At 43.4% G+C, this 144,179-nt stretch overlaps 3 protein-coding genes across 10 annotated transcripts; all 3 read right to left on the reverse strand.

Moving 5' to 3' along the window:
- Positions 1-2,685: 2,685 nt before the first annotated feature.
- Positions 2,686-23,454, reverse strand: HYKK (hydroxylysine kinase). Of its 5 annotated transcripts, none has more exons than XM_073303539.1 (6): positions 23,319-23,447; positions 22,485-22,656; positions 21,098-21,450; positions 18,518-18,660; positions 6,997-7,180; positions 2,686-4,497 (listed from the first exon to the last, which is right to left on the reverse strand). In XM_073303539.1, exons 3-6 carry the CDS (start codon positions 21,441-21,443, stop codon positions 4,037-4,039), a joined length of 1,134 nt encoding a protein of 377 aa, XP_073159640.1. In that variant the 5' UTR covers positions 21,444-21,450; positions 22,485-22,656; positions 23,319-23,447; the 3' UTR covers positions 2,686-4,036. The 5 variants fall into 5 exon arrangements, with proteins under 5 accessions (XP_073159640.1, XP_073159641.1, XP_078710771.1 ...); XM_073303540.1 differs by lacking the exon at positions 23,319-23,447 and adding an exon at positions 23,132-23,214; XM_078854645.1 differs by lacking the exon at positions 22,485-22,656 and having other exon boundaries at positions 2,686-3,704; positions 23,132-23,454.
- Positions 23,455-38,638: 15,184 nt separating this feature from the next.
- IREB2 (iron responsive element binding protein 2) lies at positions 38,639-80,811 on the reverse strand. Of its 4 annotated transcripts, XM_073303542.2 has the most exons (22): positions 80,706-80,811; positions 78,229-78,318; positions 72,580-72,745; positions 71,015-71,152; positions 67,697-67,918; positions 65,472-65,541; positions 60,501-60,684; positions 58,733-58,872; positions 56,072-56,243; positions 54,487-54,587; positions 53,503-53,619; positions 51,078-51,237; positions 50,093-50,228; positions 49,339-49,423; positions 48,343-48,499; positions 47,770-47,894; positions 47,367-47,471; positions 46,944-47,086; positions 44,745-44,892; positions 44,534-44,656; positions 42,818-43,003; positions 38,639-42,192 (listed from the first exon to the last, which is right to left on the reverse strand). In XM_073303542.2, the coding sequence occupies exons 1-22, from the start codon at positions 80,809-80,811 to the stop codon at positions 42,082-42,084; spliced, it is 2,985 nt and encodes a 994-aa protein (XP_073159643.2). In that variant the 3' UTR covers positions 38,639-42,081. The 4 variants fall into 4 exon arrangements, with proteins under 4 accessions (XP_073159643.2, XP_073159645.2, XP_073159646.2 ...); XM_073303544.2 differs by lacking the exons at positions 65,472-65,541; positions 71,015-71,152; positions 72,580-72,745; positions 78,229-78,318; positions 80,706-80,811 and having other exon boundaries at positions 67,697-67,785; XM_073303545.2 differs by lacking the exons at positions 65,472-65,541; positions 67,697-67,918; positions 71,015-71,152; ... (1 more) ...; positions 78,229-78,318; positions 80,706-80,811 and adding an exon at positions 64,995-65,456.
- A 37,986-nt stretch (positions 80,812-118,797) lies between these two features.
- Positions 118,798-132,220, reverse strand: CRABP1 (cellular retinoic acid binding protein 1). Its single transcript, XM_073361467.1, has 4 exons — positions 131,962-132,220; positions 131,270-131,448; positions 128,182-128,295; positions 118,798-119,131 (listed from the first exon to the last, which is right to left on the reverse strand). The coding sequence occupies exons 1-4, from the start codon at positions 132,197-132,199 to the stop codon at positions 119,081-119,083; spliced, it is 582 nt and encodes a 193-aa protein (XP_073217568.1). The 5' UTR covers positions 132,200-132,220; the 3' UTR covers positions 118,798-119,080.
- Positions 132,221-144,179: the final 11,959 nt, after the last annotated feature.

Below are 144,179 nucleotides of genomic sequence, written 5' to 3' on the forward strand. Positions count from 1 at the left end.
GGGGTGGCAATCCCGTGGGCTGGATCCGGCCCACGGGCCATAGTTTGTCCACCCTTGCCCTAGCCTCTGTTGCAAAAAGCTGGGAATGGGTGACGGGATGGATCACTTGATGATTACCTATTCTGTTCATTCCCTCTGAGGCACCTGGTATTGGCCACTGTTGGAAGACAGGATGCTGGGCTAGATGGATCTTTTGTCTGACCCAGTGTGGCTGTTATGTCCAGCAAGGTTATGCCAGCAACCACGGTATTAGTGTGAAGGACTGGCACCTTGATACCACTTAATTTTGGGTGTATCCAGGTGGAATTACTGCTGTGTCCTTGCACTACATTTGAATTCTTCACCAGACATTGTAAAAAAGTCCATATGAAATAAAATCTCAACTGGCAAAGATTAAAAGGATAAAATAAAGTCTGTGTATTATGCCAAAATTAAACATGGGGAATTCATCTGAAAATACACTTTATGTGATCAGGCAAAGATGGACAAGTAGGATTAAGAACTAGATCCAAAGTTCACTGAAATTTAGGAGAATATTTCAATTGATTTCAATGGCCTTTGGCTAGACTTAGAGAGTATCATAGAATCATAGAAGATTAGGGTTGGAAGAGACCTCAGGAGGTCATCTAAACCAACCCCCTGCTCAAAGCAGGACCAACACCAACTAAATCATCCCAGCCAGGGCTTTGTCAAGCTGGGCCTTAAAAACCTCTAAGGATGGAGATTCCACCACCTCCCTAGATAACCCATTCCAGTGCTTCACCACCCTCCAAGTGAAATAGTATTTCCTAATATCCAACCTTGACCTCCCCCACTGCAACTTGAGATCATTGCTCCTTGTTCTATCATCTGCCATCACTGAGAACAGCCGAGCTCCATCCTCTTTCGAACCCCCTGTGATACATGAAGTGGGGGGAGGGAGTAGCTCCCTTCGATGGACACTCAGCCAGCCAGTTGGCTGTAAAATCCCTCTTGGTCTGTTCTCTGTTTGCTTTACCTGTAAAGGGTTAACAAGCCCACAGGTAAAAGTAAAAGAGTGGGCACCTGACCAAAAGAGCCAATGGGAAGGTAGAACTTTTAAAAATTGGGAAAAAGAAACTTTCTCTTTGTTGTTCTCTGGGCTGCAAGGACGGAGCAGCAATGCTGTGTAAGGCTTGATCCAGGTATGAAAATTCATCTTCTATACGTAGAAGAAATTATTTGGATAGGGAATGTTTAGTTCGACACAATCAGGTTTATTTTTTATTTTGGTTTGTGGATCTCCTCTATGCTAACCCTAGATGCTTTTGTTTGCTTGTAACCTTTAAGCTGAACCCCCAAGAAAGCTATTTTGGATGTTTGATTTTTGGAATTGCTCTTTTAAACTCTAGCAAAAGCCTGAATTCCAGATGTAACTTTAAATAAAATTTACCTTTTCTAAGAACAGGGATGGATTTTTGGTGTCCAAAGAGGTTTGTGCATGTTGTTTGATTAGCTGGTAGCCACAGCTAATTTCCTTTGTTTTCTTTCTCCGCTCTTTCCCGGAGGGAGGGTGAAAGGGCTTGAGGGTACCCCACGGGGAGGAATTCCCAAGTGCTCCTTCCTGGGTTCAAAGGGTTGGGGTTTTTTTGCATTTTGGTGGTGGCAGCATTTACCAAGCCAAAGTTAGAGAAAAGCTGTAACCTTGGAGTGGCAAGTATTAATTTTTAAAATCCTTGCAGGCCCCCACTTTCTGCACTTGGAGTGACAGAGTGGGGATTCAGCCTTGACACTCCTGTTCAGGTAGTTGAAGGCTGCTATCAAATCCACCCTTACTTTTCTGCAGACTAAACAAGCCCAGTTCCCTCAGCCTCTCCTTGTAAGTCGTGTGCCCCAGCCCCTTGATCATTTTCATTGTCCTCCGTTGGACTCTCTCTAATTCGTCCACATCCTTTCTGTAGTGGGGGGCCAAAACTGGAGTAGAGACATGTTGTTACCAACGTTACTTTGGGGTATGCTCATTTATTAGGATTATTCTTCTGGGGGCAAGGGTGGTGTCAGTGTATCATCATCATCAGTGTATCTATCAGTGTATTGCTTGTGTCACTTGTGTTCTCATATGGAGCTCTACTTCTCCCTGCTGCAAGTTCCCTCCTAATGGACCTATCCTGCAGGACCTAGGTTCCCCAGTGCTGGGTTCTTCCAGCCCCAGAATCAGACGAACACACACACATTAACAGAGCACATCCAAGAGGACCGGGTTACCTCCCAAGCTGACCCCTTATATGTCCCTGGACTCAGTAGGCTGGGTTGAGCAGCATTTTCAAGCTGTCACCCTCATAGGCCCTTGGATTCAGTTGGCTGGATCAAACAGCACTCCAAGCTGTCACCCTCCTATGCCATAGGCACCGCACTGGAATAGAGCACGTGTGAGCAGGCTGAGTCGAGCAGCACTTTCAACCTGCCACCCTCAACTGCCCCTGGATTCAGCAGACTGGATCAAGCAGCACTTCCAAGCTCCCACCTTCATATGTCCCAGGTTCAGCACATCCCTATCCCCACTTTCACGTTACACTTGTTCTGGTAGTAACCCATTTGATGAGCAAACCCCACAGGATTTTTGGGCACTGCAGTGATCTTTTAGTTTAGGTACGAGGGGTGTTGCTGCAGAATGAATGAGGAAACCAAAAAACACCCAATAGGGGGAGAGAGAGAGAAGCCACCAGCTTAATCATTAAAGTTATTTATTGCCAGGTAATAACCATAGGGGAGCCAAACAAACAAAAGAGTTATAATATTAAATCTAACTTAAATTTGATTATAAAAGTCAGGTTTAGAAAATGATAACTAATCACACAAGTCAGGGTCAGAAGGCTATACCTAGACCAAGAGAGAGAGAAAGAGAGAGATGGGTTCTCAGCACTCCGTGAAGCTTGAATCGATCAGGGGTCCCAGAAGGTGGTGGTAGTTGAGGGTCTGGAGTACTGGAGATAGGCAGAGGCCCCAACACGATCAGTCAGGAGACGGTGAAGTCCCAACGGAACTGATTCAGATTTTGGATCCAGGCATCAGAACGCTTACTTGGGCATGGGTGGGTTTTTGTAGAGAAACAACAATGGTTCAAGGGAGAACTCTAGATTTATGTGTAAACTGATGGCTCAAGGGAGTATACCAAAGTTGTTTTGTTAAGGCTATACAACGGGAGCTGATCATTCCTGGCTATGGGTAATGGTCCTTGGAGGGAGCTCACAATGCAATTAGGGAGCTTCACTATTTTGGATACCAATAAAGGATTTATTACTAGAATTAGTCTGATAACTACTGAGCCGAGTGTGTGCAGGTGTGGGTTCATTAACATCTGGAGCAGAGATCCCCTGTCATGCAGTGTTTCTCTGCTTTTCTGGTCCCAGAGTTCCCTGTGGTTCTTGCCTTGGAATCTCTGTTCTCCATTCTATATGCTAATGGAGATGCCTCCTTGTCCTATCTTCAATGTAAATGAGGCGAGGGGAGTTTCCTTAATCCTGTCACCCTTATCCCAGGGGCTTAGGTGTGTCCCACACTGCTTTTTCATTGCTTTTTGTAAGTCTTTCTTCTGATTGGTTTTGGTTCAAGCACATGGGGGGCAACGAAGGAAAGGTCTTTCGTGAGTCAGACAGGCTGGGTACTGCGCCCTGGTTCCCCAAGAACACACAACTGCCAGGTAACAATGTTGAGCCCAATTTTCTAAACAGTACATGGACAATTACCTGTGAAAAAATGTACAATTTCAATGCACATTTAGCAAACCAAGTGACTGTCTTTAGGCATATACATGACTGGCTGTTCGGGTATGTAAGTATTCAGTGTGCATCCACCACGCTGGTAACTGAACATGAGCAGACAACTTGTAGTTTTTTTTAAAAAATCATGGTCTTAAGAGCCATTGATGCATCTATGAAAACATTCTCAATGCATTATTTTATATGAAAATTACTTTAAAAAAATGTAGTGAATACAAATTGTACAATTACATAAATTGTGAGGTGCATCTTTACTTGTAAGTATATGAACATTTGTGTCTGTAATAAAGGTATGAAAGCTACATGGGTTCATTGTTCATATATGCTTTTGCAGTCTCAAACCAAATCTTCTCTACAGCTTCTTGGCCCATGTCAAACATTCTTAATAAGTGCTTCCATCCAGTTTTTGCTGTGATCATTAGGTATTCTTTGTTCTCAGGATACAAGAGGGAAGTGTATGAGGCTATTACAAGTGACTGAGAAAATCTACCACTCACCAAGAGAAACAGGGCGTCTCTCTCCTCTGTTGTCAATGGTACAATGCTTTCAAACCCTGCAAGAATATGCCCTCCCACACTGAGAGGATCCTTGCTCTCAATCATCATGTACATGATAGTTATTGCTAATTCAAATACATAGTAACCATAGCTCATGTCACTAAAGTCCAAAATACCGGACACTCTATATTGTGGATTCTCTGGTGAAGCAGTGTTGGAATCTAATAAGATATTATGATCATTAAGGTCCCCATGATTGATACCTAAATGCAGAAAAAATGAAAACAGTATTATGAATAAATAATAAACAGAAGAAACTTTCCTCAGAGTGTAAACGGACACATACACTGATCTATCTCAGAACTAAGGCATGATAATATTCCTATAAGCCATCATGCCTTGCCAGGTCTCACTGCTTCCTCATAAGAACCTTAGCTTCATTAATCCTATATAATAGCTGACTAGATGGCAACTGGCAATGGGATTGGGATGATTTATTATTTAGCTTGTTGTAATACCCACAATATGCTAAGTGCATTCCAAATGCAAGGGATTGCACAGAGAGCTTCAAAGACATTGCTATCTGATAGCGGTCTGGTGGCCTATATTAAACGAGTTAGTATTCTCTTCCTTATTTCTACCATTTGGTGTCTACATAATGAAAACCTACATCGTAGGTGGCAGTCTCAGCAGAGTGAGGGCTCGTCTACACTGGCAATGTAAAAGCGCTGCCATCTTTGGTCTTTAACACTGGCAGTGTTAAAGAAGTGGTTCGGGACTATTTAGAAAAGCTGAACGAGCACAAGTCCATGGGGCTGGATGCGCTGTATCCGAGAGTGCTAAAGAAATTGGTGGATGTGATTGTAGAGCCATTGGCCATTATCTTTGAAAATTCATGGTGATCGGGGGAGGTCCCGGACGACTGGAAAAAGGCTAACATAGTGCCCATCTTTAAAAAAGGGAAGGAGGAGGATCTGGGGAACTACAGGCCAGTCAGCCTCACCTCAGTCCCTGGAAAAATCATGGAGCAGGTCCTCAAGGAATCAATTCTGAAGTACTTGAAGGAGAGGAAAGTGATCAGGAACAGTTAGCATGGATTCACCAAGGGCAAGTCATGCCTGACTGATCTAATTGCCTTCTATGATGAGATAACTGGCTCTGTGGATGAGGGGAAAGCAGTGGACGTGTTATTCCTTGACTTTAGCAAAGCTTTTGATACGGTCTCCCATACTATTCTTGCCAGCAAGTTGAAGAAGTATGGGCTGGATGAATGGACTATAAGGTGGATAGAAAGCTGGCTAGATCGTCCGGCTCAACAGGTAGTGATCAATGGTTCCATGTCTAGTTGACAGCCGGTATCAAGCGGAGTGCCCCAAGGGTCGGCCCTAGGGCCGGTTTTGTTCAATATCTTCATTAATGATCTGGAGGATGGCGTGGATTGCACCCTCAGCAAGTTTACAGATGACACTAAACTGGGAGGAGAGGTAAATATGCTGGAGGATAGGGATGGGATACAGAGGCCCCTAGACAAATTAGAGGATTGGGCCAAAAGAAATCTGATGAGGTTCAACAAGGACAAGTGCAGAGTCCTGCACTTAGGACAGAAGAATCGCATGCACCGCTACAGACTAGGGATCGGATGGCTAGGCATCAGTTCTGCAGAAAAGGACCTAGGGGTTACAGTGGACAAGAAGCTGGATATGAGTCAACAGTGTGCCCTTGTTGCCAAAAAGGCTAACGGCATTTTGGGCTGTATATTTAGGGGCATTGTCAGCAGATCGAGGGACGAGATCGTTCCCCTCTACTGGATACTGGTGAGGCCTCATCTGGAGTACTGTGTTCAGTTTTGGGCCCCACACTACAAGAAGGATGTGAATAAAATTGGAAAGCGTCCAGCGGAGGGCAACAAAAATGATTAGGGGACGGGAACACATGACTTATGAGGAGAGGCTGAGGGAACTGTGATTGTTTAGTCTGCGGAAGAGAAGAATATGGGGGGATTTGATAGCTGCTTTCAACTACCTGAAAGGGGGTTCCAAAGAGGATGGATCTAGACTGTTCTCTGTGGTAGCAGATGACAGAACAAGAAGTAATGGTCTCCAGTTGCATTGGGGGAGGTTTAGGTTGGATATTAGGAAAACCTTTTTCACTAAGAGCGTGGTGAAGCACTGGAATGTGTTACCTAGGGAGATGGTGGAATCGCCTTCCTTTGAGATTTTTAAGGTCAGGCTTGATAAAGCCCTGGCTGGGATGATTTAGTTGGGGATTGGTCCTGCTTTGAGCAGAGGATTGGACTAGATGACCTCCTGAGGTCCCTTCCAACCCTGATATTCTATGATTTAACGTGGCTTGTGTAGTCATGGCACAGCGAGCTCTCCCAGTGGTCTTAAAAAAAAAAATTACCTTCACGAGGGGTGTAGCTACTAGCGTTGTCTAAACTGGCACGTTATAGTGCTGCAACTTGCAGTGCTCAGGGTTTTTTTTTCACACCCCTGAGTGAGAAAGTTGTAGCACGGTAAAGTGCCAGTGTAGACAAGCCCTGACACTGAACTCCCCTTTCATTCTTTGAGATGATTCCCTCCCAGTCCTGTTTCTGAGGCATGCTCATGGTGCATTGTGGGGAAATTTGTACATGTCCTGTGGATAAAGTAAATAATTTCTGCCTACAGTGCCTTGAATCTGCCACCTCTTACAAGGACTCACATTCCCTTTTAAAAATTTATTAGATCACATTACAGTATAATTGTATTAAAAATACTCACAGGCTCGAAAATTCCTTAGCTTGGGTACTATTTTATCTTTGAACTGCTGAATAAGTTGCTCCACAACTTCACGATAACTGTTCTGGCCCAAGGCATGAATATACTGCTCTAGAAGAGGAACATTTGCCAAGTTCCAAATGAACTTCCCTCGATGCAGACTTTTTATTGATGGATGATGGAATTTCTTAAGAAAAACACAAGAAAGAAAAAAAAGACTGTATACAACAGCTCTGCCTCAATGAAGACGTGGCCTGATCCAATGCCCAATGAAGTCAGTTGGAATGCATTGACTTTAATGGGCTTTGGATCAAGTCCATAGAGAGGGGGCTTTGCTTTGACAGTCATTTCATACCATGTGAAACCTTGTGATTGTCTGAAATTAAAACCTCATTCAAGCTGATGTGTGAAAATCCTTCCCTTAAGACAGTTGTAAGAAACACTTAAGGGCCACACCTAAAAACAAGGCCTAATATAATCTCTCCAGAAACTAACACTATGTAGGTGAGAGGTTCCGCACCCATTGTGACTCTGGGTATGTCTACACTATGGAATAAGGTCGAATTTATAGAAGTCGGTTTTTTAGAAATCGGTTTTATATATTCGAGTGTGTGTGTCCCCACAGAAAATGCTCTAAGTGCATTAACTCGGCGGAGCGCTTCCACAGTACCGAGGCTAGAGTCGACTTCCGGAGCGTTGCACTGTGGGTAGCTATCCCACAGTTCCCGCAGTCTCCGCTGCCCATTGTAATTCTGGGTTGAGATCCCAATGCCTGATGGGGCTAAAACATTGTCGCGGGTGGTTCTGGGTACATATCGTCAGGCCCCCGTTCCCTCCCTCCCTCCGTGAAAGCAAGGGCAGACAATCGTTTCGCGCCTTTTTTCCTGAGTTACCTGTGCAGACGCCATACCACGGCAAGCATGGAGCCCGCTCAGGTAACCGTCACCCTATGACTCCTGGGTGCTGGCAGACGTGGTACGGCATTGCTACACAGTAGCAGCAACCCCTTGCCTTGTGGCAGCAGACAGTACAGTACGACTGGTAGCCGTCATTGTCATGTCCGAGGTGCTCCTGGCCACGTCGGCTGGGAGCGCCTGGACAGACATGGGCGCAGGGACTAAATTTGGAGTGACTTGACCAGGTCATTCTCTTTAGTCCTGCAGTCAGTCCTATTGAACCATCTTATGGTGAGCAGGCAGGCGATACGGACTGCTAGCAGTCTTACTGTACCATCTTCTGCCGAGCAGCCATGAGATGTGGATGGCATGCAGTCCTTCTGCACCGTCTGCTGCCAGCCAAAGATGTAAAAGATAGATGGAGTGGGTCAAAACAAGAAATAGACCAGATTTGTTTTGTACTCATTTGCCTCCTCCCCTGTCTAGGGGACTCATTCCTCTAGGTCACACTGCAGTCACTCACAGAGAAGGTGCAGCGAGGTAAATCTAGCCATGTATCAATCAGAGGCCAGGCTAACCTCCTTGTTCCAATAAGAACGATAACTTAGGTGCACCATTTCTTATTGGAACCCTCTGTGAAGTCCTGCCTGAAATACTCCTTGATGTAAAGACACCCCCTTTGTTGATTTTAGCTCCCTGAAGCCAACCCTGTAAGCCGTGTCGTCAGTCGCCCCTCCCTCCGTCGGAGCAACGGCAGACAATCGTTCCGCGCCTTTTTTCTGTGCGGACGCCATACCAAGGCAAGCATGGAGGCCGCTCAGCTCACTTTGGCAATTAGGAGCACATTAAACACCACACGCATTATCCAGCAGTATATGCAGCACCGGAACCTGGCAAAGCGATACCGGGCGAGGAGGCGACGTCAGCGCGGTCACGTGAGTGATCAGGACATGGACACAGATTTCTCTGAAAGCATGGGCCCTGCCAATGCATGCATCATGGTGCTAATGGGGCAGGTTCATGCTGTGGAATGCCGATTCTGGGCTCGGGAAACAAGCACAGACTGGTGGGACCGCACAGTGTTGCAGGTCTGGGACGATTCCCAGTGGCTGCGAAACTTTCGCATGCTTTAGGGCACTTTCATGGAACTTTGTGACTTGCTTTCCCCTGCCCTGAGGTGCATGAATACCAAGATGAGAGCAGCCCTCACAGTTGAGAAGCGAGTGGTGATAGCCCTGTGGAAGCTTGCAACGCCAGACAGCTACCGGTCAGTTGGGAATCAATTTGGAGTGGGCAAATCTACTGTGGGGGCTGCTGTGATGCAAGTAGCCCACGCAATCAAAGATCTGCTGATATCAAGGGTAGTGACTCTGGGAAATGTGCAGGTCATAGTGGATGGCTTTGCTGCAATGGGATTCCCTAACTGTGGTGGGGCCATAGACGGAACCCATATCCCTATCTTGGCACCGGAGCACCAAGCCGCCGAGTATATAAACTGCAAGGGGTACTTTTCGATAGTGCTGCAAGCTCTGGTGGATCACAAGGGACGTTTCACCAACATCAACGTGGGATGGCCGGGAAAGGTGCATGATGCTCGCATCTTCAGGAACTCTGGTCTGTTTCAAAAGCTGCAGGAAGGGACTTTATTCCCAGACCAGAAAATAACTGTTGGGGATGTTGAAATGCCTATATGTATCCTTGGGGACCCAGCCTACCCCTTAATGCCATGGCTCATGAAGCCGTACACAGGCGGCCTGGACAGTAGTCAGGAGCTGTTCAACTACAGGCTGAGCAAGTGCAGAATGGTGGTAGAATGTGCATTTGGACGTTTAAAGGCGCGCTGGCGCAGTTTACTGACTCGCTTAAACCTCAGCGAAACCAATATTCCCACTGTTATTACTGCTTGCTGTGTGCTCCACAATATCTGTGAGAGTAAGGGGGAGACGTTTATGGCGGGGTGGGAGGTTGAGGCAAATCGCCTGGCTGCTCGTTACGCGCAGCCAGACACCAGGGCGGTTAGAAGAGCACAGGAGGGCGCAGTACGCATCAGAGAAGCTTTGAAAACCAGTTTCATGACTGGCCAGGCTACGGTGTGAAAGTTCTGTTTGTTTCTCCTTGATGAAGCCCCCCGCCCCTTGGTTCACTCTACTTCCCTGTAAGCTAAGCACCCGCCCCTCCTCCCTTCAATCACCGCTTGCAGAGGCAATAAAGTCATTGTTGCTTCACATTCATGCATTCTTTATTCATTCATCACACAAATAGGCCACAGGCAAACAGCCCAGCAGGAATGGGCTCCTCTGAGTGTCCCCTGAAGAAAAGCACTCTATTTCAACCAGGTGACCATGAATTATATCTCACTCTCCTGAGGATAACACAGAGAGATAAAGAACGGATGTTGTTTGAATGCCAGCAAACATACACTGCAATGTTTTGTTCTACAATGATTCCCGAGTACGTGTTACTGGCCTGGAGTGGTAAAGTGTCCTACAATGAAGGACGCAATAAGGCTGCCCTCCCCAGAAACCTTTTGCAAAGGCTTTAGGACTACATCTAGGAGAACCGCAAATGCCAGGGCAAAGTAATCCTTTCACATGCTTGCTTTTAAACCATGTATAGTATTTTAAAAGGTACACTCACCAGAGGTCCCTTCTCCGCCTGCTGGGTCCAGGAGGCAGCCTTGGGTGGGTTCGGGGGGGTACTGGCTCCAGGTCCAGGGTGAGAAACAGTTCCTGGCTGTTGGGAAAACCGGTTTCTCCGCTTGCTTGTTGTGAGCTATCTTCTTCATCCCCAAAACCTGCTTCCGTATTGCCTCCATCTCCATTGAAGGAGTCAAACAACACGGCTGGGGTAGTGGTGGCTGAACCCCCTAAAATGGCATGCAGCTCATCATAGAAGCGGCATGTTTGGGGCTCTGACCCAGAGCGGCTGTTTGCCTCTCTGGTTTTCTGGTAGGCTTGCCTCAGCTCCTTCAGTTTCACGCGGCACTGCTTCGGGTCCCTGTTATGGCCTCTGTCCTTCATGCCCTGGGAGATTTTCACAAAGGTTTTGGCATTTCGAAAACTGGAACGGAGTTCTGATAGCACGGATTCCTCTCCCCAAACAGCGATCAGATCCCGTACCTCCCGTTCGGTCCATGCTGGAGCTCTTTTGTGATTCTGGGACTCCATCATGGTCACCTGTGCTGATGAGCTCTGCATGGTCACCTGCAGCTTGCCACGCTGGCCAAACAGGAAATGAGATTCAAAAGTTCGCGGTTCTTTTCCTGTCTACCTGGCCAGTGCATCTGAGTTGAGAGTGCTGTCCAGAGCGGTCACAATGGAGCACTCTGGGATAGCTCCCAGAGGCCAATACCATCGAATTGTGTCCACAGTACCCCAAATTCGAGCCGGCAACGTCGATTTAAGCACTAATCCACTTGTCAGGGGTGGAGTAAGGAAATCGATTTTTAAGAGCCCTTTAAGTTGAAATAAAGGGCTTCATTGTGTGGACGGGTGCAGGTTTACATCGATTTAACGCTGCTAAATTAGACCTAAAGTCCTAGTGTAGACCAGGGCTCTGTGTGTGTGTGTGTGAGCACGCATTAGAGAGAGAAGCAGAGAACACAGAAACTGAGGACAGACAAGAACAGAGAGAGGGACAGAGGCAAAAAGCAAAAAAGCCGAGCAGTAGCATCTGAGCACAGTGTCAATAAAAAAGCTAGAGAGAAGGCTTTTGGCTAAAGAGGCTTGGGCAGTAAGCTAAGAAACTGCTCCTTTTGCTTTTGGTTCCTCCTGCATTTGGAGAAGCAGGACTTGGTACATTCCTTGTAAATATACAAGATTGCATCAAAGAAAATACCAGACTCCATCAATTTCTACTTTCACCAGGAACATCCCCAGCAGCCCAAAATTTGACTAGCAGCTCAGGGAAACAATACCAGCGGTGTCCTGGAAGATAGTTAGTTTCAGTACATTGATATCCACCCACATCTTTTAGTAAGAAAGATTAATTTAAGCAATTCCTCATTCTTTAAAATATTATAGAAGTGCTAGTGATGATAATATCTTCCATACATGTAGAAACTTTAATCCGTAAGAATTCCACAGTGCTTCTCAAATTGCATACATCCAATAACACTTCTTGGGCACAACAAGCTTTACATACAACTGCTGCCAAAGTGTAAAAGAGACAGAACCTGAAGGTACTTGCCAAAAATGGATACAATCTGACCATTTAAATGCAGCCACTTCTGGGATAGAGACTGCCAACCAGCTGGCTCTCAGCATACTGCACAACAGTGCAAGGGATAGGAAGTTTTGGCCAATAATAATGGAGCAAAGCTCTAGCCTTATAAAAAGTGTCACGGGACTTTTAATGTCCATTCAACACAGGCAGACACTCACCCATAAGGTCTGCATGCAGTAAACTAACTGCATCTCATTTATTTACTTGGAAAAAATGAACAACCAAGTCAATGGTACTCTGATTTGACCCTGTGTATCCAGGGAATCTAGGTATTGTCAAACTTAATCTTTAGGTCATGAAGCCATTCTCTCTCTTGCAGATGTGCAGGGAATTTCTGAAAGCAGTATAGAGGAGGGGTGGCAGACCACTGTGTAGCGGGGTTGTCACCCCGCTCCGGCCCTGAAGGGGCTGCAGCTGGGGAAAAAGAGTTAAAACACCCAAGCTAGGCTGATTGGAGTAGCAGCCACAGCTGTGGCCAGCTTAATCTGGGCCCAGCAGGCCCTTATAAGAGGGCTGTGGGCCAGAAGCTGGAGAAGTCTCACTCTAGCCCTGGAGTGGGTGTGGGCAGGGGCAAAGGCAGCTCGGGAGCTCCAGCCTGGTAAACCCCCAGGCTGCAGGCCTTGGTAAAGGCCCAGAAAGATACTGGGGTTGCAGAGGGGCAGCCTGGGAATAGGCAAAGGCAGCAGGTCCTACCCCCTTGCCAATGATGAGTGGCTATTACACTGCAGTCTGCCCCAGTGAGTGGGGGCTAGATGATGACTGGCAGTAGCCACTGAGGCAAGGTGGGTTTAGAGGGTTGGGGGTTCCCCTGGGAGGGGAGACCCAGAGTGTGGGGGGTACTGCTGGGGCAGAACCCTGAGGTAAAGGGGCACTGGGGTCCAGGAGGGATATGGGGGCCAGCAGCAGGTGAGACATGGGCCTGCAGAGGGTGCTCTGGGCTGGAAAGAGCTAATTTCCAAGATGACCAGCAGGAGGCACCAAATTGGTGAAGCGTCACCTCACTACAAAGTGCCTTTCTTAACTTTTGCCACTCTCTTATATTGGTACAATCTTTGTGGGGTGGCTTGGCTAAACTGGCTTTAGGGGCAGATTCTGCCAGTGGTGCAGTGCAAAAGCATGCTGCAGTGGCAAATCTAGCCCCAGGTTGGTTTGGTATAGTTGATTTGGTTTGGGACAGCTGAAAACAGAAGTATGGATGAAAATCAGATATGATAATGAACAGGATATTGCCTCAACTAAAACTTGATTACATACTACTATAGTACTTACATACTACTCTGCAGTAAGATGCACTGCACTAGTAAGAACAATGCCACTTGGTGATCAAACATTGCAATTTTAACCTTCTATAACAGGCAATGTCCTCTGTTCAGGAGAGAGGGACACCATCAATATGAAACCTAATCTGTTTTAAAATACAAGTTACACATTACTCAGGTTCCTATAACTTCCTATGAGTATCAGCTGCTAATGTTTATGGTTTTACAATAACATGTTGCTATTTTAAATATTTCTCTCCCCTGTGGCTCTGTAAGAGCCACACAGGCAAACGAGAATCTAATGGGGAAACAGTGAAACTTACTATACACAAAGTGCTGTCAAGTGTACAAGGAAACTAACTGGGGGGAAAAAAGGGAATTATTTTTCTCTATCATCTGTCAGCTAAAGTAATCTTAGATTTTGTGAGTCTCTTGAGTGACAAGAAGAAAGTTATACAAATTTCCTTTAGTTAAAAGGAATAACTGAAATTATATGGGGCATATGGATTTTTCCCCATTCTCCATTAAAATTAATCCTCTACTTCTCTCTTCAGATAATGTAACATTCATATTCTGAGAGCAGCTTGTCTATTTAAATGGTTTCAACCATATTGCATTTTAACACCATGGACTCTGGTAACACTAAATTACCTTTCCCACACTGATAAATGCTCTTAACATTTAACAGCATGGGCAGTAACACTAGCACAAGTGAGGAGTACAATTATCTGAAGTCTGTAGCACAGAAAATGAGAAACAGAGGTTAATGAAAAGTACTACACAATGCAAAGTTCTTTTATGTAACAAACTCGATTACTAGCTGATTTATTGGACTTTGTTGCTTCATCTAATCAAAGATGAAAGGCAGACCTTACTTTGCATTCCATGCTGTTTAAAAGGTATTTAACTGGAAGCAGCACATTGAGGGAATTGTCATAAATGTCTCCATATTAAGCCCCACTGTTCTGTTACAAGTGTACCAATCTGTACCAGTGTTAACTGGTCATGGTTCAAATGGTTACTAGAAAAAGAGTCAGGTCAAAATGAATTTTCAAAAAATTTAGCCAGCTGAGCCTCTGGGATGTTTACTTCACATAATAAATAAATAATAATACTGCCTTGTCCTTCTTTAGCACCTTCCCTGTGAGGATCTCAAAGCACAGTATGAATATTAATGAAATCAGCCTCAAAACACCCATTAGTAGGCAATAGTATTTCCATTTTGCAGATGAGCCACACAGAAGTTAAGGTCAAGCAGCAATTCTATTATGGAGAACAGTCTATTAATAGAAGAAGCTCTTCCTACAGGAAGGGTTATGCTAATTATGGGCATGGCAAAAGACCCCATGGCTGGACTCTGAAGACAATCAGTGGGAGGCTCTCACTAATAGAGGAAGGAGCTGCAGACAGTCACAGTAGGTTGATTCTGTCCAATTTTCCTTAGGGGTGTGTGTGTGTGTGTGTGTCTCTCTCTCTCTATATATATATATATTTATATATATATATGCATCTAAATCTACCTATCTTAGGTACTTTTATGGCTCCTGTAATGAGTATCTGAGAACCTCACCATCTTTAATATATTTAATCCTTATAAAACCTTTGTGAGGTAAGGAAGTACTATTACCCTCATCTTGCGGATGGGGAACAGAGGCAGAGAGAGAATAAAAGTGGCTTGCTCAAAGTCACACAGGAAGTCTGTGCCAGAGCGAGGAACTGAACTCGGGTCTCCTGGTGTCCTATTCACTGCACCATCCTTCCTCACTAACAATATTGTCCTGTTTGTTAGCTTTATTTACTCACAAAAAGAACATGCCTCTGTTCCGATGTCTTCAGAAACCATCTCTCAAATCATCTCTCATGCACTGGGCAGCTCCTGATATAGTTGTAATAATAAGTGAAAGTAATTTTCAGGCTGCAAGTGTACATAGTCCCAGCCACTAGCTGCTAAAATCCCTAAGGATGGCTGGCTCATGAGCTGCAAAGTTTGGACTCAGATCTAAACTCTCACAAAGTCCAGAGGCATTTAGATCAGAGTTTTTATCTGCCCTATCTGAAAAAGGCCCAGGACAACCGGGGGGCACACTGGGTCTGAAAGCTTTTTGGCCTCCAAAGCTGCAAAGAACTCCATAGAACAGTGCACTAATCATCAGCGGACATACTCAATTTAAAAGGCATTTTAAAGAATAAGGGGGATTCCCTTTTGTTCTTATTGCCAGCTGTAGTTATGGTTAATGATTCTTTGGTGTAGTTAAGGGGAATTGGACAAAGTCATAAGTAGGAAGGTGTGTTGCTGAAGAAATGTATAGACTCCATCATGCTGGCATGTGGCCAGTTAGGGTACATCTATGTCACAATCGGGAGGTCTGACTGCAGTTCATGTAGACATACCTACGCTAGCAGAGCCGGCACTAGGCATAAGCAGACTAAGCGATTGCTTAGAGCCCCGAGCAGCTCAAGGAGGGCTCCCTCTTTGCTTTTTATTATCTGTTATCTGTGGGGGTCCCCCATAATATTCCTGCTTAGGGACCCCAATGGGGCAGCACTGCTTCTGCAAGCTAGCTTTGATTCACCTAGCTTGCTAAAAAAGGCAGTGAAATTGCAGGGTGGAGACACGCTTGGGTCTGCCTACATGTGCAGCTATCACACCTCCTGATTGTAGTGCAGACACACCTTCACATTCACACTCATAATCTGACCCACCAGTCTGGGCTCGCTGCCAGGGGGAATCATTTAACAATAACGGTCATATTTGAGAATTCTCGTAGGTATTTTTCAGCTGAAAGCCAAATTAAATTGACAAACAGGAGCAAAGTAAGGATGTTCTCATTAGCTGGCCATAAGTGATTTTGCCTGAACATCTCTCCACTGGGAGGAAAGAAGAGAAGGAACAATTTTTAGTTTAAGTGAAGGAGAGGAGGTTAAGGGGGTGGAGAAGGAAAGGGAAGTTTATTTGGAGGTGAAGTGAATTTTTCATGCGGTGTCGCAAAATGACTGCTTCCTGAGCCACTGTGTCACACATTAGACATGAATCACTCCTACCTAATCCCCTCTCCACTGCTAATTCAGGATATATCAAAATTGAAAATAGCTGAGCTGCTGGAATCATATTAAAGAGCAGACACCATCACTTTTGTTCTGTTCAGCACTTTGAAAATTCAAAGAGAAAAATGCCCCTCACTCTGAATACACAGTGAAATGTGCTTCAAAATACAGTGACTCCCTGTCATAAAAGTACATCTAAAACTGGGAATGCACACATTTCCTTTAAACCATCAACAAAGTTACAGAATGTAGCCAGAGGGAGAAGGCAAATAACTATAAGTAAGAAAGTGTAGTTGCAGCCGTGTCAGTCCTAGGATATTAGCGAGTCAAAGTGGGTGAGGTAATGGCTTTTATTGGACCAACTTCTGTGAATAGGGCTAAGAAGAGCTCTGTGTGGATCGAAAGCTAGTCTCTCTCACTAACAGAAGCTGGTCTAATAAACAATATTACCTCACCCATCTTGTGTCTCTATAAGTAAGAAAGACACATAGGACAAGATTCTGAGGCACAGCCTAATATGTGCAGCCCATGCAGTAGGGGTCTATGGTAGCTTTAAGCCACCTTTGTATCCTCTGTCCTGTTCCTGGATTGCAGGAGTTGTAGAGGCCCTGGAATAAGGCAGACAGCAGTTCCCTGTAGGATGCAGCATTGCCCAGAGTCTCCACACTACTGCATTCTGAAGCACCCCCCCTCTCCCACCATACTACATGCCAGGGCTTGCAAGGGGGTCTCACAAGCAGCCTTCACACTGCCTGCAGCAGTGATTTTGCGAGGGGAATCATCCCCTAGCCAGAATTCAGGACCCATTAATGGTGCTCTGGCCCTTTAACTGTATGTAAAGGGGCCAGAATGGAGGGGAGAATCTCACTTGTATTGTTTGTGTGCATCGTTATGAAGTCTTCTGCATTTCTATATTGCCTTCCATTCAAGGATCCCAAAGAACTTTACACACATTTATATATTCAGCTTCAGAGGTCTTGTGTGCAACAGGTAAGAAAGAAGCATTCTCTCCATTTTACTGAGAGGGTTAGGGAAGTGAAGTAACTTGACCAAGATCACAGTAAGTCTGTGGCAGAGCTGGGAATAGAACCCCAATCTTTAGACTCCCAGTTGTGTGCTTTAACCACAAGAGCATCGCACCTCCCCTAATGTATACAGTAAAATAATGGGCAGACATGCTCTTAAACAGTAAAGCCACAGGTGGGCTTGGGGACCTTGTCTAACATCATCCACTATTATGTTCGCTGAGAAACATGGCTGAAGGCCAAGGACATTCAATCTTGCATTTGAGATCCATTCAACACAGGACTGGGGGAAGCTAGATACAACTCCCCTGTTCTCTGGGCTGGTCTGCACTGCGTCAGTTCTGGCATAAAACAGAGCAGCCATAGGAACCACAAGCTATTTGAGAAAAAAGAAAAGGAGTACTTGTGGCACCTTAGAGACTAACCAATTTATTTGAGCATAAGCTTTCGTGAGCTACAGCTCCCTTCATTGGATGCATACTGTGGAAAATACAGAAGATGTTTGTTTTTATACACACAAAACATGAAAAAATGGGTGTTTATCACTACAAAAGGTTTTCTCTCCCCCCACCCCACTCTCCTGCTGGTAATAGCTTTTGTAAAATGATCACTCTCCTTACAATGTGTATGATAATCAAGGTGGGCCATTTCCAGCACAAATCCAGCAGCTGGCAGAGGAGACAGTTCAGTCAGAGCAGGAGGGATCCATGTTCTAACCCTGGCTCACTGAGGCATTCCAGTTGGTCACGATATGCAACATAGTGACAAACGTGGAGTCCTAAGTGACCACAAATTTGTAGTACTTAACAAAGTGGTTGTGTTCTCCTTTCAAACCTCGAAAGAATAAGGGAAGCCATGGCTAGGGCATAGTTACGTACTACAGAGCCACACAGAAGAGCACTGTCGTGTGTTGAGCACTCTATGTCTACAGTGTTCAGGCGGTGTTTGCAGGTAGCTCTGAAACTGCAGGAATGTCTCTGATGTTACTGTGAGATGCCACTAGTTATACGTGTTATGAAATGTATAAAATACTACGAATCACTCCCGCTTGCATGCTGAGAACAAAAAGTCCTACCTCTGTGAGAGTTTTATCCAATCTGGCAGCTAGTTTCCCAATCTCGTATAAAATGTGAGGATTTGTAGAGATTGTTGCCACCGTCATGCCTGGGAGGTAGGTCAGCAGTCTCACCATGTACTTTTTTGTCACAGAGCCAGTACCTAATAGGCAAAGAGATACACTGTGAATCATTTCAATACACTCCATTAAAGGTCATTGTGTGTAAGGATAAGGAGGTTTCTCCCATCATAAAAGAAATCAAACTCAGATCATAAAAAAGACAATTCAAAGAACAGATTTACTAGATGACATTAGGAAAGGCCAACGCTCAGCACATGTGGAGTGTAAGTGCAACTCCTTGCCTTTACGTAGGAGAGCGACACACCTTGGGAAGGTTCCCCTTTCATGTGCACAAAGGGCCTGATCCAACACCAATGGCAGTCTTTGCATTGATTGCAGTGGGCCTAAAGAGAACCTAAAATAATAGGTTTCTTTATCAGAATGATGAGTCTCAATGGCCCTGGTTATCCTATTGAAATTACAGTGTTGAGGAAACCAGGTTCAACACAGTATTCTCCCACCATGCATGTTCTTGCATTGTAGATGGGTCTGAACTGCGTTTGAAACTACATCCCCAAACCATGGAGCTGGGGAAATAATTTGTAATAAGATTTATTTAATGAAGTTTGCCTTTTTTTGTTTGTGATTTGCCTGCAAGCAGATCAGCGTTTTCTCACATCTATTAATTTGAATGTATTTTCTGAATAATTTTTATGGCTAAGTCTTTTTCTGTTCTGTTTCTATTTGTGAGCAGTTTGATGCATTCACTATTTGAAATTCAAGCTATTTTGACTTGTCACATAGTTCACATGGCATGTTTCTGTTCCCTTAATGGACGAGTAAGTCTGTGGCAAAGCTGGGAATAGAACCCCAATCTTTAAAATCCTAGTTGTGTGCTTTAACCACAAGAGCATCACACCTCCCCTAATGTATAAGGTAAAATAATGAGCAGACATGCTCTTAAACAGTAAAGCCATGTGTGGGGTTGGGGGCCCATAGGCTTAATTTTCTGGTATGAATACTCATGATTCTGAATTCCAAATTCCTTGTTGGTGATTCTTTCACTGCAGTTATTTGCTGTTTCTACAAACAGTCCTGCCAGAAATACATTAGAACATTTGCAGAAAGCAAATACAAAAATGGCCATGACATGGTCAAAACAAGTTAACTGAAAAATTAGAATTAATATGTGCAGAAAGTCCTTTGGAGAATTCACAGTTTTCTGATGAACCATGCCATGACCCTGTGTGACAAGGCATCATTCCACTCCTGTCTTTTTTCTAGACAAACTGCTCAGAGACAGTGATGCTGGAACAATTTTTATTGTGGGGGTGCTGAAGATGGAAAGCATGTATTTGGGTTGTTATTACTACTTTAAGCCAGGGGGTGCAGCAGCCTCCCCTGAACCCCTAGTTCCAGCACCTATGCTCAGAGACCTTCTTCTGGTCAAATACCTTGTGCCATCTATTTACTGCATTCTCCCCCACCATCTTTACAAAGTCATGCAACTCTGTATTTACAAGCATACAAACCTTAGCTCACTCAGCCAAGTAACAGAAGATATCTTTCCCCTGAGAGATCTCTCCTGGCTCTGGCTCTAGCTCTTTCAAGCCTGCCAGCCTGTCTCTTCCCCCTGGCCTGGGCACTTCATTCCCATGCCTTTTTCTTTCTGGGCTAACGGGCTAATGTCTTCTGGGCTTTCCTCAGCCAATCCCAAACTATCAATTACACACAGCTTTGTCCCTCAAGTTTACTCCAGGGCAATTTAACTGGTGATTCAGAGATCAGAGGGCTGGTACAACTGATGTTGTCCAGCACCTTGTCACACCCTGCTAGAACTACCAAAGAGAATTTTAGCCTAATTACCTGAACGTCTCTTTTAATACACTTCACATGCTTACACACAAAAGTGCTTGTAGTGGTGCACAAGCATTTTATCAGTGCTTTTGCAATTGCACTGATTCTGAGCAAGACTCACCTAAGTTGCCTCCTGCCCTGCGACTCCCTGCACCATGGTAGTGCCAGTGTAGGACAGAAAGCACTGGCATTTCACTTGCATAGGTGCAACTGGTCTTCCTAGCACAGTTCTACAGTGCACCTGATATGCTGGCAGTGAGCTTTCTGGTCAAGGTTCTCCTCTCCAGAGCAGAGGTGATATTTCACCTATAAAGTTTAAGTGCTTATATTTTAGAAATAGAAAATTCAATGGGGCAGTGGATTGGAAGCAGTGTCTGGACCTGTAGGACAGGTACCTACACCACACTACTACTGCAACAGTTCAGAAAATGCTGTATGTGCAAGCTGAGCACCTGAACAAGGGCAACTGTTGCAGATATTCTGCACTGTTGCAACTACTCTAGGTCACTCATGCTGGTGTGGATTTCAGTGGCATTACTCCAGATTTATACAAGTGTAACAGAGCAGAATGTGGCCCAATTGCAATCACTGGGACAAACTGGGATACTCAGTGGTAGAATGTTTTGACACGAGAATGATAAAGCAGAAAGTAATTTTTTGAAGGATTTTGTAATCTCTCACCTAATGATTCTAGAGACATTATGTTACCGTCTTTAGTAAGATGGGGCGTAGCTGAAGGAAACCCTTCAACATTCAAAAATATCATGATCTGGGTCTGCACTTCAATGAGTTCAGGATTCTGGCTGTCTTCGCAGTTGGTGATTTTGAGAACATACTTGTCAGCACAGTCTGCTGTTCCCTCACTTCTTGAAACGTGCACATGAAAATTCTGATCAGTATAGCTGGGGAGTGATCTGATCACAGATACTTTTAATCCAAATACCCTTTCAACTAATTCAGTGGCTTCTTTTTCACTGAATGTTGGTTTAATTAATGTCTGGGATCCATGGATGTTTCCAGAAGACATTGTGTATCTAGAAGAAAACAGAGATGAGAATATTTCAATTGTATTCTGCCATTTAATATGGGCATAAGTTAGTGTAACAAAACAGACTCTTGGGTAGAAGGCGTTATACATTTATTAGCAAGGGGGAAAAAAGCTTCCCTGTTTAATGAAAATTTAACTATTCAGGATTCTCCATGTGCATTCTCTCTTTCTTCACCAGCTTCTTGTTTGTAAACCCACTTCAACCTTTGCTGCAGTTTCCAGTATAAGGCCTAATTTAAATATATACACACACATACACAATTTTAGTTGAGAAATAAAACATAAAAATGAACAATTTAGTGGATGCTAGCTAACAAAATTCATAAGCACGAAATATAAAATATCGCCAGTCAATGTTAAGGTCACCAGTCATATTGCTAATATACCAAGAATTTCCTAAGAAAGAAAGGGATCAAAATGCTATCCATGGCTCTTAAATTCAGATCCAGGATCAGATAACCCTTTCAACCAATGTTAACGTGTAAAAAGTAAGTGTAATCCTTCTGCCAGATGCTATCATTCAAAATTCAACAAAATATCAAGAAATATTCAGTGCCAATAAGTCAACAATACATTCAAAACAGCAATACCATTAAAAAAAAATCTAATCCATTCCCAAAAGCAGGGGTGGGCAAACTTTTTGGCCCAAGGGCCACAGCGGGGTTGCTAAAGGGTACGGAGGGCCGGGTAGGGAAGGATGTGCCTCCTTAAACAGCCTGGCCCCCGCCCCCATCTGCCCCCCCCCCACTTCCCAACCCCTAACCACGCCTCTGGGACTCCACCCCGTATCCAACGCCCCCCCCCCCCCCAGCTTCCTGACCGCCCCCGAACCTCCGCCCCATCCAACCGCCCCTTGTCCCCTGACTGGCCCCCGGACCTCCTGCCCCCCCGCCCCCCCACCATGCCGCTCAGAGCGGCAGGACTGGCTTATTGGAAAGCCCAGGGAAGGCGGGAGAGCGGGGGATGGGCCGGGAATGTAGGGGCTGGGCAGGATGGTCCCGCGCGCCGTAGTTTGCTCACCTCTGCCCCAAAGGATCCTTTCCGTTTTCCCCCGAGGCCAGATGTCAGTTTTTCTGCTGAAAGTGCTAAACCAACAGTTCTCCTCACAACCTCAGCCGAGCCTTGCCGCAACCTTGGACTCTGCTGAAGCCAGCAGCCCCATCTGGTGTGGGATGGGGCAGCTCCGCCCCACCTGGGTACGGGGGAGGGACAGGGGAGTGAGTGCGTCTCAAGGGCCCAGCCACAACAACCGAACTATGCTCCCCATGTACAATCGTATTGGTGGCCCAATCCTGGTGTAAACCAGTTTGGTCTCGTGTAATAGACAGAGCCAAACGCCGTTTTAGCTCCATTCCTGACCTGTGCCACAGCCCTGGCCTGTCTCCTATAACCTACACGGGCTCGAGACCCCCTTGTTCTTACTCCGGCTAACGCCCAGGCTTCTGCTCGCTCCGCCTCTCAAACGGGTTCTTTCGCCGCGCTCCCCTGGGGGGAAATCCGCGACCGCTGCCCCGCAGGGCATGCAGCTTTCACAGCAGCTAGGCAGCCCCAGCTCAGAGCACAGCCTCCGACAGCAGAGTGCCCCACGCTTCCCAAACGCGTCCTCAGAGATCTTAGACAATGCAACGGGGAACAAGAACCAGCCTAAGTTACAGCAGGGTCCCAACCTCCTAGCAGCAGACTGCGCGGGAGCAGATCCGAAAGAATCAGACACGCTGGCCAGGACGTGGCGTCTCTTCTGATCCTGGCCCATTACGCGCGCAAAGCGTCCCGTGTCCTCTCACAGCGCATCCACCCCGCACCGCCGGCGCAAAGCGGACTGGCTCCGATTTCCCCGGGGGAACGGTTCCATACCGCACACGGCGCTCGGCCTCGCTGGGCACCTCGGACGCTTGGAACCGGACAAGTTCCTCCTCTCAGACCAGAAGCGGTCAGCTCCCCGGCTCGTCGCCGCTGGCGGAGTGTGAGGAAATGTCTGATTGGCTGCTGGGTGCGTTAGGTATCGTGTATTCAACTGCTCTGCGTAGGGATGTGCTAAGGGTAGCGCAAAAAGAAAAGGAGGACTTGTGGCACCTTAGAGACTAACCAATTTATTTGAGCATGAGCTTTCGTGAGCTACAGCTCACTTCATCAGATGTTTACCGTGGAAACTGCAGCAGACTTTATATACACACAGAAATCATGAAACAATACCTCCTCCCACCCCACTGTCCTGCTGGTTACTGAGACGTCCTACATGGCAAGTTTCTGGCACTGTTGTATACCTGAAATTGCGACACGTAGAAATGTGCTATCTGTAGCAGTTATTTATACGCATTGATTGTAAGAAACAGCTTTTGTAAAAAGATGGTACCTCCCTCATAGGTCATGTTTTCTAGACCTTAAATTTTTTCTCTCTTCTCTGGACTCTCTCCGGTTTGTCCACATCTTTCCTGAAATGTGGCGCCCATAACTGGACACAATACTCCAGCTGAGGCCTAATCAGCGCAGAGTAGAGCAGACATCCCAGAGTGATGTTCTGGTTTTCTGCGGCAGCGTTACACTGTTCGCTCATACTCAGCTTGTGGTCCACTAGGACTCCTAGATCCCTTTCCTCGGTACTCCTTCCTAGGAAGTCATTTTCCATTTTGTATGCGTGCAGCTTGTTATCATTCACAAACTTTATAATTGTACTCTCTATGCCATTATCTCAATCATTGACTTAAGATTTTGAATAGAAACTTATCCAGAACTGATCCCTGGAGAACCCCACTCGTTATGCCCTTCCAGCCTGACTCAGCCCTTTCAGCCTGTGAATCACTGATAACTGCTGTGGGAACTGTTTTCCAACTAGTTTTGCACTCATCTTATTTTAGCTCCATCTAGGTTGCATTTCCATAATTTGTTTATGAGACGGTCATGGGAGACCGTATCAAAAGTCTTACTAAAGGCAAGGTAGATCATGTCAGCCACTTCCCCACAACCACAAGGCTTGTTACACTGTTAAAGAAGGCTATCAGTTTGGTTTTACATGTGAGACTGCTTGAATTAGCTACATCAGATGGCCTTTTTTAGCAAAGTAGGACCTGTCACAGCTGCAGGTAGCCCAGTCCTACAGACAGCGTTTTCACACACACTCGTGTAAGAAACTGCAATCTGTAGGGATGTGCTGCCTGTAACACTGCAATCTGATGAAACTAATACCTACAGATAGCAGTTTCTCACACCATGGGTATGTGAGACTCCTATCTGTAGCAATGAGCTACATCAGATGGCCTTTTTTTAGCGAAGTAGGACCTGTCACTGCTGCATATGTTTCTGGATAGTACAGGGCCCTGGAATCTAATAATAGAATCATAGAATATCAGGGTTGGAAGGGACCTCAGGAGGTCATCTAGTCCAACCCCCTGCTCAAAGCAGGACCAATCCCCAACTAAATCATTCCAGCCAGGGCTTTGTCAAGCCTGACCTTAAAAATCTCAAAGGAAGGAGATTCCACCAACTCCCTAGGTAACACATTCCAGTGCTTCACCACCCTCCTAGTGAAAAAGTTTTTCCTAATATCCAACGTAAACCTCCCCCACTGCAACTTGAGACCTTTACTCCTTGTTCTGTCATCTGCTACCACAGAGAACAGTCTAGATCCATCCTCTTTGGAACACCCTTTCAGGTAGTTGAATGCAGCTCTCAAATCCCCTCTCATTCTTCTCTTCTGCAGACTAATCAATCCCAGTTCCCTCAGCCTCTCCTCATAAGTCATGTGCTCCAGCCCCCTAATAATTTTTGTTGCCCTCCGCTGGACTCTTTCCAATTTTTCCACATCCTCTTGTAGTGTGGGGCCCCAGACTGGACACAGTACTTCAGATGAGGCCACACCAATGTCGAATAGAGGGGAACGATCACGTCCCTCAATCTGCTGGCAATGCCCCTACTTATACAGCCCAAAATGCCATTGGCCTTCTTGGCAACAAAGGCACACTGTTGACTCATATCCAGCTTCTCATCCACTGTAACCCCTAGGTCCTTTTCTGCAGAACTGCTGCCTCACTATTCGGTCTCTAGTCTGTAGCAGTGCATGGGATTCTTCACTTGTCCTTGTTGAACCTCATCAGATTTCTTTTGGCCCAATCCTCTAATTTGTCTAGGGCCCTCTGTATCCTATCCCAACCCTTCAGCGTATCTACCACTCCTCCCAGTTTAGTGTCATCTGCAAACTTGCTGAGGGTGCAATCCACGCCATCCTCCAGATCATTAATGAAGATATTGAACAAAACCAGCCCCAGGACCGACCCTTGGGGCACTCCGCTTGATACTGGCTGCCAATTAGACATGGAGCCATGGATCACTACCCGTTGAGCTGGATGATCTAGCCAGCTTTCTATCCACCTTATTGTCCATTCATCCAGTCCATACTTCTTCAACTTGCTGGCAAGAATACTGTGGGAGACAGTATCAAATGCTTTGCTAAAGTCAAGGAATAACACATCCGCTGCTTTCCCCTCATACACAGAGCCAGTTATCTCATCATAGAAGGCAATTAGTTTAGTCAGGCATGACTTGCCCTTGATGAATCCATGCTGACTGTTCCTGATCACTTTCCTCTCCTCTAATTGCTTCAGAATTGTTTCTTTGAGGATCCGCTCCATGATTTTTCCAGGGGCTGAGGTGAGGCTGACTGGCCTGTAGTTCCCCAGATCTTTCTTCTTCCCTTTTTTAAAGATGGGCACTACATTAGCCTTTTTCCAGTCATCCGGGACCTCCCCCGATCGCCATGAGTTTTCAAAGATAATGGCCAATGGCTCTGCAATCACATCCACCAACTCCTTTAGCACACTCGGATGTAGCGCATCCAGCCCCATGGACTTGTGCTCGTCCAGCTTTTCTAAATAGTCCCGAACCACTTCTTTCTCCACAGAGGGCTGGTCACCTCGTCCCCATGCTGTGCTGCCCAGTGCAGTAGTCTGGGAGCTGACCTTGTTCATGAAGACAGAGACAAAAAAGCATTGAGTACATTAGCTTTTTTCACATATTCTGTCACTAGGTTGCCTCCCTCATTCAGTAAGGGGCCCACACTTTCCTTGACTTTCTTCTTGTTGCCAACATACCTAATGTAAACACATTAACCCTCACAGGGCACATCACTATACAAAAAAAGTTTTGTCTGTGCCTGTAGTGGGGCAGCTTCCCCACTCTGATAAGCAGGGAATTAAAAGCAGGCAAGGTAGGCTAATTGAGGGAAGCAGCCACAGCTGTGACCAGCTCAATTAGGGCCCAGCTGGCCTTGATAAGAGGGCTGTGGGCCAGAAGCTGGAGAAGTCTCACTCTAGCCCTGAAGTGGAGCAGTGCTGGGGAAGGGCAAGGGGAACTGGGGAGCTCCAGCCTGGTAAACCCCCCAGGCTGCAGGTCTTGATGAAGGCTTATGAAAAGGTACTGGGGCTGCAGAGGGGCAGCCTGGGAATAGGTAAAGGCAGCAGGTCCTAACCCCTTGCAAATGATGAATGCCCATGACAGATTGCAGTCTGCCCCAGTGAGCCGGGGCTAAATGATGACTGGCAGTAGCCACTGAGGCAAGGTGGGTTTAGAGGGTTGGGGGGTAGACATAGTAACCGTAGTGACTCTATGCTGACATAACTTGAGTTAACACGCACTTAAAGTGTAGATATGGCCTTAGGTTTTTTAAATGTTTGGGAGAGGTAACAGGAACAATATGAGGGTAGACTAAGATTCATTTAGGTGTTTAAGCTCAAGGCATTGGAACTAGCCTTACTGCACCCTACAGGCTCAGGAACAAAGAAGCACATAAAAAAATTATTAAAATTTCTTGACTTGAGGGTGTATAACTCATGATTTTAGAATCCTTGTGGTTGTAAAGGTATCTTGGGGTTATAGATATGCGTTCATTATATTTTGAAAGGCTAAACTGTGAATGGATTGAACAAAATTAGATCAGGCCCTCAGGATAAGTACATTGTCTATTAGCCAAGATAATCAGGGATGCAGGCCCATGCTCTGCATGTCCCTAAACTGACCTTTGACTGCCAGATGCTGGAAGTGGACAATGGGATGGTTCACTTCGTCATTGCCTGGTCTGATCATGCCCTTAGAAGCACCTGGCATTGACCACTATCACAAGACAGGATACTAGATTAGGCAGACTATTGGTCTGACCAACGATGGCAGTTCTAATTTTCTTCAAAAATTAGAATAGATTTTTTCCAGGGAGACAGATGTTATAGGAGATAGTATACTGCCTTTATTGAATATTTGAGAATCAAGTTGTATGTAATGGCATGCAGAAAAACACTAAGGGCTAGACTGAGAAGCAAAATAACAGTTGTAAAAATGCAATCCCCACTGGTGGATTGACTCAAAACTAAGTTTTGACACTAGGCCAGAAATTCAGTCAGCTCTAAAATGAGAAGAAAAAAATTAAATTTAAAAATTCAGGGAATCCCAGCAGCAGATAAGACAACTTGGGAAACTGCTAGGAGACTCTATGCAATCAGATACAGTGATAAGGGATTCTTTGTTTCTGAGGGGATAGATGTAAAATGTTTCACTGAATTAAGTCTCAGGGATTATTTATAGCGGCAAATTAAAGCGCTTTAACTTGCTGGCTCAGGGGTGTGAACCCCCCCCCCCCCCAGAATGCAACAAGTTTGAGTGCTTTGCTAGTGTGGACTGGCTCGGCTCCCACTGCTCAGAGCTAATCCCCTTGTCAAGGTGGATTACCAGGAGCACTGGCACCCACAGCAGCACTTTGAACTTTGTACTCCAAACATAGCCTCAGTCGGTTAGGTAAGACAAAGAGCAGCTGCATTGAAGAATCCAGCCCTGGGAAGCCGATGCTGAGAGGTGCTGTCTGTGAGAGGGAAAATAAAAAAAGCCCCTTTGCCTCCCACCATTTTGGCAAACGCTGGTGTCTCAGTCCCACTGGGGTACCTGTTACCCCCTGTGCCCTGCCTGTGCCAGGTTTTGCCCTCTGTCAGCACCTCGCACCGAGCTTAACTCCTGCTCCTCCCCCACAGCGCTGATTTTGCCCTTTAGCCCCTCTCCTTATCCTGCCTCCAGCTGCTTGACCCCCCTGACCAGTCAATTTCCGCCGCCTGTTCAGACCCTGGCCACTCCCCTGCTCCGATTTGCCCCCTTTGTCCCCTTTTAACCCCTGTAAATAGCAGTCAGCAGAATTTTACGGCTAATAAGGCCAGGGTGAAGGGCTGTGGGTTCAGCAGATGTTACTGAGCATGCTCAGTTCGGGTGACCATACAAAAAAGACACTTTGCTCAAATAAAAAAAGCCTCACCCCCCAAACTATTTTGCAAAGCACTGGTGTCTCAGTCCCACTGGGGTAACTGCTACCCCCTGTGCCCCTGTCTGTGCTGGGTTTTGCCCTCTGACACCCTCTGCCAGCGCCCCACTCCTGGGCTTAACTCCACCTCATTCCTGATTTTGCCCTTTAGCCCCTCTCCTAATGCTGCCTCCAGCTGCTTGATGCCCCCGACTAGTAAATTTTCACCCCCTGCTCAGACCCTGGCCACCCTCCTGCTCAGATTCGCCCCCCTGTCCAGGTTCCTTCCCCACTCTGAACTCTAGGGTACAGATGTGGGGACCTGCATGAAAACCTCCTAAGCTTACTTTTACCAGCTTAGGTTGAAACTTCCCCAACGTACAAACTATTTTACCTTTTGCCCTTGGACTTTATCGCTGCCACCACCATACGTCTAACAGGTATATAATCAGGAAAGAGCCCATCTGGAAACATCTTTCCCCCCCAAAATCCTCCCAACCCTTACACCCCCTTTCCTGGGGAAGGCTTGATTAAAAATCCTCACCAATTTGCATAGGTGAACACAGACCCAAACCCTTGGATCTTAAGAACAATGAAAAAGCAATCAGATTCTTAGAAGAAGAATTTTAATAGAAGAAAAAGTAAAAAGAATCACCTCTGTAAAATCAGGATGGTAAATACCTTACAGGGTAATTAGATTCAAAACATAGAGAATCCCTCTAGGCAAAACCTTAAGTTACAGAAAGACACAAAAATAGGAATCTACATTCCATTCAGCACAGCCTATTTTCTCAGCCATTTAAAGGAATCAGAATTTAATGCATCTCTAGCTAGATTACTTACTAAGTTCTAAGACTCCATTCCTGTTCTGTCCCCGGCAAAAGCATCACACAGACAGAGAGAGGGGCTTTGTTTCTCCCTCCCCCCAGCTTTTGAAAGTATCTTATCTCCTCATTGGTCATTGTGGGCAGGTGCCAGCGAGGTTATCCTAGCTTCTTAACCCTTTACAGGTGAAAGGGTTTTTCCTCTGGCCAGGAGGGATTTTAAAGGGGTTTACCCTTCCCTTTATATTTATGACACCCCCTTTGTCACGTTTTAACCTCTGTCAAAAGCCGTCCGCAGAATCTTAGGGATAATAAGGGCACGGTGAAGGGCAGTGGCTTCAGCAGATATAAGTAGCACATTTCTGTGGAGAACAGTTTACTACGCTACACCGGCAGCCACGTGGAGTGAGCAGGCAGCAAGCGGCTCAGCTCCGCTGTGCTGTCAGTGGTGGGTGGGGCCCCCGGGGCCATTTTAAATCACCCTGGGGACACGCTGGGGGGAGCGCCTCGGGGCGGAAGGCAGGGCCGAGGGGGAGACCAGGCACCACGGGCCCATGGAGCTCATTGGTTGTAAAGGTGCGGGTGCAAGGCCTTAGAGGTATTGCTATTATTTGCTGGAGCTGTCGGTGGGGGACAGCTGCCTGTGCTATTGCAATGCCCTGTGACAAACATTCCAAAGGCAGTTTATGGCCACAGGGAAGCAGTCGTCTTGAAAGTAGTGGAGGTGGATAGTACTGGTTCCTGTTCAAATGCTAAGCCAGCCTTGAACTGAGCTCCCAAGTAGAGGCAGGATGATCTTATGATTAAGGCAGTGGAGTGGGACTCAGGAGATCTGGCTTCAGTTCCTGGCTCTACTGCTGATTTTCTGTTTGATTGGGGGCAGGTAACAATCAGGCTGTGGCTCAGTTTCCACCTATAAAATGGAGATAATAATCCTTTCTTGTGCATTGTCTAGGTGGATTTTGAGTTCTTTGGAGAAGGACTCACACTTACCTGTTTTTACAGCTCCTAGCACAATGTAACTGAAGCCTCTCTAGGTACTATTGCAATACAAATCAGTTAAGGAAGATCTAGGTTGTCCTGGCCCATGTGTCAGTAGTTCTCTAACACACACAGTCAGTCAGTGTCTTTTCTACTCAGTGACATTGTGATGCATGGCTAGAAAGGGTTAAACATCCTGCAAAATAAATAACCCTCAAAAGACATGTGGGGAGATAATGTTTGTGTTTTTGTGTATTTACATATGTATGAGTAGGGTCCACAATGTAATCAACAGTCCCTGTCTATGCTGTATTCTGATAATTCAGAGGTCAAAAGAACATCCAATCATTTAAATGAATTGAAACATGGGATATCTCAGAGACTAACAAATTTATTTGAGCATAAGCTTTCGTGAGCTACAGCTCACTTCATCCGATGATGATGTTGTCCATGCTGATGATGGATTCTTTTCAATAACAATCCAAAACAGTGCGGACCGACGCATGTTCATTTTCATTATCTGAGTCAGATGCCACCAGCAGAAGATTGGTCTTTTTTGTTGGTTTGGGTTCTGTAGTTTCTGCATCAGAGTGTTGCTCTTTTAAGACTTCTAAAAGCATGCTCCACACCTCGTCCCTCTCAGATTTTGGACGGCACTTCAGATTATTAAACTTTGGGTTGAGTGCTGTAGCTATTTTTAGAAGTCGTACCTGCTTTGCGTTTTGTCAAATCTGCTGTGAAAGTGTTCTTAAAACGAACATGTGCTGGGTCATCATCTGAGACTGCTATAACATGGAATATATGCAGAATGCAGGTAAAACAGAGCAGGAGACATACAATTCTCCCCCCAAGGAGTACAGTCAGAAATTTATAGTCATATTATTTTTTTAATGAGCATTATCAGCATGGAAGCATGTTCTCTGTAATGGTGGCCGAAGCATGAAGGGGCATACGAATGTTTAGCATACCTGGCATGTAAATACCTTGCAAAGCTGGTTACAAAAGTGCCTTATGAACACCTGTTCTCACTTTCTGGTGACATTGTAAATAAGAAGCAGGCAGCAGTATTTTCTGTCAATGTAAACAAACTTGATTGGTTTAGCAACTGGCAGAACAAGAAGCAGGACTGCGTGGATTTGTAGGCTCTAAAGTTTTACACTGTTTTGTTTCTGAGTGCAGTTATGTAACAAAAAAAAATCTGCATTTGTAAGTTACACTTTCACGATCAAGAGATTGCACTTCAGTATTTGTATGAGGTGAATTGAAAAATACTATTTCTTTTATCATTTTTACAGTGCATATATTTGTAATAAAAATAATATAAAGTGAGCACTGTGAATTTTGTATTCTGTGTTGTAATTGAAATCAATATTGAAAATGTAGAAAAACATCCAAAAATATTTAATAAATTTCAATTGGTATTCTATTAAGTGCGATTAATCATGATTAATTTTTTTAATTGTGATTAATTTTTTTTAGTTAATCGTGTGAGTTAACTGCGATTAATTGACAGCCTAGTTAATTCATATAGCTAAGTACCTCCTTCAGAGTCATCCTAATTACCTTTTTATTCCCTGAGGAACTCCAACTTGTCAAAAGACATGAAACTGTATAAAAGATCCTTGGGTCCTGATTCTGTCATCTCAGATCTGCTTAGACTTCATTAGGGGAAGTCTGAGTCACAAAACTGAGGTCCCAGTTATGCTGGTACGCCCTGAATATATTTGGACATTGGACTATAACCTATGAACTATTTCTGAAAGAACTCTTTGCAACTCCAAAGCTCGCCATTTCTGCTATGAACCTGCACCTACATGAATTGAACTCATGTCTATATGTATTGTGATACAGTATGGCCAGAGGGCAGCAGGAGAGTGGTTTTTTTTTGTTTTTTGTTTTTTTTTAAAGCAGAAAAGAATTTTATTTGTGTAACATTTACAAGAAATCACCAAAAAGGATAAAGCAAAACTATGCAACAAAACAAAAGCAAACACAAGGTATAACACAGCAGCCTTCAGGAGGGAGAAGTGTTCAGGCTAGCCTGGGCCCAAGCGGGGGGGCTTTCTCGACACTCGTGGTCTTCCACCGTCCTAAGTTACCTGGTGGCCTAGAGTGGGAGGGCTTCCTCGACACTCATGGTCTTCCACTGCCTCAAGTTACCTAGTGCTACGCCCAGTGTCACCGATTATCCCTCTCCTGAGAGTGCCCGACAAGATGGGCACGGCTGCGGGGTGGGCAGTTTGGAGGTGGGGGGGACGTACACCACGTGTGATAGGACCCCTCCTAGGTGACAGTGATGATGGTATCCACAGCGGCAACGGCTGGGGCTGGGGTCTCTCGCTCTTCCCCTCAATCAAAGGGTCAGACGGAGAGAACCGGATGGGGTCACCGAGCAGAGAACCTCGGACAACGCCCACTGCTCCTCGAAGGTGTCAAGGGAGTCGGTGGACGCCGCCCAGAGGAACTCCGCCCGGATACGTGAATGTACTGAGGATCGGAAAATGGCCCTACAATTGCAGGACGCTTCATTAGCCAACCTCCTCTGTCTGGTTTCATAAATGGCTGTTTTAGCTAGGGCTAGGAGGAGGTTAACCAGGAGATCTCACGATTTTGTGGGGCCACGGATGGGGAGTGTGTAGATAAAGAGGTGAGGGGAAAAGTGTAGCCAAAAGCGTAATAAAATATTCGTGAGGAGCCGGAAAAGGGGCTGCAGCCTGGCACACTCCAAATATACGTGTGCCAGGGTTTCCCTCACATTGCAAAATGGGCAAGTATCCGGGATGGGGGTGAACCGTTTCAAAAACACGCCCATGCTCACAGCTCCGTGAAGGAGCCACCAACTAATGTCCCCGACGGGCCTCGGGACCAAGGTGGAATACAGGCTGGCCCACGGGGGTTGCTCACCCTCTAAAGGTGGCAGGAGGTCCCATCACTTTGTATCGGGGCGGGACACCAGGGTGTGGGCGTGAAGGGTGTGAAGCGTGAGTGTGTATAGATATTTCCGTGGTGCGATTTGGAAGCTGACCAGCTGCAGTTCATGCAGCCGGCTCTCAGTGAAAGGGTGAGGGGTTTGTTGGGATCTACGGGGTAGGGGCCCAATTGAAAGGTCCGGCGGGCCTGGGGTAGAGGGTGGGCGGGGTGCGCCCTTGCGCAGGACTCGGTTGAGATAAGCCCGAGCAGCGGGTGTCAAGGTGGCCTTCACCTCCTGAAGTACGCGCCTGGGGGTACGAGGTCTGGAGACCCCCATGCGCCGAGCGAGCATCACGGGATCCAGCCAGTCTCCCTGGTCATAGTCCAGGAGGTCTCTGACTCTCGTGACTTCCGCCAGGACCAAACTCTGGCGCACCAAGCGGGACTCTGCCGCCTGCACACGGAGCTGGGGGTTGTGTAGCAGGGGCTCCATGAGAAGATCTGCTCCCACGGTGGCCGCCACGGACCTGGCCGTTGAAAACAGTTTCCAGGTCCGGAGGAGGTCCTGGTAGAAGACCGGCAGCCCGGAGAGGTCTCGCAGAAAACCTCTCAGACAAAGATAAAAGAGCTGCCGGTCGTATCGGAGCCCTTGGAAGCGGCGCAGGAAGGCGTGCGCCAATATGCTCCACGTCGAACTTCCTGCACTATAAAGGAGCCTCTGCAGGGCCTGGAGGCGGAAGACACGGACCTGAGTGTGCAGACACTTCAGGCCCTGCCCTCCTTCCTTCAGGGGTAGATGAAGAACCCCAACAGGGGCCCAGTGCATTCCTGACCAAAGAACTGTAGAATCGATGTCTGGAGGTCGGTCAGGAAACCTGGGGCTGGGACCAGGGTGTTGAGCCGTTACCAGAGTGTGGATAGGACTAGTTGGTTAAGCATCAGTGCTCTCCCTCGGAGCGGGAGACATTGGAGTTGCCTTGTCCATTTCCGGAGCCACTCTATCACCCCGCCTTCTAAATTTTGCCAGTTCTCCGGCAGAGAAGGGTGCATGGCAGAAAGGTAAACGCCTAGGTAGAGCAGTGGGTCCGCGCTCCACCAGATGGTCTGAAGCGCGGGAGGGAGGGAGCTCACCTGCCGCCAGTCCCCCACCGCCAAGCCAGAGCTCTTGACCCAGTTGACGCGGGTGGAGGAAGCTGCCAAATAGATGGCCTGGCAAGTCTCCACCCGCGCCAAGTCCCCCGGGTCCTGGACCATGAGGAGCACATCATCGGCGTACACTGACAGGACCAGCCGCAGCTCCGGCTCCCTCAGCACCAACCCCGTCAACCTCCTGCGGAGGAGACAGAGGAAGGGCTCGATTGCCAGAGCGTACAGCTGGCCCGAGGGGGGAGCACCCCTGCTGTACTCCTCGCCCAAAGCTGACCGGTTCGGTCAGGGTCCAGTTGAGCCTAACCAGACACTCTGCGGAAGCGTACAGCACCTGGAGAAAACTCAAACTGAGGTCCGAATCCAAACGCCTGCAGAGTGCCCAGGAGGTACCCATGGTCCACTCTATCGAACGCCTTCTCCTGATCAAGAGACAGGAGGGCGAACGACAAACCGTCTCTACGCCCGAGTTCCAAAAGATCTCGGACTAGAAATAGGTTGTCAAAAATGCTGTGACCCGGGACAGTATAGGTCTGGTCTGGGTGGATCACGTCCGCCATCACGGACCTTAGCCGCAGCGAGATTGCTTTCGCTATGATTTTGTAATCCGTGCTAAGGAGCGAGACGGGACACCAGTTTCGTAAATCGTGGCGCTCCCCCTTCTTCAGCACGAAAGGGGGAGGACCCCGTCCTGCAAAGACTCAGCCCAGACAGTGGCAAGGTCTGGGCCAAGGATGTCCCAGAACGCGCGGTAGAACTCCACGGTCAGCCCGTCCATGCCCGGAGATTTATTGGTGGGCATGCGACAGAAGGCTTCCGAGAACTCGGCCAGGGTGAGAGGCAGCTCTAGCCGGTCTCGGTCGCTCACACTGACCGTGGGAAGTTCCTCCCAGAGCATCCTGCAAGTGCCAGGATCGGTCGGATCCGGGGAGAAAAGGCTTGTGTAGAAGTCACGGGCCCTCCCACACATCTCCACCGGATCCGTGAGGGGGGCGCCGTCTTCTGCTAGAAGGCAGGTGATGTGTTTATTGGCCCCCCTCGTTTTCTCCAGGGTGTAGAAGAAACAGGAGCCGCGATCCATCTCCCGAAGGAGGCGGATGCGGGATCAAACAAAAGCACCTCGGGCCCGATGGTCCTCGAGGGCCCGGAGCTCCTCCCGCTTCTCCCAGCACGCTCCGCAGAGGAACGGGTCCTCGGGGCTGGCGGCCAGACGCCTCTCCATCTCTAAGACCTCCCATTCCAACTGCTCTATTGTTGCATTTCTCCGTCGGCTGGTGCCCCGGGTGTAGTCATGGCAGAAGAGCTTGGCGCGCACCTTCCCTAGATCCCACCATCGCCGTGCCACACCCCCTGTGCCCCTACAAACGCAGTTAAGACACAGTCAACCTCCCCCCACACGAGAGTACAGTTCAAAAGTACTCAGTCTTACGGCCCCCTCCACAATGATTTGTAGCTTCCCTGGGCGATGTCTCCATCAGCTGTCTTCTCTCCCGGTCTTTGTGGAGCATTCCAAAAATGCCAAGCAAAGATAAGAAGATGATTAATTGCGGGTCCACAAACAAACAGCAAAACGGTTAGGTCTGGGGGCGTCCACTCCCCTCCTCCGGGGAGCGGGTCGGCAGTCCTCCCCCCCCTTCTCCAGGGGTTGCAGCTGAAGCAATAGCAGCGTCCGAGGGCAGGCGTGGGGGGGCTGGCAGGCGAGCTGGCAGCCAACCAGCACTCGAACGGCAGCAAAAAAAAAAGAAAACAGCAAAAAAAAACAAAACGAAGAAAAAGCGTCTGGCCCGGTCGCGGGGGGGGGGGGGGGGGACTGAAGCAGGGGCAAAAAGCAAGGAAAGCCCAGGCCAGCAGCAGGAGAGGGCAGGGCAGGAGAGTGTAAGAAGGGAGCCTTCTTCCCTGGAGAGGGAAGAAAGTTTGCTATAGATTAATTAAAGCACCTGAAGCCTGTCACCCGGTAAAAACCCCCTGCTTCAATCAGACAGGAGGAGGAGTTGAAGCAGAGTGGATTGGTGTTGGAGCAAAGAGCAATTTGGAGGAGTTGAAACAGAGTGGGTTGGTGTTGGAGCAGAGAGCAGTTTGGAGGGAAGCAGAGGAGAGTTTGGAGAAGTGCTGCAGTGGGCTAAGAAAACCAAGACCCTAGGTAAAGGGACAGCTGGTTTGTGCAGAGGGAGGGGCAGGAAGCCCCACAAGCTGAAGGGCAGGAGAGGGAAGTAGCCCAGAGGAAGGAACCACTAGTTCAATGCTATCCCTAGGGCCCCTAGGCTGGGACCCAGAGTAGAGGGCGGGCCCGGGTCCCTCCCTCTCCACTCCCCTCCTCTAGGACACTAGTGGGGCAGTTAATACCCCAGTTCAGGGGCAAGAAACAGTGCCCTGACCCCCCCGCACAAGAGGAGAAAGCGCAAGACCCATCATAGTAGTGCCGGCAATTTGCCACAGTATATTGATCTTTTAACCATACTCTCTTGTTTTTTAATTAATTTTAGCTTAGTTAATAAGAACTGCCTGTAGTGCGTATTTGGTGAAGATCTGAAATATTTAATAACCTGGGAGGTAATGTGTCCGATCCTTTGGGATTGGTAGAATCTTTTATTTTATATGATGAAATAAGATTTACAGAAATTGTCATCATACTTGATGTGGGTACCTGGATGGAGGCCTGAGGCTGGATCACTTTAAGGGAACTTCTGAGTAACCAGTAAAATAATAAAGAAGCTGTTTTATGCTGGCTTGGTAAATCTAAGTATTGGAATATCCACCAGCTTTAAGGGGATTGTCTGCCCCATTCTTTGCAGTTCACCCTATTGAGTGACCAGAGCTAGCTCCCCACTAAGACCCCCCTCACAGACATCATACATGAGTAGTTCATCATGGGTATGGAGTTTCCTAATTTTGTCAGTTATCAGATTCCTGAAAGGCTCTGAGTTCATTTCCTGGATGTTAACATACAGGCAGGAAGTATGGGTTTATGGAGATCAAATACCCTGTGTTGAATCCAGGGGATTTGGGAGATAGGGTTTCCTAAGCCCCTACAGACTACTTGTAACAGAACCTCGGGCAAGCTACTTAAGTCTCTCTCTGCCTGTTTCTGTTCTGTACAATGGGGATAACAGTACTTTCCTACCACCCAGGGGCATTAGGAGGACAACTACATTAAAGATCACGATAGTACAGTAACGGGGCTACATACCTAACAGCCAGACTGAGGCACTTACAGGTTCATCCCTTTTTCTAAACTGACTGAAGACTCTGGGGACTCAAACGTCTGTTTCCTTAATTATCTTTCACCAGCCAGTTGGGGGCACAGATCAGCATTCACATCGCACTCCCTGTCAGTACCCAGCTCAGGCCGAGGAAGCTAATGATCCAACCAGCGGACCAAATTCAGTGATGAGTCCTGGTCATGTGCGACCTGAGGCATGTTGAGTGTACGCTAAAACCAGCCAGTTGTGATGTTGACAGCATAGAATATGGACTTAAGTGATTAATAATACGGTACTTGCCAGTAATCTTGAGCCTACTTGAGGCCCAAGTTTCTAAAAATGTTAGGCAGAATACAGAGCATTTTGCTGAGTAACCCGAACAAGCCAGAAGCTAACTAAGAGGGTAGGCAGATAAACCAGCCCCACTACTATGAGGTGATAAGCAGCACTATGGCTAACTTTTTTTTTTTCTTTCTTATCACGTGCTCAGTAATTGAGGGTCTATGTAACAAGCAGATTGTTACATTTGATACATCATTACCATTTGTATTAGCAGGTAAAAAGAGAAAATAAATATGATGAAAGATGAATCTCAGAGGCATTTGCCATAAGAGAGGGAGGGAAGAAGTCCTTTGTTTATTTTTTACTACTTCTGAGCTGTTCAGTTCACTGCAGACAGAGTACTCCATACATGACAGTTGCAGTTTGCATTTCCAGTGATTTAATGTATAATGGTTCCCAAATTTTGAGAGACATATCCTTGCCTCCTTTTTATAAAGAATCATGCTGGCATTTTAAACACATTTTATGTGATTTGTTTTAAAACAGATTGTTGCATACAAGTAGTGTGATACAATTTTCTTTATTAAAAATAATTTACAACATCAGTAACATTTTATGCACAGTTGTCAGCAAATGACCTTTGTCTCAAGATAATATTTCTATACAATACTTAACATTATTGAACTTAAAACTGTTATACTGTTTTGTTGGCTTTAAACAGCAGACACTGATTTGCAGTTGCTTAAATGTGTTTAATATACATTTTGTTTCATGTCCCTATATGTATGTGTAAAATTTATAAACATCAACACTATCCCAAAGTTCTGGGGGAAAAAATTATAAGTTAAATATGTCTAACACTTGGAGAGTCACTTTATTTTTTTCCTCTTATGCTTTAAAATACAGGAAAGAGAGCTTATTGAACATTGTATTTTATATGGTGAAAGCAGTCCTTTAATTGGACTGTATCCTGCCACTGCTTTGAGATGGATGTCATTTAATCAGGCTATCGCATCTCAAACTACTAGATCCTAGCACTATGTCAAAATTAATTTGTTTCCCCTGCTGCTGTGTTGAGAGGGGGTTATGTAATGCCTGTGATCACATGCACGTGACGGGGGGACAGGGGAAGACAGCCAAGCAAGTTCCTTCATTTCTACAGCAGTTTGCTAACTTGTGACAAGCAAAACAGATAGGTGCCATTTTCCTCAGCATTCACCATGCTTCAAACTTGTGGGCACTGGGGACCTGATCCAAAGTCAACTGAAGTCTAGGAAAAGATTCCCATTGACTTCAATGGGCTTTGGATCAGCCCATGTGAAATAGCAATGACAGGACCTCAACTATGAAAACAGAAGCTTACTTTGAGGTGTTCATAATATTCTTTCAGTGATTTTAAAGCATAAGAGCAGCAGAATTAAAGTAATCACTACAGGAGAGACATCGGAATGCCTCAACAGAATTTACTGGTTTTAATGTTGGAAAAATTGTAGGTTGATAAATGTCTTGTTAAATTGCATTTTCTCTCACAATATTGATTTACTTCTGATGTGTCTTATATCACTTCTCTTGAGTATTTTACTGTTGCAGCAACAAGTGTTTTATTGCAAGACTGCAGAAGTTGGGAGGTTGTGTGCTGAACTCAAGCAATGGTAGTCGGACAAGAGAGATGTTTAAACTAAACTCTTTCGTGCCAAATAACAGGATTTCCACTTACAGTAATCGGCTGGGGGGGGGACATCTTTATCAGTTAGCATAACTGTTTGCTCCCCAATAATGAACACACATTCCCCTTTACTTGAACCCAGAGAGAATATACCACTCAGCTGAAAAACAGAGTGAGATTAAGATAGGCCAGTTTTATACAATAAACAAGATTGGCTCCTCAATCACAACTGTCATTACAAACATCCAAGATAGAAATGGATCTTTGAATGCTTAATTCACACAGCAGTCATACAGCTGAGTAGTTTTTGTCTTAAATGTATTAAATTAATTTACTGAGCAGTGGCAATTGTCAATGGTTTTTATCTTTGCTAAAAGAAAGCACAGCTCAGCTGGTAAAATGTAGGAAAAGATTACACAGGATTTTGGAATTTGTGTAGAAAAACTTTCCTTCTTCAAAAAGCATATTACACACAAAGGTGTTTAAATGTCACTAGGGTTGTGACATAAAATGAAGTAGCCAAGGAATTCAAAGTTCAGTTTGACAGCTATGTTATCTCACATCATGAAAATTATTACCACCACCTGAAAGTGCTATAAATTTGCCAGTTTTAACCATGTCTTTTCAGGACTTTGTCAAAACTGTAACATGGTTTAAAACAGGATTTTTTAAAAATTACATTTTCATGTAAAAACTTGAAAAGTATTTTTATGCCCTATATTTTTTGACTGAAAGACCACTACAGTCTATTGCCTGAGTATAAGTTAGTAATTTATATTAAAATCCAACCCCCCATCATGCAATAAAGCTGAAATTGTTCTCTCAAGAGTTTTGATATACATGTTATTTGCAGTAGAAATCCTAACGCATAATTATGGAAATAATTTACTGGGCATGTGCAGAGGACTAGCTAATATTTAATGGTAATAAATGTTCTCTCTCTCCCAAAGGGAACTATAAACATATAATAGATAATCACAAGCCGATTTTTAAAATGTACTTTGAAAAGAGCTTCAAGAGGAAAAAAAAAATCAGAAATTGATTTATACAAGTAATTTAAAAATCATTAGTTGTAAAATGGTGTTTTAAACTAATGAAACCAAATAAGTTCCTGTGCTGAGACAGTAGATTTCCAATTGTAAACTCATGGAAAACAGGCTTTTATCATGGAAGTGCTGACACAACCAAAACTACAGCAGCTCAAAAGGCAATGCAGTAACAGCTAGCTTTGGTTAGAAAACTGGGATCTTAAGCAGAGTTCTAGTGTCATGAGAAGAGTATTCAGAGAACACATTAGAAGTTTTAAGAGACAATATGGTTATCTCAGCCTTGTAATGCGTTACAATGTAATTTAAGAGAAAGAAAACACAGTAATCGTAGGCCACACTTAAAAGCAAAGAAGAAAATCTAAAAGTCTAGTACATTTTTTAAAAGTAGGTTTTCACAACTCAGCTTGTCAGTACTTTGGTTAGCGACATTGCAAACAGTACACGTTAACTCCCAGGGTGACACAAGGGGGACAACCATGCTGCTCCAGTTACAGCAAAGATGGGCAAGCTGCCCACTTGAGGGACACAGGAACTTGCCCCAAGTTTCAGAGCTGCATCTTCCATGAAATAGAATTTATTGCAGCCATCCTCATTTTAAATACAGAGGTGTGGCCCATGGAGACTTCATATCACCAGCATACAATATTTCATCTTACTCTGAGTGATGTTTGATCTGGATCAGACAGAGCACACCATCTCCACAGTGAAGGTAAAGAAAGCCACGGCCTATGTTTACAGAACTCTTTGGGCTTCGTGTGGACCTTCTTTTGGTCAACCCCCAATTTAAAGCATAATGAATTCAAACCTTCGGATCTGGATTCTTAGCTACTACCATGGAAGAATCCATCTCTCTTGCCTCTAACATTCCATATCATCTGCTACCTTTAAACCAACAAATAGCAGTACACAGATTTACAGGTGCAAAACTAAGTGAAAACAACTGCAGGAGGAGTCGTCTTAAAGAATAATCTTCAGCACAATTCAGTTTTGGATTTCACATCCTTTATCTACAAAATGGTGTGATAAAATATCCCCCCCCCCATACTTACAGCTTTCTGCCACAAAACACGTATGTCGATTTTAGCAATGTTAATAGCACCATTTGAATATTATTTAAAATCAGGAAGGATCTTGTTGCGGTCACTACAATGATTCACAATCTTCTACATCCATGGACGAAATAACTTTGAGCGGACTGGGACTGTTGCAGTTCCATAGCATGGATTCCTGGGTTCACACAAGGCATTTTCAGAATTACCAATTATGCAAGGTATCCATATAGTCAGTAGCTACTATAAGAATCTTCGAGCCACATAGTTTAGAATTCCACCATGTTTATATATTGTTGTTTCCACATCATTTTCAAACGAGGCAATCACCCTGAACACTTTGCCAGTGTTAGTCTTCAAAATAAAAAAGAACAATTAGTGTTAATTACTTTTAAAAACTTGTCTCCAATTTTTGAACTCATACTCTACCCACAAACAATAAATGAGACAGACAAAAACTCAAACTGCATATGCCAACCATTCCAGATGTTCACATTGCTAAGACCACGATTACGTTTTATATTAGTGCACAATTTTAGATAATTTTGGGGAGCATATTGTGCTGCATTCTCTGCTGGAAGTAGGAGTGATTTCCCTGTGGATGTGCAAACTGTGTCATAGTTGGCATTGAATGCGATGTCTAGGTGGAAAGGAATCATGCAGACTGTTGCTTTAATCCCTTAGAAACAAGGAAATGGCAAGTTATGTGAGTGGGATTTGATTAAACTTTAACTGGCTTTTAACAAAGTTTCTGTGTTGGGGGAAAACTGAAGTGATTAGGGGCTGCACATGCAGACAAATAACGGAACAAGAAGGCAACTAAAATTATATGTACTTTCAAGATATTCTGGCAAATTATGTTCACTAGCAGTTTAAGCACAAGGCAAGACTATGTTTGCTTTTTCAAGTAAATCAGCATATTACTTCATAATTCCAATGGTCTGCACCTTGAAATAGAGATGATATATTTTAGAAATACCTTAATATCCAATGTGATTCCTGGAAACAGCTCTTGAGGAAAAGATATAGAAAACTGTTCTTTGCCAGTGAGGCCCAAAACGTTTGCATTTTCCCCCGGAAGAAACTGAAGTGGAGCTATGCCAATTCCAATCAAATGACCTTTATGAATCTTTTCGTAGCTTTCAGCTATAACTGCCTTAACACCCTATAAAATGTAAATAAAATAATTGGTTTCCGATTTCAGCCAGCAGTCTGCATAATAATGAAGTTTAATGAAAATAACCATAAAAACTAACACCAAATATTTTTCTGATCAACACAGAGGCAGTGACCTCCAGACTCCTGTATCTTAAGCTGGTGGAAGTCTGGTTTATTGGACATGCCTCGTTATTGGCTCTGCAGTGTTAGCAGGGGTAAAATGCAGTAACAACTTATTTTTGGCAATAAAACAAGCAGATGGCAGTGAATAAACCAAGGAAGCAGACCAGTGCAATAAGGTGGTGTCATTTTTAGTTATTTTTCAGAACATTTCTGAAACTGAAATCTATTAGCAATGCAGGACCGAACACTGTCCACCGAGGGCTTCAGAGTCTGTTGTTGTTTTGTAGTAATTAGGGGGATCTTTTGACGTTTGAAGGCAAAAGGAAACACTTCTCTGAGAGTTTTAAAAAAATGTTTATCTGAAGCTGCTGAGGTGGCATGGAATGCTAGATGCTTTCCCAGAGAGATGGAGAGTATAGATGGACAGGGAGCAAGTGACAGACAGAGGTATATGATAAATGCAGTTTATCAGAATAGTCTGCAATGTATCCAATGGCTTCACCACCACATGCACAAACTAAACAGAGAAAACCTTCATCAAAAATGCAGAGCATTGGTAACGAGAGATATTAGTTTGTCTGGATGTTTTCCTTTCTTGAGAAAGAGTTGCAGTTTTACAATACTCAGCTGAAAATTGGCAGTGATCTAGCTCACTAGTGAAAAATTCAACCCCAAATAATGGTGTGCAGCTTTTCCACTCACAAGACTGCGAAATGTGGATTGAATTGAAAATTGAAAATCAAACATTTAAAAAATATGAACATAATTTTTAAATAAAGCTTCCAGGGGGGGAAAAAAAGGCAGCAAGTTCCTCTTTTTGCTTAAAAAACTTTAACAGAGACTAAAATGGGAGAGCAATGATTCTGGGGAAGTGACGGGAGAGAATGAAACTTTTAAAACTAAATTTAAGAAACTACAAAGGTAAAGGAATAATTAGTAGGCTAGCCAACTTCAACATACTTTTTACCCTAGTTACTTATACTGCAGCCAAAGCAAGCACACAAAAATAACTGACTGGCACTTACCTTAGCTACTACAAAGCCTGCCCTTCATTCCCCCTAACCCCTATAGGAGCTGGGGGGTATACAGAGCACCCCCACAGGACTGGGGCCCTAGACCAATAGTGTATGTCATTTATCTAGCTAAGTCTAGAACCTCTTATGTTGGATCCCCATTTTGTGGGCCAAACTTGATAAATTATACATTTCTGAAATTTAATAAACTGGCCCTGTAACCACCTGTTCTCTTCTATGCAGATTCTACCAAGGAAAACTACAGATTATACATTTTCAAGCAAACAATATTTTGCAAATATTTAAATTTAAACTGAAGGCAGTTCAACATGAATTGATGCTTAAAGACATCTTCTTAAAACAATACATTTGAAACTAACTTCATGAGAATATAACAGTACCAGTAAAAAAGGCCCCTTTGCAGTCCAGTCTCTTGAGTTACCCAGTCCATACTTCTTCCCTGCTAAAATAACCAAAGGAATGCCTTCTTTCTGGTACAACTCTGCTGCTTCAAACACATCTAGCTGCAGGAAAAAAGAAAGTGAAATCATTAGACAAGCTCTAATCCATAGCTCTTAGCTAATAGAGTCATTTGAACAAATACATGCTCACCATTTGTCCTGATGGGAAATGAACTGTTTTTGGAGCTGGTTTTCCTATGAATTTATTCAAAAGCTTCATATTTGCAAAGGTACCTCTGGTCATCACAGCATCATTACCTCTTCGAGCTCCATAAGAGTTGAATTCACGAGGTGTGAGGCTACAAATATCATAAGACAGTATTTACTATTCAACAGAAAGTCTACTGATATTGTTTTGGAGGGTTTTTACCATTAGGTGGTATAGAGCACTAGCTAATGAACATTACAACTGTAGCTGAACTGAAGTTTTAAGTGGCTTTTTGGTGACAATCTAGGAGGACTAATTTTCTAACAAATGTTGGTTAAGCAGTCTGTAGAAAAAATCAACATGAGTAGTATCTACAAGTTCTAGTCTCATGAGTGAGATAGCTGAGCTGGCAGTGAGGGTCAATTCATTTTTACTTCTAGAAAGTACCCTTAATTTAGACTGAGGGAGATAGTCATGGGTAAACAGTGGGCACCGGAAGCCATTATTTTGAGATATTCGGCTGATAAACTGGGGTTTGTTGGTGCAGTACCGTACAATTAGTCCGTGTAAAGTGCTACCAAATGGAAGGTCTGATTCTGTGAGGAGCTCTGCACCTCCTGTGAAAAGCTGGGTACCCTCAGACTTCACTGGGGGTTAAGGGTGTTTAACATCTCATTATATTGGGTCCAGAATTGTTGATTCATCTCTCAAATAAATCTACATCAAACCTTCAGCCAAATTCACATTCATACAGCGGCAATTCAGTCTTTAAACGAGGCGTGTTATGAACAAGCTGGTCTCTGATGTGTTCTGTGCATCTATTTGCCAGTCTGCTCTCTTTGCCAAGAACAATAATTTTGCAACAGCAGTGGAGTAAGCAATTATCCCTATACTGTGTTCAACACCCATCAAATGAAGTGAAAGCAACATTATCATTTCTTATGTAAAATCAATGGACATAGAATAGACCATTAGCACAAGATTAGTGCTATCTGCTTTGTAAATTAACAATGTATCTTTGTTTTGAGATGGATTTGGCAGCAGACCATTATCTTTTTACAATGGTCTATCTCATCGATGTGATCTTTTAAAATAGATTTCAGCTGTTCACAAGGCAAAAGAGATTTCAAATACATTTCTGGTGATGACCTACAATCACAGTAGTGACAGTTTACATGTTAGCCAGGACATACACAATTAATTTCTCTAATGCATAATGGCATTTACAGAACAAAACAATTTTTGATGATCAGTTGTTTATTTGGTAAATTAAGTTCCCCACTGAGACAAAAACTAAAGCAGATTCATTTGCTTCATAAAATATACGTAAGGCCCTTTGTTTTCAGCTTTTGTTTTTATTTAATTTTTCCTGGGAATTTATCAATGTTTATTACCACCACAACAAAAAAACAGGTGAAAAATCAGTGCAAAAATATTATTTTTCTGGGTAAATATAGGGGTTTATTTTGTTGGACAGAAAGACAGGGAAAAAGTATTCAGCAGAATAATTCTTTGAATTCCGTTCATCAGTGTGGTTTGCTGCAGAACTAGAATAGAACTCAAAACACAACTTCACCTCTGAGTTTAAGAAAATAATACATCTCTTATCCCCAAATACAACTTTTCATTTGAATCAACAGTTTACTTTTGTAGAGTTAGAACTATTACCTATAAATATTTACATTTGATAACTGGGCCACACCATTTGCAGCGCACACACTCGACTTCTTTTCTCCTTTTGAATACTTCCTTGTGTTCTGAAATGTATTCTGACAGATTTTTGTTTTCTTCCCATTTTAGTGTGTCAAATCTTTAAACCATTATCTGCTAACAGCTTGAAATGTGTACGTGGTAGGCGTGAGACTCATCAGTACATTCAGATGCACACACACTTCAGAGCTTGCATGTGTGCCTGTTTGTTTATTATGTGTATCTTCTAGAGTAGACTAATACACAGCCTTACTTCAGTCAGCTTTGCATGTATATACAAACTAATGTATTATTGTAATACATATATCTCATGCAAGGTATTGTATTTTCCTAATAAAACAAGGGTTTTAAAATATATTTGAAGGATACAAAAGTAGGATGAAAATCAGAAAAAAAATGAATAATACTTTTTGTAAAACCCGGGAAATTTTTGGTAAAAATCAGTTAAAAAAATGAAAATGAAGGGGCTTAAATATACGTTACGATCCATACCCTTTGTTTGTCAGATACTTCGCAGCGGCGCTATTCCTTGCAATGCTTCCAGCAGGTGATATGTGATCTGTAGTTACAGAATCTCCCAAATATAGCAAGACATGGGCATTTTCAATTGGTTGTAGTGAAATTGGCTCTTTAGCCTATTAAGGGGGAAAAAAAGAAAAAAAAAATACATACTTTCCCCCCAGGATTCCTAGCACAAATCTTATTTAAACAGGTTTGTTCACGTCAAAAATGGAGCATCCATCCATGAGCTCCAATCATTCCAATGGTGTGAACACCAGTTAGAGACAGTTAGACATGGTTAATGCTACACAACTTAATCAGATACAACCAAATCTTACTGAAACGCAACTTTCCCCTTACTTTAGTATTCAGCACTTCCCAAAATATTATTTTAGATGGAATCACTGTACTTACAAGCTTATCAAAAAAAGAAGGACATCGGATATATGTGGACTTCAAATCCCATGGAAACAAAACTGACTCTGGTGCTTCCAGAAAATTCCATCGCTTATTGTCTTTCTACAAAAGGAGAGTATATTAGCCAATTAGACTATCAGGGAAACTGATTTACAATTATCTTATACAGTCTTAAAGTTTTTTTTCTGAGGTTGTAATATACTGTGGGAGATACCATCGTAACGTACACTGTTTAAGAACCCCAGTATAACAGAATACAGGTGGCCATATCTTCGTCACTTAATCTTAGTCACGGTATCAGAACCCTCCAAAACGGCTGCTGTTTCAACCAGAAGATACAGCAAAGCTATACAGAAATGCACTGTCTTCTAAACTATTTAAAATGACAGACCTATCTTACCTCAATTTTTTCTTTCAGTTCTTTAAACATGGATGATATCACATACTCCTCCTCAACTTGCTGAAGTTCTTCTCGAGTAGGCCAAACATCATGCAGGTAGATATTTTTGCCATTAGGATCAATGCCTATGTAAAAGGTTTTTTGTAAGCAAAAACAAAAACAAACGAACAAAACCCCCCCATATATGTTGAGACTTTATTCAAAGATGCTACAGCCGATTCCAAAAAAGTAATCGGCTAAGTGATTTTTTATTTCTTTGCTGTTAGGAATGAAAAGCATGGTCATTCTTTGTCTAGTGCTGTAATAATGTAATGCTCTCTGCATGCTTAAATGCCAGTTAAATGAAACAAACGTTGTGAAAAACTGAGGAAATATGTAATTTCCACCTTCTCTCATGAGACAAAATATCTGAGTATAAATAAAAGAAGAGATGAAGTGGTCTAAGGCTGATCGTCCTGTTTCAAAACAGAAAATGCAAAAGTTGCTGCCATTTAACAGGCAGACATTTTAAGCCAAAGCACCCAAAGAAAACCTGGTACTATTCTGAAATATGAGATATAAAAAAATAGTTACCTAAAGGCTCAGTCTGGAAATCTATATTAACAGTGCCTGCTATAGCATAAGCAACTACTAAAGGTGGAGAAGCAAGGTAGTTGGCACGGACACAATCACAGAGACGGCCTTCAAAGTTTTTGTTTCCCGACAAAACTCCACAAGCAACTAAATCACCCTGAAAGGTAGAAACAAATACATTTCTCAGCACTCCTTACGAACTTATAGGTGCATTAATGACAGTTTGCTTAGATTTCTGTTGTCTTAAAAAAAAGAAAAAAGCTAAAGGTACCGTAAGTACTTATAGAAGCCCCTAAAATGAAAGGTCATTTGCTCTCTACCACTACTATTCCCACTCTGTCTCCCCAGTCACAGAACTCCCTCATGTCTCCTCTTAGTCAGCTGGATTAGTTCTCCCCTCCTTTTTTCTCCTACTTCTCCATCACCTTTTCCCAGGCTGATGCCTCTATTACTCCCTCATTGCTAACAGCAGCCTTGAGGATTGAGCTGCTTTTAGCACTGATAAGGCTAAAGGCAGCTTATCATTTAGCTGTCTAAAACTGCTCACTTTCGTGATTTTTTTTTAATATTCCAAAATACATTTGTGCTTTACAGACTTACTAGATATACAATAAAGAAAGTATCAACCATTGGCTCATTTCTGTATCATTAACCTTATTTTGCCAATGACAAGAAAATAGCAGAAACTCAGGTTAGCATATGTATATATCATACACAATATGACTAACTCTTGCAAGAATACACAAACTTCATCTTACAGCTGAGATTTGTGTAGTATAAAGTTGTATTCACTATGACTTTATTATTATTTCAGACACCAAATTAGTCACTTTATATACTCCATGTGGCATGCAAAGATGCATCTCTAAATGCACTGCAAAATTCCAGCCAAGGACAAAGTATATTATTTTATACAGATTCTTTTATTTCCTGACCATTTGAGTAGAAAAGAATCTGCTACATTGTATATGCACTGTCAGAATCTTTAAGCTGTACCTGTTTTATCGCATTCCGAATGGCTTCTGGCAAGGGAGCAGTGTTTCCAACACATGTTGAACATCCATATCCAACAACCTCAAACCTGCATTGAAAAACTGGAGTAAGTAGCACATTCAATTATTTAAAATGAGTGTTGGTGAAATATTTGAAGCTGAGGGAATTTGTTTTGCTAACTGGGCATTTTTTATACTGAGTACACTGAAAAGAGATAATAATCTCATTACTTCTCACTTGTCTTGGTGAATTACAAAAAATAAGTCAGGTCTCCAGAATATCTCCTGATGTATTGCCATTACTTAGTGAAACGTAAGCAAGGACAATAAAGTTCATGCATAAAACAAAGCTAATACATAGTGTGATTTGATTATGATTATTATTGCTACTGAGCAGTCAAAAGTACAGTAGGTGTCTCAGACAAGCAAGACAGGGCCTGGTTCTTGTCCTGAAAAATTTACAATCCAAGCCACCAGTCCTGTGGAGCTCTGTTAAAGAAAACAGGCTTCTGCTCAGGCACAGGAGATCACCTGCACCTTGTAAATTGTATGTGCAAGGGCCAAGACCTGATCCAACATACACTTATGTGTATGATTAATTTTAAGCATGCAAGTTGTCCCAAAGTCAGTGGGACTATTCACATGCTTAAAGTTAGGCACCTTGCTGAACTGGGGCCATATCTAAGGACTATACATAAATCCACTTACACATGCACCACTTTTCCCTCCGTCAGCATGAATAAAGACGTTAAACTTACCCAAGTTTACTGAGGTATGGTAACACTCCACTTGAACTGAGGTAATGTGTAACCATCCCACTACCCGGAGATAAACTTGTTCTTATATAAGGTTTAACCATCAGTCCAGCTTCGACAGCTTTTCTGGCCAAAAGACCTAAAGAAAAACAAAACAATAGTTAAATAAGACTTGTGCATATTTATTGGAAGAGCAACTGAATTTATAACTACCAAGATGGTGTCAGGTAGATAAATTACTGTGACGAGGGGAAAATAAGGGAAATCACCATTTACTGTCTCTTAAGGAAACTGTTTAAAAGGAGTATATATTTGTAATATTCCTTAGACAAGTAATATAACAAAGTTGCTTTATCAATAATAAGAAGTCATATTTGTTTTCTTATTCAGATCAAACATATCCATTTTCTTCCCCTTACCTGACAGAAAATCTCTTCTCCGTGTTTTAATGGATGGTCTAGTGGTCAGAGCATGGAAGGGTGGTCTGGTCTGGGTTTTATTTCAAGTTCTGTCACTGACTTTTCAATTCCTGCTGTTAAAGCTCAGCTAGCATCTGATTAAAGGCTAAATTTCACCCTTTCATTCAGGGATCAAAACCTCCTGACACTATCAATGGTTATGTTGATATCCATAGCCTTTTGAAAGGAGCTCTAAACAGACTGGTAATGTCGGATCATAAAGTAAACAAACACAAACTTATTAGACCTACCTTCATAGGCATCTAGTTTTTATAGATGTCTGATAAGGCCACAGAAACTTTGAAATTATACAGCACTATGTACAATAAAGGCCACTTCTCATTAACACAGTTCTCAATACATATAACAGGAATTCAGGCCTAAAAGTACAATGAACAGTCTAACTGAGTTAAAAGGTCTGGACACTGGGAATTCCCTGCACTGAGCATTTGCAGAATTGGACCAAAAGACCATGTAAACACCAGATTGCAATAGTAAACCAAAGTTAGTTGTCACCAGTCACAACATACCTGCGGCAAGCATGACAGATGGATTGCAGTTATTTGTACAACTGATTACTGCAGCAATGACAACAGATCCATGAGACAATCTGTACTCATTTCCTTCATACTCAACAGGCACAATGTCATTTTGTTTCTCAACAGCAATCTGAAACCCTTTAAAGCCAATCTAGATGACAAAATATATAACAAGTCAAGAACAGAGACAATTCAACAACTATAGATCACACTTAAAACAGATATGTACCTCATCATAGCATGATTATGTGAACCTTCACTTAAGACTCATGTACTCCATGAAAGTGCTTATCAGTCATATGAGTACATTGAAATATAATAGGTTTTCAAAGAAGTCTTCAGAGATGCGTGCAAGGACTCATTGCCCTCAAATGAACAGTGATGCGCTCATCCATATACCTTTATAACTGCCATTGTTAATAGTACAAAATGTGTGGCAATAAGTGCCTATGCATCAAAAGCAGGATCAAATCCCTAGAGTATTTTCCCCCTTCTTTTAGGTGAATTCCCTTATTTAAAGGAATAGGCATTCATTCAGGTATATGTAGTTTGCAAAATTAGAAATGTGTGTATCATGTGGCAAGGCTCAAGACTTTTAATATAAACCATAACTGGTCCATTAAAAACAACTCCTCCAGCATCACATACAAGATATTCTACTCACTATCAGGGGTGGGCAAACTATGGACCACGGGCTGGAGCCACTTTAAGCCAGCCTGTGAGCTCCCGCTGGGGAGCAGCGTTTTGGCCCCACTCCGGCTGGACCACGCAGCTTGGCCCCACTCCAGCCGGGGCGCTGGGTCAGGGCTCGGCCCCGTTCCAGCTCCTACGCACTCTAATACCCCCTCTGGCATGCCAATGGGAGCTGCAGGGACAGTGCCTGCAGATGAGGCAGTGTGCAGAGCCACCTGGCCACGCCTCCACGTAGGAGCCGGAGAAGGGACATGCCACTGCTTCCAGAAGCCGCCTGAGGTAATCACCGCTTGAAGCCTGCACCCCTTAGCCTCTCCCCACACTCCTGCCCCAGCCCTGATGCCCCTCCTCCTCTCCAAACCCCTCGATCCCAGCTCGGAGCACCCTCCTGCACCCCAAACCTCTCATCCCCAGCTGGAACCTGCACCCCTTCCTGCACCCCTGCCCCAGCCCTGATCCCTATCCTGCCCTCTGATCCCATCGGTCCCAGCCCAGAGCACCCTGTTACACCCCAAACTCCTCATCCCAAGCCCTACCCCAGAGCTCACACCCTGAACCCGAGAGCATTCATGGCCTGCCATAGAATTTCTATTCCCTGATGTGGCCCTTGGGCCAAAAAGTTTGCCCATCCCTGCACTAAACCTAATTAATTACATATATTTCTTCAGCACTATTTTATAACTGTCTGAAATATAATAAAGATGAGCTAATCAAACAGGAAGCTGTCAAACCAAGTTTGACTGGGAAAGGATTAAAGATAAACACGGTCTGGATCTGTAACATTTAATCTCCCAGAAGTCTTCATGGCCCACCCAGCTTCCCCACAAACATCTCTTTTTTTCACTACTGAGTCTTTGATTTTTCTCCCACATAAGGCAAGCCTACCACAGCTGACTGCTACACACTATGGGTCTTATCCAAAGCCCACTGAAGCAGAAGACTCAGAGATTTCAATGGCCTTTGAATCAGACTCTATGCTACTTGCAATTCTACTTCTGACTCGGTGCTGTAACCAGCTCTTCTTGATCACTGAACTTAACAGTACATGTTAGGATTGAAAATTCAGCTCCCATTCAAAAGCATTGGAAATTGGAGGCTCATGGTTGTTAAGGCACATTCTGTTTTTTTTTTTTTTTTTAAGTTTTGGATAATTTAACAATTGATTAAAATCAACGGTTATATTAAGCTGGACTAAACTGAATTTACCTCCCAACAACACTGAGAATCATCGTTTCAATTTCAAACAATGAAGCTGATTTGGAGGGATTTTTAACTCACTCATAAGAAATGGCACTGTACAATCATTTTTGCCCCACTGTTGTTTTAAAATAGAAATTCTCAAAAAAACCCACCCACTCATGTGCCTAACCAATTTAGCAATTTTAAAAATGACTTAAATGGACAAACTGTAGAAGTTTGGAACATCTGATTGCTTAACTTTTTCACTTTTCTGCTTAGTAGATTCTTAGGTCCATAATATGAATTGAGGCTTTTTGCAATTTTTATTCAAATTTTCTACTGTTTGAGGCCCAGTAACATTCCTGTGATGGTTAGCATACAGAGCTATGCCCAAGGGACACTCATTGAGGTAGTGAGTATTTGTAAAATAAATGCTTCAGATTATGGATTATGACTTTATAAACTATTGTGTTCAGTATGAAAGCCAAAAAATGAGTTACAATACATCTATCTACCAAACCACTAAAAGTAAAGTTGTACAAACCTTCTCATTTAAGCAGGCTTGGAAATCACTCTTCATATTAGTAATAGCCACTCTATCCTGTGGTCTCTTTGGGCCACTGACATATGGCGTTATAGAACTCAGATCTATTTGTATTATCTGGAAAAGAAAAAAAACCCAGTAACACATGCTAGGAAACATTGCCCAATAGGTAAGAGCACATTTAGCCCTAGTTTTTCAAGGCAACTGGGCCCATCCAGTTTAGTAATCTGAATAGTCTGTGGTGTTTTTCCATTAAAAAGTCAGGCTTTCATTTTCAAGATGGAGTATTACTAACAATGCTTTATCATGAACAATCCATGAGCTTTGATGCCAGCTGCCAAAATTTCTCATGAAGTCAGACTTATGAGATACCCTGAAAGAGTTGGTTGACGAAAGGGATTCATCAGCCGTTCCTACACTCCTACACTTATTATAGTGCTTAAGGTTGTCAGTGGCATAGCCAGGTGGAGAAAACAGGGGGAGCGGAGATTAAAAAAGGCACCGCCCGCTTGTACTCACCTGGCAGTGCTCCGGGTCTTCGGTGTCGGGTCCTTCACTCACTCCAGGTCTTCGGTGGCACTTCGGCACTGGGTCCTTCACTTGCTCCGGTCTTTGGCGGCACTGAAGGACCCTCTGCCACCGGAGAACCCGGAGCGAATGAAGAACCCGACGCTGAAGTGCCGCTGAAGACCCGGAGCGCCGCCTGATCCGCTGCCGAAGATCCGGAGAGCCACCAGGTGAGTAAAAATTAAAAAGGCACCACTTCTTCTCAGTGGGAGAGCGGCCGCTGTCTCGCTCCCCACCCTAGCTACACTACCGAAGGTTGTTGGGTTTTTTCGTAAAGTATCTAACTATCCAAAGCTATGAGTTAAGATATTCATGTACAAATGTCAATTAAAAAGTGGCAACAATTACAATGATAAAAAATAAGTTATGAATAATGAATACAAATAGTTGAAAAAGTAAAAGTCATTCTATAAATACCTGGGTATATTCAGGTTCCTCTGAAGAAATCTGATCATTTCGAAATAACTTCACAGCTTTAAGATATGCTTCCATGAACTCAAGCTTGGCCTTGTCAAAGCCTATGGAAAAAATTTCCAGACATGGGAAAAGGTATGCTACTGAAAAAGAGCATAACTTACTTGTAACTAGGGTTCTCAGAAATAAATATTGTGACAAATTCACACAATCTGTGTGCCGCCCCATGGATTCCATGAATCAAGCACTATTGATGTGCATGACAAATCTGACTTTGCACTTTAATAACTGCCCTGAATATCAGTCTTCTTGCCATATAATCGTCCCTACACATTCTACCTCTGTCCTATTAGCAGTTTGTTGAACCCCCACAAAATCTAAAAGTGATATACTTCAATCTTTGAAACAAGGACTGACAAGCTACACAAACTGAATAGCTTGCTGAAAGCATATGTACTATTAGTTCATAATTAAGAGCTTTTTTCATTTTCATCTGATCACCTCACTGCAGTCTAAGATGGAACTCAGAAAAGGAACATCCATTCAGCAGGTACCCTTCTCATTATGACCTGATCTATGGGGAGCAACAGCAGAAACTTCTTGATCCTCTGAGCCAAATTAGGCAAGAGGAGCGACTGAATCTCACTTTCGTAGGAGGTGAAAAGGCAAAAACCAAAAGGTAACTCAAAAACCAAAGAAGCTGAGATGCACCAAAATAATCCTGCAGAAGACCATTCCCAGCAGCCACCAAACTCTGTCTGAACTTGTCTTCAAATTGTGATAAACCATTTTAAACATGGTTCTCTAACACTGTTTAAAACACTGGTTAGATGAAGTAATGGTTTGTGAGGTCCGTAGTTACCAGGCAAATCACGTTTAACCCATCCTGGCAGAAACCGCTTTAAAATATATGCTCACAATTTTTTTCCCATAATATAAAAAGAAGATTTCATTAATTGTCAAGAGGAACCACTTTACCATGTTGCCATTCCTGGCCTTATAGAATAACTCATGGGGGGCGGAAAATGGTCTGTCTTGACAAAGAAGACCTCTGCATGCTCAAGAATAAGCTGACCCTGAACAGTGATGGCAATGATCAGACTGATCACAGCAAACATAATATAAAGCTTGTACAGATTTGGTACAAGCTTCAGAGGCACGCCAGCTATCCATCTGTCAAGATTTATTTAAAAAAATTATTTCCTAGCTTAACTAGAAAAACAGTAATTAATGAAATGTAGTGCCATAAGGAAATTTACATGCTAATAAGCTCCACGGCCCAATGGCCACTTCCACAGAAAAAGGTAGCTGATATTCATTAAAGCAATATAATTTTTATTAAATTTAAAATTCCATTGTGTCCATGAGGCTATTCATGGGCGGGATCTGCAAAGTAGCTCCCCATGACACAGAACATTATTGCCAGCAGAACTCATTACATTATCTCCATCAAGCAGGTTATAATCCTGAAGAAAAATACTGTCCAAATGTAACGCATGATGCAATTTTAGATAAAAAATACTTTCCATGTGACTTTAAAATGCTAATATGCTGAATCATGTGTGTTACACCTTAATTTCATCCTTACCTGTATGCTTTAAGTGCTTTAGCGTCACATTATCAACAGGGAAAAAGCTCAAAATAGCACCATATTCAGGACACATATTTGCTATTGTGGTTCGGTCAGCTACAGACAGCTGGGAAACGCCAGTTCCAGAAAACTCAACAAATTTTCCAGCCACTCCTGCTTGCCTGAGTTGCTATTAAAAATGAAATACAGAACTATAAAACATCCGGAATATAAGAAGATATACTACAAGGAATGTTTGGTGCAACAGTTTGAAATTAGTAACAATTACTAATTTTACAAAATGAAATACAGTGCAAAACTTCTTTATATCTAAATCATGTCCACAAACTTCAAACGTCAAAACTTTAACACTTAAACTGGACTCTGACAGAGGTAAAAACCCTCAAGATATGTCTCCCCACCCACTCAGTTCTGCATATTTTCAAGCAGTGACTGTACCATGCTTTTTAAAAAAAGAAAAAGGAGTACTTGTGGCACCTTAGAGACTAACCAATTTATTTGAGCATAAGCTTTCGTGAGCTACAGCTCACTTCATCGGATGCATACTGTATGCATCCGATGAAGTGAGCTGTAGCTCACGAAAGCTTATGCTCAAATAAATTGGTTAGTCTCTAAGGTGCCCCAAGTACTCCTTTGCTTTTTGCGAATACAGACTAACACGGCTGTTACTCTGAAACATGCTTTTTAAAGTGTTGCTAGGAGGAGTCAGGAATTCACAAGGCAACGTGTGGCTTTTCATTTGGTAATCAAGGTGACAAAGACTCAAAGGAAGGAATTTAAAGCTCTACTCTAAGCCCAGTGAGCTAGTGACGGTGCTTTGTACTATCACAAGGAAAGCCTAGTTAGACACTATTCCCTCTCTCTTGTTCCTCAAGGTACCCTAGCTGTGAAGTCAGTGAAATTTTAGAGAACAGCGGATGGCAATGAAAAGAAAGGGATAACTACTTGAAGGAAAAGATATTTGTAGAGGTCAGGATAAGAAGACAAATAAATATCTAAGCAGTAACATATGTCACTGGAACAACTTTTGAAAATAAAACCACCATACTGGAATTAACAGACAGTTAAGCAAAGCGACACTACTGGTTTGTTGGATGTGGTCACTGAAACCTAAGTGCTGCTTTATCCCTGATGGTCCCCCAATTTCCCTGGAAAACCCCCATACATTCTGAGGCACTGTACACTGCCCCACTGATCCTTCCAGGATGCCTCCACCTGTCCTCCTTAGGCTAGCGTAGCTGCTGGTAAACAGTGTGAAAAATTACACTCTCATCTCTTGGAGCCAAGCAAGAAACTGGGAACAGAAATCTAACAAGACTTTTCTGTGCGATTGTGCAATCCACTGTAACTAGTTCACCGGGCTTAGAGAGTAGGGATTCATTGACATTTACCCCCTCTTACACCTTCTGTTTTATAAGGACAAAACTCCAAGTGCAGTGAAAAACTGAAAAATAGAAACTGATTAAATCTTGCTAAGGGTCTGAAAGGAAGGAAGCATTCACCATACTGACACAAATCACTCTGACACCATTTACCAGAGGCCCAGGAGTGGAGATCCAGAGAGACAGATATCCTCTCACTACATTTCTGTTACACTACTGTAACTACTGACTTCAGTAAAGTTACTCCTGATTTACCCCAGGTTGAGAGCAAAAGCAGGGTTTTGCAGGAACACTTTGGAGCAAAGAGTCAAACAGGAGGGTTTTTCCACTGCAGAGACTGTAAGTGCTCTCACTAGGGAACACTGACATTAATTACATTTATAAAATGTCTGTAAATACATAGTTATATGTAAGGCCTCTAAGGGACCATTGGTAAAAAGAAAATAAATAGGACTTAAATGAGCAGTTGCGTACTTAGGCGGTTAATAGAGATGTTGCTGTTTCATATAGCTACAGTTAATGATGCCGCATCAGAGACTGCGAGTGTCATAGAATATCAGGGTTGGAAAGGACCTCAGGAGGTCATCTAGTCCAACCCCCTGCTCAAAGCAGGACCAATCCCCAACTAAATCATCCCAGCCAGGGCTTTGTCAAGCCTAACCTTAAAAACCTCAAAGGAAGGAGATTCCACCACCTCCCTAGGTAACCCATTTCAGTGCTTCACCACCCTCCCAGTGAAAAAGTTTTTCCTAATATCCAACCCAAACCTCCTGCACTGCAGCTTGAGACCATTACTCCTTGTTCTGTCATCTGCTACCACAGAGAACAGTCTAGATCCATCCTCTTTGGAACCCCCTTTCAGGTAGTTGAAAGCAGCTATCAAATCCCCCCTCATTCTTCTCTTCTGCAGACTAAACAATCCCAGTTCCCTCAGCCTCTCCTCATAAGTCATGTGTTCCAGTCCCCTAATCATTTTTGTTGCCCTCCGCTGGTTGCTTTCCAATTTTTCCACATCCTTCTTGTAGTGTGGGGCCCAAAACTGGACACAGTACTCCAGATGAGGCCCCACCAATGTCGAATAGAGGGGAATGATCACGTCCCTCGATCTGCTGGCAATGCCCCTACTTATACAGCCCAAAATGCCGTTAGCTTTCTTGGGAACAAGGGCACACTGTTGACTCATATCCAGCTTTTATTTCACTTCCTAAGCATCTCTGGTAGAACTCCCACCATAACAAAGTCTGCTTGATTTAGGATAAACAGAATTCTGAATTACCTTAGTAATGCTTAGAACAACATCTATGGATGTAGCAAGTGGGCTGGCTAAGCCTGTCAGCTCACACCCAACTACCTCAGGCAAAGTGAGTGCAACTGGCATTCCCAGCATTACTGCTTCTGTTTCAATACCGCCAACACCTGGAGGTAGAATATTAAACTGTTTTTATTGTGCTAAGCAATTAACATAACAAACATTTTGAAGTGCATATTAAAGTCTAATGAAGTTCCTCCTATTGAAGCTAAAGGCCATAATAATCTGTACAATAACACATCCTTATTTGTATCTGACTCCAACTGAAAGACAATATGTTCAATACACGTGTCTTCTAATAAAAAGACGGACATGAAAGAATCTTGCAAAACTACTGCTCAAATTATCACATTTTAATCCTACTGGTGTACCATATCTACTACTGATTTTATATAAAGGTGTTAGATAGAAATTTTCTATTCATCCAGAGAACACATGCAGCATGGAAACTTCCTCACACTGCCATGCCAATGTGCATCGAACTACAGTAACAAGAGCTTTGCAATATTATGATTTCCTTCAAATCCCTTCTCAGGATACACAGTTCTTGACTGATTTCCAATGACAACATCAAAACACTCATCTATGCATTATATAAATGTCTTAAAAACCCCACCATTTAGGCTGTGAATCACTATTATCCTGGGAATGAAACTGGCCTTACTATATGGAATCTCTCTAGTTTCTTTTAGAACAGGGGTGGGCAAACTACGGCCCGCGGGCCGGATCTGGCCCCTCGGGGCTTTGGATCCGGCCTGCAGGATTTTCCTGTGGTGACGGAGGCTCCACGCCGCCCTCAGAAGCGGCCTGCACCATGTCCCCGGGGGGCAGAGGGCTCAGTGCATTGCCCTTGCCTCCAGGCACCACCCCCCACAGCTCCCATTGGCCAGGAACGGGGAACCGTGGCCAATGGGAGGTTCGGGGGAGGTACCTGGAGGCGTGGCAAGGGCAACGCACGGAGCCCCTCAATGGGAGCCCCTCTCCCCCAGAGGCCGCGCAAGGACGTGGTTCCGGCAGCTTCCCGGAGCGGCACAGCATGGGGCCAGGGCAGGCACACAGGTAGCCTGCCCTGGCCTCGGTGCGCACCGCTGCCACCCCGGAGCTGATTTAGGTAAGTGGCGCCGGGCCAGAGCCCAAACCCCTCCTGCACCCCGCCCCCCCAACTCCCTGCCCTAAGCCCCCTGCCTGCACCTCGCACCCCAATCCTTGCCCTGAGCCCCATGGCACCCCGCACCCAAACCCCCTGCCCTGAGCCCCTTCCCGCAGTCTGCACCCCTCCTGTACCCGCCGAGCCCCCTCCTGCACTCCGCACCCCTCTTGCACCCCAACCCCCTTCCCTGAGTCCCCCCATACACCGCACACCCCTCCTATGCCCCAATCCCTTGCCCTGAGCCCGTTCCTGCACACCGCACCCCCTCCCACACCTTGCACGCCCCCCAACCCTCTGCCCTGCATACAGTTTCCCCACCCAGATGTGGCCCTCGGCCCAGAAAGTTTGCCCACCCTTGTTTTAGAAGAACTGCAAACAATTTCAGTCCATTATTCGTATGTCATGAAATTATCTTCAAAATATGTTTCCCCTAAATAAAATTTCAAGTTCTGAAATGCTGTTAGGCTTGAAACAGAGAAATATCCAATATAAAGAAAGTATTAAATAGTAATTATTTTCCATTTATATAGTAAAAAAACCCTTACAATACAATTGAAATTATCAAGTCATGTACAGAATACTTACCCCATCCCAAGATCCCCAAACCATTTACCATAGTTGTATGAGAATCTGTGCCAACTACACTGTCGGGATATAGGAAATCTTTAACTTCAAAAACAACTCTTGATAAATATTCCAAGTTCATTTGGTGTGCCATTCCCGTTCCAGGTGGAATTACAGCAACATTCCTAAAAACCTTTGAACCCCACTAAATTTTTTTTGAGAGAGAATAAAAAAAAGGTTATTGCGTTATATTTAAATCAACCAGGGTGTTTTGCATTTGTACAGAAGGTGTGCTAAACTGTGTTTAGTGACATAAAGCCACATAACTTTAAAGAACACATAATAAAGAATTAAAAAAATGAACGTCATCATACTTGCTCTTCAGATATGATTGGCTGTTCAAGTAAATTGGGAAATATGCAATTTCAGCATTTACACATGGTTCTACTCTGAAAAGTGACTATGTAAAAATCCACACATCTGTTTCCTGTGAGTATAGAAAGACATTTTCTGATATTCCTGGCTGTGGTTTTCACTCCTTCTGTTAGTACTGCAAAGTCATCACAGGTATGAGAGAATCAGTTGGAGTCTATTCCTTCTTGTTCATCAACAAAATTTACTAAATTCTTAATCACTTCTATGTACAAACCTAATGAAAGCAACGGGCTCACACAGATGTCACTGAACTGAGACAACAGAGAAGCACAAGTGTAACCAAGGGTAATACTTGGCCAGCAGAACCTTCAGTACTGATTATGTTTTATGAGATTGCAAAAAATACAGCTTGATTCTCACAAACTTGGCTGAGATTGCAAAGCTGACACTTAGAAAAACATCTTTTTACTAGGGCTGTCAAGTGATTAAAAAAATTAATCATGATTAATTGCGCTGTTAAACAATAACAGAATACCATTTAAATATTTTTTGATGTTTTCTACGTTCTATAATATATTGATTTCAATTACAACACAGAATACAAAGTGTACAGTGCTCACTTTATATTATTTATCACAAATATTTGCACTCTAAAAATAATAAATTAAAGAAATAGTATTTTTCAATTCAAGTTCTGTAGAGCAGTGGTCTCCAAAGTGGGGTGCACAAGACGATGGATTGGGGGGCACAGCAGGAGGAGCACCGTCGGAGCAAAAGGGCGGTGTGGCAGGAGGAGCACCGCCGGAAGGGGGGGGAAAGGGGGGGCAGCCCCAAGTCCTCCGGCCTGTGGAGGAGTAGGGGCAGCCGCAAAGAAGTGGCACTTTCCCCTTCAAAGCCGGCTGGAGAGAAGCGGTGCTTTGAAGGGAAAGTGCGACTTCTCTCCGGCCGCTGGTTGCACGGCTGCCCCTGCTCCTCCTGAATCCTCCGGCTCGTGCTCACAGGGCTGCATTCCGAAAGGGGCTTTAGAGCTGCAGGCCAGGGCCCCGGGGCCCCCTTAGCCCAAGGCCTTGAAGCCCCTAAAGCCCTTGCGTTCCGGGTGGCCCTGCCTGCTGGGGGGGTGGGGGGGTGTGGGGCGGCAGCTCCCAGAATCGCGGCCATGGGGGTGGTGCTGCGCTTCGCAGGGCCACCTGCACACCCCCTGCACCAAACAGGAGCTGTCCCAGGTAAGTGCTCTGCACCTCCTGCCTGCCCCAGCCCTGAGCCTCCTCCTGCACCCCAGCCCTGAGCCTCCTCCCGCACCCTAACTCCCTCCCAGACCCCGCACCCCACCCTGAGCGCCTGCTGTATCACAAAGTGTTAAACCAAGATTTTCAAAAATAATAAAGCATATTCAATCACATTGCTCTCACTAAAATTATTAATAAATTTTTTAAAGTGAGAGCAAAAAGGGTTTTTGTACCGTTAATAAAATAAAAAAATCTGAAAAATATATCATCTTTATCTCATTGTTTTTTAATTTCTATTTTTTGTGTATGGTTTATAATTTACACAATATATTAGTACAGTAGGACAGATATATAATTTATACATAAATAAATATACATATATTGGGGGGGTGTGCTCAAAAAAGTTTTACTGATAGGGATGCGCGCTCAAAAAAATTTGGAGACCACTGCTGTAGAGCAATCCCTTCATATGCCCCTTCGTGCTTTGGATACCATTCCAGAGAACATGCTTCCATGCTGATGACGCCCATTAAAAAAATGTGTTAATTAAATTTATGACTGAACTCCTTGGGGGGAGAACTGTATGTCTCCTGCTCTGTTTTTTACCCTCATTCTGCCATTTCATGTTATAGCAGTCTTGGATGATGACCCAGCATGTTGTTCATTTTAAGAACACTTTCACAGCAGATTTGACAAAACGCAAAGAAAGTACCAATTTGAGATTTCTAAAGAAAGCTACAACACTTAACCCAAGGTTTAAGAATCAGAAGTGCCTTCCAAAATCTGAGAGGGACAAGGTGTGGAGCATGCTTTCAGAAGTCTTAAAAGAACACCACTCTGATGCGGAAACTACAGAACCCAAAACATTAAAAAAGAAAATCAACCTTCTGCTGGTGGCATCTGACTCAGATAATGAAAACGAACACGCATCAGTTTGCACTGTTTTGGATCGTTATCGAGTAGAACCAGTCATCAGTATGGACACATGTCCTCTGGAATGGTGGTTGCAGCGTGAAGGGACATATGAATCTTTAGCGTATCTGGTACATAAATATCTTGTGATGCCAGCTACAACAGTGTCGTGTGCACACCTATTCTCACTTTCAGGTGACATTGTAAACAAGAAGCGAGCAGCATTATTTCCTGCAAATGTAAACAAACTTGTATGTCTTCACAATTGGCTGAACAAGAAGTAGGACTAAGTGGATTAGTAGGCTCTAAAGTTTTACATTGTTTTGTTTTTGAGTGCAGTTATGTAACAAAAAAGTCTACATTTGTAAGTTGCACTTTCACGATAAAGAGATTGCACTACATGAGGTGAACTGAAAAATACTATTTCTTTTGTTTATCATTTTTGGAGTGCAAATATTTGTAATAAAAATAATATAAAGTGAGCACTTTATACTTTGTATTCTGTGTTGTAAATTAAATCAATATATTTGAAAATGCAGAAAAACATCCAAAATATTTAATAAATTTCAATGGTATTCTATTGCTTAGCAGTGCAATTAAAACTGCAATTAATCGTGATTAATTTTTTTAATTGCAATTTTTTTTTTTTTAGTTCATCGCGTGAGTTAACTGAGATTAATCGACAGCCTTATATTTTACTTGTAAACTCAGATCACAAACATGGAAACCCAATTTTCAGAGTCACTTTTCAGAGGAGAACTGCACTTTAATTGTTAATTTCTTTCTTTCTTTGTTGGTTGTGTTAAATTACAGTAAAAGCGGTTTTATCCAGCATGTTGGGGAAATGGGGGGTGCCGGTAAGTGAAAAATGTGGGTTAACTAAGAGCGAGGGAATTTGGGTGCGGGAGGGGGCTCGGGGCAGCAGGTTGGGGTGCAGGGTGCTGGATCTGGGGGGCGGTCACCTCCCCGCAAGCAGTGACCTGTCCTGGCTGCTCCTAGATGGAGGTGCAGTAGGAGGCTCTGCGCACTGCCTCCGTCCGCAGGTGGTTCCCAGACAACGGGAGCTGTGGAGCTTGTGCTTGGGGTGGGGCAGGGGCAGAGCATGGAGCCGCCTGCCATGCCTCCACCTGGAGTAGCTGGGACAGGTCGCCACTTGCAGGGAGCTGCCCAAGGTGACAGCCCCCCGGATCTGACATCCCTGCCCGCCAACCCGCTGCCCCGAACTCCTCCTGCACCCAAACTCCCTCCCCCAAAGCTCGCCCTCCGCACCCCCTCCTGTGCCCCAGCCCAACCAGACTCTCAACCAGAATTTCAAAGAAGATTTTATAGAGCTTTCCGGTTGGTGAAGTGCCAGATAAAACAGCTTTTACTGTTATTATATGTAATGGTAATACAGAAGAAAAATGCCCTAGCCAATCAGCAACATACATAGTTAGGTATCCTGTCTGTTGATTGAATAGCAGCATATCATGCTGCCTTATAGTGATCAGAGTTCAGGTCATAAATTCCTAGGCTAGCAGCAAGCACTACAGAAACACACTGAATCAGAGGAAGGGAGAAATGACTTACATCAGTGAAGCAACCCCAAAACTACCAACTGGTAATCAGAGTGGCATTGACTTGTACGCAAATCCCATTCAGAAGTGGTCCCACTGATTTAAATGGGACTATTGTCTTAAACAAAGATTTGCAGGATCAGGGCTTTGTCTAGGGATAAGGCTGGTGCGAAACTCAGCTGTATTTAGGCTTTGAAATCTCTCATATATGGCACCTCTTTCCAATCCTCTTAAGGCTGAGGATTGTTGATTCAATAGACAGTACCAACTTTTAAGTATATGGGCTCTATTGTCTACCTACTAAAAGTTCCTATGACACTTTAGATGAAAACAGTTTTGGACTGAGGAAGCAGTTAACCTGCAGAGATGCAGACAGATAATAATTCTGAGGTGCTGAGTGCTCTCAACGCACTTTCATTTCAATGGAAATTTAGGATGTTTGGCACCTCAAAGTATCAAGTCCTTCGTGTCTGGTCAGTTTCACTTTTGTTTCCAGTTAGCATCACTTCTGGTTCTCAGGTTGGAACACCATACTATTGATATTTGGGTTACAAACACTTGGGAAATGTTTAAATCCAAATAAATACACTGTTTCAGTTAATATTAGCTTATTTACTATTTCTATTAACATTTTGTACCCTTCCTCCTTTAAAAAACCCCCCACACCTTAATTAGGGCTCTACAATGCCTAAGAGTCATTAATTACTTGGGCATTCTTCCAAAAAATTGTATCATCATGTTATGCACTAATCAGCTGTACTAATATACACTCAAAAATTCTGACCTGAAAACCTGAAATTTTGAAAGGGATACAATAACTCCCCCACTACCATCATGAACTGCCAAGGCCATTTGAAAGATTGACAAAACATCAAATCAAATGAAAAATATAGTAAGAGGGCTGTAGAAAAAAAATGGCATACCTTAAAAAACTGAAGCCTCTCTCTATTTCTGCCAAATTCCACCTCTTGGTTTTTTAACACTGTTTCAGGCCTAGAAATTAATTAAAATTAATTGATAAACAACGGCATGTTTTGAATGATAAACAATGAGATTTGGTTTTTGCTTCTATTTGCTGGAACGCTGATTCATTGCTGCAAATAGCAGAATTCTTTTAAATTCTTTTAGATAAGACTGAGGCAATTTCTTGCAAACAAGGAAGTGAGGAAAGGAGAAGATACCCTCTGAAAACAGCAGAGAAAGGGACTGGTCTTCTCATCACATACAGCATAAATGAGAGTTTTTAGCTCTAGTTTGCCTGAACCAAGTAACCTCAAAAAACACCGATCAGAAAAAGATACCTTCCCAGCATGTGAGGGACTACAATAACTGCACTGTCAAACAAGAAAGGTATTTCTTCTAACTGATATTTGTAGGAGTTGCTTACCTCAAATAATTTGACGTTGAGAAAGAAATTAGGTGTCTGATTTATGTTATTGCTGGCAAGAGAATTGCTCATTTTCAACTCTGGTCCTCTAACTACTGACTAGAACACCAATAAGATACTGTATAATCTATTTGTAAATATCTTCCAGGAACTGTATTCATTTACTTATGTATATGCGTTCATCACCACAGTGTCTAAATATAAATGCAGATGACTAACTTTCATATGTGTTTGTTATGAAAAACATAATTTTATTAAAGGAGTGAAATTCATTGCTGGATTGTGTTTTTATAGCTACTGCTTCTCTGGGAGCTTTTTTGTGAGAGAGAGTAATAAAAGCCCTTCTCTAAATGATATTTTAGGGCTGCATTTTACATCATGACCTTTCCCCCTTTCTCTTCTGCAATAGAGAGAGATCATATGGTGTATTGTTTTACAAAGCTCTAAGGGACAGTCAACACTCAAATTGCAGCTTAATGAATGCCACTGCTGGTAGAAAAGGGTGTACTGGTATCAGCAACATCCAGATTGCAGAAAACATTTAGCTTTTCTCATAACATTTCTATTTCTGTGTGGAAAAAGCAAAAGAGGATGGAAATAATTTTTTTAAAATAAAATTTGCAACACAATCAAAATACTGTATGGTTGTGGGTCTCCTCTTCAATATAGCACTGAAATTCTAGATATGTCAGCCATAGAAAGACAGAGATCTAGTCAATCTATCAGAGACGATAGGTGGCAGTTGAAAGATGAGGGTTATTACATGTAATTGTCATAGAGTGCTGCAAAAGGACCTATAAATAAATGAATCTTGGGAAAAGGCAAGCAGATGAGGCCTTTGTGGGGTGTCACATACAGCCAAGATGTAATGCTGCATTTCAACTCAGTGACAGATGAATTAGAGGTTATTTGTGGCCTGGGGGATGATACATAGACTGCTTTCTTAGCTGGTATGGGATGTCCAATTCTTATCAGGAAAGAAAGGAGTTTAAACCTTCTGTAAATCATTTAAATGAAATATAAAACAAGAGAGACTTTCAGATGTAAACCAAAGTTTCAGCAGTGCCTTATTACATTAACTAATTTACAGAGCACTGTTCCTATGTATCACTGCCCTTACAAGGAAATGAGGCAAGTCTCCAGCTCAGATTTAAAAAGACAATCAACCACCAGAAAAATGACCCTCTACAGAACACTTTATCTAAGTTCTTCTCCTGTTTTAGATCAGTTCAAACACCTGTGGTGTTAGACATCATCCTAAATGCTCCGGCCTGTTTCTGGGTGGAGTGGACGAAGATGCAGAGAGGTACACATAGCATGGAGCAGCATCTCTGTCAGCTGTTGCAGACATTCTGGATGTCAACCAAGAGGCCCCTTCAGTGCAGCTTAAGGAGCATTGCCTGCTTTGCAGACGACAGACAGCTAGCTCACTTTTTTGTATTTTGGAGGCAACATTTAAATTTTACAATTAACTCCAGAAAGCTAGCTGTAATTAGCCAACAGGCTTTCACAAGGCAGGCCAACACTTTAAAAGCTGTACTGTTGCTCTGGAGACAAGCCTGCATCATCTGATAGCATAGTACAATTGTTCTGCTCCACCTTAAATTTAAACCAAAAGCACTGCAAACTAAAAGGAAGTGCTGAACTAGGAGACAGCACACAGAAAGAGCCTGAATTCCAGTCAGTAAAACACAACCATAATTCCCTCCAGCAAAAGACGGATTTGACAATTAAATGCTAAGCAATAAAAGCATTTCATACTCAGGCACTGGTTGAAGATGAAACGGACAGAGGATAGGGGTATTCTCAATCTGCGCAGAAAATTTTCCTGAGTTACGACTTGATTCTCCAGCATCACATGGCCCTTTGCAGCCAGTCTGGCCCCTGCAAGGTACCTTCCGAGGCTGCACTTTAAGTGGAGAAACCTTTGCCAATGGCCTCTGTAAGTCACCACCTCCAGGATTCGGAGCATTCTGTATTGCACTGTCATTTTAAACAGAAAATAAAACAAGTGCATAAAAACATTTTCCTACTGAAAAAACACCCCCAGCAAATGACCAACTGTATCTAAAAGGTCACCATTTTATTACAACCCTGCTGAAAGTAAAGTGTCACTGGGTAAGTTTAGTTAATCAAAGAATACAGCACGGTGACCACACAAAAAGAAGTTGTACTGACCTTTTCTAAAAGGAACTATATTATCTGCCATATAAACTACTCACTCATCTGATTGGTCTGCAAAACACCACATTTATTAACAGGACACAGATGGTCCTTGCACTGTTTACTTAAGGTCTGAAGGGAAGGGATGTGAGGAAAGTCTTGTCCCAGGGAAGGGCTGGGGATTGTGTTTGGTTTTATTCTCTACTGCAGCACTGTCGACATTTGTTAGATCCCTGGGGAATTCTCTCTTGCTACAGTTTACTCAAAGCAGCAGTTGTGATATTTTATATTTAATTGTGTTTCTGAAATAAGGGCTCAAGCAATAAACACATTTTATTACTACAAATATAAAATTATTATACTTCAGGCTCAAGAAAATAATGTAAGTACATACATAAAACACTGTAGGTAAACATTTTTAAAACCATCTACACGTTTACCATACTACACTCTATTTACACTACATTCAACCTTAACATGAACACACTGAAAAAAACCCACTATGAAAGATGATTGACTTTTTACCTCTAATGGTTACATTCAGTAATTTGCCACAATGATAAATACGGCTATCAATGTTTCTGCTGCTCTAAAATAAAAAGAAACATTTCCATTGTCTAGTGGCAGGATACCATACCACCTCACGGGGTATTTTGTCTGAATCGAAGCTCAGTTCACAATCCCTCAGCTAGTGGGATTTGGAAGCTATGCAGAGGCAGTACATGCAGCACCTTGGGGAAGGGCCTCATATCACACTTTAGCAGATGCTGACAGACTCCTGTGGACTTTCCAACAGTTAGCTAGCAGAACTGGATCTATCAGTACAAAGCAGCATGTTGAGATCTCTTGCCAACATTTGGCCTTTCTGATAATTTCATACTTAACTAATCACAATTTGGGCTTTTCCCTTCAAACACGAGGAAGGGTAAAAAAAGAACTGGACTGCTGGAGAAGCAGTATCACAAAATAATCTTCATTTCACAGCTATACAGTGGAACCCTGATTATCCAGTCTAATTGGGCCCACAGCCAGACAGGATAACCAAAAAACTGGATAAACCGGAGAATGGGTGGCTGGGACTCAGGCTGACAGCAGGAGCCCCTGCCACTGTCAGCCTGGGGTGGCTGGTGGTTTGGTTAATACTGGAGAGCTGGATGATGGAGGCTCGGTTAACAGGGTTCTACTGTACTTTCTTGTTTTTCATTCTTCTAAATTACTACTGCCAAAATTGGAGTTGTGTATGTATTTAAAAGGTCCGTGCAAATACCAAATATGCACACAAGACTGTCTTTCACAGCAGTTCTGAACTTTTTCAGTTCTCCAGAGACTGAAATCACTATTCCACATGTTAGACCAGTCAATATGCCCTTTAGGAGGCTACATGCTTTGAAAGAAGAAAAGGAGCTGTAATCACTTAGGGTATGTCTACATAGCGAAATCTGTGCTTGGGCTAGCTTACCCAAGCTAGCTTCAGTCCATCTAGCAGGGTGGCAAAAGCAGTGAAGACTTCAGCATGGGTAGTACAAGCCTGGAAGGCCCCATGGTACGTACTCTGCTTGCTACCCTTCACAGTGATGTCTTCCCCACTATTGTTAGTCATGCTAGCTAGATTCAAGCTAGCCTGAGTAGGCTAGCACATGCACAGCTTTTGCTGTGTAACATACCATTACATGAGTGAGGCAAAAGGTAAGTGTAATTTAAAGATTTTCTTTTCCACACTGTCAAAACTTCCAGACATAAAGGAGAGCCCCAAATTGATCTCATGACATCACTGCCTCGGACCGCTTTTCTAGTCTCTCTGCATGCACCTCCTCAGGTATGAGGTCTTGTCCCTCAACCTGCCTGGGCTGGAATTCTGCCAATCTTATACCGGTCTTGGGCTACAGCCCTGCATACCAACGTGATTTTTCAGCAGGCCCAACTGGGCTCGGCACCTGCAAGTCTGCCCTTCAGGAGGTACGACCCCCAGTCAATACAGGACCAGACAGCTTTCTGAGGGACCAGACAGTATTTCTTCACACAATGAACAGTCAATCTGTGGAACTCTTTGCCATAGGATGTGAAGGCCAAGACTATAACAGGGTTCAAAAACAAATGAGGTAAGTTCATGGAGAATAGGGTCATCAGTGGCTACTAGCCAGGATGGGGCAGGGATGCAAAACCATGCTCTGAAGCGTCCCTAGCCTCTGTTTGCCAAAAGCCAGGAATGGGCGACAGGGGATGGATCATTTGATGATTACCTGTTCTGTTCATTCCCTCTGAAGCACTGAGCATTGGCCACTGTCAGAAGACAGGATACTGGGCTAGATGGACCATTGGTCTGACCCAGTATGGCCGTTTGTATGTTCTTAAAACAAAGTACTGTTTAAACTTAACCATCACTTGGAAGCTAAAAAGGTCCAATGGCTTCAGATGACCTCCTTAAGGGTATGTCTGTCAGCCTCTTGCTCCGGAACAGCTCCTGACAACTACTGTCCTCCTCACTTGAGAATGTCTTTTGTCCCCCAGGAAGCCCTTTGTCTTAGGTTTCCATGCATCTACAATCTGTGATCCCCACCCACCCAATAAACTGGTTCATGGAGCACGATATGGGTTTGAGTGGGGGGTTAGAAGCAAATGGGTCTAATATTGTCCCTCAAATGTAGGTAAATAGGTGGCTATCTCAGGCTATTGTCCTCTTTCCTACATATATGCAACTGACCCCTGTCTGAATTCACTTTATAATCATATAGCAAACCCTCTTTCATCAAATGTGTAGAACATATGATATTCGTGAATTATTAAATAGTAACTCCATGACGGTTACATAGGCTACCTCTATGCTACCAAAGGAGCAGTGAACAAAGCACAATGGAGAATACTGACCACCCCTGAAATTTAATTATTAAACAGAACTGGCTTTTGTAGATTAAATACCATTTACTGAAGTCAATCTGCAAAGAATGGTCAACAGTGAGATCAGTTGGGCAGGCAGGATGGACTTTCATAGGATCTCCTCCAAGATTTTTCACTGCTTCCCTCATGGCGGCAAAATCCACCATTGCAGGAATTCCACTAACAAAGAACAAAGAAATAGCACTTTACATATATTATGATGCATTGACAATTCTCTAAAATAAAGCTAACTGTAGACGCTTGTTTTTAATTCACCCTCCATAGCAGCCTATTTGAATACCATCTCATAATGCTTGTTTTACTTTGTCTAACATGTTTTAAGGAATATTAAGTATTCATGTGCTGGGTTTGTTTAAATATATCTAAATAAAAACTGTCTGCCATCCTAACCCCAAGCATAACCACCATCGCATTTAAAGTCCGTGTCAACTAGGAATATGCAAAATCCTTGGCCAACTGATTACATTTGGTATTTACCCTTTTGTCTTGGTATGTGAGGAAACCTTGGCATAATGCCCACTTCTGGACGTATGCTACTGTATACCACCACTTTGCTATACAAATGAACGTGTATGCTACTTATTCTACTACTACTTTTCAATTTGTATTTTTCACTTATATTATAACAGTATTCATTTCAGGATCTAAAAGTACTGTTATCCCCATTTTACAAATAAAAAACACTCTTTAAGGACAACATACAAAACCAAAGGAAAGAATAAGAATACTGATATAAACTGAAATGTTATGAAAATCTTATGATTTGATTTGTTAACTAAGCACTTAAATCACTTCCATATATTTTTATAAAACTAGGATACTTCTTAGAGAGATAAGTTGCGTGAACTAATACCTTTTACTGGACCAGCTTCTGTTTGTCAGAGAGATGAGCTTTTGAATTTACAGAGTTCTTCTCTATTCTGCATGGCTACTTGACAAATAAATGATTGCCTAGCTTGGCAAAATTAAATGTGCCTAGTTTAATATTCTGTAGCTGCTTAATATTCCTTTTAGCCGCCTCACAGCCACAAATCTCAATAATCCATAGGTAACATTCTAATGGACAAATCCTGCTTTTCTTATTCATGAATGTAGTCCCATTGGCTTCAATAGGCTTATATGCACAAGTAAAACAAGCAGGATTTGACCTTAGGTTATCACAAGTAAGATTTCTAAATATTTCATTGCACCATCACACAATCCTACTACAGTTAAAGTGCCACCAAGCTGGTTCTTTGGCCCTTATTCTGCAAGTTACTCCATGCAGACAGAAACCTTCACCCACATGGAGTCCCACTGAAGTTAGCGAAGTTCCATGTGGGCACAGGCATCTGCCTTCTTGGACCAACTTGCAGGATCAGAGGCTTTATTTACAATGTAGAAACATCACTGAAGGTGCACTAAGAAACAAAAACTATGATTTCCATTCATTAATGGAATGCTTAAACATCACAAGGGCCACCTCATTTTGTTTTCTTTCAGGCCTGATAAAAGATTGGTAACCTCACTGAGCACGGTGAACCAAGACAGATTTTGAAAACGTTGTTAGAAAAATGTAATTAAAAAAAAGAAAGTATCTCACTTACGTAAAGTCTTGAAGAAGAACTCTGGCAGGATAGAAGGGCACTTCAACATTGTTCTGTTTTGTTTTCCAGTCTAAAATATTCATAACATCTTCCTTTTTTACTAAGAAGCCATCACAGTTACGGACAGCAGTTTCCAACAGTACCCGTATGGAATAAGGCAGAGTATCTGGTTATGGGAAAGTAAATGAATTAATCAAGGAAACACTTTTAGCCTATACATGTTTTAATTAATAGCACCTTACTATACTAAAGATATTTGACAAATTATGCAGGGAAATTCATTCCGACCCCATAAGAGCACAGGAATACAATAAAGTTACAAGGAAACACTAAATCAATGTGCATTTGCTCTCTATTATTATTTTATAGCATTCAGAAGGGTGCAACAGTGTTTCACAGAAGAGAGGAGGACCTGGTCCTTAGTATAAAAGCTTCTGAAAAAAATGGCCTTGATCGTACAATGAGCTTTGAATATGTGAATCCAGGCAGAGCCCCACTGAAGTCAAAGGGATACCACCCAAGTGTAGAGGTCCAATCATACAGAGCTCATTGCAGGGTCAGGACATTATTACAGATGGACCAAAATATGTGAGAGTGACTGTCAAGGTTCCTTCCCCACTCTGAACTCTAGGGTACAGATGTGGGGACCTGCATGAAAACCTCCTAAGCTTACTTTCACCAGCTTAGGTTAAAACTTCCCCAAGGTACAAATTAATTTTATCCTTTGCCCCTGGATTTCCACTGCCACCACCAAACTTTAACTGGGTTTACTGGGAAACGTAGTTTGGACACGTCCTTCCCCCCAAAATCCTCCCAACCCTTGCACCCCACTTCCTGGGGAAGGTTTGGTAAAAATCCTCACCAATTTGCATAGGTGACCACAGACCCAAACCCTTGGATCTTAGAACAATGAAAAAGCATTCAGTTTTCTTACAAGAAGACTTTTAATAGAAGTAAAGGTATCACCTCTGTAAAATCAGGATGGTAGATACCTTACAGGGTAATTAGGTTCAAAAACATAGAGAATCCCTCTAGGCAAAACCTTAAGTCACAAAAAAGACACACAGACTGGAATAGTCATTCTATTCAGCACAGTTCTTTTCTCAGCCATTTAAAGAAATCATAATCTAACACATACCTAGCTAGATTACTTACTAAAAGTTCTAAGACTCCATTCCTGTTCTATCCCCGGCAAAAGCAGCATACAGACAGACACAGACCCTTTGTTTCTCTTCCTCCTCCCAGCTTTTGAAAGTATCTTGTCTCCTACTTGGTCATTTTGGTCAGGTGCCAGCGAGGTTACCTTTAGCTTCTTAACCCTTTACAGGTGAGAGGATTTTTCCTCTGGCCAGGAGGGATTTTAAAGGGGTTTACCCTTCCCTTTATATTTATGACAGTGACAAACAGTCAGTTAGGATGAGGGCTACAGCAGTATGATTAGGAGTGAGCACATCTGGGAGGGTTGGGGATTTTGTTTTAAATATATAAAAACAAACACTGAATAGTGAGTCACTTATTGTAGGCACTAGAGAAGAGGAGTTTTTAAGAAGGATTTGAATGGAAGAGAATAAGGACTTGATTGAACACAGAAGCAATGATACCCCATGTATAGGATGAAAGAAAGAGAAGGCATGGAGAGACTGGTAGCAGAAATAACTGTAGGGAGTGCCAAAGCTGGTATCACTGACAAAGCAGAAGGTGTGACACAATGAGACTATGCTGCTAACTATTAATACAGATAATTTTTAGAAGCCTAAACTTGACCATTTAATTACTTTGTGATATCAAGTCAGAACTGACTTTAATGACAGAATATGGATCACTATGTGCAGTTTCCCCTTTGTTCACAGAAGGTGACAGTAAGACAAGAAATAATCTCAGCGTGGCTCCAAAAGTGGGAGAAATCTAGACCTAAACTGATTAATATAACGTAACAGCAAAGCAAATATTGGGAGAAGCTCTCAAGGAAGGGAAAACGTGTGTGTGTGTGGGTGGGGGGGGGAATAGATTAAAAAAAAGAAAGGGCTGCCAGTCACCACTGAAGGCAGTAAAGGAGCTCTTAGGTACTAAATTAAGAGCACTCATTCGCTCACAAACATCATTCCATTCAGCAATAATTCAGGTGGTCAGATGAGAGTACAGTAATAGGGGCAAGTATAAAGGGTGCTAGGTAACTGGTCAAACAGGTTCATGTACTAGTGTTTCAGCTCTGGAGACCAAAGCTCAGATCTGAATAATGTTAACAAACAGATGAGTTTGGCAGTTTCAACCAAGTCCATGGACTTTGTCTTCCTATAAACTATTGCTTCAGGGTTTGGTGGCTTCTGTTACATGAGATACATTTTAAAGGGCAGTCACTGTAATTATCTAATTAGATGATTCATATAAAAAGCAAATTGTACAGAAATCTGATTAAAATAAATGTGGTGTAATGTCAGCACTAAGTGTGTTTAATATTCAAATTACCAGAACAAAATGACCATATATCCCTGTCAGTTGTGTTCTTCCCTTTAATGAAGAATAAAGTCATTCCAATGCACTACCACATATATATATATATATATATATATATATATATATATATATAGAGAGAGAGAGAGAGAGAGAGAGAGAGAGAGAGAGAGAGAGAGAGAGAGAGCGCTGACCAGAAAAGGTCTTTCAGTCTCAGTCACCTAGCTGCAATTTTTTTCATAACTGAATACCTCTGCTCCCACTTTAAATATTAAGACAATCAGACTCTCTATAGCAATTTGGAACCAAAGAAATCAAATGAACCTTTAAACTGCAGGACAGAGGAGTCACAAAGGAGATCCAGGATGGATGACCTGGAAAGATGCAGGGGCTAGGATTCCTATCAGAATGCTGTCTCGGGGCCCTGCTTTGGAATTCTATCTTTCATAACAATCTCTGTCTGTTTTAATGCATGTTTGATAACTTTGAAGGCATCCATATTTGCTGGAAGAGAGGGTTTTCTCCCTCTCACAACCCAGCACTCTGACTGTTGGAGTCACTATTAGTCTACTCCTCCACAGTCTCCATTTACACAGTCTTTTGCCCTAAATAGCTCCAGTGATTTCTGCTGCTCTTCATAGCTTTCCAAAGCATCCAGACAGAAAGTGAAATAATTATGTTCAATTTCACGGCTGTCCTTAAGGTTCTGAAGAGAACAGGTGAAACTGACTGGTTTTCTTAATTCTACTCTACTGATGCTGCTTGAAGAGCTATGAGTACAGGCAGAGGAGCAGTCTGTCTGCCATTCACATTTGGAAGATTCTCTTTGCTGCCAATCGAACTAGAGATATTTTTTTAAAGCATAAGTTTAAATACTGCATAAGTTGATGGTCTATGTCTCTCTACCGGGAAGTGAATTTTTTTCAAGCCCTGAAGCTATATTATACATAAACTTCAAACCAAAGAAAAGTAATTGCTTTACTGCTCCCAAACATGTATATTGATTTAAATAAAACATCCATTTGAAACAGCGGCAAAGGAGTGCATTAATGGTCCAGTGAGCATATAAGTATAACCCACACCTCCCAAAAAAGTCCCAAAGAGCCTCAAACTCCTCTATTTACTCAGAATTTTGATTTGCCTGGGGAGATCATGATGGAGGTAACTTTTACTTAAATTTTATGGGGAAGTTTATTTCAAGTTGTCACTGATCAACAATATTCTGTATTGTATTTACATTGTGTAAGTGTATTTTTATTTAATTATGCTTCAAGGGGGACAGGCCTAATGGGTTCATTTTAGACATCTAAAAGTACACACAAATAAATATATTTATACAGTAATTTATCTGCTGAGATGAAATATTTGTCTACTTCACAAAAACTTCCATACAGTTCAGTTCAACTGAACCCTCTGCAGCAACTGCAATAGATATTATGCCCTATCTAGCAACAGGTAGTAAACAGGGCATTTATCCATGGTTTGGAATTCCTGAAGAGGAGAGATATGGGATAGCAAGAAACAGTGCAAAAGAGATAAGGCTAACAGCAGTAGTCCTACTGAATAGAACTGGGCTTTAGGAAAGTCGCCAGCAACCAAGACTATTGGACTAAGCCCACGCCCCTGACAAAGTTCACTCCACAAAATACATGAAACCCAATTGATGTATGTGTAGTTTTCTACTTATTAGATGAACAGGTCGGTGAGCCACAGCTGGAGAGAAGTCAACTGTGTGTCAGGACAAAGGTGTATTTGAAGACCTCTACAAGAAAACTTTCATAAGGCCTCTCTGGCTCTAGCTAGTTTCATCATTTTCATGAACACCAAGTTCACCCAAAAAATTAAAATCAAGATGTGACACTTATGATCGTATTCTGCAATATCATGGACAAATCTTAGGGAATTAAACCTTACTGAACTACATTTAACACCTTTGGGATCCATTATATTGAAAATGCGAATGTTTGTGCACTAGCGTGGAATTGTATGGAAATTCTTTAGGAGGCAGAAGGAAGGATGAGTGCAATCTCAGGGAGATATTAGGAACTTCAAAGGACTTTTTGGAACAATACATGTGAAGTGGATTTCCTAAGAAATACTTGGGAGTGAGAGGAATGCAAATGACCCACTATGAATCCATCCTTTTGAAGCTAAGCCCTGGGGAGAGAAACCAATTGTCTACTGATTACCTGCTCCTGAAAACTTCAGTACAAAGACCTCCAAACTGTACAAAGAGGGCCTAAATTTTTCACGTGTGCACTAGTTTTGAGCTAAGGCTGTTATGAACTTGTGACCACAAAAGAAACCTCTTTGGAGGGGTGCTGAAGGACTCACTTGCCAGAGCCCATACTAAAGACAGCTGTGCTGATCTCTGGTAAGCTTATTAGCATGCATGTAGGTTCTTTTATTTCTTTAATGTTTTCTCTGTAATGTTTATACCCAAAGAATAAATATTCTTGCATAGAAAGTGCTGTTTGATAACTTATGACTGTGGCAACTGCACTGTAAACCATCTCTGAGGAAAAAGGCAAAGCAGGCAGTCTGACTTTGATGGTGAATTCACAGTATAATCAAAGAACTTTTCAGGCAGGAAATACTCGGTCAGGAGGGAGAGGTGGGTCTCCATCCAGGAAAGACAACAGCGAGGGAGCCAGAAGCCTGACAGCAGGTACTCTTGTTGGACCATGCATAGAAATACAGATGCTTTTGGCCCTAAACTGTGACACAAGGAAACCCTCAAAGAAATATGAGATTGTCATTAGAGTAAATGAGTCAATGATGCATAATTCTTCCGCATTTATGTGACCACCATGAATTCATTTCAGTACAAACATTTATTTACATGTAAGGTAACACAGAGTTTATGTTTTTGTCACCGCTTGTTAATTCCATAACAGAAGTGGTGATTTTCTGTAGTGGAAATGTTTTTTATTACTATATTGACTACTATGCCTGTAAAAGGCCAAGAAGTATCCCTCACTTTTCCTTTAGTAGAAAAGTTTGGTTAAGCATCATTCCTTTAATCTCACTTTGAGCAAGCTATTAATCAACTTAATAAAACAGCATGTTTAGGGTAAAATTACACGCTTTCATACAAACCTACTAAAGACAATGTAGTCACTCGTCCTGCATCACATAACTGCTGCATATTTACTAGTGGAACCATACTACTAAAAAGCTATTAAAAAGTAGCATTACCATACTTAGTGCCTCCAAGTTTAGGGATATTGTAGAACTTCTTCTCTGGATTGTCATTTAATGTTTCAATTAAGTACTGGAACGGGCATTCTGAAAAATAATGCAGCAAAATATTAAGTGGAAAGAAAGGATGGTTCAGGCAGTAGGCTGGGGCTCAAACAAATGCAGTTCTAGTCCCTGTTTCACCACAGATATCCCTGTGTGACCTTGGACAAATCACTCAGGGCCAAATATTTAAAGATATTTAGGTGCCTAAAGATGCAGATAGGTACCTAGTGGGATTTTCAAAACCTCTTAGGGAGTCAGGCACTCAATGGGAGTTAGACACCCAGGAACTTTTGTAAGTCCCACGAGGTACCTAAATACCACTAAAAATCTGGCATCTAGTCTCAGTTCCACATCTGCAAAATGGTTGTTCCCTACCTCCCAGGGGAGTTGTGAGGATAAGTACATTAAAGATTGTGAAGTACTATGGCAACAGGGGCCATATAAGTACCTAAAGATAATAGACAGAAATGCACTTTAATACAGACCTTATTTTAAAAGTATCTGTAGAAAAGAACTGCATATTAATTTGAAATTATTTTCTGAAGTAATGGAATTTACAAAAAGAATATTTATTGCCACTCAAATACTATTAACCTAAATGAACAATGTCAGTAACATCTCTTAGGAAGGCCCAAAGAACTCAATATAGTGCATGTTTAAGAAATTCAAATTTGGTTTAAAACAAAAGTTAAAACTGTGACACCACCCACTCCCAGTCCTACAAACATTTACAATGAAATTAATGGAACAACTCAGGTGAGTAAAGTTAAGTATATGCGTGTTTGCAGGCAGAGGGCCTCTGTTGATTTTAAAAGACTGTATCAGCAATAAAAGCTTATCTTTTTTAGTAGGTTGCCTTGTTTTCACCTCCTACTTTGTTTACATTTTCATTGTAATGTAAATGCAGCATCATTGGTACTTTACAAATTATTTTGCATTTATGGTAAGGCCCTGAATCTGCAAACATGCTCAAGTAGTCCATTTATGCGCATAATGTTACTCATGTGCTTAAATGTTCGCAGGTTAACAAACTTAAAGAAGAACCAGAAATAGTCAACAAAAATAACTGAAGGATTTGGAGATACTAGTTTTAAAAAAGGGAGTGAGATACTGAGTGAGATAGGTTTCAGAGTAACAGCCGTGTTAGTCTGTATTCGCAAAAAGGAGTACTTGTGGCACCTTAGAGACTAACCAATTTATTTGAGCATAAGCTTTCGTGAGCTACTGTAGCTCACGAAAGCTTATGCTCAAATAAATTGGTTAGTCTCTAAGATGCCACAAGTACTCCTTTTCTTTTTGAGTGAGATAGGGTATCTATTCACAAATATTTAAAGTGAGACAGCTTAATAAATAGTAACACCATGAACCTATGCCCTTCAACCTTCTGAAGTAATGAACTACATAAGCTCAATTATCTACATGGTGGGCTCTTGAATTAAAGGTTAAAAAACAAAGCCCTGTCTGCCCTGTGCCTATCTATTGTAAAAGGTACCCAAGAAGAGTACAAGTATGAGATCCATTGTTTTCAACCCATTTTTGATCCATGACTTGGAAAAGAGCCTACCAAAGATTGAGAGGCTTGGGTCACAGAAAGGTCTGTCCTGAGAAAATTTGGGGCCCACTACATCATGTTCGCTGGGACTCCACCATCCCATTTCACTTCACCTACACAGACATAACAGGTGTTTTGAGGCCCTTCCCAGCTCAGGGTCCGGTATAGCTGTCACCCCCCTCCACCCAAATCACAGGACAGGTTTTTTGGCCATTTTGCTGTGGGAGGCAGCTGCTGCGGGGCGGGGGCCCCCCCTTGGAAGCCCCGGGTCCCCTACCCGGCAGGTGAAAGGTGTGCAGACAACGGGGGGCACGGGGGGGTGAAGGCTGAGCGCTACCCTGGGATGGGGTGCGGGGCATCAGCAGCAGGAGCCGCTACGCAGCACCGTTAGATCTATACGGAGCGTGCCAGGAGCGAGGGGGCAGCTGCTCTCCGTGCCGCTCAGTGGTGCCCACTGGCGGCTCTCCACGCCGCCTTAGGCTCGGCCTTGGGCCCTGCCCAGCGGACAAGGGATTCGCCCGGACTCGGCCGAGCCCCCCGCCCAGGGGCTGTGAACATGTCAGTGCAAGTCGGTGATACCGGAAAGGGGCTGAACAAAGGACGGCAGACAGCGAAGGCGGCTGCGGAGGGGGGGAAGCGACGGCTCGAAAGCGGAGCCGGTCCGGGGCGCGGGGGGAGGGATGATGAGGCGATAAAGACAGCGGGGGGGTGGGGGGAGATAAACCATCACTCCGGGGGCACCTGTCGCGGCCCCAGGCCAGGGGGGCTGGGGCCGAGGTACAAGCCAGGCCGCTAACTGCAAGGGGGAGGGTCGGCAGAAGCGGGGCCCTTCGGGAGCGGGATCGCCCCTCCCCTACCAAGCCCGGCTCGCACTGACCTGGCCTTGCAGGGTCCATCGCTGGCGACCATATTAACCCTACGTGGGGAGGGGGACGAGGAAGACTCGGGGAGGGGGCCGGGGGGGCGGAGCCAGCACCTAACATCGCGAGACTAGAAATGAGCTCCGCCCTTCCGATTAGCAGACACAGTTCTCGCGAGATCTTGGGTCATGGCAATAAAGGAAAAATAGGGGGGATCTCGCGAGAATTAGCAGCCGTGCTGGGGGGAGGGTGGTGTGTGTGGCCGCTCTCGCGGCAGTTCCAGACTCAGTAAAGGAGGGGGTGGGGTGGGGTGTTTGGGGGAAGTGTTTTTACTAGTCGCTGGGTGCCAGGTCGGGTCAGCCTCAGTCTGGGCGTGAGCTCAGCTTCCGGCGACTCTCTTGTTCCGTGCCCTGGGGTCCCCGCCGGACCGTGGTTGTGCGGGGCTACGCGGGAGAAAGGCGGGCGGGAGCAGGCTGTGGGTGACTGGGACGGTCTCGCAGGGGGGCCCACAGGCGCTGGTTGCGAGGCTCGGCGTCGCAGGGCAGGGGCTACGTGCCACCCCAGGCTGTGCCCCATGCTGGGAGAGTTGGGGCACAAGAGGTGGCTGGCCCGGTGGGCAGCACCCAGGTCCTATCTAGCTGGGCCATTCAGATGGGGCAGGGATTCAGATGGTGAAGCATTTCACGCTTCACTGGGGAAACTGCGTTTTAGTGCCCCTTCGGTCCGGTTCTGATCAATATCGTCATCAATGATTTAGATAATGGTATAGAGTACGCTCACAAAGTCTGTGACAGATACCAAGCTGGGAGGGGTTGTAAGTGCTTTGCAGGACAGGATTACAATTCAAAATGATCTGTACAAACTGGAGAAATGGTCTGAAGAAAGTAGGCTGACATTCAATAAGGACAGATGCAAAATACTCCATTTAGGAAAGCACAATCAGTTGCACACATACAAAATGGGAAATGACTGCCTAGGAAGGAGAACTGGAAAGAGATGTGGGGGTCATAATGGATCACAAGCTAAATATGAGTCAACAGTGTAACACTGTTGCAAAAAAAAAAAACACAAATATTCTGGGATGTTTTAGCAGGAGTGTTATAAGCAAGACACAAGAAGTAATTCTGCTCTACTCTGCATTGATTAGGCCTCAACTGGAATAGTTTACCCAGTTCTGGGTGCCAGATTTCAGGAAAGATGCGGACAAACTGGAGAAGAGCAACAAAAATGATTAAAGGTCTAGGAAATATGACCTATGAAGGAAGATTGAAAACACTTTGTTTAATCTGGAGAAGAGAAGACTGAGGGGGTCATGATAACAGTTTTCAAGTACATAAAAGGTTCTTTCAAGGAAGACGGAGAAAAATTGTTCTTCCTAACCTCTGAGGATAGGAAAAAAAAGCAATTGGAGAATTGCAGCAAGGGCAGTTTAGGGTGGACATTAGGAGACACTTCCTAATTGTCAGGGTGGTTAAACACTGGAATAAATTGCCTAGGGAGGTTGTGGAATCTCCGTCATTGGAAATTTTTAAGAGCAGGTTCGCAGGGGACTGGACTAGATGACCTCTCAAGGTCTCTTCCAGTCTTATGATTCTATGATTCCCTTGTCCCTCTGACTGGATGCTTTATTGTTCCTCCAGCACTGAGCATGTTAGCAAACCAAAGAGCTCTGTGCCCTGCTGTCATCTGCTTGAAGAGTGACGCACAAAGTATTGCAATGTGGTTCAAGCACCTGAGATCCCAGATCCAGACATGATGCTAAATACAAGTGAAATTGACTAGTCTATTCTCATTGGCCAAGCTGAATTGACTGCGAAAAGTAATCAGAATAGATAATAATTAGTAAATTAGGCTTCATTAATTCTGTAATTTAATAAAGTGGATTAGTAATGCAGCAGAGGAGAAGGTTTTTTTAAATAAAGGGACACAGCTTGAAATCAAATCAATAAACAAATTTAAAGTAGTTGGTGGTGTTACTTGTAAGGCCAGTAAGAATTGAAATTCAGACTGAAGAGTTTCAGAGTAGCAGCTGTGTTAGTCTGTATTCGCAAAAAGAAAAGGAGGACTTGTGGCACCTTCGAGACTAACAAATTTATTTGAGCATAAGCTTTCTTGAGCTACAACTCACTTTATCCGATGAAGTGAGCTGTAGCTTACGAAAGCGTATGCTCAAATAAATTTGTTAGTCTCTAAGGTGCAGACTAAAGAGTGACATTTTAAAAAAAAGTTGATCATTCATGTCATGCCCACAGCTTCGCGATGTCCAAAATCAAATATTTGACCTTCTAGGTAGAAAAGATTGGGACAGATCTGTTTTTCCTGGAATAGCAGATGTAAATTACACTTCCATGCAACTGCCTGTCCACTGTGCCCCAGCCAAAACTCAGGCAAAGGAGAGCAGGTCACTTGCACTGGTTGGGGTTTCCCTCAGTATATGTAAGTTTCCTTACTTTTCACTGAGGGTCCTACCGAAGTCCTAGCAGCATGTGCTGCAGTTAGGATACACCCTTAGCTACTCTAGTTATGCCCCTTACTAATCAACGTTGCCCATTTTTTGGACATCCTCCCTGACCAACATTGTCCCCTGGCCATTTTGGGTCCTCTGGAGTATGCAAGAGTGTGGGTTCTTTGCACCATTGAAATCTTCCCCAGTGAACTTTTTGTCAATGAAGTCCTTGCACCTGCAGTTATGGAAGGTGACCCACAGGAGACTATGTACCAGCTACTCCATTGTTAGGCTGCTGAAAAAAATGACTCCTTGTGTTCCTTGTTTGCTGGGTTGTAGGGCACCCTGATGAAATGAACAGACACTTGCTTAAAAGACTTTGCCATCTCCACCCTACTCAGATTCATGTCTTTAGACATTTTATATCTTTAGGACCTCAGATGATTTGCTGCGGGCTTGAAATCCCATTACTGGCTTCTTATCAGAAAAAACACATGACCATTGCCTTTTAATCTTCTTGGTCAGAGTAATTTTGGAGTTTTAGCTCCCGAAGAACAGCAAATATGCTGTAGTAGCACAGACAAAAATGTGTTGCAACTAGGAACTCATCCTCTCCCCCCCTCCACCTTATTTTGACTATTGGGATTTATTTTTTATTTTCTCTCCCTTTTTTGAACATATTACACAACATGGCTTTTGGTTGTATCTTTATTTCAGGTGTTAATATATGGATACAAGATAGGAATCAGACTCCTCTATTCACAATTTTTTCCCACCTTTTGTTTTCAGTACAAAACTTACTTTAAAAATAGATCTACCCTTGGTTGATAGGTTTGTATGCATTAAACTCCTCCTCCCTCACCTTCTGAAATGTCTGACACAGTTTGCAGAGTGCGGAATTATGTTCAGGAGAAGAGGTCCAAACAAAAGGGTCCTGCTTTTATAGCTCTTATAACTTGTATAGCCCCTTATTTATACTAGTGAATAGTAATTTATGTGAATAATTTCAGTGGAGTTCAAAGTCTGGCCTAAATAGCTGTTGGGAACAATGGAACTCATGTCATGATTATAAAATACTCCTACATACATTTCATATAGTGCTATTCATCAGTGGATCTCAAAGGACAAAACCATTACCTGCATTTTTCGGAGGGGGAAACTAAGGCACAGAAAGGCATAGTGATTTGCCAAGGTCACCCATAAGGCAGCGGCAGAAATAGAACCTGGTCTCCTGCATCCAAGTCTAGTGCTCTGTCCATTGGGCGACATGGCCTCTCATCCATACTGCTACTTGAAGTTTGCAGTGTTACCCTGGAAAATCTCTTATTCCTGGACCCAAAGTGTGAAAAAACAAGTTCTCTCTACTGGTTACAAGTTTCTGGCAGAAACTTGTATAAGAATCAGTTTACTCAAAGCCATGCAGCTAGTTTGTGCTTTCTAACACAATTCGTCTTGGCACTTGTTCTGATTGCCTCTCAATTCCTCCACCTAACAAAGATTTTTTGTGACAGCCCAGGCTGTTCCAGATTCTGTCACCTGTGCTAAGGTAACACAAAGGCTGATGGTGTTTGTCCACTAAGCATCCAGAAAAATAAGGAGAGGTTTAACCAGAATAGAACGTAGCTGGGAGGGCTGACTACTGGTGGGAGATAAGTGAGATCATACTTTTACAAGTCTGCATTCTCAATTTTTTCCAGAGTCTCCCATCACTGTGCTAGCAGCTCCACTGGTGGGAGCACTAGTGTAGATATGGGTCTAGAATTCACCAGCATCATTAAACGTTGGATCACTCGCAGAGCGTTAAATGCTGGTGGCCAGTCTACACTAGTCCTCCCACCATTGCTTCTAGCACCAGTGGAGTTGCAGCAGTTAGTGCAACAGTGGTAGCCTTTATGGAAAATTCCAGTGCAAATACAGCCTTAGCCCTGGTCTACACTACGAGTTTAGGTCGAATTTAGCAGCGTTAGAGCGATTTAACCCGGCACCCGTCCACACGACGAAGCCATTTTTAAAGGTCTAGGAAAAAGGGCTCTTAAAATTGATTTCTGTACTCCTCCCCGACTAGGGGATTAGCACTGAAATCAACATCGCCGGGTCGAATTTGGGGTAGTGTGGACACAATTTGACGGTATTGGCCTCCGGGAGCTATACCAGAGTGCGCCATTGTGACTGCTCTGGACAGCACTTTGAACTCCGATGCTCTAGCCAGGTACACAGGAAAATCCCCGGGAACTTTTGAATTTCATTTCCTGTTTGGTCAGCCTGGCAAACTCCGCAGCACAGGTGACCATGCAGTCCCCCCAGAATCGTAGAGCGTAGAATGTTTCTCCGCTCCTCCTGTCATCTCCATCCCTGAGGTTATCGCAGATTAGAAGGCGAAAAAAACGCACTCGTGATGACATGTTTTCCGAGCTCATGCAGTCCTCCCGCACTGATAGGGCACAGCTTAATGCATGGAGACATTCAGTGGCAGAGGCCAGGAAAGAATTGCTGTGTTTGCTTAACAGCAAAAGTATCATGCCTCACTAGTGATCCTGCCCGAGCCAGGTCGCTGTGTCGCTGTGCACTCCACGCTGTGTCAGCCTTGGGTGGCGGCATGACCACTTTGCGAGCAGGAAGGCCATAGATATAGACATTGCATTGGGTAGCTTCTGTAGCTAGAGAAAACATTCCTGTGCAGTCGGAAAGTCTGTAGCAAAAAAAGAGAAGCCCTGTGACATACCAAACTATTAATAATACACAACCACACGTTACATAAAGTATAATAGGGACCACGCGAGGGATACATTCAAGTTGGGTTTCTGTAGTGTAGTGGTTATCACATTCACCTAACACAGGCAAGATCCCTGGTTTGAAACAGGTCTCTGTTCCTTTTTCTGACTCCCCTCCTGCATTTTTAGTCTTAAAAGAGACCGCGCTGTGAAATTTTACTTTGAATTATATCAATTATGAGTTAAATAATATGGAAGCTCTCTCTAAGTTATAGTCCCGGGTTCCTTACCCTTTCAGCTGCTCTGATAAATTAACATTTTTGTTAGGGGTGGGGGGAAATTTTCATGAAGCCCTTTATAGGGACTAAATGCTATCTAGGACTCTAAAATAATCTTAACGTGGCCCATAGAGTGCAATCCTTCATTCTGGATTTGTCTTTCCACAAGTTGAACTGCTCCTTACTACTGTCCAGGTTGCATGAGCCATGGGAGCAAGGGGCAGGCTGGGGTAGGTGTGACCACACAGTGCTGCTGGCTGGGAGAGCAGCCTGAGGCAGAAGCCTCCAGCTTGCATGATATTCCAGGCAGGACTGAATCTCCATAAGACAAAACTTAAAGAAGAGAATGACCTGGAGTCACTCCCACTCGGTGCTCTAAGAGGAGGATAGCCATGTCTGTCCAGGCGCCTCTGATCGACCTCACCGAGGTCTGCCAGGAGCACCCAGGAGACGTACGATGGCTATCAGTCCTACTGCACTGTCTTCTGCAAAGGCAAGGAGCTGCTGCTGTGTAGCAATGCAGTACCGTGTCTGCCAGCAGCACCCAGGAGACGTACGGCGACGGTGAGCTGAGCAGGCTCCATGCTTGCTGTGGTATGGCAAGCATGGCAGCAGGCTGAGCAGGGCCGGTGGCCAGGACCCGAGCTGGCAGGAGCTGGCAGACGGAGCCCTAGACTGGCAGCGGGAGCCCGCTGCCGGTCTGGGGCTCCGTCCGCCAGCCCCGCTCAGCCCGCTGCCTGCCTGGGGTTCCAATCATCCAGGTAAGCAGGCAGGCAGTGGGCTGAGTGGGGCCAGCAGACGGGACCCAGGAAAAAAGGCGCGAAACGCTTGTCTGCTGTTGCTTTCACGGAGGGAGGGAGGGGGGCCTGATGACATGTACCCAAAACCACCCGTGACAAAGTTTTTACCCCATCAGGCATTGGGAGCTTAACCCAAAATTTACATGGGCAGCAGAGACTGCGGGAACTGTGGGATAGCTACCCACAATGCACCACTCTGCAAGTCGATGCTAGCCATGGTAGTGAGGACACACTCCGCTGACTTAATGTGCTTAGTGTGGACATACGCAATCGACTGTATAAAATCCAATTCTAAAAATCAACTTCTATAAAATCAACCTAATTTCGTAGTGTAGACATACCCTTAGGGCCTTATTGAGTATTTCTACACAACCTGAGGTAGTGAGCCTTCCAGCCCAGGTTGATAGACTTGGGCTAGTAGGACTCACGCTAGTGCTCAAAAAATAGTTGTATTGACAGCACTTCGAAATTGTGGCTCAGGCTGGAGCTCTGGCTCTGAAGCCAAGTCAAGGCTCCCTAGATTTCAGAGCATGAGCTGCAATAGGTCTACACTAGGGCTATCAAACAATTTAAAAAATTGATTGTGCGATTAATCGCACTGTTAAAACAATAATATTGTTATATTATTATATATAATAATAATAACTACAGTACTTGTATGAGGTGAATTGAAAAATACTATTTCTTTTGTTTATCATTTTTACAGTGCAAATATTTGTAATAAAAATAATATACACTTTGATTTCAATTACAACACAGAATACAATATATATGAAAAAATAGAAAAACATCCAAAATATTTAACACATTTTAATTGGTATTCTGTTGTTTAACAATGCTCGTGATTAATTTTTTTGAGTTACTCACGTGAGTTAACTGTGATTAATCAACAGCCCTAGTCTACACAGCTATTTTTAGCATGGTAGCATAAGCTTTGTGAGCCCAAGTCTATCGACCCGGGCTGGGAGGCTTGCTGCTAGGGGCTATGTAGGTGCATAGGCGCCAACTTTCCCCCAGCCATCTCCTGGCCCCGCCTCTGCACCCCCCTTGCCTCACCCCACCCCACCCCTTCCCCAAAGTCCCTGACCCCATTCCACCCCCTTCCCCCAAGTCCCCACCTCGCCTCTTCTCTGCCTCCTCCCCTGAGCGTGCTGCATCCCCGCTCCTCCCCCTCCCTCACGGAAAGTCCTAAGCACCACCAAACAGCTGTTAGACTGTGGGAAGCACTGGGGGGAGGGGGAGGAGCGGGGACATGGCACACTTGGGGAAGGTGGGGAGAGAAGGAGGCAAGGAGGGGGGAGCTTGGCTGCCAGTGGGTGTGGAGCACCCGCTAATTTTTCCCCATGGGTGCTCCACCCCTGGAGCACCCACGGAGTTGGCGCCTATGTGTAGGTGTATCTACACTGGCCTGCTTTTACCCTGTAAAGGAGAAGAGAGCTGTCATAAATATAAAGGGAAGGGTAAACCCCTTTGAAATCCCTCCTGGCCAGGGGAAAGCTCCTCTCACCTGTAAAGGGTTAAGAAGCTAAAGGTAACCTCGCTGGCACCTGACCAAAATGACCAATGAGGAGACAAGATACTTTCAAAAGCTGGGAGGAGGGAGAGAAACAAAGGGTCCGTGTGTCTGTCTATATGCGGGTTTTCTGCTGGGGATAGACCAGGAATGGAGTCTTAGAACTTTTAGTAAGTAATCTAGCTAGGTATGTGTTAGATTATGATTTCTTTAAATGGCTGAGAAAAGAATTGTGTTGAATAGAATAACTATTTCTGTCTGTGTATCTTTTTTGTAACTTAAGGTTTTGCCTAGAGGGGTTCTCTATGTTTTTGAATCTAATTACCCTGTAAGATATCTACCATCCTGATTTTACAGGGGGGATTTCTTTATTTCTATTTACTTCTATTTTTTTATTAAAAGTCTTCTTGTAAGAAAACTGAATGCTTTTTCATTGTTCTCAGATCCAAGGGTTTGGGTCTGTAGTCACCTAGGCAAATTGGTGAGGCTTTTTACCAAACCTTGTCCAGGAAGTGGGGTGCAAGGTTTTGGGAAGTATTTTGGGGGGAAAGACGCGCCCAAACAGCTCTTCCCCAGTAACCAGTATTAGTTTGGTGGTGGTAGCGGCCAATCCAAGGACAACGGGTGGAATATTTTGTACCTTGGGGAAGTTTTGACCTAAGCTGGTAAAGATAAGCTTAGGAGGTTTTTCATGCAGGTCCCCACATCTGTACCCTAGAGTTCAGAGTGGGGGAGGAACCTTGACAAGAGCACATTAATTCCTCCTGTGCAAACTGGTTATTTCCCTGACTCATTAAAAGTGGCCCATCTGTCACCAGGATCAAAGGAATTGTAGAGGAGCTCTTCTTCTCCACATCGGTGGGACCCACAGGTGCTAAGTGCTGGAGGCATTCTGCTCCTTTGAGTTGTTCTCTGCTGGGCTTGGTCTCCCTCTGTCCCCATGGTAAGCCCACAGGACTACAATAACCCTTGCAGAATATCTGTTAGAAAATGGTTTCAGGATGACTCCCTGGCTGTAATACTTGTCCCTGACTGTTGAAAATCAAATGGACAAAAAGCAGCGAGAAGGCATGAAAATTCAATAGTTTCTGTTCTTTATGCACGCACTTTGTAGTATACTCGTGAACAGGCACAGCACTTGGCTCAGCCATCTTTGCTGAAAGGTTGTTGAAGTGGCAGGGTTTTACTTGAATTATAGGATTTGTGGAGTAGCAAAGTGTAAATTAGTAAGGGTCTAACCGTATTAAGCTGGCCACAAGAGGGAGTTCTGTGACTATAATATAAGTAATGACAGGTTTCAGAGTAGCAGCCGTGTTAGTCTGTATTCGCAAAAAGAAAAGGAGTACTTGTGGCACCTTAGAGACTAACCTATCTATTTGAGCATGAGCTTTCGTGAGCTACAGCTCACTTCATCAGATGCATGCCGTGGAAACTGCAGCAGACTTTATATATACACAGAGAATATGAAAAATTTTTCTCTGTGTATATATAAAGTCTGCTGCAGTTTCCACGGCATGCATCTGATGAAGTGAGCTGTAGCTCACGAAAGCTCATGCTCAAATAAATTGGTTAGTCTCTAAGGTGCCACTAGTACTCCTTTTCTTTTTGCGAATACAGACTAACACGGCTGTTACTCTGAAACCTAACATTAAACAGCCGTGTTAGTCTGTATTCGCAAAAAGAAAAGGAGTACTAGTGGCACCTTAGAGACTAACAAATTTATTTGAGCATAAGCTTTCATGAGCTACAGCTCACTTCATCGAATGCATGCAGTGGAAAATACAGTGGGGAGATTTTATATACACCGAGAACATGAACCAATGGGTGTTACCATGCACACTATAACGAGAGTGATCAGGTAAGGTGAGCTATTACCAGCAGGAGAGAAAAAAACCTTTTGTAGTGATAATCAAGGTGGGCCATTTCCAGCAGTTGACAAGAACGTCTGAGGAACACTGGGCGGGAGGGGGAGGAGGGAGAATAAACATGGGGAAATAGTTTTACTTTGTGTAATGGCCCATCCACTCCCAGTCTCTATTCAAGGCTAAGTTAATTGTATCCAGTTTGCAAATTAATTCCAATTCAGTAGTCTCTTGCTGGAGTCTGGTTCTGAAGTCTTTTTGTTGTAATATTGCGACCTTTAGGTCTGAAATCGAGTGACCAGAGAGATTGAAGTGTTCTCTGACTGGTTTTTGAATGTTATAATTCTTGACATCTGATTTGTGTCCATTTATTCTTTTACGTAGAGTCTGGTTTGGCCAATGTACATGACAGAGGGGCATTGCTGGCACATGATAGCATATATCACATTGGTAGATGTGCAAGTGAATGAGCCTCTGATAGTTGGCTGATGTGATTAGGCCCTATGATGGTGTCCCCTGAATAGATATGTGGACACAGTTGGCAACGGGCTTTGTTGCAAGGATAGGTTCCTGGGTTCGTGTTCTTGTTGCTTGGTGTGTGGTTGCTGGTGAGTATTTGCTTCAGGTTGGGGGGTTGTCTGTAAGCAAGGACTGGCCTGTCTCCCAAGATCTGAGAGAGTGATGGGTCGTCCTTCAGGATAGGTTGTAGATCCTTGATGATGCGCTTGAGCGGTTTTAGTTGGGGGCTGAAGGTGATGGCTAGTGGCGTTCTGTTATTTTCTTTGTTGGGCCTGTCCTGTAGTAGGTAACTTCTGGGTACTCTTCTGGCTCTGTCAGTCTGTTTCTTCACTTCAGCAGGTGGGTATTGTAGTTGTAAGAATGCTTGATAGAGATCTTGTAGGTGTTTGTCTCTGTCTGAGGGGTTGGAGCAAATGCGGTTGTATTGTAAAGCTTGGCTGTAGACAATGGATCATGTGATGTGGTCTGGATGAAAGCTGGAGGCATGTAGGTAAGTATAGCAGTCAGTAGGTTTCCAGTATAGGGTGGTGTTTATATGACCATCGCTTATTAGCACTGTAGTGTCCAGGAAGTGGATCTCTTGTGTGGACTGGTCCCGGCTGAGGTTGATGGTGGGATGTTGTAGCCGTTTAGAGACACAGGCTGGGTAAGGTAACTTCTAAGTTGGTCCAATAAAAGATTTTACCTCACCCACCTTGTCTCTATAAGCAAACTGACAGTGATCAAATAATAGACAATGACCAGCATAAATGAATGCTGAAACATCGCTAAGTTTCAGAGACTTCAAAGTGCTTTCTCTAGTTCGTAAGAAACTTCATATCTATGTGTACAGAAATCATAAATAATTGATTCTCTTATGTTTCTTCAAATAAAAGCACTAGTAGAAGGAAAGAAAACTGGCTAAATTTTTGTCCAGAAACTTGCACAGCTTTGAAATTAGTTTGTTATATGTAATGTCAGAGTTGGGTTGTATTCAATCATAAGGACTGATTACGATACATAAGTGCTTAACATAGGGTTTAAAAATTGCACCGAGGTGAGATTTATCCAGTCTCTAGACATGTATACAGTACGAGCTGTAAAAATATCCAGTGTGTTTCCAGCAAACCTACATTAGTTAACCAAACCACCACTCCTCCAATCCAGCAAAACAATAAATGGAAGTAAGTATACCCCTTTCCCATAGAGAAACCACTCCAGAGCCTGTCTGTGAGAGTGCCCAGCTAATGTGTGGCTCCTTTAGCACAGCACCCTGGAATTCCCCTTACCTTCAGTGCTGCATGCAGTGATTCTCAGTGTTCTTTCTACACTTGTCTATTGTCACCGCCATGGCTCTCACTGGTAAACAATAGCATCTAGGGAGAGGGTCATGTAATGGCAAACCTCTTTGGGAGGCAGAGTGCTGAAAAAGCCTCAGAGACAATTTCTGATGTGGCTTTCAGAATGGGGGCATGCGGAGTAAGCATTAGCTATACAAATGGTTAGATCGCATGTTTCACAGTTCATCCTCTAGTGTCATTGCTGTTGGGAAGAAAGATTTGCACTCATCCTCATCATTCATCAGAGCTGTTGACATCTTTTAAGTGAGTTTAGTTCCAGTGGAAGATGCTGTACTGACAGCCCTGAGACTGATGACCTTTTTTTGTCCTCAAAACAGGAACAACCAAGTATAAGAAAGTCATTAATTAAGCATGTACAAAGAGGGAAAGTTTATCATACATAATATATTATATAGGGATCTATTTTTGTCATCAGTTCTATTGGGCAATCAATGAATATTCTGAAACATATTGGGTGATATCCTGGCTCCACTGAAGGCAATAGCATAACTCCCAGTGACTTCACTGAGGCCAGGATTTTACCATTATGTTTGTTACCTGAAACTGGGCCAGCTAGTAAGCTTAGGGAGATCTAATGACCTACCAGCGTTTGGCAGAAAGCAGCATGTTTATTATACTGATAGCTAAGCTCAAAAGAAAGGGGGAAGGGGTCACACTCATATACTCGTGCTCCCAGAACAGGCATGGCACTGGAGGTGTCAGGATCCTTCAAGGTAAGTGTCCCACAGCGCAGCGATGGACGGTGCAATGAAGGTAAGTCTTCCTGAGGCACGATGGAATGCAATGCGACAAACCACTGGCCAGGCGGTCTGGGCGAAGGGCCTTCACGGGAGGTACAGTCTTGTGAGTGCACTGCCGAGCACATGGCCCCTTCCCCTTTTAAGGACCTGCTCCTCATGGCCTGCAACTAGAGATGACTTGGCCGCATCAGGTTGGTCACACTCCACCTCCGACAGTGTCCATGCATTGGGTGTGTGATCACTGCCTAATTAGCGTTCCAGACACCTGGTCTACCTGGGAGCTCTTCTGATCTTCCAGCTACTCAAGCAGCCCATTCATTCCACAAGCATTCCAGGAAGGAGGGGGAAAGCCACTTCACAGGTATTCAAAGAGGGAGAGGAGACAAAAGGGGGGTGGGAGGAGGTGTAACAGATCTTTTGAACATACAGGTTATACAGAGCATACAGATCACTGCTGCTCCTACAGCAATGTTTATATATCATTTAAGATTGACAGGGTAGTGTAGATGAAACAATGTGCCTCAACTGTGGTTTGAAGGAGCCATTCTTCAATTCTCTGCTGAGAGTGCTGGTTGTGATGCTGGTTTTTGAAGTATGGACACCTGCCCATGAGAAGCTGAATTGAGACCAGAAATTCATTTCACCAAGGCCTCCAAACCCCTAAGAGTAGCCATTTGCAATCACTGTAATTGTGGGCAGGATTCAAACTGACACCTTACAGCAAAATGCTCAGGTGAGCAGGTACCATTCCCAACCTGCTCTCAAACACAATCCCAGGTCAGCTGACATGGGCTAGCCGCAGGTTTTTTAATTCCTGTGTCGATGTGCCCAGAGAGATCTAGGCTGCCCACATGTCAGACTGGTCAAAGCCATGTCTCTTTTTTGTATATATTGGCTGTATGCAGTGTCCTGGCCATTGCCTTCACACTGACTGGCTCACTGTGGTAGCTTTTTCTAATAAGCCTCCTCCGAGCATTGTGTGCTGCAGCCAAATAACCTGCGGCAGAGGGTAGGTTATCGCCTTCTGCTCCCTCCATCACACAGGGCAATGTGACACATGCCAGCTAGAAGCAATTTGCTCCAGGAAGTGTCTAGAAGGAGATCCCAGTGTTGATGAAGTGCTGTGTAAATGCTTGGCTGGTGGATGTTACAGAGGTAGTTGCGGACATTCTTTCTAAGTGACAGGTGAGATGTGTCTTCAGAGACATCCTTTCCTTTCACTCCTAGGTTTCAGAGTAGCAGCCGTGTTAGTCTGTATTCACAAAAAGAAAAGGAGTACTTGTGGCACCTTACAGACGAACAAATTTATTTGAGCATAAGCTTTCGTGAGCTACATCTCCCTTCATCGGATGCATCCGATGAAGGGAGCTGTAGCTCACGAAAGCTTATGCTCAAATAAATTTGTTAGTCTCTAAGGTGCCACAAGCACTCCTTTTCTTTTCACTCCTAGGAGGTTCTTGCTGACCCTTTTGTTTTGTTTTTCTTTTCTGAAGAAGGCCTAAGGGGCCTCCAGAAGGACAATGTCAGCGTGACTTCTGGTGATCATCTCCGGTTGGCTGAAGGCTGGCTGTGGTGGATGAGGCAAAATGAGTCAGAGGAATTTGTATATGTTTATTTTAAATCTTTTTAGGCCACTTATTTAAATGTTTTTCCAGTGTCACAGGACCTCTGGTTTTCTAATACCCATCACCTAAACAAACAGGCAGTTTTTAAAACCACAAACATCCACATTTTTAACAAGCTGTTTGGGCAGGATAAGGCGTATGGGCTCTTGATGTTAACTCAGGTTGAAAACCTTTCTATTGGTTTGCATAGTAGTTTCCTCCTATTCCGTAGTTCTGCCCTGTGGTTTTCAATGGTTCTATCAGAATCTGAAAGGAGCCTTAGAAATAAATTAATGGATACCTATAGTATGTCTGTATAACAGTCTGAGCATGGTTTGCTGCCTTCAGAGTTCTTCCTAGCTTCCCAGCTAGAGTCCAGTATCCTAGAGGAAGTTAAATTCAAGGGAGAGTTTACCATGAAGAAAAAACAAGGTCAGTTGCTTCTGCTTTGTAATCAGAACTGACAGAAGCCCACTGAAGTGTCTCGGTGAAACACAGAAAGCAAAGGCAGGCACTCCAGGGTGCTTGTGCAAAAGTCTGAGTAAGGCTATTACTGTATCTAAATCAATCTAAGGGATTTTAAGAGTACCATTCACCATAGTTTCTAAGTCCCAAACAAGAAGCACAGTTATTACTGGATAAGATTGGGCCACATTACGCCCTCAGGTCTCTGCTCCAAAGAGCTTACACTGTAAATAACGGGGGAAGGGAGAGCAGGGCAGTATGTGAGACTTTTTAACTGTTGCCTATTTGCTCTGGCTGATGAAAGAGTATGGTGTTACCAACCAATCCCCCCATAAAACCACATCCTCCCCTTATAGTCTTCTGAGAGAAAGCATGGCCTAGGGCTTAAAGCATAGTACTGTGAGTTGAAGTCCATGTTCTAATCTGGATTGCAGAGACTCCTTGTGTGATCTTGGGGTGCTTAGGTCTCCAATCCAGCACTCCCTCCTTTTACAGCTATCCCATTTGAGTCACTGGGATATCTAAGTGTGGAGTGCTTGCAGAATTGAGCCCTTATCTCTGTGTACCTCAGTTTCCTCATCTATAAAATGGGGGCAATAGGTAAGTATTATTATTCACACAGGGGTCATTGGGAGAGGTATTTCAAGCATGTTTAAGTGTTTTGAGATCCATGAATGGAATGTGCTGTAGGAAGTGCAAAGTATTACTAATAAACATTGGGAAAGATTCCCTCAAGTTGAGCTGTATTTTAAAGGAAACCATGTAGCACAGTGGGGTCCTGGTCCCTGAGTGGGGTTTCTAGGCACTACGAAAATACAAATAGTAGTAGTATCTGTGTATCCAGAAGATTATCGATAGTCACTCTTGGGAAATGGCAAAAGCTCCAGTGCTTGAGCCCCATAAAACAAGACTGGACAAAGAACTGGAGAACATGCTATAGAAACCTATCCGCCAATAGTTCCCTGCATAAGGACAAGATGGGACCGAATCACTCTCTTCTATTTCTATTCTTTAGCGACAGTACAGAAATAAAGCAACTGACCTTTTTTCCACTCACAAGTGAAGTCTGAGAATAAAGGATGACACAGCTTTAAAAACCTTCTGTAGAACATTTATGTAAGAAATTAAGGTCAGTCTAATCTAGCAATGGTCCATCTAAGGCACATGAGCAAATCTACAGAGACAGGCAGGACCAGTAATGTGTGTTTAGAGAAACAATGACACAGACATTGCTCAAAGACATGCTAGTTTAAAAAAGAAGGAAGAGCCGATTTGACAGTGACAGTTAGCCATCAGTAAGATGATCAAGAGTTTTAAGACTCATGTCATTGGACAATAGTAGGAAGAATTAAAGAAAATGAACATGAATGTTCTCTTTGACACTATTGTATGTATTATCTAGTGTGAGGGCAGCTACACAGGTTTAACATTCCCAGTGCCATCAGGAAGACTTCAGAGAGGTTGATTTGAGCCCTTCCCCCCTGCTCCAGGTTGTATAGCTTGTCACATGCTTTCTTTCTCTGTTGTGGGGGAGGGGGGAAGATTAGCCAGGAGTGAAAGATACAGGGGGCTAAATGTGTTTCTGGAAAGAAAAAGCATATTGAAACTGTTGGGATTTTGTGGTTCCCAATAACAACCAAATGAGTCAGATGCTCAGCAGAATCAAGGGTCTTCGATTCAATTCAACAAGACTTTATTCAATGTGCACAAACGGAGAGCCCCGGTACAAAAATCAGCCAGAGTCTCTCCAGCAAGCAGCCCCTCCCATTGCTATTTTATAGCATGTGGCAGTTGCATAACAAGTTACATAACACAAACCTCTAACCAATCATATTTAACCTTTCTATATAGGATTTGTTCATCACATGCTTATACTTCTCCACTCCACATGTTGAACCCCTCCCTTTGGCCTTTTCTAGAATGTTCCTAGGGTGGTGAGCCACATCATGCTTTTTATGCTTAAGTACCTTCTAAATCACATTTTGTTTAAAATGAACACAAGCAGACCCTTCAAAACTGTTTGCTAAGTAATATCCAGGAGAAAAGAACACTTAGAATCTAGATGTCCCTCTTCCTGTAACCAATATGTAAAAGAGGGAATTAAGACCCCAGTTAGAAATAACATTTATGACAATTCTGTAGTGTTCTTATTATTGATTAGTTTTATTAACATAGTGCTTGGGGACCTAGTCATAGATCAGGACTCCATTGCACTGGGTGCTATACAAACAGAATAAAAAGATGGTCCCTGCCCCAAGAGCTTTCTCATCCTCTATCTCAGATATCTGTTCCAGGCTTTATTGCTTTGGGTTCAAGTTTAGTACCTGGTTTACTAATAACCTTTCTAGTTATCTTTTTGAACAAAAATATCCAAGGTGTTGTTTGGAGGAAAATTCTGTAAAGCATATTCTACCCTGTCCTGATGGTGACCCTTCGTTCAGCAAGCGTACATGATATTTTACAGAGGCTAGAGATGACAGTATTAAAACTGTCCCAGCACACATGGGTGTCTTTGTAAAACATAGAATGGAAGGGTTAGCATATAAAAGCAAAGCTGGCTGGGATGGAGAGACTGTTCTCTTCTGGGATACTGGAGATTATGGGGGCTGTTGGCAACTACATTACAGAATTAAGATAAAACCAGATGAATTCTCACCTGTAATTAGTGTGTTACTGATCAGACAAGTATGTTCCCTAGGAGTAAGCCAAGAGCAAACAACACAATGGCAGCCAAGAGCAGCAGTCAGTCAATCTGTAGAAGATGACAGTTTTATGAGTTAAACCTTAGTAAGGAAGAATATCAGCCCTGCCATTTAAGGACAAGCAGATGAAATATCCACTGCTGATGACTATGGCTCCCATTCATGGTCAGAAAGACTGAAGCCAAGACACAGGGTCTCAGTGAGGAACATTGCCAGGTGGAAGGGGAGTTCTTTAGTGCAGCAGAAGCAAGGAAGAGGACACCTTCCTCTCTGGAAGGTGGAACTTATTTTGGGGCATTCTAAATCTCTCGTCTCAGGATACAGAAGTGGCCTGGCTGATCTCAACTAAGGAGCCCCTGAGCTCCCTCCTCAGCTCTCTAAGATGCCTCAACACGAGGTTAGTTCTCCACTTGGTCTTCCTGGAGAAATTAATCCCTCAGCACTAGGTATGTTGAATTTTAATCCCAAATGTTTTTGTAAGAGAAAAGAACGGTCCCTGGAACCGGCCCCCAAACATGTTAAATACAAAGAGCTCAGGCCATGTGTTATCATTTAATTATCATGTACCTTAAATATGGTACCTTTCATCCTGGAGGACCCGCAGGGGCCTGAACAATCTGATACAGGATGTCCAGAATTTACATTCAGAATGGATGAAATACTCAAGAATATTCCACAAAGAATTGCATTGCATTGCAGCCCAGATGTCATGGAAATGGACCAAATCTCCAACGTCCATGATTCTGTGGCAGTGGGATCTTTTGCCTTCCATGCAAATGCAACCACCTTTTAACTAGTCATTCTGGAGCAGTGACATTCCACAACAGATTGTAACAAAACATCAAGGGAGTGGGGAAGGCGACAGACCAGCCAGGAAGGAGGAAGGTATGAGATGGGCAAAGGGAGAACTGAGAAAGCCAAGGAAGCAGAAGAGAAGGGATCACAGCTTCACTTACCCTGCCCCCTGTTGGAGAGGATGCCAGCTGATTCACACAGCCTCTCAAGAAAGTTTCACATTTAATCACTAACATGAAATGCCTTCACTCTCTCTCCATAGTTTTAGAATTTCACTCACTTTGTCAGTATGACAAGGAACAATGCAGATATTGTCAGTAATAAAACAGTAGCCAGTCCAGATGCACTAGACTGTTTAGAAGACTACAAGTACTATAGAGAGTATTGATAGATTTTTGTATATACAAGAGAATCTGGCAAACCTTTCCAAATGTCTCAGGTTGCTCAAAAGCAACCAAGTACTGCTCATACCCCCACCTCCTAGCAAGCACAGGGCAAGCTAGAGGCTTTCTGGCCTTCCATTCAGGTGTAAGACAAAGGTAGGTAAATGGGTTAGCCCCAGTATGACATCACTGCTGCACTCTTGGGACTGTGAGGTGGGGAAGGCAATTTATCTGGGGGGGCTGGTATTTATAAATACTAAAGTGAGAGAACCCCTGAATTCTAGAATTTCCAAAGAAGAGTAATTAATAAACCAGAAAAAATCTCTGGAAAACCTTAAAGGCAGAGACCCATTCCTCAGTAGCAGAAGACCCCATCATGGAAAAGGGCAAAGCAATCCTTCTGTCCCACTCTCAACCAGCATGTTTATGTAGAGAAACCTTCAGGGAGATGTTGGACCAAGACCAAAATTGATCATTCTCTCAAGAGGGCTTCTTATATTCCAAGGTTCTACAATGACTGAATTTTAATCAGCCTTTGATGGAGGGGTTGGGGGAGGAAGACATCTTGCTGCCCAGTTCTGTGTGTAGCCAAACCTTCATCTCTCTACACAAGAGCGTGGGACAGGCTGAATCAGTCTCAGCCTTGTAATTCAGACCCATCTCCAGTTTTAATAAATTCAACTAGAACTTAAATGACCATCTCAATTATATAAAAACCCAGGGTCAGCTACAATGGGACAGCGGCAAACTGTCTTGATATCATGAACTGCACATATATCCTCTTCTGAAGGTGATCACTGAGGTGGGGGTGGGGATCTTGTTGTTCATAGGACAATAATCTAGGGTGTAAGTCTCTGCACCTTGGGTTGTCCCTTACACTCACTTTGTGGAGGTGTAAAGTGCTATTACTCTGATTTCGTAGTGTTTCACCCTCACTATTGTACAAGGTGTAAGGCTGTGGAGAATCAGGCCCTGAGTGTTTGGTCTCTGGAGTCACAAGTCATTATTACATACACATCTCATTTCAGCAGGTGGCACTGCTCTTCTGTGTAAGAAGGAAGAACCACATGGCTCTGGAAATACCATTATAAAATTTCACTCTGATGAATTCAAATAAAAGAGCAAGGGACAATTCCACCTTGGTCATTTTTCTTTAGAGGCTTCACAATCCCCACTTCCTAAGAATTGGATTTATCCAAACTCCTGAACATTGAAAGACAGTCCCAGGAACTCCAGGAAAGGTTGAGATCAACTCTGAGACTGCCCAGCACTGACATCTCTCTGCTGGAAATGTCAAATCCGCTCTCCTCTCTGCTTGGGTAGCAGCTTGTGCTTAGACACTGAGCTTCATATTGTTTTGCATCAAATGCTAGTTGGAGAGAACTCTCATTTTGGAGAGGGCACTAAAGATGCCCCTCACACCCCCTGCATGCAAAGGAAAATAAGTCCCAATTTCCTGTAGTAACTCAGCACATTCTCTTTGTGTTATCACTACTACAACTATGATTGTGATCTAAGTACAAGAGAGACAAGGATGGCAAAGTAATCTTAAATGACTTTGCCCCTGTATATATTGTGCACTTCTGCCTCCTATTATGCTATTATCCTTGTTGCAATCGTCATCTACATTTGAGATGAATTCTAGGCTTAGTTCATTTTCAGGCTCTTTTGGTTCTTCATTATTTTCTTGACATTTTCTGGAAAGAGTCTGGCTCTATTATCTGCTGCCATATCTGGAATAATTTTTGGAAGGTACATTAAAGTGCTTGTTTTTATGCATGGGTTTTTGAGGCACCTTCCCACATGAATACTTGGCTTTACGCAAATCCAGAGCCTACCCTTTCATTTACTGAAATGCCAAGAGCCCTCAGTTCAATCTGATATCATTGGGAGCTTTGTAGAATTAGGATTCTGAATCTGTTTACCCTGATGTGAGGGTTTTTTTTTCTTTTGCAGCTTCATGGCTCACTCTATTTCCAGTGCATCTGTGTCACAGCTAGCAAACAAATGGTTTTTAGGCAAATGTAGCTCCAAGTATTTATTGTGCTGAATTATTCTACTTTCCCAGATTTGTAAACTCTAATAGCATTACTGTGTATCGTCTTTTGGCTCACAATCATGGTTTCAGAGGATCTTTGCTTGTTTCAAATGAAGGGAGGAGTTAAATGTTCCACACTGTTGAAACTGGAAAAAAAAAGCATAAAAACAAGAGTGAGCTATGATATTCAGTAAAGCACATACCTCTAATTACAATACACTTTTTATTAGATGCTCTCCTGCCTGGTGACATGAAGCAACCCAGTTTTTCCACCTCTGTCTAGTGCCACATTTCTTGCTCCACTGTGTCTGTGAACATGACAGTGACATCTCTCTCAATAGTTTTCTTATGTGTCATCTGTTGTCCTCTTTTCCATTTTCCACCAATTGATACCCAGTTAAGGCTTGTCTAGGAATACTTTTTTGACATGCGTACAAAATGCCCAAACCACTTCAGCCTTCTTTTTCAGATCATTATCCCTACAGTCTGTTGGCCAGTCCTAACGCATCAGCATTAGTGTGTTACATTTCCTATTATGGGTGTCTAGCATTGGCCAAGTTTCAGAAGCATCTAACAAAGTGGGGATCTCAATAATATTGTGAAACTTTATTTTGGTTGTTGTATGAGTCTCATTTTTCCAGATATTTGCCAGTATTGAAACTGCATGAGCTGAAGTGTAGATCTTCTGGTACCAGCACATATTTTATCTGTGCAACTGCAAGGTTATTGTTTAGACACATGCACATTTGGGTTTATCTGGTCACCTTTCCTTCAACTCAGTTACTCATCAGTCAAAGAATGATGAAGGGCTGAGTCAGCTCTGCTGGAGTACAAACTTAGACTCCCAGGGAGTCTAAGTGTTTCAAGCCTGACGCTTAGACTGTGAACCCTACTCTCTCTCCAAACATGTCTGATGTATTCCCTTTTGCCTTCAGTTTCTCCCTCAAATAGACTCCCTCCCTGGCTGTGACCTAGATTGTGTTCCCATAATATTATTAGCAAATGGTTTCTCATGACATTTCAGCAGAAACTAATCTAGAGCCTAACCTGTGGCCAGATTGACCTTAGTTTCCACTCATCCCCCAGCTCCTTGATCTGTGCATGAGTGATTCTATTTCTGCCTTGCATGTGTGTCTGTCTTTGAACAGACAACTAGTTACTTGTTCTTAGAGACAGACTCATATGCAAGGCAGAAATCGTGGAGATGAGCCATAATATTCATAGGTCCTTTCTTTCTCCAAGATCATATCTGCCACTGGCTGCAGAGCCATAGATGTATACATGGCTCTTCCAGATTTCCAGAATTTTAAAACATAAATATTGAACCTGCAAGTAGAAAATAAAAATCACAAATACCTGCAAAAACATTACATAGATTGTTAATCATGCCTCAGCAATTACTATGTACCCCAGTTTTACTATGCTAACCAATATGCCAATCCAACCACATATTCTGTGTGGAATGACATATAGTCAATAATAAACCAACCATGCAGAATACAAGATACATGCATTAGTCTCTTCCTTTGGGTTACTTGATGACGATATGGTGGGGAAAAAACATATATAGAAAGAGCCTCAGATTATAAAAAGAAAAGGAGTACTTCTGGCACCTTAGAGACTAACCAATTTATTTGAGCATAAGCTTTCGTGAGCTACAGCTCACTTCATCGGATGCACACAAGTACTCCTTTTCTTTTTGCGAATACAGACTAACACGGCTGCTACTCTGAAATCAGATTATAAAACCATTTTAACCTGATGCAGTCCGTTAGATTTATTCATGGAAATAATGATCTTGAAACAGCCTTTTGGGAAGAAAGTGCAGGTATTTAACACAGCTAAATATAGTACTTATACACAGCTATAAGCCACACCTAACATGCCTGGCAACTTGTGCTTTTTGTTTATTCATTTCTCCAAACCAACCCCTCTCCTCACCTATCTAGTGTCCCTCCCAATCAGCTCTGCCACAGTGAGCCCAAAGCCTTTCCTCCCAGCCCTCCACAGCAGTCGTTCCCCTCCTTTAGAGAATGAGCAGAGATTCCTGACATCAGAATTTTCAGTTTGCAAAGTCTCAGACCCTTAATCTCATCAGAAAATGGCTCAATTAAAGACTTGCTGGTACATCACCCCATTCCTTGAACCTCTCCAGAGAGAATACAGTTGAACATGGATTTGGAAAACAGCGCTCCTACCCATGGGTTAGTAAAGAGAAACATTTCTGTACACCCTACTCCAGGCAGTTCTGCAGGTACATACAAATTCAAAGGTATGTGACACCTCCAAGAGCACCCACAAAAGGTGTATGTTAGTACTATAAAGAAAAAACTAGCATCCAGATCATCTGCTTGTGAATTCATTGGGTTTATTGCTGCAGAGTAATTTATTCTAGGAGAAAGCTCAATGCAACTCGCTAAGGCACAGGGAAACCAACTACAGTAACAATTAGAGCCATTGGGCAGGCGGGGGGGGGGGAAGAGGGGGGAGCGGCAGAAGCGATAAGCTTCCTTCCAGGGACATCTGGCCATTGACTCTCCTGGGACCAGGGTTTTCAGGTCATTTCATTACAGCCAATAGGCTGTAGAGAAGGGAATCCTAACTTGATGCAGCAGTGTCTTAATCACACCTTTTGGGACTTAAATGTTGGTAGGTATTGATTGAGGTAAGACTGTGACCCTTTCTCTAGCCAGCTGCCCTCACCTTTCATATGGGGGTTGAGGTCCATGGAGACCACAGATTCTAACATGTAATGTTCCATATTGATTCACATGGCCGGGCAATTAAAGAGCCCCAATTATTGCTTTAGGCCATTTGCTTTCCACTACATGAAGTGTATCAGGCCTGGCCAGCCAGCCTGGCCACGCAGAAAGGTGGATGCACTTAGCCATACCTTCAGATTAAAGCTGAGTATGGATCCATTCCATGCAAATTAGGTGCTGTCCTCAGACTCCAATCAATCAATCGCATGGAATGGGCCAGGTCTGGGCACCTCTGGACTGAGCCACATCTGTTGAACCCAATAAAGTGAAAGTGGTGTGGAATGGGCCGGAGTCCCAGCTCCACATGAAAAGTTGAGAAGGGAGGCACTGAAATAGTGGGGGATGATGAAACTGGTTGTCTCATTGTTGGTTGCAGTTTAGTGCGTGGCTGGGGAGGAGTATTTATAAGATACCCATTGCTCAGCAAGCTCTGTGAGGAATGGACCATTTTCCCTACGACAGAAATTGTTGTTTCAGGAAAACCACACCCTGTCCTAGATTTGCAGCAACTGGAAGCTTGGGAAATTCACATGCACCCATCAGTTCTGTGGCTCAAAACTGATGCCAGTTTCCCAACCAGGAAATGTACATGTTTCATATAAGCAGGCAGGATTTCTCCCCTGCTCCAAAACATACACTGCTACTCCCACTGTCTTGCAAGGAGGTTTGTTTTTTCAACAAAAGAGAGCAAACAATAAAATAGTCTTAACTCAGTCCTTACTTTCAAATTTCCACTCAGCTCAGGGGCTTCTAGCATGTTCCCAGCTCTTCTTCCTCTCTAAGGCAGCAACCTCAGGACTGTGTCCTAGCGCATCTAGCCCACTGCTTGAGGAGACCCTCCCCACCACCTGTTTCACTCTATCTCTCCTCTTCCTACCCCCAGCAGCCTTTTATAGGCCTAGGTGTTGCCCAGCCCTTTTTAATTGGTTGGATTGGACACACCTGTTCTGGTCCAGGGCTGCTAGGCCTAGTCTATGAACAGGGACCAGCTAACCTATGATATTTTCCTTCCTCTATTTTCTGTGGTTTGTATTATTCACTGAATATCTGACAACGCTCTCTTTACCTCAGCTGTGAGACTTTTCTATGGCTTCCCCTCAACTCTAGGAATTTCAGAAATAAATCACCCTATTCCCCAAACAATCTGAAGAGAAAAACTAATCCTTTGTTTTCATAGCTACATTCTCAGTAATAGTTATGATTACTTAGTTTATCGTGGTCATGGATGACCAGACAACTGAACAAGACATCCAGATTCCAAGTATTTCCAGAAACAATAGTGTACTGTACTTCATCACATGCTACAGACAATACAAAGTCTGTGTGGCAGGTTTCTTGCAGACTCCAATCAATGCCTTCTGGCTACTGTTGCCACATCCAGAATTGGAGGGAAGCATTTATTATGCTAACATAAGGCAAATATTGTTATTAAAGTCATACACACTTAGCACATTATATTATTATTATTATTTATTTATTTCTATTACCCCATAGCACTTAGGATTGTTTGTTAATTTTATATGCAATGTTGTTGTAGCTGAGTGGGTCCTAGGATATTGGAGAGACAAGGTGGGTGAGGCAATATCTTTGATTGGATCAATCTCTGTTGGTGAGAGAAATGAGCTTTCGAGCTGTACAGAGATCAAGAAGAGCTCTGTGTAGCTTGAAGGCTCATCTCTCTCACCAGCAGAAGTTGGTCCACTAGAAGAGATTGCCTTACCTACCTTGTCTCTCTGTTACTTTTACAGTCAGACATGTGCATGGCACTTTACAGATATTAGAGATGGATTCTTAACAGACAGATCCCCCCACCCCCATAATATAATGGCCTCATTGTGCAACACTTACTTTGAGTGGCACTTAAGCAAGTTGCCCTAATGTCTTCTGTGGGACTTCTTGTGTGAATAAGTAGTACTCATTGTAAGGGCTGCAGGAAGGAGGCCTTAGTTGGATGGTAATAAATAGGATGCTTGAGAAAAGGATCTAACAAAATTATTACAACAGAACATAGAAATCAATAACCATTTGTTCAAAATAGATTGTCAGGTTTTAGTGGATACACCATGGCACTTGTCAAAAAGGAAGGAGATGCATGAAATTCTCAGCCAGTGAGCATCAGGATATTTCCAGGTTCTCACCCTTTTCTCTAAACAGCAGGCTGATCTCATCTGTTTATGGCCAGCTGATGTGAATTGTCCCGTTTACCAGACATATGCTAGTGAGCTACCATGAGACAGTCATGCTCCATTCCACATGAAAGAATTGCTCCCAACCATTCCAAAGTATCATTTGGTGCTTCTGCTTCTGGTCACCCAGCTGCAGTGAGAACTCTTCAACCATCTCTTTATTTAATCAGCTCCAGGAATTTATTTCATTCACTATTTGCCTGTTGATAAATGTTTTCTAATTCTTATCCCCAAATCCTCTCCTTTCCCAAAATATATCTGGATATTTCTCCCCTAGACATTTCCTTTCGCCTTTGGTTTGCAGTAGCACACAAATAAAAACTGGCTAAGTGGTACCTTAATTACTTCAGCATCCCAACAACAAGCTTCAGGCAAAAAGATCATAATTACTTATTCAAAAGTATTCATAAAATTAACATATCCTGAATGAATTCAAACTTCATTTAACAGGCCACTGCACTTATTATGAGCATTTAGTACATGTCATTATTTAAACTTAGTTGAGAGCAACTTGCTCTTTCATAAGATATCAGGGTCAAAAGTAGATGAAGCAGCAGTTCACCCTAACAAGAGGAAATGTCAAATGGTTTAGGGAGCTATACAGCAATCTGGTCACATGTATGTAATTTTAAGGCATTCAATGAAGCTATTTCTCAGGCCTTTAATTTATTGCACAGAATTCTAACTGCTCCTAAAACGCTGTTTCTCACCTAATATTTATCAAGAAGGAAAAAAAATCCTGAGGGAAGAAATGATGAACTGTTCTTTTGTGGAGCTGATTAGGGGCTTTGTTCACAAGCAAGACCCTTCTGTGTTTCCAGATATCTGCAGTACCAAATGCACTTAATTCCCACTGTGGCTGTTATTTGGGGAGCGGTATATATGGATATTTTTGCACAGAATTGAAGCATATAAAACTGCTTTACAACAATGTTGGTTTTCACAGCCAAATTTAAATGTTTTATGAAAATTACGGGATTACTTGTACATTTCGGCAGTGCTATCCATTGTTAAAATCTGCTGGACTGTACAGTATTCCACTCTGTTAACAAAATGGTGTCTGTCACAAATCTCTCATCATATTTTTAACTCTTCAGACAGCCAACAATGTGTTGGTAAAATGTACTATGTCAGTGAGGCAGGGACATGCTGGCGCAAGACCTGTTTCAAGGTGATTGCTAGAATCCATTTTAAAGGGAACAAAACTAGTTTGTGGGTGATCTCTCTGGTGAACCATGAAACTAACAAAAAGAAAAGGAGTACTTGTGGCACCGTAGAGACTAACCAATTTATTTGAGCATAAGCTTTCGTGAGCTACAGCTCACTTCATCGGATGCATTCAGTGGAAAAATGGAAACTAACATGAGGCCAGCACAAAGAAAGCTCAATTATAGTTCCATCTATCTCTGGGTATGTGTACACAGCAACAAAACACCCATGTCAGAGACTCTCATGGCCTAGGTCAGCTGACTTGGCCTCATGCTATGGAGCTAAAAATTATAGTTGATCTCCTAGACCAGTGGTGGGGAACCTGCAGCCGGTGGGCCGCATGTGGCCCATCAGGGTGATCTGCTAGCGGGCCACGAGACATTTTGCTGATGTTGACTATCCACAGGCATGGCCCCCTGCCACCCCACACAGCTCCCCTGGCCGCAGTTCGCCGTTCCTGGCCAATGGGCGCTGCGGGAAGCAGCAGGCTGCAGAGATATGCTGGCCATTGCTTCCCACAGCTCCTGCTGGCTGGGAACAGTGAACAGGGGTCACTGAGAGCTGCGGGGGGGTGGTGCCTGCGGACAGTCAACGTCAGCAAAATGTCTCATGGCCCGCAATCAGATTATCCTGATGGGCCACATGTGGCCCACAGGCTACCCACCACTGTCCTAGACCCTCTCCCCTCTCTGGATCTCAGAGCCTGGTCTCCAGCCTGAGCCTGGATATCTACTCTGCTGTTTTTAGCCCTGCAACGTGAGCCCATGACTTGGGCTCTAAGAGTCGCTGCTGCGAGTTATTTCTTTGTTGTGTAGACATACCCTAAAGTGATTATATGGCCTTATTACCATAGTGTCTAAGTGCCTCACAATCTTTAGTGTGCTTATCCTCACAACACTGTGAGGCAGGGCAGTGCTATTCCCCCTTATTTTGCCGATGGGGAACTGAGACACTAAGTAACTTGCCTAAGGTCACAGAAGATGTCTGTGGCAGAGCAGGGAATTCAACCTAAATTTCTTAAATCCCAGTCTGGTGCCTGAACCATCGAACCACCCTTTCTCTACATCTACACTACAAATACTTATCAGAAACTAGAGACACTACAGGAAGCCCATGAGCCTCCTACTCAAAACCACCCTTCCTCTGTTCCCTGGCTGTTACCTTCTTGGAGAAAAGCTCACTGGCCCTGCTACCCCAAACTTGCTCCCTCCTTTGGTGTTTTCATGGAGCATCTTCTCCTCTCAAACACCCCTTAATGTTCCTCACGGTCATGTCCTTCTGCCACCTTTAATGGGTCTCCTCTGCTCTCCCTTCATTGCACACTTTCTCCTCCATTGCTTTAAGGTTCTCCCTTTTCCTGTATTCTCCCACCCACAGTGCAGGGTTTCCTCTTCCCCATCACTGTGGATTTTCCTTCCTACATATCCCTCCTTGCTGTGGGTTCCCCTTTCTCCTCAGTCACAGTAACATTCCCCTTTCTTCTCCGTTTCCTCCCTCTCTATGGAGTTCCCCCTTCCCCTCATTGCTATGCGGTTCCCCATTTCACTTGTGCCCATCCCATCCTTTCCCCAACCCCCCAATGTGCAGTTCCCTTTCCCCTTTTCACTACAGCTGCAATTTAAAGGGCTGTTCTCTGCGTACCTCAGTGCATTTGAGTAGGACTTGTGATGGCCTGATTTTCTCCTAGCCCCTTTGCTGGGCCTATGTGTGACAGCAACCGTGTCAGGTTGAGGCCACCTTGCCATGCTGCGGGAGGGGCTGTCCGGGTGTCTGCTTTTCCACAGCAGGAGCTGGGCCTCTGGTGCCATGTTGCGGAGAGGGAGGTGGCAGCACTTTGGCCAGCTTTGGCAGTGGCTACAAAAGCAGCTAAGAGTGACCCCCCCCTGTTGGGCCTCCTGCCCAGCAGTAGAGGGTGCTGTGTGGGGCCTGGATGCAGCCAGCTGCAGATAGTGGAGCAGAGGAGCCGGACAACTCGCAGACACAGCCCTGCCCTCCTCTGCTGGGGAACTGAGAGATTCTCAGGTATTTTACCCAGCAGAGTGAACTACCAGGAACTATTCACTCTTCTAATACTTCCTACAGTTATTCAAACAATAACATGAAAGAATAGGGCTGTCCATGTAAGTGGTCCATGTACGGCACTCTTAGCATTCCAATGGCTGGACTATATCATGGCCTGTTTTGAAGATTCTAACAGCTGTTGCATGAAGCCATCAACCACAAGGTTTCTGTGGTAATCTGTCCTAAGGGGCCAGTTGCAGACTTTTATTATCCTTCGTGCCGGCACTAAACTGTTGACATCAAATTAGTTACTGGAATTGGGAAGTAAATGACATTTCAGAGGTTATCGTGCCAATCAGCTCCAGATGATTCCAATTTATTTCACTAAACCACAACGTTTTATGTAAGCACGTTGTCTGCTGGCGTGCCTGGAAAGGACTTGGCCTTCAGGCTCTATAATATCTGCAATATGTCCAAGTCCTCCGGCAATGTCCTGCTAAAGAGAGTTTGAACTCAGCGTTAAAACCGATGAAACTAAAATTATTAGATACTCACATTGAATATGTGCAGTCCTGGCTTAAGCAGAAGTGTCATTTAGATCACTGCGAGTTTCATGTGATTATGGGCTGCAAAGTTATGTGCAACTTATCTAATTGTTCGCAAATTGCCCTATTGTAGTCTGATTCACTAATTGTCACTGTGGCACAGTACATATTCTGCACAGATGTTCACACACAGAACATTTTAAAAGTTCCTAAATATAGCAAAAGAAATGGCTTCAATAACCAGCAACCTCCTGGTAATATGAACATCTCTGCATTGACACTGGCAATAAAATACTGGCTAAAGATTGCTATAAGGAATTGCCACTGTAAATCATTTTGTCTTCGGAGGTAGCATGCTAGAGGCAGTGTGATCTAGTGGATACTGGACTGGGCCTCGGAAGACCTATGTTCTATTTCCACCTCTCCTTATAGCCTGCTGGATGACCTAGTGCAAGTCACTTCCCCTCTCTGTGCCTCAGTTTCCCCATATGTGAAATGGGGAAATGATACTGAGCTCAGTTGTAAAGTCCTTTGAGCTATACTGATGAAAAGCACTATATAAGAACTGGATATTATTATTAGACCATAATACCATTCGTGCAAGGGTGGGCAAACTATGGCCTGTGGGCTGGATCCAGACCACGAGCCGTTTTAAGCCTGCCCCTGACCCATAGCATGCGGCTCAGCCCCGCTGTGGTGCTCTGGCCGGGGCGCTGGGTTGGGGGCCACACCACATGACTCCTGGAAGCCGCGGCATGGCCCTGCTCTGGCTCCTATGCGCTCCAATGGGAGCTGCAGGGATGGTGCCTGTGGATGGGGTGGCATGCAGAGCTGCCTGGCAGCGCCTCCACATAGGAGCTGGAGAAAGGATATGCTACTGTTTGTGGGAACTACTTGAGGTAAGTGCTGCTCGGAGCCTGCACCCCCTGAGTCTCTCCACACGCCTGAACCCCCTGCCCCAGCCCTGATCCCCCTCCCCAGCGCCAAACCCTTTGATCCCAGCCCAGAGCACCCTCCTGCATCCCAAACCTCTCATCCCCAGCCCCACCCCAGAGCCCGCACCCCCTCCTCCACCCCAACCCCAATTTTGTGAGCATTCATGGCCCACCCCTGCATTAAAAAGTTTGTCTGCATTAAAATTTTGCCCACCCCTGCATTAGTGCATGTTTTAGGCCTTCATTGTAATGGAAGAATGAAATCTCAACATGCAAAGAGCATCAGGCTTGTTTTGCTGTTTATTTCACTTATATTGGGTCAAATTCTGCAGTCCTTATTCAGCACAAAACTTCACTGACTTCAGTGCTGCTTTCTGTTCTCTAATGCAAAGCCTTGGGAAACTGCCTACAGGAGATTAGAAGGAAAAGCCTTCTCTCTCCCTCAATTCAGCAGCTTGGTTTGGCGATCCTACACAGCTGCTCTTCAGCTAATGCAGCCCCTGGAGATTGTCAGCCAAGTTGAGGGTGGGAAAAGAATGCACCAAATGCACAGGAAGGAGTTGGAGAACTTTTCGGGAGCAGGGAACTCATGTAAATGAGCAGCACTATGTGTATTCTCAACCTGCGTCCTGCTGTACTGTATGCTGTATAAAATGGGCAATCCTGTGAGACCACTTGATATCTGTCATTATTTTATCACCTTTCAGCAATGTAATTTACTGGGGCATGAAAACTCCAGCCCTGGGAAAACTTACTGCAAGATCATCAGACCTGTCCTCCAATCTGTATTCTCCAGTGAATACACACTGAGGTCAAGATCTTGGTCCTTATCTTCAAGGCTCTTAACAATTCGGGTCCAAAGAACTGAAAAGATTATCTCGAGCTTCAAGATCACAAAGAGTGGTATAAAAACCTATGTAGACTAGAATGGAACTGCCAAAGTCAATCCCATTCCTCTAGCACCATGGAGTTGTCTACAGCCAGGGTACTACTCTGTGCAGGAGATGCAAGAGCTGGTCCAAGACTGTGAAACTCACTGGTACAGAACCTAAGAACCACCCCGAACATGCAGTTGGACAGTTTGGCTTCTGTCCAATAGTGGGCAAAAATGCGGTTACTTGTACACTAACCCAGTGGTTCTCAAACTTTTAGCAACCCGAGGACCTCTCATTTTTATTTAAAATTTTTCACAGAAGCTGGCTTCTAATTTTCCCTCGGCGTGCTCAACCCATGCTCAGCCCCAGTCCCTGGCCCCCATGCCACTCCTTCCCCCAATGCCCCCCACCTCTTCCCACCCCCGCCCCTCCTCTTCCATGCCTTTTTCTGCCCCCTCCCCGAGCACACCCCATCCCCACTCCCCTCCCCCCCCGCGTCTCCTGTATGTCACTGAACAGCTGTTCTGCGGTGTGCAGGAGGCACTGGGAGGAAGGGGGAGGAATTGGTCAGCGGGGTCAGCAGCCCTGGACATGACTTGCGGATCCCCTGGAGTCAGACATGACTTATGGACTGCCAGAGGTTTGCGGAGCCAGTTTGAGAACTGCTGCACTAACCAATTCATTACAATATCACATCTCTGGCTGAGCTGTTCCTTTTCTCTTTTTGCTTTCCCAGTGTGAATTAGTTTGAATCCAACATCATTGCCTGTTCTGTTTATTGGCTTGTCTTTCTTTGTTTTTGCTGGAGAAAAGAAAACAAAAGTTTTATGAGAACAGCATTATAACAACCAAGTGTAGTGAAATCAGAGAAATATTCCCAATCTGAATCCTTCTTGTCCTAGGGCAGATGATGTGGCCTGATATCCCAGTGTGTCCCAGCCACCTAAGGGTTGAATCATGCAAAACAGATTTTTTGTTGTTGTTGAAGTTACACAAGTTAACTGGAGATCTCCGTAAAGATCAGGCTAACCCTTTATAGATGCCTTTATAGCATGTCATTCTCAGTATTCCATGCAATGAGCATGGTGGGCCCAATTGTACAAATATTTACTTGACTCAATGAGTAGTGCCAATGAAATCAGTAGAAGACAGTGTGATGGGTTTGGTCACAGAGACTCCTTTGGGACTGTCACCTTACCTGCTGGAATTACCTCTGAGCCTGTCTTCCCTGCCAGCTTGGGACTCCAGAACCCTGTCTTGGTGAGCCAGACATGCAAGCCTGCTGAAACACAGACCCAGGGTCCGAACCATGCCCCCAAAGCTGCAGACTTAACTGAAAACAGCTTAGCAAGTACTCCTGTCTCCAGCACCCAAACCCCAATGGGATCCAAACCCCAAATGAATCTATTTTACTTTGTATAGAGCTTATACAGGGTAAACTCATAAATATTCTGCCCTCTATAACACTGATAGAGAGATATGCACAGCTGTTTTCTCCCCCAGGTATTAATCACTTACTCTGGGTTCAATAATAAACAAAAGTGATTTTATTAAGAATAAAAAGTAGGATTAAAATGGTTCCAAGTAATAACAGACAGAACAAAGTAAGTCACCAAGTAAAATAAAGCAAAAACTCGCAAGTCTAAGCCTAATACATTAAGAAACTGAATACAGGTAAAATCTCACCCTCAGAGATATTCCAATAATCTTATTTCACAGACTAGACTCCTTCCTAGTCTGGGCCCAATCCTTTCCCCTGGTACAGTTCTTGTTAGTTTCAGCTCAGGTGGTAACTAGGGGTTTCTCATGACTGCAGCCTCCTTTGTTCTGTTCCACCCCCCTTTATAGCTTTGGCCCAAGGTGGGACTCCTTTGTCTCTGTGGGTTCCCATCCCTCCTTCTAAATGGAAAAGCATCAGGTTTAAGATGGATTCCAGTATCAGGTGACATGGTCACATGTCACTGTAAGATATTATTCTTCATTACCCACAGGCTGGTTCCCACGTCCACAAGGAGGCTTACAGGTAAATAAACCATCTACAGTAACTCCTCAGTTAACATTTAGTTATGTTCCTAAAAAATGCGACCCTAAGCAAAACGATGTTAAGCAAATCCAATTTCCCCGTAAGAATGAATGTAAATAGGGGGGTTAGGTTCCAGGAATTTTTTTTTTCCAGCCAAAAGGCATTATATACATTTTAAACAATTTTAAACAAGCAATTTAATACGGCTATTAAACAGGCTGGCAGCCCCCCATCAGCTCCCCTACACCCCCCCCCCCTGCACCTCTGGCCCACTGGTGGATGCCGCAGATCAGCACCTTCTGCCTGCTCCCCCTGCCTCCTGCCCACGGCAATCAGCTGCCTTGTGGCATTCAGGAGGCTGGGGGGGAGGAGTGAGGAGGCACTGGGGGGGGGCGGCAATGTAGTGGGGCTGCAAGCCGTGGACAAAGCAGGCGGCCAAACAACGTTATAGGGGAGCATTGCACAACTTTAAACGAGCATGTTCTATAATGGAGCAGGGACATAATATCGAACGAATGTTAAGCAAGAGGATGTTAAGTGGGGAGTTACTGTACGGCCAATTGTCCTAGTCAATGGATGCCATCAAGATTCTAAATCACCATTAATGGCCCACACCTTGCATAATTATAATAGGACCTCAGAGTTAACGTCATGTTTCTAGTTTTAGATAGAAGAATGAGACATTCATACAAATAGGATGAACAAACTCAGTAGATTATAAGATTTGTAACGATACCTTACAAGAGACCTTTCGCATAAAGCATATTCCAGTTACATCATATTCACGTTCCAAGCATCTTTTCATAAAGCATGTGGAGTTCAACATCACAGACTGGTCAAGTGTTTGGAGGATCAGGCCCTTAGATTACAAGCTCCCCAGGCAGGGATCTTGTCTTTCAGACATGTTTAGGGAACACCTCATTCTCTCTTGGCCCTGTATAAGCAATTCTTATTCAGTAGTAACACCCCAAGTTTGTGTCATCATCAGATGTGACAACTCATGGGAGATTGTTTCCCTCGCGCATTCACTTGCATTGTCAGACATTTCCTAGCTACACAAGCAGAAAGCCACTTGGCAACAGGCACTGGTCATCAGATGAGAAGTAGGACTGCCTCAGGCTGAGGTGGATTGGTAAGACAGCAGACACGTCATGAACAGTTATGCTTATTGCAATCATTCAGCCACCAATGTGTCCAGATGGCAGCGGCAAACTTCATGTTTCACCTCAAGTGCTACTAAGCCCTTTGACACTCCCTGCCTGCAGAATATAGCTTGGTGATGGCAAAAGTAGCTTCTGCTTTGCAGGAGGGGCATGGCCTGCTGGCTAAAGCACTGAACTGCCTCCTGGTTCTGTCACAGCCTTGCTGTGTGCCTTTGGGCACATCCCTGGGGCCCTGAGCCAAAGCCTATGGAAGTCAGAGTAAATAGAGTCCTTTTGATCTCAGTGGGCTTTGGATCAGACCCTTAATAATGATGCTCTGTAAAGCTGTGATAATGATACCCTCCTGCCTTCACTCACAGAGATGTTCTGAAGGACGTCATTCACTGATGTTTGTACAGCACGCTGAGCTGGAACGTGCCAAAGATGTGCAGGTTATTTGTAACTGCTACACTGAAATTGTATAATTCCCAAAAGTGGCCTAACTGCAGCAAATAAAAAAAGCCAGAAGTCTTTTTCCAAGGTTTTTGGCCAATGGTCATTCAAAATCCCTTGCAATTAGATTTAGAATATTGCTGTATTGTAAAGAGTCAGGGGACTCACTAGTGCTGTTTGACTTTTGTGATCTTCCAACTGTTTGTTGTAAGAATAAAACAAACGCCTTGGGTCAGAAGGTACATCTGCACTTCAATCAGAGGTGTGATCTCAACATGGCAGCATGGGCTAGCCACCTGATTCCATACCCAGGACCCCACGTGGATGTGTATAGCCCATGCTGACACTTGTGCTACTGCAACTTCCCTGCTATTGGTATTTGAGCTGGCTAGAGCAAAGCTAGCTTGGGGATTTGCTGCCGTCGCACCTCTGATTGGAGTGTAGCCAGAGTCTGCTCTCAATTTACACCGGCATAAATCTAATGCAATGCCACACAATAGGATTGTCAACTCTCCAGGATTGTCCTGGAGCCTCCAGGAATTAAAGATTAATCTTTAATTAAAGATTATGTCATGTGGTGAAACTTCCAAGAATATGTCCAACCAAAATTGGCAACCCTAAATCGATAAGGTTGCAAAGCTGCTGTGACAGCACTAAGAGAGTAGGGAACTGCTGCAATGCTAAGCTACAGGCAAAACTTCATTTCTGTGGCTGGTTTCCAGCACTAAAGCAGATAAATTTCCTGTTACACAAAACGATCCCTGTCTCAAGAATCTGCTTTTAATCATAACCTCACAACTCAGATTTATGGCTCGTGCTTTGCTACAGAGCAATTGCCAACTGGATGGATATCTGACCATTTTTGACAATCAACATGAAAACTCTCAAAAGGATAATTGCTGGAACAGCAGAGTCATTTAGCACTATCCTTTCTAGTCTCATGGCTTCCATTACATACATTCACTTGTTGTAGGAAATGTTAGAGCGATGGCCCTGATCCTTCAGCTGGATCCAATGGCTGGCACCCTGCCCTGGGGAGCAACCCCAGTGGCATAGCTGAGTGCAGGACTAGGAGGTCATGGTTACTCTTCAGATGCATCTATAATGGACCACATTTAAAAACAATTAAGAAGCTCTGGATAAAATATGCCAATTGTCATAATCAACCTCGGGTTCTGCTCTCCCTTCCAGACAAGTGTGTGACTTTTCCATCTGAGCCAAAACGTGCTGGGCCACATTCTGCTGGGCTACATACTGTGGCCATATTTTGTGTGGAGAGAGAGAAAAACGGTCTCTTACAAGGTAGATTCCATTCTGTTCAGGTGTAGGTAGTGTGAGAAGTCTGGTCAAGGCACCAGAAGACGGACGATCAGGGCCTGGTCTACACTCAAAGCTTTTCCTGGGATAGTAATGTTAGTTAGGGATGCGATTTTGTTTATGCAACATTTCTACTCTGGCAAAAGCCCTAGGCCAAGATCTTCACCCGTGTTTAAATGCCTAACTCCCCCGATTTAAGCAACGATCTGGGCCCTAACATAGACACAGCTATAACACAAAAGAGTGCTTTTGCCAGTATTGCTTATTTCATTCGTGGGACTAGTATAAGCTAAATCGGCAAAAGCTCCCTTTTTCAGGTATAAGCTGCGTGTACACTGGGAAGGTTCACTGGTATAGCTATACAGGCAAACATTTTCTGGTGCAGATTAGGTCCAAATGTTTCAGATACTGATGGTCTGCCTGTATAAATATTCTCTCTTATCTTTATGGACCTCTCTATCTGTTTTGCCCCATCACCACAGTATCTAGGTCCCTCACAACACCCTGGTGAACTAGGGCAGCATATTTCCCATTCTACAGATCTAAGGCACTGAGAAACTGGTGGCTTGAGTTTCAAATGTGCCAATCTCTTGCAACTCCCCCTAGTGACTTCAGCTGGAGACAGGGTGCTCAATATGTCTGAAAAAATCAGATCATGAGTGACTTGCCCAAAAATTCTCACAGCACATCCATGGCAGAACTAGGAATTGAACTCAGCTCTCCTGAATCCTACCCCAGTGCCTTAAAGCCAAGACTATTCTTTCTCCTATGGATTACTGTTGGAATGGACATTGTAGTGGACTAATGCAATTCTTAAAAAATATTTTTTCCCCTCAACAATTTTTCCTCAGCTAAGCAAATTTTCTATTCAGCTTGTAACAGCCCCATGCTGGTAGGATTGTTCTTGCTTGTTATTATTATTAAGCTTATTATATGCCTGCATCCCCAGTAATTCAAGCCAGTTCAGAACAGCAAGTAAGTGGATGTGCTGTTCTTCACTTCCTGTCTAAGCGGTGCGTATTATTGTCAAAAAAGCCACGTTTTGATAATTATTACATTGAGGGCAAATGTTAGTTCCATGTAACTGTAAGATGCATTCTCTCCATGTTGCAGGAAGAAAGTTACTCATGCTGCAGTTCATATTATTACTGAACCTGAAGGAGGATCTTCACAGACAGAGTACCCAGGGATTCCTCATTCAGATACCAGAGGAACATTGAGGACATGGGAGATTCTGTACAGATAGACAGATATTTTTAACCTGGCATATTGTGGGATGCTCTGAAAGCCACAGAAGGCATGCAAGATTTGCAGCGGTATGTAGCTCTGTACATTTTTGTGGGTATTGGTTGTAGCAGGGTTTACCCACAGATGCATTTCTAAAAGCTACTAATTTTCTTATCCCCATCAGAAAAACACCACGCTAATTAACAGAGTTGACAGTTTGTTCGCAAGAAATCCCTGGGATAGAAATAGCCAGTTTTTCTATTCCATTTTCCTGGACACTTCATTATATATGTTTTAAAGGGAAAGAGCAACATTTGCTGTGGTAATACCGGAGGGGGAGACTGTGAAGAAAACAGGAGTGCCTGGCTCATTTACATCTTAGTGCCCTGAAGATACTTCCAGCTTGGATCTAAACCGTAACAGTGCTGGTGTCTGAGCTCCACTCATTAGGCATGGAGATACTTTCCGTGGTTCTCAAGCTATGGTCCACCAAGCCCTTTCTGGCTCTTCATAGGTTGAAATACTGAGTCACACGTAGTGAGCGGGAAGGGGGTGCTGAGGGTTGCTGTGGGTCCACAAGAAATTCTCAGCATTATAAGTGACCCACAAAAGGAAAAGTTCAGTGGGGGTGGGGGTCTCAGTAGGCTTTCCTCCGCTCTACCCTTTAAGGATAGTAGGCAAGGTGTGTTGGGTCTGACTGCTCTCTGGGCAGATCCAAGATGTCCTGGTGTAACAGCAATCACTGTGAGAAATTATGAAAACATTGTTTGCCTTTAAATTAAGCTGGGGGTCTTACTGTGAGTAGCTAATGGCTGTCACCACTGGGGAAGGTTGACTGATGCCAGTGTTAAAAGGGTAGTTCCTGCCTAGCTCTATTGTGGAAATGTAGTGGGATGAGCTTTCCCCACACTGCATGGCTTGCAACAGAATGGCAGTCCCTCCACTCAAAGCAGCATAGAGATTGTTCCCTCATGGTGCCCTAGAGGGGGTGTGGAGGGGTAGAGAGTAAGCAGAACCATGGCTCTGCGGGAACATGCTGCATCCCTTAAAAAGGGGGAGCAGTTGTGCACTCCCCTTACACATTGGGGAGCTCTGGAAGGCATGCAGAGAGCCTCCAGCACTTCCCAGGGTCAGTGGGACGCTGCACTGCCCCCAACATGGGGCTGTGTCCAGTTGGCCCATACTAGCCCTAGATGTTTTGTTGGGCTTTCAATCCAGAACAACTAACAAAACAGCTGTGAGTTATGCCCAATAAATTTAATAACTGATACAAATTTGTAACTACAAAATACAAAGTAGACTGAAAAGTGACGGCATAAGAGTCAAAAGGAACAATATTTGTTATGCAAAACAAAAGCAAAATACACTTAACAGCAGATAGGGATTCTGATATGACACACTTGGTCACATACAATGCTGCATTAGTAACAGTACACATAGATATTCATTATGCAGGATTTCTCACAACGGCTGCCTCTTAATCCTCCACTCCATCCCAGATGACAAGTCAATTGGTGTTCTTCATTCTCTTACATAAATTCTTGTGCACACAACATCATCGGCACCAAAAGTCTTGAAAAGAAACAGAAATCAATCAGCAGAGAGGTAATAGGCAAAAATTACATACAATTTTTCAGGAGTATGTTAATTTTACCATAGTAGCTAGTGGTATAGCAGACATTAGATTGTAACTTTGCCGAAGCAAAGACGTAAGTTTTGAAAGGGTAATATACTGAAGGTGGTTCTCTTTCCCAGACACGAAGTTTGTCAGAGAGATAAATAGCCTGGAACCTCATAATTTTTCTACAGTTTCTTGGCATGCATTTGTGAATGGCAAGAGAAGTTGGAATGTACTAGGTTTTTATATTTGAAAACAGTCACAATCTTTGAATGGCTTTGTCTGAATTAAGGGTGTTTAGGGTGGGATTCAGATCAGATTGACTGCACGTACAAGACTGACTGCTTAGCTGTCCAGTTCCTCAGCTGGTGTAAATCAGTGTAGCTCCAGTGCGATCAATGGAGCAATGCTGATTTACACCAGCTGAAGATCTGGTCTATATATACCACTATATATATAAAACCTGTAATTGGATAATGCTGCTGCAAGATGTTGACGTGACAGACCTACAGACTGAAATCCTCTTTTTCCAGCTATAGTGTAGACAGCATCAATGTGAGTATCCCCACACTGCTCTGACGGGGAGTCCTGACCCTGACCTGGAGCTTTCTCCTCTGGGAGTGAGAGGGTAGCTTAGTCTCCTTGCAATGCCCATTCGATCCTCGGCCCCTCTGCTGAGTCTACCAATAAACTTGCCAGTTCTGCTGATGTTTTCTGACATGGACACTTATCGACTCGGAATCTGTCTGAGGCAAACTCATTCCCTGCAAATGAGCAGTTAAAGGATTCAACCAGTTCCCCACAGCCATATAATCCAGCATGGCGCACTAATACCCCACCAGATTTACCCCACTTTAACATGGCTTCCTGACAACATTTGCAAAAATATGCACACATGCCAGATAACTTAAGCAGGAGCTATGCCAGAAAAAGGAGTGTAGGAATGGTACCCGGAGGAGTTTTATTACTGTGATGTTTTTAAGCAATTTTATTTTGATTATAAGAGTTTTGAGGCAGGGATTGTCTTTTTATTATGTTTGTACAGTGCCCAACACAATGGGGGTTGGGCCTTTAGGTGCTACTAGAATAAAAATAATACTAATAGAAATAAAACAAAATAAAACTGACTTTGTGCACACATTCTCTGCAAGAGGTAGGGGACAAAAGTCCTATAGACTTCTTCCCTAGCTACACATGCAAAGAGATCAAACACGTTTGCACAGGATTTAGAAGACTACTTGCTAATAGTCACCTATCAGGTGCCATTGACATGACCCTTCAAACAGAGCTAGACATTGTTCCTTTCCTGAAGAGCCAATCCAGATTATGTGGTTTCTCAGATGCTATAGGAATGTGTTGCATTTTTTAGCTCTGATGTTTTATATTTTATAGGTAAAGTTCATATTTTTAAAACTTGTGTGCCTAAAGCTAGCCACCTAAATCCACAGTTGGACACCTAAATAAGTGGTCTGATTTCCAGCCCCTTTGAAAGTAGAGCTACTTATTTAGGTGCCTAAAGTGGATTTAAGTTGTTAACTTTAGGCACCCATGTTGGAAAATTTTGAAAAGCCTAAAAGTTTAGCATAGTAGCATTATTAGTGAAATGGCATTAAAACATATTGTTGAGCAGAGAAAGTTATGTGTTGGAGGGACATGTACTCATACTTTCTGCATTCCTTTTCTTTAAAGTTACACATGACTTTGCTTCACAGATACATGTTAAGGACACAGTTGTACACCTCATACATTGGTGAGCATCTAGTCTTGTGAGAAGTCCCATTAAAATCAACAGGACTGATCATATAAGTGGTCCCCTTCATAAGAATGGCACAATCAAGCCTTAAATCAATTTAACATTCCACTCTAAACTACCAAGAAACTCAGATCTTGAAGCCCTTCCCTACATGTAACGCCCATTGAGTTCTGCACAGTGCTGGTCCATGAGAACAGTTCCTAGACAGAGGAAAATAAACTTTAATGGAGACTCAGAAGAGCTCTGACTAGACTTCTGCACAGTATAGATCCAGACCCACAGATTAGGTACAGATAGATTGAGGGATTGTAATCTCACAACCCCCTGCCCTAAAATTCATTGGATTTAGGGATGGGGAGTGGTTTGAGGAGACAGGAGAGTCTCTCCGTCTGAATCTGCCCCTAAGGTTTTGGTTCTAGTTTGGAAGAGATGTGGAAGAAATCTCATCAGCACAGCAGATCTCATAAGAATGCCATTATGCAAGAGGGTAGAAATCGAGACAGACAGTCCAGCCTGTCTTGGGCTGAAATTTCCAAAAAGCATCTTGGAAGAGTCCAGCACTGTCAAATCTGAAACCAATGCTAATGACAAAGGTGGGATTTTCAAAAGGGCCCATGTGAACATGGCACCTAACACGCATTGTAATCAATGGGAACTGGGCACACAATTCCCTTAGATGTTTTTGATATTCCCATCCTTTCTCATAAGCTTCAAACCTAAATTTTCATCTAAACTTAATCTGGATCCAAACCCAAATAATTGCCTTTTAACCAGTCTCTTGCTTCTGTCTAGCAAGTACAAATTTAAAGGAGAGCTATCCTGTGAAACAGGAATCCAGGAATCAGCTCTGTCGAGACATAACAGCATAATAGGTGGAATTCAAGACTTTGTTTATATTAATATATTCTGCCACTAGCTCACTGTATAACCTGCAAACAGTCACGAGCCTTTTTCTGTCTCATTTTCCCCATCTGTACAATAGGGATAAAACTCGCCTTACAAGGGTGCAGTGAGGCTGAATGTTTGTAAAGTGCTGGGGGAGGTGCTGTATCTAAGTGTAAATTATTATAGTGTCTTAAATTTATTATTTCAGAAATTACAACATAGCCCCGCCAGCCAATCAGATGGAATGGCCAATCAGGCAGCCTGCTGCTGGCCAGCTCTAGTGATGAGGCTGCTTGGAGCCTGGCTCTGCTGCAGGCCCTGATTCCTGGCAGAATGAGATAATCCATCAATTCACACTCTGCAATTTCACCCAGGACCTGATCCAGTGCACATCAAAGTCCATGAACGGGCTCCCATTGACATCAGTGGACATTAGCTCAGGTCCCCAGTACTTGAATAGAGAGACTTCCACAGCTTTTTCATAGATTCCAAGGCCAGAAGGGACCATTGTACTCATTTAGTCTGACCTCCTGCATAACGTGGGCTGTAGAACGTCCCCAGCACAATTTCTGTTTGAACTAGAGCATATCTTTTATAAAACATTCAATTTTGATTTAAAAATGGCCAGTGATGGAGGTTCCAGCACAGCCATTAGTAGATTGTTCTAATGGTTAATTACTCCCACAGTTAAAAATATATAGCTGATTTACAGTCTGAATTTGTCTAGCTTCAACTTCCAACCACTGGATCTTGTTATATCTTTGATAATGGGCTCTTCCCTCTAGCAGACAAATAGTTTTCCCCAAGAAGGTACTTACAGACTGTGATCACATCACCCCATAATCTTCTCTTTGTTAAGATAAATAGATTGAGCTCCTGGAGTCTATGACTGTGTCACTAACATTAGTTTCTAATCCTTTGATCATTTTTGTGGCTCTTCTCTGAACCCTCTCCAATTTAGCAACGTCCTTTTTGAACTGTGGACACCAGAACCGGACATAGTATTCCAGCAGAGGCTACACCAGTGCCAAATACAAAGATAAAATAACTTCTCTACTCCTACTCAAGATTCCCCTGTTTATGCATCCAAGGATCACATGAGCCCTTTTGACCTGAGCATCACACTGCGAGCTCAAGTTCAGCTGATTATCCACCATGACCTCCAAATATTTTTCAGAGCCACTGCTTCCCAAGACAGAGTCCCCCGCCATGTAAGTATGACCTACATTCTTTGTTCCTAGATATATGCATCTACACTCACCTGTATTAAAAGATATATTATTTGCTTGTTACCAGCTTATCAAGTGAGTCAGATTGCTCTGTTTCAGAGTAACAGCCGTGTTAGTCTGTATTCGCAAAAAGAAAAGGAGTACTTGTGGCACCTTAGAGACTAACCAATTTATTTGAGCATGAGCTTTCGTGAGCTACAGCTCACTTCATCGGATGCATACCGTGGTATGTAGTGGTATGTAGCTGTAGTTTCCACAGTATGCATCTGATGAAGTGAGCTGTAGCTCACGAAAGCTCATGCTCAAATAAATTGGTTAGTCTCTAAGGTGCCACAAGTACTCCTTTTCTTTTTTCAGATTGCTCTGTATCAGTGACCTGTCCTCTTTACCATTTATAGTGCCCATCAAAGTCAATGCTCAGTACCTCTCAAAATCAGGCCACTTATTTGGGTGCCTAAGCTTAGAATACCCAAGTTTGAAAATTGTTGGCTTGTCCAATGTCACACAGGAAGTGACAAAGGCAAGAATAGAAGCCAGATCTCCTGACTTGCAGTCCAATGGTCTATCCAATGGATAACTCTATCTCCTAACTTATATGATTAAATACCTATATCAGTCAGTCAGCTGTATTACAAATGGTATTACAACAGGATGCATATTCAAATAATGCATTAGGTATCTCCAGTACTTAAACATGGATGGGTACTGGTTCTGGGCTTGACCTTGCTTTTATTGAGGTGAATGGCAAAACCCGCATTGACTTCAGTGGGAGAAGCAATGTTTAATTTGTAATGAAAGAGGTGCTGGGGTTAAAGCAATCTTTTTTACTTTCATAACTGATGCAGCAAGCCCAGAGTTGCCGGAGCTATGAACTGCCAAGCCTAGAGGTTGGGCTCAGCACTGGCAAGCCCCAGCAAAAATTAAGCCCTGGGGAGCAGACCCTCCACTTGATTACTTAAGATCAGACTTTTTTAAAATATAGGAAGCATTAAACCTTTAAGTGGTTTAATTCCAAGGCTTAAACCCACACAGACACACTTTGGCACTCAGCTGTGCGATCTCTCTCCAATCTGGGTTGGACCATCTTACCTGCCATGTTTAATTTCAGAATCCAGAAATATCATTTAAAAAATGTTCAATCATTCATCTATGCTTCACAGTTCACCAGTTTTAATCAACTATAGCATGAATTTTCCAGGGAGAGGAAGGGGAATAGAAACAATGCTTCAGACCCCTCAAACTTCTGATCTTTGACCCTTGCTAAAATTGATTCTGAGAACCCCTGTGTGACATGTGAACTGTGCAAAATTTGGTTTGAAGCTGTTTTTTAAAGCCATTCTTCAGAAATTATCTACTATACAGCATTTGCGATACAGATAAGGGGCTGAGCAGTCATGAAAGAAGCAACACAGAAAAGATAGAAGATAAATTATTTAATTTGAACCGCTAATATTTGAAGGCAGCAACCTTTAATTTTGGGTAAGAGCAGACCCTTTGTCCCTCCTAATTTGCATGAGTGATTGACAGCTCATTAAGGTCACAGAAAAGCGCAATAACAGCAAAAAACAATAGACTCACAATTAGGAAGTAAGGAAAAAAGACCTTATTTTAAAATAACCTCAACCATAAATCTTCATTTTTAGACCTGTACATGAAATACATATGCTGGGTCAGACTCTGGTCCTGATTACACTGATATAAATTCAAAATAACTCTAGTGAATAGTGTTCTCGTGCAAATAAGATCAGAATCTGGCCCTGTATCTGTAGTCTAATTTAAAGTTAAGGATAGTTAAGGATACTCTCAAGGTAAGAAATCTGAACTTTGACAAGTTCCCTCCTCACCTCCCTTTTTGTTTGCACATCCCATGTAATCCTTTATATCCATTTTTATTCAAAAGTATTTAAAATCCAAGTTTTCAATACTTAAAAAACCCAAAACCAAAGAACCCCCCCATGTTAACATTTCTGAGAAACCCTATACTAATAAGTCTGTGATATAGAATAATAATGCTATTAAATATGAAGGCTCCATTGCCACATTTCCAATGGGATTACTATAAATAATACTGGAGAAAGCATCTTTTAAAAAAGAGTTTTAAAGTGTTAACGTGACCTTTTGCAAAACAGGGGGTTGATCCTGCCTCCATAGACCATCAGGCCTTAGACGAACAAGATTTATTCTTGACGTACCAATAACACCTTTCCCAAGTTAAGATGAACGAAGAGCAAAGATCATTTTTGGGAACACAAAACAGAGATGTAAAAAAAAATTCACCTTGGTGTGAAATGTATGATGCTATACCTGAAAAAACTCAGAACTGTGTCTTCTCAAAGGATCAGGCACCAGCCCTGCATGGCTTATACACTACAGCACAGGTTCTGCTCCATGCAAGGCAGCTATCCCAGCTGCAGAGACCCCCAAGGCGCACAGGAATGGGGCTCCCTCCAGCTCTGCTAGAAGGGAGCTGGGATAAACTGACTGGGGAGCTATGGGAAGGATTATAGGAGAAGGGGGTGTTGAAGAGGAGGGAGGCCTGAGAAGAAGGTTGGAGCTGGGATACATTAAGCTTTAAACGGCTGCTTGCAGAAAATTGCACCAGGGCGAATTTCAGCTCCCAGTCATTATGGTTCAAGCAAAAACCTTCAAGAGAGAAAGCCTTTTTAAATCAAGATTGGATATTTTTCTAAAAAATATGCTCTAATTCAGTGGTTTTCAACCTGTGGTCTGCAGACCCCTGGGGGCCTGCAGACTATGTCTAAGATTTCCAAAGGGGTCTGCACCTCCATTTGAAAATTTTTAGGGGTCTGCAAATGAAAAAAGGTTGAAAACCACCGCTTTAGTTGAAACAGGAATTAATTCTGGGGAGTCCTATGGCCTCTGGTTATAGAGGAGGTTAGACTAGCTGAATACAATGGTTCCTTCTAGCCTTATATTCTATGAGTCCATATTGTGTTTCTTAACCTCACTCTCCTTTCCCAGTTGGGTCAGTTTGTGTCGTGGCTGCAGAAGGTGACAGCATTACAATCGGATCTCCTGCTTGTACTGTAAGAGTTGGCCTTGGTTTTGCAAATGCCTCGTGAGTAGGTTGCTTAGATGACAAAATCCAAAAATGCTTTGTTAGAGAGCTGGAAAAATGACAGTTGGAAATAAATTCTGTTTGTATCAGTTAAAAAAAAAAGGGAAAAAAAGGTATGAAACAGAGGGTAGAACTCCCCGCTTCCTAAGCTATCTGGGTAACATAAAGGCTTACTAGAGTTGAACAAACAGAAGGATCTGGATATTCATGTTTATGGAAACCAGTGTGATTTCACTAATAACATCCACCCCATTCCTAGAAACACTGTTCCTCACTATCTGAAATAACAACTTTAACATTCTAAAAGCTTCTTGTCTACACAGGGTCAGATCTGTTGTTGTTGTTGTTTTTTTCCCCTTTCAGATGAAATCTTAAAAAACAGAGCTCCTGTCTGGATTACATGAAGGTTAGATTGTATTGATATCTTTCGTAAGAGCAGAGGTATGCCCCAGTGTTCTGGACTAAAAATCCCCTCCCCATTGTTGTATGTGCTATAAGTCAGTTGACTGCCTCCATCCCAGACAGCATGTCCTCCAGACACTCTATTCCCGGGCTGAAGTACTGTTCTCTCTATCTAAGATACTTATATAGTCCCCATCACTGTAGTATCTGAGTACCTTACAATCTTTAATGTATATATCCTCACAGCACTCCTGTGAGATAGGGCACTGCTATTAGCCCCATTTTACAGATAGCAAACTGAGGCATAGAGAGGCACTAATTGATTTTCCCATGGCTGCACAGGATGTCTGTGTCAGAGCAAGAACTGACCTTGGATCTCCCACAGCGGAGACTAGTGCTCTAACCACTGGACCATCCTTGGGATAAAATTACTGGATTTACCCAGAATGCACTGACACAAACAGGCAATGCAGTGACTCTGGATGTGCAAACTGCTGTTGTGGGGGAAAGGCTACTGTGTGGGCACAAGTTTAACTGTGATACTTGTAATCAAGTTAAAGTGACCATGTCTCTAGCCAGTTACAGATCACAGCTGCAGTTGTAGCAGGGCTGGGCACTAAGGTGAGATTCAGAGAAGGGATATCAGTACCAAGATGACAACTGTAGGAGAAGTAAATAGACTGAATCTGACTGCGGGTACATCTACACCGTACTGCAAGGGTGGAAGGTCCCAGGGCTCAGGCTCGAGCCCGAGCTTGAACATTTACACAGCAATTTTTAACCCCACAGCCTGAGCCCCGCGAATCTAAGTCAGCTGACCCAGTCCAGTTGTGGCTGTGCCTCGGGTCTTTGATGTATCCTATGTAGATGTATCCTCACTGGCTCAGGTGGAGGGATCCAGTTCCAGATACATGAGGCAGAACTGCTGCTCCTGCCTGAGTGTGGAGTGTTATGTAGGAGTGGATAGAGGGATCACAAGGACTGAAGAAGCAGATTGATTGGAGCTGGACATAGTTGAGCTCAGACATAAGAAAGAGCGATTCTAGGAATCTTGAAAATAGAGGGCAATTCTGAATGGAGTTCAGAGATGAGCAGGGAGTCAGAGGTGATAGAGGATGTGGTGACATGTTCCTACTTATCAGAGGGAGGTTATATAGTGCTAACAGTATGCCAGGCACTCCTTTGTCATATACCATGTGATAAGAAGCATGTAATAACACATGTACCAAAAAAAGGAGAAGGAAAAGGATATATTTCCAGGTAAATCAAAGTAGGCAGTTCTCCAGAAATTAGGTCAAATTCTCTGCTCTCACTTACGTTGATTAAATCTGCAATTACAACTGAAATTACTGGAGTTACTTTGCATTTATAGAATTGGATTTAGCACATTATGGTTATTTTACCACTAAGTGTTTAGAGGCAGTTAAAACAGAAGAACATGATATAATTTGGTAAGTTATCTGAGAACAATGATTTAAAAAAAGTCATTGTGTGTGAATTGCACTAAAGAGGGTTAGGAGCATCCTGGCCTTTCAAATGCATTTAATATAAAGCAGCATGTTTCACAATAATTAATGGAAAAAAGTAACAGTCCGATTACATAGCAACAAAACCTATTAGTACAATGTATGCACTGGAAGGGTGAAAGGGTCTTACCAAAATCAGCTCATCGTTAGCTAATTCCCGAGTCCAATATGTTTTAGGACCCTCTCCCCCAATAAGAGTTTGTTTGCAATAGATCTTGTTTTCATTCTCCCAAGTGGCTAAACTCTGCAGGCAAGAAAACCATTAGTAACATTAATTATATTCCCTGGCAGCATGAGGGAGAGACACAACAATGAACACTACAGAGAATAATTGCTGCAGTAAAAGAGCAACACATGGTAGATAATAGCAAGGGAGAAAGGCATATCAACAGAAAGCAGTAAAATCAAAACAAAGGTTGGGGATGGATGTTTTGGAGATATATACATATAATTAACAAGAATAATTTCAAATATGACTTCTCAACATAACTCTGTGTTTATTTCCGTGCATCCAAATTAAGAAGTCCTTTAATTCTCATAAAAATTTTAATGGTGAGAACTGAGAAGCTTCATTTATTAACATGTAATAACTTAGCATCTTTGTAAAGATCTGGCATGAACTGACATGTTATTTACCACCTCATGGCATAAAAGCAGCTAGAATCAAATGTAACATTTTGGAATAATAAATAATGCAGTACTTGCCACTTATAATCTTTATTCTATATGGCACTGTTCCAGGTTACTTGTATGTTTAACATATAGTTCTAACAAGCAGGGTACACAGCAACTAAATTAAAGTAGTTGCACTCGAATTTGGATATTTTGGGGTTTTTTAAAAATGAATATGGGGGAGGGTCTGAAAACTGAAATACACTAGGACATTTTTTCAGAGCACTTGGAATTATTACTATAAAGCTATTTTGAGGTGAGAAATCATGGCATTTCATACTGTTTAACAAGCAGGCAAGCACAGGTTCTCCACTGCTTTTCCTCCTAGTGTTGAATTATTATTCCACAATGCAGTGGAACAGCTGTGCAGAAGGATGCCCCATAATGAATGTACAAGTAATCGCTTTACAACTAGCACATGGGAGATATTCATTAGTCTGTGATGATAAAAAAAAATTAAAGTCAACATTTCCTTGACTTTCCAAAGGAAAAAGGTTTTCTTTTATATAAAAATTCGCTATTTCTTTTATATAAAGAACAATGATTCTTTCAAAATTATAGCCTTTTAAAACCAATATGGCAGAGTTATACATGTTATGCTTTTCATTCCAACTATCCTTAATCCTTATTTGTTTGTGTGAAAAATAGATCAAGTCAGACTGCAGAATAAGACCCTCTTTTCCTGTAAAGTGTTTCAGGATCTATAAACATTCAGCTATTTTGTCGGGTATTGCAAACTATATTATGATGTTATTTTTCTATCAATTTCTGTATCATAGCCACAGCTCAATTTTCTACTGAGCTCAGCAATATAATTCACTCATATAATTTCACACATGGAAAACATTTTACTGAAAACTACATTTTAAAAATTTGCCCACTTTCAAAGCAATAATTATTGTTTTTCCATATGTAGCAATAAAACTTTCATTTAAAATGGAGTCAAATATTTGTGTGTTCTGGATGATCAAATTCCATTTTACTTTCACCAAGAGAAAGAAATTAACAAAACCAGTGAGATATTTCTTGATAGATTTGTTCATCCTAGAGATTCAATGGGAGTTGCGGGTGCTCAAGATCTCCCAGGATCAGGCTCCCAGTTACACCAGTTTAAATCCATAGTAATTGTACTAAACTTGAAGTTACTCTAGATTTACATCAATGCAAATGAACTCAGAAGTTGGTCCTGGGATGATCAGAAATATTTTGCTACTATTTTGCCTTTTTAAAATATTACTTTGGGAAGGGGGGGGGGGGCTAGATTCTGATATCCTTTACTTGCACTGAGTTGCATCTTACTTTGAAAGTAGTTCCATTGATATCAATGACACTACTCACACTGAGTAGCACTTTCATTGATGAGTAGTGTCATTGACATCAGTGGAACTACTTGGGAAACAAGATGCTACTCAGTGAGAGTAAAGGACATCAGAACCTGGTCCTGTGTGAACTTTTTTCATACAACCCCCTCCTGCCACCACAGAGGTACCAATTCTCTATTTCCTTATGTCTTGTGTATTCATATAAGTGTAAATTGGATGTAAGCTGCAACTAAATCAGAATGTAGTATTATACACCCACTTTGCACAAGTGTAAATGACTATACAAGGTACAAAGCAATGGAAACATCAGGCCCAGAGTTTCTCATCAGAGTAAAGTGTAATAACCAAACCAAAACAAACAGATGAGGCATCTCAAAGATAACGCTGAACAAAGAAAGTGGTGTAATAACAATTGACAGCCGTTGAAGTTTACATAAAATTAAGTATCACGATACAATATTAGATCAAAGATACAAGCAATTAATATCTATGCAAAAAATTAAGATATATGTTTGAACTATGATAAAAGAATGTCCGGAAAAAGCTAAAAATATCCTGCAATTCTTATTTGAGACCTAGCCTGTTTTGTTTTAGGATAAAAGTTATGAGCAAGTTTGTGCCACTAAATCCTGCACAGCACTCAAGGCAGAGATCTTAGTTGCTCATCCACAGTGTGTTGTTATGGTAACAGACAGAAATCAAGAAATCTCTTTCACCACTAGGGACATGTTAAAATAGAGAGAAGGAAAAGCAATCAGAAAAATTTCTGCATGCAAGGGTTAGGGAGAAGAATTGTGTAAAATCATCTTGAGCTCTTACTTCAGGACCTGATATTTTTTGCTGCTTTTAATTTTAAACTGCCCTCCCTGAGGAACAATGCCAGATTGAGGCCAAAAACCAAACAGTTCAGATTAGGGATGGAGGAGGCAGAGAAGACCGAGTAAAGGAGTAAGTCGGCAATGCCATTGTCTTGAGCCAGTGGAAATGTATCTATCTGCCGCATATAAAAATTACCGAGATCTCAGATAAATCCACGCTGGGAGAGCAAAGGGCTTTTCCTAGGACACAGGGGAAGCTGTCTCGTTGCTGGATCATACCTCTGGTCTGTTGTGTTCTATTCAGACTCTTACTCCACTCCCATTACCAGGGTAGGTGAGTGGGGTTCTGTTGGGAAAACACCATCAGCCAAGGCTGTACACACACACAGTTCTCCCCCGCCCTTACCCTGCATTTTCTGCCATCCACAGTCTCCTCTTCGAAGCTCTCCCCTACTTTGAAGTTGATCTCAGTGGTGCGGACGGTGGTAGACGTTTTGATGTAGAACTGGTCCCCGTCCTGGCGGATCTCCACATGCGGTTTGGAGGCGGCTGCCACCGCCACTCTCCTGAGCATCGCATTGACACCTGGGCAGAGGGGGAGACCAGGAAGCAGAGCATTAACCTAACCGGGCCCCTCCAGCACCGCTCACCGCGCTGCGGACGGCGTTTAGCAGCAGGCTTGGCAGCAATGGCTTGGCGTTGGCCACAGCCCTGCAGGTGCGTTAATCACTCCGACCCCGGACAGGTTGGCACGGCCCATGACGGCAATGCCTGGGGCGCGAGGCTGGGCGGAGCGGCTCGCCATGGGCCGGGCGGGCTGGTAGCCACCTGCTGGCGGCCACCTGCTGGCGGCACGTCGCTTCCCAGGCTAGCACCTCGGACGGCCGCCCCGTGCGGCGAGGTCTCCGCAGCCCCGCGCCCCGCGGCTGCGGGGAGAAGGCAGCCGGCACCCGGGGCCGAGCCACGCGGCTGCAGACTGGCTGACTTGGCTGCTAACTCCCCGGGGCAGCGGGCTGCGTCCCTGCCCCGCCGGCGCCGCCCCCAGCCCGTGTCCAGGCTGCCGGCGCCGGGCAGACGCGCGCCCCGCCCGCTCCTTACCCAGCGCTTTCAGGAGCTCGTCGAAGTTCTCGCTGCTCTTCATTTTCCAGGTGCCGGCGAAGTTGGGCATGTCGGAGGCGGCGGGGCGTGCGCGGCGGCGGGGCAGGACGGAGCGACCCGGGCTCTGGCTGCTCTCAGCTCCGGCACCTTGTGAGCGGGGCGGGCTGAAGCGCTGGCTGTGTGAGTCACTTCCCCCCACCTCTCCTCCCGTGGGACTCGGCAGCATCCATCCATCCATCAGCCCGCCCTGCCTTCAGCCAGCTAGCCAGCTCCTGGGGCTCCCCAAAGGGAGACCCCAACTGTCACTCGCCCTGCAGCTGGGAGCCGGCTAGAGATTCACCAGCTATTGAAAGGAGCAAGAGGCAGAGGGGGATCCGCAGAGGAACAGTGCCCAGGATGGACTTTAACTGGGGCATGGTCCAGGGAGGCAGGCAGGGTATAGCCAGAATGACACATTACTTCCTCCAGGGCCAGCTCCTCAGCCTCCCAAAGGGGGAAAGGTCCCTTTAGAATCCTGCAATCTTGCAGGCACATGGGCCAAACACATGCTGGTGTAAGGGGATGAACCTGACCAAATATTTCTGGTCCAGAAAACCTAGACGCGGAAATGGGCCTTGACTCAGAAATGTAGCTAACAAGGAAAGGGTGAAACACACCTCAGAAAAACCCAAAACACCAAACACAAACCAATTTTCCCTGGTTTTTTGTTTCAGTGAGAACTAAAGAAATTCAGTTTCAGTTCAAAACAAACCAACAATTTCTTTTTCCAGATTTTTCAGTTGGTCCCTAAACTGAAAAAATCCATTATTCCCTCCGGTCTAAATAAATACCCATCCCATCCATGAGACTCCATACAATCAAGCATCAGATCACTCTTACTCACCTAGGTTAAGTTAGCCTAGGGTAGTAACAGAAATTAATCCACTACTCACTGCCAAAATGTCTCCCTTTCCCATGTGTCTTCATGCAGTTTTGGAAACGGCAGAGCAAGATCGGAAGAACTGGAAATTATTCCAGCTGCATCAGAAACTGCAGCGCCCATTGCAGAATCACACATTTTGAAAAAGCATCACAACAGGCTATTTCCCATGTATTTGAAAGAGAGATGAGTTTGGTAAAGTGTATCTATACAGTATTCAGGAGATAAGTATTGTCTGAGGTCTTTCATGCTTCCTTCTCCATAGCTGCTGCTTTTAATCCCTCCATTTCCTAGGTATCAGAAGAGCAAAAGAAGATTTCTCTCTCTCATACCAGGCCCAAGCCTGCTCACCTTATAAGTGTAATGGGACTACTCACATGAGTAAAATGTTGCACTGTTGTTGTAACTGTGTTGGTCCAAGGATATTATCGAGAAAAGGTAGGTGAGGTAATATCTTTTATTGGGCCCACTTCTGTTGGTGAAAGAGACAAGCTTTGGAGCTTACACAGAGCCCACACCTGAAGAAGAGTGCTGTGTAAGCTCCAAAGCTTGTCTCTTTCACCAACAGAAGTTGATCCAATAAAAGATATTACCTCACCCACCTTGTCTTATAAGTAAAATGAGCAAGATTTGACTGCATGCTGTTATTTACAGACCTCCTTCCCATAATAATACATTCTAATGATGCAGAAAGGACTCTTGAGTTTGACCCACAACTGTGCCTGATGCAATTTTACTATGCAAACCACTTGGCTGAGCCCGTTTCATAGCACACTCACAGCTACTCTTCCCTTGTTTGGTTGATTCTGGAAAATTCAGAATAATAATTTGGTTATTTGGAGTATTTTAAAGCAAGTGTCCACAACTGGACAAATGTCTAGAAATGGGGAGTCACCAGTCACAGACTGGGCTGATCCTCCAGGCCCTCCGCAGGTGAAACTGATGGGGAACTTTGCCCAAGTAAGGACTGCAGGAGGGGGCTGAATATATGTCTGCATTTGGTCAGTTTTCTACAGATATTTTCCTTCTAGATGTAGTTTCTTCGAAGGGAAATCAATAGAACTAGTTGACGCTTTTTGTCCACAACATTTTTTTTCAAAGAATAATGTGGTGATTTTTTTCCCCAATCAGGATGGAAGTTTGTGTGAGCAATGTCCATTTGTGATTACATTTTTCATCTTCTGTCAAAAACATTTTTTTCCAGTTTTTGGTAACAACCAAGATTTTGGCCAAAACCTGAAAAATGTCAGCATTTTTTTTTTCAATGAAAATGAAAACTGAAGAAAACCATTTTCATTTTTGTCTTCTTTTTGTGAGAGGGGAGGGGGAAGAGACACAAAGCATTTCCAGAGCAGCTCTAGCAGGCAGGTTTTGCCCCTTTGTGGGAAAGGTTGCACAGTCCACTAGGCAATCTAGCAGTTCCCCAGGAACCTGTGCAGGAGAGCCTCCCTCATCCCTTAACTTCAGCACCCTGGCTGCATGGCTCCATTGTAACGTGACACAGCCTTGCATCCAGGATTCAGAATCACACATATGAGAACTCTGAGATAAGTCACATTTCTCACTGTTTGCAGGACTGGGGCCTTAGCTGTCTAAGATAACTGTCACGTGTAGCTCCCACCCAAGCAGATGGGAATCAGCCACATGTATCAGAGAGCAGAAACTGGCCAAGAGATTTTTTTGGGGAAGGGAAGGAGGGAAGAGGCGGCAGAGGGAGTCTTTTTCTTTAGAGGGGAGTTTAGTTTCCATGCCCATTCATTCCTTTGCTGCTGTGCTGAGACTGCCAACAAGGGTTTCAATTGATGCTAGTTGTGAGTGTTCTGGGGATGTGGTACTTGTCTACTAGATAATATACTGAAGCCATCAACCCATGTCATGAAGACCACAAAACAGCCTTGAGAGCGTCATGACTTTTAGAGATTGGAACAGTATTGAAAGAACAAGTGGCTTAGAAGTTAAAGGCTCCATTTTGCATTAGCAACACATGGAGATGTCAATCCTTCTGGATAAATTACACTTTTATGATGGGATAACACAATTTTGGCAATTAATTGATCTTTAAATATTCATGGTAAATAGACCTAATGGCCTGTGATGGGATGTTAGATGGGGTGGGATCTGAGTTACTACAGAAAATTCTTTCCTGGGTATCTGGCTGGTGAATCTTGCCCATATGCTCAGGGTTTAGCTGATCGCCATATTTGGGGTCGGGAAGGAATTTTTCTCCAGGGCAGATTGGAAGAGGCCCTGGAGGTTTTTCGCCTTCCTCTGTAGCATGGAGCACGAGTCAATTGCTGGAGGATTCTCTGCTCCTTGAAGTCTTCAAACCATGATTTGAGGACTTAATAGCTCAGACATAGGTGAGAGGTTTTTCACAGGAGTGAGTGGGTGAGATTCTGTGGCCTGTGTTGTGCACGAGGTTGGACTAGATGATCATAATGGTCCCTTCTGACCTTAGTATCTATGAATCATGCCCAAAGGCTGCTGGGTGCCTATGCATTTATATAGTGTCCTTCATAAAACAAAAGCCCAGATATACGATCTAATCAGCTTTGTCTGGCAATATATACACATTCCAAGGCAAGCATCTCATTTGTACAAAAGGCCCCATTTCCTTGAAGTACTGTACGATGTGGGATCAACAACTCTGTAGAATTAAGCCAAAAGATCCAGACATCCTATGAATTGCCCAGATTTGAGAATGAAGAGGCTTTGTTCATAGCACAGAGGGGGAGACAGGCATCAGCATTTCCAGAGCAAATTTCATCCTCCTCAAATATTCTCCAAGTGGAGGGGACACTGAAATCAAATGCTGCCTGGCATTTTCCCTTGCCTTCTTGCTTTTTGTTTTGCTTTGCTTCTTTCGTGCTTTTTTCCTTTCCCTTTTAATTCCTTTACTTCCTCCCTTTCTCTCTTATTCTCTTTTCTAATCTCCTTCTCCTCACATTCCGCTGTCTTCACTGATTCACTTCAGAGTCAATAGGAGTAGTATTCATGTAAATGAGGGCAGAATGTGGCCCCAAATCTACAAGTACAGTTATTTCATTCTAACAAAATGCCCTTCAAGCAATACAATGCTTTTACCATGTTCGAAAGTCCACAATATGGCTGAGCCTTGCTGAGAAAAATGGTCCTTTGCCTTTTCCTCCCTGTTATTTAGATGCTCCAGAAATTGATCCCATTATGCTGCAGAGTACAAGGAGCGCAGCTTATACTGGCCAAGTTATGCAGTTAGCTATTACTTAAGTTGCAGCAAATTTTATGTATTTTGCATTCAGCTCATGCTAAATAAGGTGTATACACATGGATCTTGATCAGTTTACAAGCCGCCTTGAATATATTTGACAGCTAATGGCTCAGATCCTCAGCTGATGCGAACTGGGGGTAGCTCCAAGGACAATAGTAGAGCTATGCTGACATACAGTTGAGAATATGGCCCATGTACTCTAACCAGGTGCACAGATCCTTACCCTAGCACAGCGTCTATAAGAGGCATTTATCATGCTGGTGTTAAAATGACCCAGATTAAGAAGCAGGTTTATTTTTTTTTTCAATCTATATAGATATATTTCCCCATTAACGTCGTGGAAAATAGCTTTGATTTTCGAAGTGTCTCCTTCAGCAGTTCTTCCCCTTGGCATTTATTTTAGATACCTGAATCCCTAAGGCTGATCTTTCCTTGCAGATGGACCTAATTAATCTTCCCAAAAGTGCCCCTAAGACAAAAGAAAGTAATATATGTACAGATGGGACAAGGTACTCCATCATCCATCCAAATAAGTGACCAATAATGTGACCAAAACTATCCCCCTGTGGTTATTGACCGACCACTGCAAAGTCACATAAGGCTCAGTGGAAACAATAAATTTTATTTACTAAGGTGGTACCAGAAAAAAAGATTGGTCTGAGGGAATATATAATAAATTATTTCGGACATGAATAAATTATACATCTGGAAGGCAAATTGCTGTCGTAAATTTATCTGCCAAATTAATTTACAATGGGGCTCCCAGCGTGACAATAGATGAAATGTAATATAAATGTATGCGGAATAAAAAGCATTTCTGCAGTTCTGCCTTGTATTGTCTATTACACTCTCATTAAAATGTCACTGCATCATTAGTTTTGTGTTTAGCATCAGCTGACAGGATACCCACTGTTCCCTGAGCTAAAACACTGGAGAGATTCCCTCCACCCCCAATGTAATTCTTATTGCAGCAAGGTGGATGGATCCCTGCACTGCTAGAGCTTGAACGGTAAAAAGTCCATCAGTTTAAAATACTATTATAAGCCTACACTATGAATGGAAAAATAAATGTGATTATTTACACTCATGGCTATGATCTTCCCAGTATTCTCCCCATGTCACCTCCTCCCCCAACAGGAATGCAGTTGACCCCTATTCTCTCCCAAAGTCAGGCCTCAAACTGGCCACCTGCTCCTTCTGTCTCCTCCCTTTCCTGCCAGGGGAATACAATGAAATTGCATATGTTTTTATAAAATAAAATACAATGTACTTCCCTTACTATATTATGTCTTTCAACCTTAAGAACAGGGACCCTGATTCTCTTCTCACTTGGTGCTCAGTCTCACAAGAGCCTGAGCATTCCAGCCCTGATCCAGCAAAGCACTTAAGCACATGCTTAACTTTAAGCATGAATTGTCCCAGGGAGCTGCTCATGCACTTATGTGCTTTGCTGGATCAGCACCAGAGTAAATCAGTTGAAGGCAATTGATTTACAGTAGTGTAAAACAAGTGAGAGGAAAATCAGGACCAGTCCCCTTCCCAGACTAGCAATTTGCAGGAGTCTTTCCATGAAGTTCACAATCTAGGAGAAACAACTACAAATTGCTGAGTTGCTTTGGAGAGGGAGCTGATGCAGAGTCATAGTAATATATGACCAACATCTAATAATTTTTAGCAGGAATCCTGTTTAACAAACATGCACAGAAAACCACTGAGACCATAGACTGCTGGGCTCCAAAGGAGCTGTTTCTCTGTCTGTCTATCAGGCCAACAATCCTTGGGTTAAACAAAGCAAAAGTTAACAAGGCAGAATAGAATGATTTTGAAGGAGCATTTACAGTCTGTCAGTTTTAAAAGATGATTTTGTAAGACTAAGGAAACCTATTTACATAATTAAATAGAGCTGTTATGGTCTGCTGGGTAAATAATGTGCTTAAAAAACGGGAGGGGGTGGTTAGTGAATTTCAGAGTCCAAGACAGTAAAGGGCTGATAGCACTGGTTAGAGCTAGCTTAACGCTTGCAGGCATAGTACAAGCTTCCTCTGCCAGCTCTCTTCATGCACATCGGCACGGAGATGCAGCACCGCTGCTCTTCCAGTACTGCCAGAGCCTTCCAGGGGGCAGCCAGAATACCAGCGCTGAGTTGGGTGTCCTGGAGTTAGAGGTTGGGTTGGTTAGCATGAACAAAGACACCGACCTCTAAGGGCTACGGGCTTGTTGTAGGGGAGCATGTGGGGGAGCAGAATTCTGTGGAACTGCGGAGATATTTCATTTAGTCAAACTGCTGATGCAGAACCATAATTATTGCTTTATGACCAACATCTAAATAAAGATTTTCAGTAGACAGCCCTTTTAAAGCTTATGTCAGTAGACCACTGAGATCAGACTCACCGGGTTCCAAATGAGCTGTTTCTGTCTATCTGGCCAACAAAGGAAGCTGAAGTGCTACTTGTAAGTGCGCCCCCATACTTGTAAGTGCGCCTCCAGCCCACAAAGGAAAGAGCCTCCCTTCCCATATCCTTATTCAGGAATGGCTGGAGGGTGAAAGTCATCCCTGTAGAGAACCAGCACAAGGCTTGTTCACCACTTATTGGGGTTAGGTGGGTCTGAAGTGGTGCATGTGCTGACTGTCTACCCAGTGGTGAATTTCTCCCTAGATGAATACCTAGGCCATGCAGCATGCCGGAGAGTCCATAAAACATAGATTTCACCAGACCATCAGATGAGTCTCTATTCTCCAAATCTGTCCCCCATCACACCCCTAACTCAAGGAAGCCCCATGAAAGACTCTGCATGATACTGACATAAGCTTCTAGGAAATAAAATAAATCCATATCTGAGCTGGATAAACTGCTGCAGAAGTGTCTAATGGCCAGTGGCCAAGTGGCTGTTCCCCAATCAGAGGTCTTTTAATAAATACATAGTCAAGTGTTTTTAAATAGAAACCTGGTTGTGTGTCCTTGAGTCAGAGGAGCTGGAGATATACAACGAATTAGCCCTTGAAAACCATCCCTTTCCTTTGGGCAAAGTGCAGTGAATTCACTGAGTGATCTCACGTAAGTCATCTGATATCATCACTGTGGGTAACTTACCTTATATGATCCTGGAGGAAGTGAGACTTCCTGCTTTGGGTGTTTATAGAACCCTGAGCTAAGGCTGTGGCATTGAGATTTCTGTCTATGGGCACCAAGACAGAAAAAAGTGGGATTTTTTTTTGTAATGGTGATAACTGTTACAATAGAAAGTAGAGATTTTTACATTTCGAGGTTTCTATGGAGTCACCTCACTTCCCATTTGACTTCATCTGTCTTACTCAGAACAAACAGTTGAACAAATAGCATTACTAAAACTGGAGCTGTCAATGTAAGAATGATCAAACCATGTCAACTTCTCTCTGAAGAGGCCCCATATCTGTTAAGATTCACTTGCCCAAGAAGATGGATACAAATTTACTGACTTTCTTAGTTACTGGAACTCTCAAAAGATCTTGGTCTCCACAGATGAAAGGATCACATGACTTCTTCTAGCAGACCAAAAAAGAGTGAGAACCCAAAGGAAGATACCCTTGCTTCAGTAATGGAGTCAGTGGAAAGACTCCAACTGGCTTCAATGGGACCTGAGGGAGGCTGTGAATCTACAGAGGCCCAAACCATTTGCACAAACCTAGAAGGTTTTCCTTTTCCACCTGTTCCTTGCTGTGAATATACCAGATTTAAAAGCTTCACACTACCACTGAGAGACCAAGAGAAAATGTTTGTTTTTAATTTCCAGACAATATTGAGTACTTTGGCATTCCATATAAATTGGAACCGATAAACAGGAATCCCATCCTTTAATTTAATTTACAGAGTTATAAATGCTCCTTAGAACACTGCTCATCATCCTAACTCAAAGCACTAATAAGTTTAAGATGTAAGGACCCAATCCTCAGCTCGTATAAATTAGTGTAGCTCTGCCAAATTCAAGGGAACTATTCTGATTTATACCGGCTGAGGATACAGCCCTAGGTATCTCCAGGTTGGTGGTGTCCTGACTCCTATTCACTCTTCTCCATCTTTGCATTGCCATGATTTCATGATTGCTCAGAAAATGGCCTGGAGAAAAACAGCTCCTTCCACTGTTAACTCTCTGACCTTCTAAACTAACATCCTTTCCTCTTTCTATTAGGAAAAGTTTCTGGGTCTTATTAACTAAACAGACTGAGTGACCATTTCCAACTGAAATCAGAGTCTCCAACAAGGAAGTCATGGTTTCCCAAGCTTCCTTCCCTCAGTACTGGGTTGGCAGATTTCAGATTGAAATAGAATAAGGCAGCATTCTTTGTTTAACAGTTATCTTGATGCTCTCCAGATAATGCAAGCCACTTCCTTGTCTCTTGGTTTTGAAGAGCCATTCTTAAAGGCCCAAATGATTATGGCCACAAGTTTCAAGCGTGGATGCCTAAAGTTACTTAACAAAAGCCTACAGTTAGGCACCTAAATGAAAGGGGACCAATTTTTAAAAGGTACTGAACACCTGTAGCTCCCTTGGATGTAAGCAGAAGTTAAGGATGCTCAGCACCTCTGAAAAAATCAGACCACTTTTATTTAGGAGTCTACCTTTACAGTTAGGTGACTAATTTTAGGCACTCAAGTTTGAAAATTTTGGCCAAGATCTCCAGCCAAGATTTTAAAAAGTAGGACCCTAAAATCAGGCTCCTAAATCCATAGTTTGAAACCTGCCTGATTTTCAAAGGTGCTGAACATCCAGCAAATCCACCTCTAACTGTAAACACTTATTTTCAAAAAACCTTGGCCCTCATCAGTGGTGCCAATTAGGGGAGGGCAAATGCCCCTCTTTCCCCCAAGGTTTCTGCACTTGCTCAAAGTTCCACAGGCCTTAGAGTTGGGTGGCAGGGGGTGTGGGGTGAGAGATTACTTTTAAGCAGCAGTCCCATACTGAATTGATATGGCTGCTGCCAAAGTGGTCCATATCACTGTATGGTTACACCACCACTGAAATCTGACCCAGTTGCCCCTCTGTACAGGGTTCCCGCAGGGGGATGATTGGAATTATCTCTTCCCTCCCCCGCTCCCACTCCAAGAAATATCTGAATTGGCACCACTGGCCCTCAGTTTTAGCTAAGGGATCACAAAGACCCAACAAGTCAAATCAGAATAGGGACTTTTGCCTTACATACCCTAGAACAGCAGAACACTCCATCCAAGACAAGGGAACACACTAAGGGTTTTTCATCCCCCATAGAACAGTACACCTATATTCTGAAACTCAGGCAGGATGGAAGCCACACTCCAAAGAGGGCCTCATTTTTATCAAAAGCCCCTTCCTCAGAAGAATCCACCCAAAGTTTAAGTACTGCATTATTCATATCTCAATCCATCCTATTTCAAAATGCCCCTGGACCACTTTCATTGTAAAGGTTTCAGAGTACCAGCCGTGTTAGTCTGTATTCGCAAAAAGAAAAGGAGTACTTGTGGCACCTTAGAGACTAACCAATTTATTTGAGCATAAGCTTTCGTGAGCTACAGCTCACTTCATGGGATGCATACTGTGGAAAGTGTAGAAGATCTTTTATACACACAAAGCATGAAAAAATACCTCCCCCACCCCACTCTCCTGCTGGCAATAGCTTATCTAAAGTGACCACTCTCTTTACAATGTGTATGATAATCAAGGTGGGCCATTTCCAGCACAAATCCAGGGTTTAACAAGAACGTCTGGGGGGGGGGGGGGGAGTTGTGTGTGTGTGTGAGGGGGGTGAGAAAACCTGGATTTGTGCTGGAAATGGCCCAACTTGATTATCATATACATTGTAAAGAGAGTGATCACTTTAGACAAGCTATTGCCAGCAGGAGATTGGGGGGGGGGAGGTATTTTTTCATGCTTTGTGTGTATAAAAGATCTTCTACACTTTCCACAGTATGCATCCGATGAAGTGAGCTGTAGCTCATGAAAGCTTATGCTCAAATAAACTGGTTAGTCTCTAAGGTGCCACAAGTACTCCTTTTCTTTTTTCATTGTAAAGTGCATCTTTTGTAGGTGACTGACTTTCTTAATTATTGGAACTCTCAAAAGATCTTTGTCTCCACAGACAAAAGGATCACATGACTTCTTCCAGCTGACCAGAAAAAGAGAGTGAGAACCCAAAGGAAGATATCTTTGCTTAGGTAATGGAGTCAGTGGAAAGACTCCAACTGACTTCAATGGGAGCTGAAGGAGGCTGTGAATCTACAGTGGCGCAAACCACTTTCATGGGAGAGTGAAGAGAAACTAGTAATGTGCAATTTCAATGGGTAAGTAAAATCTATTAGGTAAAGACATCAGCTCTAGCCGTAGGAAGATGTGAGATTTTGTATTGACTCTGGGAGGGTATTTGCAACACAACTGGAGAGAACCACATGAGAAGACTAAGTGGTTATTTTACTGTAATGCTGTAATTGTACTGTAATCAGAACTAGCAGGAAAATGGATTTTCCATCCCATGAAAAATTTCACTGGAGATGGAAAAGCCAAAATTTCAGCATACACTAAATGAAATTCAGAAAAAAAAAATCGTTTGGAGTTGTTTTTAAAAGTGTTTAAATAAAATTAAATTTCAAAACCAAAAATCATTTAGAAACAACAACAAAAAATCAAAAAATTTTCTCCAGTTTTTTTAAAACGAATCTGCGCTGATATGATTTCACAAGAAATTTCTGGAGCTTCCCAGACCATGCAACAGAGTCTGCTCCTCTGGTCATAGAATCAAGGCAATGTGAATGTTGTATAGGATAGACTGTTTGATTGTTTAGTACATTTACTATCTTGTTTGTGGCTTTAGAAATCAATTTTAAAAGAGGAATCTGAATAATCTGAACATTTTAAAAGCCAAATCCCTTCTTTACCAGAGAATAATAGTTAAATACTGTTGTACATCAATCAAGCATACTTCCACACAAAGGACACTTTTGGCCTATCGACAGATACAGTGTTAACCCTAAATTGCTGTTTCTTATTCACATTAGAGTCTCATCCAGGGGCCCAGTCAGGATCAGGGCCCTTTTGTGCTAGGTGCTATACAAACATCGCTCTGCCATTTTGCATCCACAAATAATAGCAAGTACTATTTTGTCAGCACAAGCAAATCCATGTACACATCTAAAACTAATTGCACCTGCCTCTGTCTTCTCCATACCCTCCTTTGCATCTGTGACAGTTTGGGGATAGGTCTGTGCCAAATTAGGAATTCCATTTTGTTTTATGAACACCATTTATGACCTTCCTTGTGATTAGAGCATCAGTTTTGTAGCAGAGACTTGACTATGTGGATCCACTGTCCGAGAAGCTGTGACCGAGCAATCAAGGGTCATCAGCATTGAATGGTTCTTTCCTACTGGAACAATAGGGGTTCCCCTAGCAGTGCTATTGATTTTGAATGGACTCGCTCTACATAGAAACCTGTCTCTGAAGGGGGGTGGCGGAGTGTTGGAATCCCCCAGTCAGAGCACATGGCTGGGAGACATGCAGTGGCCCAGATTGACTAAAAGAGAGACTTTAATTTAAGGAGGCTGCTTCTTAGAGGACAGGAGGAACTCATTCTACCTCCAGAAGCAAGATGGCCAAGCCAAGAAGGACAGAAGGGCTGCCTGGTCTAAGGACTTGGCCCAAACCACAGATGCACAGGTATGACAACAGCAGATCCAGGGGGTTGCATTCAGGAGCTTCTTGTTTTCCACAGATCTGTAATTCTCTTGTGCTTTTTAAAGAGTCAAGTATTTGTGAATAAAAAGTTGTTTTGATAAGCCTGTGTTCCTTGCTTTATTGCCAGTTTTCTAGTTACACCCTTCAGGGACAGAGCTCCCACATCCAGGTGGATTCTCGGGGAAACATGTCTAAGCAATTTGGGGTTTGGGAGGGCTGTGGTATTGGTTCTGGGCTCTAGGTGCAGAGTGCAGGGCCTCACTACCCAAGAAGGGTGTCAGACACAGGGTCTGCACCTGGAAGTGTGCTTGGGAAGCCCAGACTAGGAACAGTGACCAGTCACTGCCCAGACCCAGGGGGTTTAGAACCACG

This window comes from Lepidochelys kempii, chromosome 10, assembly GCF_965140285.1.
Source record: "Lepidochelys kempii isolate rLepKem1 chromosome 10, rLepKem1.hap1, whole genome shotgun sequence".
NCBI classification, from domain to species: Eukaryota; Metazoa; Chordata; order Testudines; family Cheloniidae; genus Lepidochelys; species Lepidochelys kempii.

What these genes read in the sequence shown, in the direction of transcription:
- HYKK (XM_073303538.1), bottom strand. Translation starts at nt 23,217, where the DNA reads ATGGGCCAGGATCAGAAGAGACGCCACGTCCTGGCCAGCGTGTCTGAT. An exon ending in GCGCAGTCTGCTGCTAGGAG is followed by an intron (nt 21,451 to 23,131) that starts GTTGGGACCCTG and finishes GTTTTCTTCTAG; the next exon opens with ATACACAATGTCTTCTGGAA. An exon ending in TGGATAAAACTCTCACAGAG is followed by an intron (nt 7,181 to 18,517) that starts GTAGGACTTTTT and finishes GTTTTTCTTAAG; the next exon opens with AAATTCCATCATCCATCAAT.
- IREB2 (XM_073303542.2), bottom strand. Translation starts at nt 80,811, where the DNA reads ATGTTAGGTGCTGGCTCCGCCCCCCCGGCCCCCTCCCCGAGTCTTCCT. An exon ending in TTTGGGGATCTTGGGATGGG is followed by an intron (nt 58,873 to 60,500) that starts GTAAGTATTCTG and finishes TTCTACCTCCAG; the next exon opens with GTGTTGGCGGTATTGAAACA. An exon ending in AACTGAAAGAAAAAATTGAG is followed by an intron (nt 47,472 to 47,769) that starts GTAAGATAGGTC and finishes CTCCTTTTGTAG; the next exon opens with AAAGACAATAAGCGATGGAA.
- CRABP1 (XM_073361467.1), bottom strand. Translation starts at nt 132,199, where the DNA reads ATGGATGGATGGATGCTGCCGAGTCCCACGGGAGGAGAGGTGGGGGGA. An exon ending in TGGATGGCAGAAAATGCAGG is followed by an intron (nt 128,296 to 131,269) that starts GTAAGGGCGGGG and finishes TCTTGCCTGCAG; the next exon opens with AGTTTAGCCACTTGGGAGAA. An exon ending in CTAACGATGAGCTGATTTTG is followed by an intron (nt 119,132 to 128,181) that starts GTAAGACCCTTT and finishes TTTCTTTTCAAG; the next exon opens with ACTTTTGGTGCCGATGATGT.